Source organism: Ictidomys tridecemlineatus, chromosome 15 (genome assembly GCF_052094955.1).
Source record: "Ictidomys tridecemlineatus isolate mIctTri1 chromosome 15, mIctTri1.hap1, whole genome shotgun sequence".
Lineage (NCBI taxonomy): Eukaryota > Metazoa > Chordata > Mammalia > Rodentia > Sciuridae > Ictidomys > Ictidomys tridecemlineatus.
The window spans coordinates 783,321-925,016 of record NC_135491.1 but is presented as its reverse complement, the minus strand read 5'-3'; the positions used below and the strand labels follow the sequence as shown (position 1 = coordinate 925,016).

Here is a 141,696-nt window from a genome sequence, read left to right as displayed (position 1 = left end):
TTTGTTGTGGGAGAGATTCTTTGATGCTGAGAACCACTGAGTGGTATGACCAAGAGCAGCAAAGCAAATCCATCCATGTTCACCACTTCCTCTTTGAAGAATGTGGTTGTTAAATGTTTTCTTATGTGCTTTGTTTCAACTGTTTGTCTTTAGGACTATTTTAATCAAAAAATATTTGAGGTGAAAAAAAAAGGTGAGAATGACCCTCGGGCTGGTGTCCAGCAAGGACATCAAGACCTTGTTGACAACCACCGGAAGCTGAACTCTGAATCCCAATGAGCAAGATTTCTTTCAGAGCCTCAGAAGGGAGTGCAGCCCTGCTGACACCTCAGTTTAGGTCCACTGAGCCCCGTGCGGGACTTCTGACCTCAGAAATAGAACTCTAAGGTACTACATCTGTGTTTTGTCTTAAGCTGTGAGATTTGTGCTGATTTGTTGTGGCAGCAATAGGAAACACATCACCATTCCCAACCATGCTCTACCAGAAGAGGAGGGAGGTTTCTTCCACTACTGTGATTGAGAAACTAAGAGAACTGCGGCCATGAAGATCTCTGCAGGCCAGTTATAACCAGAGATGCTGCCACTGGTGTGGTTAACTATCCAGTACAGGTGGGCGCGTCTGCCAGTGGAATGCCTTGACCCGCAGGGGTCTTCAGTTGGTGGTTGATTGATTACAGTTCTCAAAAATAAATGAGAACCACAATAATGGGAAGTTATTCTCCACGTATGTATGATATGTTAAAATACAGTCTATTGTCATGCATAACTAAAAAGAACATATTTTAAAATTTGAAAAAGAAATTAGTGGGGCTGGGGCTGTACCTCTAGCAGAGTGCTTGCCTGGCACACACAAGGCACTGGGTTCAATCCCTAGCACCACATAAAAATAAAAATAAAGGCATTCTGTCCCTCTACAACTTCAAAAAATTTTTTTTAAATAGTGTATTATTGGGGCTGGGGATGTGGCTCAAGCGGTAGTGCGCTCCCCTGGCATGCATTCGGCCCGGGTTCGATCCTCAGCACCACATACAGACAAAGATGTTGTGTCCACCGAGAACTAAAAAATAAATATTAAAAAAAAAACAACCTCCAAACTTCTGCTCCTTGCAACCCCACTCCTAGCTCTTTCAGACAAAAGGAAGAAAATGTATCCCGTTTCCCTCAGGAAAAGGGGTCTTCTTGACATAAAGATTCATAAAGTGGGGGCCACAAAAACATCTCTGGTTGAATGATCAAACTTTGTGGAAATAAACTTGTTTAAAAAAATAGTGTATTATTATCCCATGTGCATATATGACTACATGACTGGTGTGATTCTACATCATGTACAACCGGAAAAATGATAAGTTATACTCCATCTATGTATGATGTGTCAAAGTGCATTCTACTGTTATGTATAACTAACTAGAACAAACAAAAATAGTGTTCATTTGGAAAGGCAGGGCCAAAGTCAGTGGTAAGATAAATAAGTGAGTAGTGTGTGGACTATTAAGATAAGCTCTAGTTCTGGTGCCAAAGACATGACTTCATTTGCCGGGAGAGAATCGAGAGAATCACAGCCCCTCAGTTTTCAGACAGGTCAGCTCACAGCCTGGCAGACACTTTGCTTGAAGACGAGACCAGGTTTTCCTGAGAAAGGACCTGGCATCATTGTCAACAGCAGGCACCACTGGACTGGGTGCAGCTCAGGGCAGATTGCCTGTCCACCTGTGCCAGGCCTGAGTTCCATCCCTGGCGCACGCACAGTGCACAATCTCAGTCTTCTTCCATGCCTTCCCAGAGGGACTTGCAGCTAGTTGTCAGAGTGACTACACTGGGGAAGAGGATATGCCCAGCCCTTCTGGGGTTTCCTGAACACTGTGTGTAAATTGACAGTTCCTCAAACCCCAAACACCATGATTGTCCTTTAGTTAAAGTGGAGCCCATAATGGTCCATTGATAGATGGTCTTAACTCAGGTACAACACTCTCTCTCTCTCTCTCTCTGGGGGGGGGGGCGGCACTGGGGATCTAACACAGATGAACTCTACCACTGTGCTACATCCTCAGGTCTTTTTATCTTGAAACAGGGCCTAAGTTGCTGAGGCTGGTCTCAAACTTGCAATCCTCCTGCCTCAGCCTCCTGAGTCACTGGATTACACCTGCATCATGGCATCAGCTTCAAGTACAACTCTGGATGAATTCCTTGGGTTCACTGGCCCACACTGGTTACTTCCCCAGCCACTGAGTACATAATTGGTATAGGTATACCAATGCCTGGCAGAACCCACATCACCACGCTGACCCCCAAAGTGAGTCACTTTGCAAGAAGGTTAAATGGAAGCCTCTGTATATCTATGCCCTGCCTAGATAGCAAACTGGAAAGAGCAGCACATCCCTGGAAGAAATGCAGATTGGATCCACAGTCAGACTTTAGAACAGCAGAGGTGGTTGTGCACATCACATTCCCATGTAACTCATGAGTTCTGCCTGTGCAGCAGTTATCATTTTTAAAAAGTATTTTGTGGGCTGGGGATGTGGCTCAAGCGGCAGCGCGCTCACCTGGTATGCGTGCGGCCCGGGTTCGATCCTCAGCACCACATTCAAACAAAGATGTTGTGTCTGCCGAGAACTAAAAAAAAATAAATATTAAAAATTCTCTCTCTCACTCTAAAAAAAAAGTATTTTGTCATGAACTTTTATTTATTTATATATGGTGCTGAGAATTAAAACCAGTGCCTCACACATTCTAATCAAGTGCTCTACCACTTAGCCACAACCCCAGCCCAGAAGTTAGCATATCTTGATGAATGTGAACCACAGTAATTTTTTTTGTGCGTGTGTGTGTGTGTTTGTGTGGTGGAGATTGAACCCAGGGCCTTATGCATGTGAGACAAGCACTCTACTGAGCTCTACCCCCAGCCCAACCACAGATTTAATCCAGTGGTGACACCAATTATCCCTGCTGTTCCAGAGGTAGTGCCCTTACTGCAACACGCAACAAGCCTCCAGCGCTGGGCATGCAGCCACGGAAAAATGGGTGTCTTTTTCTGCACATAGTTTGAAAGGACCACCAGAAACCATTTGCTTTTGCCTGGCCAGACCAACGGTGCACCTTCACACTGGTGCCTCAGGACCTGTCAGTCTGCTCTCTGCCATCATACAGCCCACAGAGCTCTTGATCATCTGGACACTCCAAAGGTGCCACATCAATCACTTTGTTGATGACATTATACTATGTGCATCTGATAAGAAGTAGCAAGTACTTTAGATACTTAATAAGACACAGGCAAACAGAGTAGGAGAGAAAACCTATGCAAATTCAAGGACTGCTACCTCTGTGAAGCCCTGCTGAAGTCTGACTGTGGATCTAATCTGCATTTCTTCCAGGGATGTGCTGCTCTTTCCAGTTTGCTATCTAGGCAGAGGCTTCCATTTAGCCTTCTCGCAAAGTGACTCACTTTAGGGGTCAGCGTGGTGATGTGGGTTGTGCCAGGTATTGGTATGCCTATGCCAATTATGTACTCAGTGGCTGGGGAAGTAACCAGGGTGGGCCAGTGAACCAGACGAGTTCATCCAGAGATGTACTGGAAGCTGGGTGCGGTGGTGTCTGATTCTATCTACCACAACAGACCAGAGGCAAAGCACTTGTAAGCCTGTCATGTTTGACTCTACTTCTTTGACTATCCACAGAGTGGTCAAGCTTCCTGTTTGGGGTGGGAACCAGAAAGAAAGAAGGCTCTGAAACAACTTCAGGCTGCAGGGCAGCCTACTCTACTACCTGGCTTGTGATTCAGCAGATTCAACATTTGAAATGTTTGTGGCAAGTGAGAATACTGTATGGATTGCAGAAGCTCAGGCCACTGAGGCAGGAGGATTGCAGGTTCAAAGCCAGCCTCAGCAATTTAGCCCTACCTAACTGGGTGAGATCCTGTCTCTTAAAAAAAAAATACAAAAAAAGGGCTGGGCCTGTGATTCAGTGGTTAAGCACCTCTGGGTTCAATCCCTGGTAACAAATTAAATAAATAAATATATAAACAAACAAACAAACCAGTATGGAGCCTCCAGCAAGTAGCAAAGCACAACAGGATTTAGGAGCAAGTCTGTACCTTCTCTACCTTGGAGAGACTTTCTAGCTTGCTACTGCACCTTTAGTAACAAACGAATACCTATGAGCCATCAGGCAACCATGTGGCCTTAATGCCATTATGAGCTGGGTATTGTCGGACCCTTGTAGCCCTGAGTCAGCTGGGCACATGCAACAATCTGCTGTTTTGTGAAAATGGTCTATTAGAGATCAAGCTCGGCCTGCAACTCAGCAGGCCCTGCCTCAAGACTTGTGGAGGGCTCAGTGGCAGAGCATTTGTGCAGAATGGGCAGCTCCCTGGGTTCAAATCCTGTACTGAGAAGAAAAAAAAGACTGAGGAAGAAGAGAGGGTACATTTATAGAAGAAAGGGGCCATAACACCAACCAAACCAGGGACAGGTAAGTGGGATCCGCTGGGCCCACTGAAAGCCCAGCCCCTAGACCTTACCCTATAAAACCTGAGGTGACAGCTGCTGGGGCTGCTTTCAGGGGCACTCGAGGGGAGTCAAGGACTGCATGTGCACAGCCCCAGCACCCACGGCACCAGCCAAGGGAGCAGCGAGTGGTCCAGTGTTGGGGTGCACTGGCCTTCCCAAGTTCCCAGGGGTGAGGCAGCATGCTGAGGAGGGCAGGAGGGACGGACTCAGTGAGCTTAAGAGCTCAAGGCTCTCCAGCATCACCCTGTGGCACAGGCCTCTGAGCACACTGTGAACCTCTCCTCCCCCTTGGAAAAATGCGTGGCCACATCCTCAAGTGTCACCAAACCCTGCAATGGATGGGTTCAGCCAATCCTGGGGGCAGAAGTGTGGACAGATGGACCCTGCCAGGCCCTTGACCGGGAAGGGTCCTGCCACACTTCCACTGCATCAAACTTCCCCAAGGCCCGCAGCACAGTGCACATATCCTGATTCCACCTTCCTTCAGACCTGTTTCAGTCACCTTTTCACTGCTGTGACCCGAAGACCTGACAAGAAGAAGCAGAGAAGGAAAAGTTATTTGGGGGGTTCTCCTTCACAGATGGCTACTCCATTGCTTTGGCTTGAAGTGAGCAAAGACATCATGACAGAAGGGTGTGGCAGAGGAAAGCAGCTCAGGGTAGCCTGGAAGCATAAAGCTCCATTCCACAAAGACACAATATAGGCCCCAAAGGCCGCTCCCAGTGACCCACCTCCTCTACCACACCCTACAGTTACCACCATTCAAGTGGATTAATGCACCAATTAGGTTAAGGCTTTCATAACCCAATCATTTCACTTCTGAACCATCTTGTATTGTCTCACAGCTGAGCTTGGGGGCCCCTCATATCTAAACCATAACAGCCTCTACCTCTGAGGGTCTGGTTGCCTCTTACTTTACTATTAGACACTGTGTCCAGTCTGCAGCAACAATAGGCAGGTGTCCAGCCTCCCATCAGCTGGGGAGGCTGAAGCAGGAGGACGGCAAGTTCAAAGCCAGCTTGCAGAACTTAGTGAGACTCTGTCTCAAAGTAAAATATAAAAAGGCAGGGCTGGGGTTGTAGCTCAGTGGTAGAGTGCTTGCCTAGCATGTGCAAGGCACTGGGTTCAATCCTCAGCACCATGTAAAAATAATTAAATACAAATAAAAGTATTGTGTCCAACTACAACTAAAAATTTTTTTTTTTAAAAAATAAAGGGGCTGGGGATGTGGCTCAAGCGGTAGCGTGCTCACCTGGCATGCGTGCGGCCTGGGTTCGATCCTCAGTACCATGTACAAACGAAGATGTTGTGTCCACCGAGAACTAAAAAATAAATATTAAAAAAAAGAAATCAATTAAAAAATAAATAAATAAAAATTTATAAAATAAAAAGGGACGCAGTTGTAGTCAGAGGCTGGCCTAGCATGCAGGAGGTTCTGTGTTCAGTCCCCAATAGGAAGGAAGGAAGAAGCAGAAAAGAATAAAAGGAGAAAAAAGGAAAGCCCAAAGCTCTAGGGACAGCAGACACACAAGCCCACAGAAGAAAAGTCAACCCAGACCCAGGCCCTGCCGACACTCTTACCTACCTCATCGCCATGCCATGGACTCCATCCCTAGTCACTCTCCCTTCAGGAGAGTTGGCTCCTACCCCCTCTCTGCATTCCCCTCTTGACACAGGCGCCCTCCACAGAAGGCACTGTGACACCTGCACCTTCCTGGTTTAAGAACTAGACAGCTGTTCTCACTGTCCAGACCCTTGGGGGCACTTATTGCTCCCCACAATCCAACACCTAGGTGCGTTCTGGTCCACACAGCAGTTCTGACCACTCAGAAGTCTCCACCCAGGAGAGCTGAGAGCTTCTGTCCATGCAGAGCCGCCACTCAGCAGCCTCTGGGACATCTCGCAATACTGAGCACAAACCCAAGCCTGGACCTTCCTCCTGAAACACAGACTGGGCTCTCAGTGTCAGTGGTTACCCCACCCTTTCCAGAAACAGTGTCAGAGAGCACGCACCAAATGCAGGACACAACCAGAATGTCTGGCCCTGCAGGGAGCAGGCTTGCAGCACCACACGAACTACATTACCCAGAAATCCGGGTCCCATGACACCCTGAGGCTCGACAATGCAGAAGGCCCAGTCTCAGACAAGCTAGTCCTTAGAGGCAAAATAGATGAATGGCTTACCCGGATGAGGGCAGGCAGGAATGAGATTTGACTGCTAAGGAGTTTTTAAAAAAATGTTGTTTGATACTTTGTCCCACAGCTCTGCTGTCCATGAATTGCATGGATGGGCAAATTGCAAAAAAAAAAAAAAAAAAAGCTTCAATAAAGCTATATTTGGTTTGGGGTGTAGTTCAGTGGTAGCCCATGGGTTGAACCAGAGTGATTAAAAAATATGGCAGGGGCTGGGGTTGTGGTTCAGCGGTAGTGCACTTGCCTGGCATATGTGAGTTCGATTCTCAGCACCACATATAAATAAATGAATAAAATAAAGGTCCATCAACAGTAATGCCAAATTCGTGGGACCCCAATAGAGCTCCAGGAGCCGAATCTGATGCAATCACACAAGAGTCTTTATTGCAAGCTCAAGCCTGGACTCACAACAACCGTTCCCAACACAGTGGTCCCAGTCCTTTGTCCAGTGAGATTTTATAGGTTTTGGGGGATACTCTATGCGTCACAACATCACACGGCAAATCATTCCATGCCGCGGGAAAATCAAACAACAACTCTTAACATTGACTAGCTCATTCACTGGCGGGAACAAGTTGGGTAGGGGTGATTGGTTAGTACAAGAGGGGAGTTCCTTTGAACTGATTGGTTTAAGCCTCGAAGGGTGTACTTACTAAACTACATGGTTTCCCAACACGTTATCAACCACTGTAAACTACTGGGGGGTCATCTGGCATCCCAGGTATTCTCCCTGTCTCATGCTGATTGGTGGTTGCTAGGAGGTTGCTATGGGTCCTCACCTAGCCTGACGGAGTCAAAGCCACAGATCTCTCCTGTTATTTACAGACAAACAACTCAGCAGGGAGTCTAGAAAGGCTCTGTGGGTTTTTCCAAGGACAAGGGTCACGCCCCCTTCCTTAGGACAGGCCTTGAGGTAGAAGCTGCTGTTATTTATTTATTTTCTTTTACACATTTTTTTAGACTTTATTATTTATTATTTGTATATGGTGCTGAGCATGGAACTCAGGGCCTTGCGCGTGAGAGGCGAGCGCTCTACCGCTGAACCACAACCCCAGTTCCTATTTATTTATTTTCAAAAATGGAGTCACATCAGTTTCTTACAACAACTAGAAAATACCTATTAAAATTTTTAAAAAATAAAAAAATATGGCAAAGGGGCCTGGGAATGTGGCTCAGTGGAAAAGTGCTTGCCTGGCATGCATTAGGCCTTGGATTCAAATCCCCAAGCACCAAATAAATAAATAAATAAAAATATGACAAAGAACCAGAGAGATTCATTGTTAGAATCTGAGCAATCAGGCAGGATGGCTCGGATGCCTGAAGCAGGAGGATCCCAGGTTCGAAGCCCAGCCACAGCAACTTATAGCAAAGCTCTAAGCAACTTAGACTGTCTCAATATAAAAAAGGACTGGGTAGTCGCTCAGTGGTTAAGCACCCTTGGGTTCAATCCCTGCTACCAAAAAAGGAAAAAAAAAAAAAAAAAGGACATGTTCATCCCCAGGGAGTTGGGGATGCAGGTGACTGTCACACTCCCTAGGATGGGGAAGCCAAACCCTGCTCCTTCCCATTGATGCCAGAATTAGACAGGCAGTCTGTGTAGATGGGTAAATAGAGTCAGGTCCAGGTCCGGTCAAGGAGGCCAATTTTGAGTGAGTCTGGGAAGTTGGAGGCTGTCCCCTGAGGGATCTTATCAAGAACCTGCCCCTGCTCCAACCTGTTGCCAAGGTAACCCATCCCAGTAGGGAGGGGAAAATGCACGCCAGGCAAGCACTTTACCACTGAGCCACAGTCCCAGGCCCCTTTGCCATATTTCTTATTTTTTAAATTTTTTAATAGGTGTTTTCTAGTTGTTGTAAGAAACTGATGTGACTCCATTTTTGAAAATAAATAAATAGGGGCTTCCCCCTTCAGCCCCCCCGGTTTCCCACCGGTCGGCCCTCCCACCCGGCACTCCTGGGCCCAGTCACCTCTGCAGGAAGGAGAAAGATGAGGAGGGGAGGAGGAGAACGGAGGAACCCTAGGAGGTAGAACCAGGGCAGAACACCTTGCCTCTGGGCACAGGGACACCAGCCAGGCCCCGCCTCCCTGGCAGAAGTCTGTCGCCCCTTTTTAAACAAACCCTGCTTCCGAGCTTGCCCCAGCTGCTTCTCAAGGTTCAGACCTCACCGTGTGGGGAAGCAGGACTCGTCACTCTTCCTCTACAACCTCATCTACCCGTGTACCAACGGGCCGCATTAAGTGTTCTCACCGCTCACTGCGCCGCCAAGGCGCCTCAGCAGGTGCCCCTAACCACGGCCTGGGCCGCCGCGCCCCCTTCGGCTGGCGCACTCGGTGCAGGACCCCTCCTCCGCGCTCACGCGTCCCGCTCGGCCCGGCAGCCGCGGCCACACCCTTCGCTCCTCCCCTAGTCGCTGGTTTCCACCCCCTTCACGCCCGATCTACCCCTGGCGCTCGGGGCGGCGCGTCGTCAGAGCCACGCAGGCCTCAGGCTCCCGACGGGTCCGCCACTCTGGCGTTCCCGCCCGGGCCTGGCGCTGGGTCCGAGAGCGGCGCGCAGACCTCGCGGTGCGGCGAAGGCGGGGCCTCACCGCCGGGCCTCTCGCCTCTGATTGGCCGTTCAGATCTGACGCGCTGGCCGTTCCTTCCACCAGGCTGGGGGCTCCTCTCGCCTCTGATTGGCCGTTCAGATCTGACGCGCTCCCGGTTCCTTCCACCAGGCTGGGGGCTCCTCTCGCCTCTGATTGGCCGTTCAGATCTGACGCGCTCCCGGTTCCTTCCACCAGGCTGGGGGCTCCCGGCGCGCAGGGAGGGCGGGATCTGTGTCTCTAGCCATAAAAGTCCGCTCTCCCGGGTGGCCCGGGACGGGGCGAGGGAGGAGGTAAGATTGTGGCCCAATGTGTAGGCGAAAAGTGCGTCGGAGGAGAACTGAGGAGGGAGGGAAAACAGGCTGCCCCGCGGAGGTGAGCAGGGATTTTGAAGAAAGCTCCCGCAGCCCACCCGGCCCTGCTGGGCAGCCTGTTTTACCATCTTCAGTCTGGACCTGGCACCCCCCAGTGTCCAGCGACGGCCCCTCTTGGCCACGGACTTGTCGGGTCTGGGCAGGGGCCTCTCGGACCCTGGCAGGATTCTGTATTGGTCAGGGCCCTCTAGAGGAACAGAAGCCAGAGGAGGTATGATTATGAAAAGGGGGTTTATTAGCTTGGCTTCTACAACCAGAAGCTGGATCGTCCACAGTGGCCATGGCAGGCTGGAGAGCTGGAGGAACCAGCAGCAGCATGGACCAAGATGCTGAAGCCTCAGAACAAGAGAGGTCAGTGGTGCTGCCCCAATCCAAGATGAAGGCTTCTGAAAACTCCCTGGAGAATCACTGGCAGAGTCCACTTGGGAAGAGTGGAGGAGCCAGAGTCTGATGCCCTCCTACCATCCCAGCAGCAATCAAAGTCAAGAAGAATCTAGCTTGCATCTGCTGCCACTTCCTGGTTCTTCAGCTTTTATTCCATCCAAGCCTCCAATCTATTGGACTGGGCTGCCCACATATAGGGAGGGTCTCCACTTTGGTTAGCTATCCCACATGCCAGTCATTCCTAGACATATCCTCACCGACACACCAGAAGCCTCTTTTTTTACATATTATTTTTTTAGTTTTAGGTGGACACAGTATCTTTATTTTACATTTATGTGGTGCTGAGGATCGAATCCAGTGCCTCATGCATGGTAGGCGAGCGCTCTACTACTGAGCCACAACCCCAGCCCCCAGAAGCCCGTTAATCCTCAGCATTTTAATCCAATCAAGTTGACGATTTAAATTAACCATTATAGGGGCTGGGGATGTGGCTCAAGCGGTAGTGCGCTCGCCTGGTATGCGTGCGGCCCGGGTTCGATCCTCAGCACCACATACAAAGATGTTGTGTCCGCCGAGAACTAAAAAAAAAATAAATATTAAAAAAAAATTAACCATTATAGATCACAAACAGTGGAGACCCTGACATCCCTCCTGGCTTGTGGGGAAGAGAGCTGGGAGACAGGACTAGGGAAGGTTTGGGAAGATGAGCTTGGCAGAGGATGCAGTGTGGTGGCCAGAAGAAGGGGTCAGTCTGCTCAGCCCTTCATCTGCAGTGTGAGGTCAGTCCTTGTTCCTGAGTCCCCTAACCCTGGGATGTAAAAGTCACTCATTGAGGGTTTATTGTTGCCCATATTAGAGAAGAGAGAACGAAGGTCTGGCCCACACAGGCCTCTTGGGCACCTGTGCCAGAGTCTGAAGCTGTCTCCACTTTCTGGGCATCAAGGCACAACAAAATTGGGGCTAAGTGACAAGGCCATGGGACCAGAGGTGGTGTCCAGTGGGCATGGGTGGGCAAAGGGAGGGTGCAACTCCCGAGCCCAAGATGAGAGGGGAATGGGCTGGGGTGAAAAAGTACCCCGTGGTCCTGTGCTGGGTGGTTTAGGGCAGCCCCTTTGTGGGCAGTGGGCAAGGAGGAACCAAAGTAGTAATCTACAGATGGATGTCAGCAACACCTGGGCTCTGTCATCAGCCTCCTTTTAGGGAAGGAGAGGATAAGGCCCAGGCTCCCAGACTGGAATGGTGCAGAAGCCACAGTAGTTCTTCCAAGGCAGCTAGTTAGGACAGGGAGGGGACAGCTCTGCCCACACCCCAGCCTCCACCTGTCGTCCCCAGATTCATTTACCTTTCTGCAGGATATGCACCTACCTCAATGCCAGCTCTTGAATGCACTTAAGGATACAGCCCTGAGGTTCCCTCCTCCAGGGTCCTCCTCAGACGGCAAACTCTCTGGCTTCTCTTCACTGCCAGCCAAGGATCCCTTTCTGGCCAGGTCTGCCCACCCTCACTCCCTCAGGTTGGGGTGGAGGAGAGTCAATGAGGAGGGAGATCTCAGAATCCAAAAGTGTCCAGGTGGTGATCCCTAGAACCTGTGAGTCTGCTAACTTACCTAGAAAAATGGACCTTGTAGACTGATTAGATTAAGAGTCTGGGGATGGGAGTTATCTTGGATGATCTGTACAGACCCAGGGTACTCTCACAGTCTTTTCAAGTGAAAGAGAAGGGTCAGAGAGGTTTGTAGATATTATGCTGATGGCTTTGAAGAAACTGTGCCAAGCCAAGGAAGACAGCTGTAGAAGCTGGGAAAACTAAGGACACAGATTTTTGCATAGCCTCCAAAAAGAACTAGAACTGTTTGAACCTGGATGTTAGTCCAGTGAAATGATCTTGGGTTTCTGAACTGCAGAACTGTAAGATAATAAATGTATTGTCCTAAGGCATTGAGTTGGGGATAGTTTGTTACAGTAGCCAGAGAAGGGACCACCAGCCCTGCTCCTGCGGGCTGGTTTCCTTCCTGAGGCAAGGGTGTGGCTTCCCAGTGACCCAGTGTGCTAACCCCAGCTCCCACGGATGATGTTCACAGTGGTGTGGGGCAAGAACTGGTCTGGGAAGACACACCCTGGACTCCCTGGTGTTCCTCCTCTGGCTTGCCACCTGAACTACTTCTGAAGACATGCCTGAGCCAGGGTGTTGGGGCCCTGGCAAGCCTGGGGTACCCACAAGCATTCCCAGGCTGCATCTCAGTGATCTGTGATGCCACCAATTTCCAGTAACCATTCCCCCAGTAACCTCTTGGCACCCACTGCATTTCCAGTGCTGGCGACAGACATGTGAACATCACACAGGAGCTTCCCATCACACATGAGCCTCCCCATCCCTTGGTGAACCCCCAACACCAAGTGGGGTTTCAAGGCCTGTGGTCAGTCTGTGCAGAAGGTAGCTACCATCGGCCTCTCCTGGGAGCCCATGCCACCTTCCCTGAAGACTGCTGTGAAACTAGGAGACTCCAACTTCCACGGGAGCTGGAGGAGAGGCTCCGCAGAGCTGATGGAGCCATGGAGAAGGAAACTGGCCCCTGCTTCTTCACATCAAGGAAGCGGCCAAGAATGTGAGGAGAGCCTACGGAATGGGAGAAAATCTTGGCCAGATGCACCTCAGAGCATTAATCTCTAGGATATATAAAGAACTCAAGAACTCAAAAAACTGAACGTCAAAAAAACAAATAACCCAATCAAAAATGAACAAAGGAACCAAACACTTCACAAGAGAAGAAATATGAATGGTCAATAAATATATGAAAAAATGTTCCATATCTCTAGCAATTAGAGAAATGCAAATTAAAACTACAATGAGATTTCATCTCACTCCAGTCAGAATGGCAATTATCAAGAATACAAATAACCATAAATATCAGTGAGGATGTGGGGAAAATGATGAATTTGTACATTGCTGTTGTGACTGCAAATTGGTGCAACCACTCTGGAAAGCAGTATGGAAATTCCTCAGAAAACTTGGAATGCAACCACCATTTGACCCAGCTATCCCACTCCCTGGTTTGTGAGCTTGGTAGGGGAGGCAATACTAAATATCAGCATAGTACAGTAACAGCTCAATTAACAATAGCTAAGTTCTGAAACCAACATAGGTGCCCTTCAATAGATGAATGGATCAAGAAAATGTAGTACATATACACAATGGAATATTAGCCACAAAGAAGAATGAGATTATGGCATTAGCTGGTAAATGGATGGAACTAGAGACTTTCCTGGTAAATGAAATAAGCCAATCCCCCAAAACAAAGGCCAAATGGTTTCTCCGATATGTGGCTGCTAGGTGCCCTGGGGGTGGGAGGGTATTGTAATGGATTAGACAGGGCAGATTGGTGGTGGTGGGGGGAGAGAGTGAAGATGGGAATGGGAAAGACAGTAACTTCCTATGTTCACCATGAATACACAACCAGTGAAACTCTACATCATGTACTCCCACAAGTATGTATGTTATGTCAAAATACATTCTATCATCATATATAACTACATATATAACAAAAAAATTGACCCTTGGAAATTAGTCAGGGTGAAGGGACTCAGGCAGGAAAAGAGGCCAGAATCACTCAGGCTAACCAGGTAAGTCCAGGACTCCTCTAGTCACATCTTGTGTCTGACTTGGGCCACCTTGGCTTCCGTAAGCCATGATGACCACATCTGCCCCACAGCATGTTGGGAGGTTTGCAGGGTCATGATTCAGAGGTGAAGGCAAGCTGGGACTTAGAAACAGGGTAGCAGCCAGTCTTCATGAGATGTCCTCGCTGGGCCTCAGCAATTTAGCAAGGCCCAAAGCAACTAAGAGAGATGTGTCTCAAAAAGTAAATAGTTCAGGGGGCTGGGGATGTGGCTCAAGCGGTAGTGCGCTTGCCTGGCATGCGTGCAGCGGAGTTCGACCCTCAGCACCACATACAAACAAAGATGTTGTGTCCACGGAAAACTAAAAAGTAAATATTAAAATTCTCTCTCTCTCTCTTTAAAAAAAAAAATAGTAAATAGTTCAGGGACAGTGGAGCATACCAGTAATCCCAGTGGCTGGGGAGGCTGAGACAGGAGGATCTCAAGTTCAAAGTCAGCCACAGCAATTGCAGGTGAGAAGCAACTCAGTGGGTCCTGTCTCCATTTTTTTAATTTATTTTTTATTTTTTATAATATTTATTTTTTAGTTCTCGGCGGACACAACATCTTTGTTGGTATGTGGTGCTGAGGATCGAACCTGGGTCGCATGCATGCCAGGCGAGCGCACTACCGCTTGAGCCACATCCCCAGCCCAAGACCCTGTCTCTAAATAAAATACAAAATAGGGCTGGGGATGTGGCTCAGTGGCCGAGTGCCCTTGAATTCAGTCCCCAAGACACCCCTGCCACCACCCCACCCCACCCCCCAAAAAAGTAAAAAGGACTGGGGATGTGGCTCAGCAGTTAAGGGCCTCTGGGTTCAATCTCTGGTACTAAAGAGAGAGACAAAGACAGAGACAGGGCCCTAATCATCCCTGGTCAGGTCACCCCTGCCCCTCTGAGCCTGAGTTCCAGCCAGGGGCATGCTTGTCTTCCTATGTGCATCCTGCAGGCAGTAGAGTGAAAAGAAAAGCTCACACTCCGTGTGGGATAGTTGTCCCTGCAAGGAACAGTGGAGGGGCATGACCACAAGATATCAACAGCAACTTTTCTCTCCAAGACCCCTTGACCTACAGTGCACCCCAAGGAAGAGTGGATCAGAACCTTTAACCCTGGTGCCGGCTGGGGATTCTTCTGCGCCCCTCTTTCAAGTTCAGAGCCCCTGTATGGATGTCAGTGGGGTAGCGCCCAGCTGGACTCCACTAGACTCCCAACTGGATCTTACAGGGATGAGGTTCACCAATGACCTCCAGGAAAACCCTTACAAACGTCAGGCCAGCCAGGGCACCCTCAGCTGGACAGCCATGGGAATCAGCCAGAGACATCTCCAGGAGGCCTCCCATGAGGGTCAGGTGTGTTCCCAGAGGATCCATGTGGGCCCGCTGCGGTGGTTGCTGCTGTCCGTGGTGGTACTACCTAAGTGCCCTGCCCAGTCGGAAGACATAGGTGCTGGGAATGCACACGCTAAGGCCCAGGGGATGCCCAGAGGATCCCAGGCGCAGCGCGGAGGCACTCATCGAGGTCCCCACACCCTCCTCATGCCCCGTAGTCGTGGGGTCCAGCCGGGGCCCTCCCCTGCTTGCCACGTGCGGTCTGATGGGTCGTCCAGCGTGCCGTCTGGCTGGGCTGGGTCCTTACGGACGCTCTCGCGCTCCAGCGCACCCACTGCAGTCCCTGGCAGGGTGTTGTCCAGGTCAGGTCTGGTGGGGCGCGGCGTCCAGGGTGGCCCCAGCGTGGGTCGCGGCGGAAACCAGGAGAAGCCGGGCTCAGGGGCCAGAGCCACCAGCTGCGGCCGCACGGGGCCGGTGGAGGCAGCGTGAGGGATGAGGAAGAAGATGTAGACGCCGGAGACCACGAGGCCCGCGGCCACCAGCACGGCCAGCGCAACGGCCGCGTTGAAGACCCAGGCCGGGCTGCTCAGCGTCAGGCGGCGCGACAGCGGGCGGCCGAGGCGCAGAGGCGGCGGCGGGGGAGCGCGCGCGCCGCGGCTCTTGCGCGGCCCCGGCGGCGGCGGCGGTGGCCGCAGGTAGAGCAGCCCGCGGCGGCGGTCGAAGCGCACGGAGCCCTGGTGTGGTGGCGGCGCGCGCGCGTCGCGGGGCAGCAAGCCAGGCTGCGTGGGCAAGGCGGGCAGCCCTCCGCGCGGCGCCAGGCGCGTGGGTGCGCGGCACACCGGACAGGCCACCGCGTCGCCGCCGCCCGCCGTGGCCAGCGACAGGCGCGCCAGGCACTCGAGGCAGAAGATGTGGCCGCAGTCCAGGCGCTTGGGCAGCTTGAACACACCGTCGAAGGGCGACACACAGATGAGGCACTCCATGGGAGACGCGGGGGGCAGGATGGGGCCCGAGCTGGGGCTCCCATCGCCCTCATCCTCCTCTGCGTCCTCTTCCTCATCTCTACCTGGCAAGTGGGGTGCAGAGGGCGCGCCTGGCGTGCTGGGGCTCGCACTCTGGGTCCGCAGGCGGCGGAGCCAGGGAGGCCGCGGGCAGGGCATCTGGACCCAACGTACAGGGAGAGGTGGTCAGGCGGGGAAGGGCAGCAGCGTGCAGGATGCCAGAGGGAGGACTTCTAGAAAAGGGGCTGCTCTGAGGGGGTTACCCAGAACAGGGGGGATTGTCAGGTTAACAGGAGCCAAGGCGTCAGGGATGGGCCCTCGGAAGGTCCAGGCAGAGACTGAAGCCACTTGTAGATTGTGTGGACTCCAGGAAGGAATAGGTGCAGGAGACCAAGGTTAAGTGGGAGTCGCAGACCTGGCTGTGGCACCCAAGATGCCACGGAGGACCCACCAGGGTCAACTCCGGAGATAAGGATGTGTCCAGATCAGTGAAGTATCCTGGGCCACAGGTGAAGGGACATCAGCAACCCTCCCTACCTTGTGATGCCTTCTCCTCTGCCTGCTGGGGTGTCCCTCCTGTACTGCCCAGTCTCTGGTCTGCCTGCTGTTGGGTATGAGTGCCCCTCCCTAGGGGAGGGTGTCTGACCTGGGGCCACCCCCCACAGGTCCCACGCACCTGCTGAACTTGTCTGGCTGGCTCCCCCACCCCCAAGACCAGGCTTGCCAGGAACAACAAGCCTGACTTGGGCTGATGGATGAGGATACTGGGCAGGCAGGGATGTGACCACCCTTTTTCAAAATCTACCTTGGTGCCCCTGTAACCCTAGCAACTGGAGTTTGTAAGACAAGGATCCCAAGTCCGGGGTTGGCCTGAGAGTTTAAGGGGGCTGGGGGACGTAGCTTCCTGTTCAAGGACACAGGTTCAATGCACTGTGAAACCAAACATTCCACTATGGAGCCACCAGATGAGCTGCCTGGGCAGGCTCCTGCTTCTCCTAGCACCCTGTGAGTACAGGGCCTGACCTATAGGCCACAACCCAAATAGTGAAGCCAGCATACCCATCTAAGAGGTGGACAGCTGGACTGACCAGCCTGCACACAGGGCTGGGATGACTGTGGGCCAGACAACAGACCTTCTTTACCTCTACCTGGGCGTGCTTTTGGGGAGCCTGACCTCAGGATGATCCACAGGTACCCAGGTCTCACATCATGGACATCCTCTCCCTCATTCCCAATACCTGTTGGAACACTCTAGGGCATCTGGCCGGTGCCCTGTGACTCAAGTTTCCACAGGCTGACAAGTCATGCCAGCGCCATGAGCATCCTCATCACACAAGGCCACCCCCCCCAAACACAGGCAACAGATGGGTACAGCTGTCCCCAAGGGAAGACAGTTTATTGGTCAGCAGCCAGGAAATCAGCGGTTGGACTTGGCCACACGCTCCAGCTCGTCTTTCTTTTTGATGGCATAGGAGTTAGAAGAGCCCTGTGAGGAGACATCAAATTAGCTCTAGATGTTGGGAGCGCCCCGACCCCTGCCCTGAGACCCACATTCCAACCCACCTTGGCAGCATTAATGAGCTCATCTGCCAGGCACTCAGCAATCGTCTTGATGTTCCGGAAGGCCGCCTCACGGGCCCCTGTGCACAGCAGCCAGATGGCCTAGAGCATAGGGGTCAAATTAGGCCTGTAGCCCTCCAGTAACTGGGCCCATTCAGACAAGATACAGGGAGAGGTGACGTCGGCTGGAAAAAACAAGTGTCCACAGACGTACACAGCCAATGATAGGACTTTAGACCTGCCATAACAATGTGATGCACGCTCTTGACCTGGACCTTTGATTGACAAGGTAAAGGGCACATTGGGACAGATGAGTAAATGACAGATATTGTATTGCTATTAAATTCCTCAGGAATGGAATGAAGGGAACAGATAAGCCTTGCTCATAAGACACCTGCTCAAATGCTTAGGGAAAACTGTTAGAATTACTACAACTGCCTCTTACCAGGTCTAAGAGGAGGAAACAAAAAGAAACGAAACCACCCCACACAGTGCATCTGTAGCATACACTACAATTATGGTACACTTTACACACTGTACATCAGAAATAAGATGAAACCAGACTTTGAAGGGCTCGGGGAGCCAGGATGTGCTCTGAACAGGGTGTGATTCCAGGAAGCTTTCCTGGAGGAAGTGAGGCTCCAGGTAAAACATGCAAACAGGGACAACCTTTCTGCCCCAGGTAGGACTCCACCCACTCCTGGCAGCTCTTCCCATTCCACCTGCACAAGGCCAAGGGCCCGGGCCCAACCCCACCTGATTCACACGGCGCAGTGGGGACACGTCCACAGCCTGCCTTCTCACTGTGCCAGCTCGCCCAATGCGTGTTGAATCCTCCCGGGGGCCACTGTTGATGATGGCATTCACCAGGACCTGCAGAGGGTTCTAGTAGACCAGGGGGGCTATGAGCTCAATGTCAAGTCCCAAGTGCTCCCCCTCCCCGACTCAATCCTAAAACAGGGTGACAGCCACATAGGTGATAAGCGTGGCATGCATACCAGGGCGCTTCAGCATGTGGTACAGGCACAGCCTGCCATGCTTGTCACAGAGTCCTACCTCACCAGTGAGCAGGTGGATGATCTCAAAGGCATGCTTGACAATGCGCACAGTCATGAGCTTCTTGCCGTTGTTGCGGCCATGCATCATCATGGAGTTAGTGAGGCGCTCCACGATGGGGCACTGTGCTTTGCGGAAGCGCTTGGCAGCATAACGTCCTGCACTGTGGGGCAGGTACTTGGCATACTTCTCCTTCACCGCAATGTAATCCTGAGGCAGCAGGGGATGAGGAACAGTCAGGAGCAGGATGGACACAGCTCAGGACCAGAGGATACCCAGTACCCAACACTGCAATCCCAGTCTGCCCCCGCCCCAGGGGATATGGATTTGAATCCAGCTTGTCCTGAAAGAGGGAAAACTACACAAGTGGATTTCCTTCCATGTAACACTTCAAGAGCACTCCATTCACAACAGAGTGAAGTCCATTGTTTGTTTTCTTTTGCAACAGTGCTCCCTAAACACGGATGCTGTAGGGCGGATGATTCTCTGCTGAAACTACCACAGGATGTTCAGCAGTACCCAGTACACTAGCAGCAACCCACTCAAAAGTTTTTGTTTGTTTTGGCAGTGCTGGGATTGAACCCAGGGCATACTAGGCAGGTGCTCTACTATCCCTCTTTATTTAGACAGGGCCTCTCCAGTTACTGAGACTGGCCTTAAACTTGCAATCCTCCTGCCTCAGCCTCCCGAGTTATTGGAATTGCAGGCATGCACCACTGTAATTTTGATAACCAAAAATGTATCTAGATGTTGCTGAGTGTCATCAGAGTCAGAAACACTGTTAATGGCCAAAATGGTAGCCTTGGATACATAAGGATGGCAGAAGGAAATTAGAGGAGTATGCAAAGTGGACTGCAGTTGATACTTCCATTACAAAATGTGCCCAAGGCCACTCTTATTATTATTTCTACGTGAGAACATAAATGCGAGCCTTCTACTGCTGAGCCACAACCCCAACCCCATCCCCATCCCCAGTTTTTACATTTTTTAATACCTTTATTTTTATATGTGTTACTGAGGATAGAAGCCAGTGCCTCACAGGTGCTAGGCAAGTGCTCTACCACTGAGCTACAACCTCAACCCTGTAGTTTTTACCTTTCTAAAGCATTGTACAAAAACAAAAACAAAAAAGTAACTGAAATCCAATGTGACTGTGAGGCATAAACATACCATCTGGTTCCTAATGAAGGAAGTTTGGGCCTGTGGGGTGCTATGGTACAGCACTTGCCCATCATGCAAGAAGCCCTAGATTCCATCCCTTGCACCACAATATACAAAGCTGCCTAAGCAAACCCATGGAGGGGTGAATTGAAGCTCTCCCAGACATCCAGAATGAAAATAATCCTGTATCCTTTAGGCACAGTACATAAGTGCTATGGCATCTTTAGAGGGAACAAAAATGCTTTAATTTCTTTTCAAACAAAAAGGGAAAAAAGTAAACACAACTCACATTTATCTTTATACAAACACATTCACAAAATATCATCATTATTATTACTACTGTTTTATGGTGCTAGAGATTGAACCCAGTGGCACTTAACCACTGAATTACATTCTCGGCTCTTTTTTTATTTCTTTTCTCCTTTGAGACAGGGTCTAACTAAGTTGCTTAGGGCCTCAGTTGCTGAGTCTGGCTTGAACTTGTAATCCTCCTGCCACAACCTCCCAAGGTGCTAGGAACTACAGGCTTGCAAAATATAACCTTTAATATTAATTTTTTTTATAACATAGGAAGAGCCCTCAAAAATACAAGTTCCTAAGGTCCATGAAACTCCTGAAACAGGAAGCTATTTGAGGGATGGGGGCATGCTCAGCAAAGTGCACACCTCTGCATCAAGGGGCAGGAGTGGCAGAAACTCTGTAAAACAGTATGAGCATAAGACAGAAGTACAAGCACTTACAATTCTTGATTTCAACATGTTACAAAGCAACAGTAATCAGGACAACATAGTACTGGCATAAACATAAAATATACAAACCAACAACATAATTCAGAATCCAGAAATAAACCCATTTATTCACAGTCAACTGATTTTCAACAAGTTCACCATTCAACTGGTTAAAAAACAGTCTTAACAGATGATGTTGGATAACCAGACCACGTTAAAAAAAACCCAGAGATGTTGGATTAGGGGTATAGCTCAATGGCAGAGCACTTGCCTGGCATGTGTGAGGCACTGGGTTCAATTCGATCCTTAGCACCAATAACACTATATAAAATAAAAGGCATTTTGTCCAAACCCGGCCCCCAAAAAACCACCCAGATGCTTCCACTTTGAAACAATAGAAAAATATTTTTGTGTATATAGTCCTAGCTGTTGAATGCAGGAACTTGAACACATTAGGCAAGCACTCTACCACTGAGCTATAGACCCTAGACTAAATGGTAAACAGTTATGTGTATTCACTACAAAAACAACAAAACGCATGCAACAGTATATGTGATACTTCTGAAAAAGGAACCCCATATAAAACTGTACTAACTTTTAGGCAAGATAAGAAAGAGTGGATGTGGTGATTCAGCGATCTTTTAAAAACATATTTTACTTGTAGGTGGACATAATACCTTTATTATTTATTTGTAGTGCTGAGGATTGAACCCAAGGCTTCACACATACTAGGGAAGGGTTCTAACGCTGAGCCACAACCCCAGGGATCTTTTTAACTGTCCTGACTTTAAATGTTGACTTAGTGGAACAATCCCCAAGTTTTAAAGGTCTCCTCCTGGAAGAATCCACATCTCCTTCCAACGCCTAGTAGGGAAGGCCAGTGCCAAGTCCCTCTCACCTGCAGGGAAATGTCATTGATCTGCACATCATCAGTGCTCCACTTCCCGAAGAGCTTGATGTCCGGGGTCTCTGCAACTGCAGGTGCGGCTGTCTCCCACTCCGTCATCCTGGGGCCAGGGTGAGAGCAGAAATAAACAGAGTCCACCAGCCTGGAGCACAGGCTCCAACTCCGGTGGGATCAACTGTGAGGCTGGGGGAATTAGAGGGGACCTAAGTAAATTGTGAACATCTAGGCACCCCACCCCCACCTCTGAGGCTGACCCTCCTCCTAGCGGTGAAGTGAAAAGCTAGGAGGGACCATTTTCTCAGGCTTCGGAAAAGCACTCGGCTGCCATCTGTCTCACCCAGGAGCCCTGGTTCCAAGACCTGACAAGTCACCTTGTCCACAGCTGCTTCATGAAGCCCTACAGTGGCTTAGCACACAATGCTAAGCACAGCATCTGACGGGAATCAAATACCGCCATGCCAACTTTACCCAAGCAAAATAAGCTGCTCTGAACGTCTTCCGCATCCTTGAGGTGGTAACACTATCTGACATAAGGATAACCGCACAAATGCTGCGACAGAACCCATGAAAAAGTTCCCATTCCGGCTTGAGACTAGGCAGACACTAAGAATTCTCTGAAGAAAACGAACACTGGTAACAAATGGTTACCAAGGAGCTACGAAAACGGGAACTTCCGGTCTCAAAGTGCAGCCGAAAATCCCACATCAGGGCCCGGGAGCGCTGCCTCGGCGGTGGAGGACCCTGGCGTAGCACCAAGCGGCCGCGCGCGCTTCCGACTACCCGTTTTCCAAAGAGGGGAGAGCCGAGCACGGAAGGCGCAGGCCCCTGGGCCCCTCCGCCGATCTCCAGAAGACCCTGGGCCGTCCCTTCGGGACCCAGACCCCCCCTACAGCCTAACCTGAGAGCACAGCTGGGGAGTCTCGGTCGCTCCGCGTGCACCACGCGCCACACTCGTACAGACAGGAAGAGGCCGCGCAGCGCAGACCGACGCTTTTAAATGGAGGGAAAACTTCCGGGTCAGCAGAGGCTACGGGCGAGCACAGTCGCACTGAGCGCTCACAGACCAATCCGGAGTGAGGTTGAAAGGCAGCCCCCCCAATCAGACGAACGCGCATATCCGCCGCGCACGCGCACTCTCAGAAGCGGGACCACAACTTGCCGGGCGGAAGTGCAGTAAGACGTAGTTGCCAGGACACGGGGGCCTGTGCACAAGTGCATAGACGTCCAAGACCAACGCCGCCATTTCAAACGAGGGCAGAAGTCCGGGATGCGATCGTTTCGGCCCGGCATTAGGCTCGGTACCCTATTGTTCTTTGCCGCCCTCAGGACTGCTTCCTCAGGACACACGCATCGCGTCTCCGCGTTGGTGGAGTGAGTCTGCCACCGCCCTCCGCAGTGCCCCGGTCCCCACGAGTATGCGCCATCCACGCGCGGCCCCTCCCCGCTGCCTGGGTCTTCGGGTCCCCGGCCGCGGCGGTCACTCCTCCGGTTACCTGCCGCCGGGATTTCCCCGCCGTCCTGCCTTTGGTACCCCAGTTTCGCGTCCTGGGGTCGGGTTCGCGGCGGTAAGAGCCAGACCCACATGCTGGAGCAGTGCTACCCATCTGGAGGTGGGGGAATTGGAGCGGGGCAGGGCTGGCAACTGGGTCCCCTCGGGGGCGTTCTTTATCCTGGTGCTCGCGGCCCCGGCTCTTGGGCTGCTGTTTTGAATTAGGCTGACTAATACTTTTCAAAGAATTAAAAAAATATATCTTTAATGTATCTATCTTATTTTTATGTGTTGCTGAGGATCGAACCCAGAGTCTTGCACGTGCTAGACGAGCGATCTACCGCTGAGCCAGAATCCCAGCCTCTGATTTCTGCTTTTGAGACCAAAGGCTGCAGTGAGGGATGGGACTGTTCCCCTATCCGGTTCCCACACAGGCCTCTATCTCCCCAGCTATTGCTTCTGCCAGCTGTTCCCAGAAGTTTCTCTGAAAAGGTCAGTTGGGGAGGGGCTGACAGTGTCCTTATAAAGATGAGTTGGGGATGTAGCTCAGTGCAAAAGGGGTTCAGTGCCCAAAACCACAAGGGAAAGAAGAGGCAAAGTTGGGGGAGACACCCATGTGGCCATAGAGACCTAGATTGAAGTGGTGCACCCATAAGCCATGGAACATGGAGCCGCCAGAAGCTTGAAAAAACAAGGAAGGGTCCTCCACAGAGAATGTGCCCTTGCATCACCTTATGAACTTATGATCTTTGGAACTCAGTAAATTGTGGTTTTAAGCCACTAAGTTTGTGACAATTTATTACTGCAGACATCCGCTCTAATATACTCCAGATACTGAAAAGCTCCCTTTGCCATGTTTGGCCTTCCTACCTCATTCTCTTGCCTCCTATAGTTAGGAATTACTCTGGGGTAAGCAGCTCCTTGATCCCATAGGGACAATTAAGAAACTAGGAACCAGATTGCTTACCTTTCAAAACAATCTTATGAGGTGGACATACCCATTTTACAGTCAAGGAGGCCCAGAGCAATGAAGTAACATTGTCCAGGTCAAAGAGCAGAAGGTGGTGAGGCTGGGAATCTCCGATGGCTGCCCCATGGTGTGATCTCTCCTACTTCAGCTGTTTTTCCCATGTCCCTGCATTGTGTCTCCCACAATTCTGGGGGCCCCTGCACATACACAATGCCTATGACTTATTTGTTCTGTGAACAAGGAGTGGTCCTTTCCCCTAGGTATGGCATAATCCAGACAGGGACTCTATCCCTAAACCCTCTCCCTCTTAAAAGGAAATGCTGCTTGCCCAGTAACCACGTGATTATGGGCTGTGGTTATAGAAGGGTTTGTCCTCCCTCCAGGCCTGCTGAAATAAAGGTGCAAAGGAATGAACAGGCATACTGACTCTCCAATTCTTGTAGGACTACCCTGTCTCTCCCTGCCACAATGCCGTGCCTATGGAGTGTGTCCAAACACAGGCTTCTAGGGACAGTTGCCTGTGCCAGTCCACCTGCTGGGTGACCTGGCTTAGGCCTCTTCTAGGTTCAGACTGCAAGCTGCAGATTGAGACCCTGTGTTGTCAGGATGACTGTAGCTCTGGAGAGATACAGGGAGAGTGCATGTGCGGAGGTGTTGATAAGAATGGATCCAGTCTAATCCCCATACTTAGGGTTATCTAGTAGAGAAAATGGGAGGCTGGCCAGGCATAGTGGAGCACACCTGTATTGTATTTTTTTTAAAAATATTTATTTTTTAGTTGTAGTTGGATACAGTATCTTTAATTAATTTATCTTTAGTTAATTTGTTTTTATGTGGTACTGAGGATCAAACCCAGGGCCTCACCCATGCTAGGTGAGCTCTGTACCACTGAGCCACAACCCCAGCCCCACCTCTGTATTCTTAGCTGCTGAGACCTGCAAGTTACAGGGCAGCTTGGGCAACTTTGACCTTGTCTCAAAATAAAAATGAAAAGGGCTGGTTACATATAGTTCAGTGATAGAGTGCCGCTGGGTTGAATCCCTAGTACTGGGGGTGGTTGGGAGTGCGCCCCTGCGTCATCGCCAAGGAGACAGCGCCCGGGTAAAGAACGCCTTTGCCCGGTCACGTTTTCGAGGGGTCTGGACCCAGAAATGGGCTTCCACTTCCAGCCTCTATGCAATAAGTGTTGGGTGGGGACGCAAAACACCTGGAGAGTTCTGAAATGTCCCAAGGAGCGCGCGCTTTCTGCAATGACAAAATCAGAATCTCGGAGTGAAGGCATCATCTGGACGCCAGGTGACCCTACAGCCTCTACTGAGAATCACGGCCTCCCAGCCACACGAGTGGTGAGACTGTACTTGTCTCCTTGGTCCTTGGTCTTGGATAGGATGAGCTGGTCAGACATCCTACCTATTTGTCACTCTCATCTTTTCCCCATCTATCTCGTGGCCCCCTCCATAGACTTTTTTTTTTTTTTTTTTTTTGGCATTGGGGATTGAACCCAGGGCCTTGTGCATGCGAGGACTGGGCACCTCTCCACACCTCAGACCTGCCCTGTAGATCCTCTTGGGCTCACCGGACTTCCCGGGCCGTGTACCAACCCCCTGGGGGAGTTGAACCTCACTAATTTTCTGGGTTTCTCTCGCCCTTTGGCTCTGCAGCTCCCCTGTGCCCTAAGGTGATGATTCTGCATCCTGCTCTCAACACCAGCAGCCCTGGGGACACTTAGAAAGGATTTGCTGTCAAAGCAGCCTGGGGCAGCTGTAATGCAGGACTGGGGACATGCTTCCCAGCTCCAGGGACCTGAAACCCAGATTATTCTTTGCCATGCTTGTTCTTGGTTCTTGGGTCCAAGATCAGAAGGATTTTCAGTTTCAGGTGGGGGTAGTTGGATGGTGCAAGCTGGAAGGAAGCCAGGGGCGGAGGGGGGCAAGGCCTGGGTTGGGTTGTGGGAGGCAGGGTTTTTTTGGTTTGTTGGTTTGGTCCTGCCCCGCCCCCCCCCCCCATTATTGGGGGTTCAACCCAAGGACACTCTTATCATTGAGCTATATTCCCAGTCTTTTTTATTTTTGAGGGGGCACCTCTCCACACCTCAGACCTGCCCTGTAGATCCTCTTGGGCTCACAGGACTTCCCAGGCCGCGGGATTGAATTCAGGGGCACTGGACCACTGAGCCATGTACCCAGCCCTGTAGGCCATGTAGGAATGCTGAGGTCTGTCAGGAGGCAGTAGGGGCAGGACAAGGGGAAGGCCTGCCTGAAAGGCAGGGCAGGGCAGAGAAAACAGTTTGCAACAGTCTAGCTGGAATGATTCCGGCAAGCTTTAAACCGCAGACTATTTCCTAGTTGTTTGGCACCTGCCCTGGATGACTGAAACAGGAATATTGCCTCCAGAGGCACATGGCCCAAACTGGTTGTCTGCGTATCAAAGACTTGCTGCTGGCTGGCCCCAGGGGGGGCTGCTGTTGAGACAGGTCCTGTTGTTGCCCAGGCTGGACTAACATGATCCTCCTGCCTCAGCCTCAGTGCTAGGACCACAAGTGTGTGCCAACCTCCCAGCTCAGACTTTTGAGTGAAAGAAACCATAAGGTACAGAGAATAAAAATATTCTCATATTTTCACCTTCCATCCTGTGAATGAGGCTAAAGGTCTCCAAGCTGGTGTTCCCTGCTTCTCATGCCCTCTGGTTCTAGTTGCAGCATTCCAGGGCCCCTTTTTAGCTTCCTTATATGCTCATGACCTCAGCAAGGTCATGCCAGGGAAATGCCCTGTCTGGGGATTGGCTCGGTGACACTGGTAACAGCCATCAGGCCTAGACCTTCTTTGAGCACTCTGGGTCTGTACCAGAGTACTAATTGTCCATGCTTAAAATTTCCCATGTGTGCATATGTGTGTGGTGTTTTGTTTGTTTTTTGGTACTGGGGATTGAACCCAGAGGTGTTTTACCAATGAGCTACATATCCAGCGAACCCTCTCCACCCCCGTTTTTGAGTATTTTGAGACAGGTCTAAGTTGCTCAGGGCCTTGCTAAGTTGCTGATACTGGCCTTGAACTTCCAGTATTCTTGCCTCAGCCTCCTGAGTTGCTAGGATTACAGGAGTGCACCATCAAACCAGCAGGTGTGTGTTTTTAAGACAACGGACACTTATCATCTTGTATATTTTCTTAGGGTGAAGAAGTAGGAGGAGCTTGTCAGGGTGGTTCTGACTCAGGGTCTCCCCACTGTGCCGCCCTCCTTCCGGGCCGGCCCTCAGGGACAGCAAGTTTCAGCACTCACTGGACATCTGTGCTGGGGTTGAAGCTGCATTCATCTGAAGGCCCTTTTCGGAGCTAGAGCCACTAAAGACCAGGGATTTCTTGTGGGCAGAACCCCTGGTACTCAGGATCGAACCCAGGGAACTCCTTCCCTTTATGACTTCACTCAACTTAAGTGGGTACGGTAGGCCACCTATGGGGCACTCAGACTGCCAGGAAAAGCTGGAGGGTGAGGGTGACGGGCTCTGTCTGATGCTGGGTGCTTTAATGATGAGCCTCAGGGTAGAGGGGAGGATGGCGGGTACAGTACACCATCTTCCTCACCTGCTTCATAGCCAGAGAGAAAACACGCAGCTGAAGACTCAAGGAGGTTGGTTAGACGTTAGAAGGAACCTGGGCCCCTGAGTCACTGGGGACACAGCCTTCCTTGAAGGGCCCATTGACCCACTTCAGACTGTCCCAGGGGAAAAGTGTCGTATGGCACTGAGCTCCTGTAATTGTTATGGCAGTGTTGCCTGCTGCTGAAGTCTTTTTAAAAAATTAAAGCTAAGGTCATTACTTGTGCAAAGTGAGACAAGACAAACATGTTAAGGATTTTTACTTCCTTGGTTTTTTATTTGTTGGTTGGTTGGTTCTGGGGGCTGGACTCAGGGTACATCTCTAGTACTTATTTGAGACAGGGTCTCATTAGTTGAGGATACTGTCCTTGAATATGAAATCCTCCTGCCTCAGCCTCTCCATTAGCTGGGATAATAGGTGTATGCCACCAACCTGGTGGATTTTTACTTATTGACTAGAGAAACAGTAAGATGTCTGCAATTCTTTGAAGATGGAGGAAGGGACCACAAGCCAAAGAATACAAGGAAAGCAGCTGAACCTATTGGAAAAGGCAAGAAAAGTGGTTCTCCTCAGAGCCTTAGTGGGAGCTCAGCTGAAATCAACTGTGTGTGTGGTGGGGGTGGGGGTGTTGGGGATTGAACCTAGGGTCTGAGGATATCTTGATTTCAGCCTAGTGATGTTCATGTCAGGCTTCTGGCCCCAGAACTGTGGGGGGTGGGGGGAAATACATTGTTTTTGGTACTCGGGATGGAACCCAGGAACCTTACCACTGAGCACAGGGTATCAGTAAATTGTTGAGGCTGGCCTCAACTTACAATCCTTTACTTTAAGCCTCTCGAGTGTCTGGGATTACAGACATGCATCATCAAGGCCTGACATTACGGTTGTCTTAAGTCATGAAGTTCGTGGGAATTTGCTGCAGCACAGGAAACGTTTCTCTTCCCGATATGGACTCCATCCACTCCCTTGGTAGTTCTCCCCTCTCAAGCTGAAGAAGGCTGCAGCTGTTCCAGCTGATGTGCTCAGAGCTTCAAGTTCTACAGGAAATGGAGGCGCCCACAGAATTCTTGGCCCCAGGATGCTCACAGGTCCACCTCTTTCGCTGGGCGATGTATGGCTGGGCCATGGGCCCACACTCGTCTGGGCCACCAGGACTGGGAGTGGGGACTGCCCGGGGGAACAAAGCTAAAGAGGCGGGGAGACGGACTCGGCTAGGACGCGTGGTCCCCACCGTGGCTGGCCACCGCGCGGAGGGAAGCAGCCGCTAGCGGCCGAGACGTGCGGGTGTGGCGCCGGCCGGGGTCCCGCGCCGTCTCAGCTCCGAGCGGGCGCCGGTCTCCTCACAGACCCTGTGCCGTCCGTCACTCAATCCGGGGAGCTGGCCGGGCTCGGCCAGGACAATGAGTGAGGTGGACGGCCCCTAGGCTCGGGGGCCGGAGGAGCCTCCCCGAGACCACCGAGAACCAGGCCGCCACGGCGCCCAGAGCGGCCCGGAAGTGGGGCTCAGGCGGAAGTGCCGGGACTGGCGGGTCCTCTCTGCGCACCCTTCCTCTTCGTGCGTTAGTTCGCTCTCGCGTCCCCACTCCCCGGCTCCGGGCCCTCCCTGTCCCTGGCCGCGCCTCACTCCTGGCTCGCTCGCCTGCCTGTCGGCGCCTGGACAGTGCCAGCCGCGCTGTTCCTTCGGCCCAGGCCTTGGTGGCCGCGGGAGGACGGCCTGCGGGAACCGGAAGGGGAGGTGGGTGTCCCAGTTAGGGGGAGTGGCCAGTAGGAACCGAAGGTCCCACCCGGGCCTGGAGGTTCTCTCCCGGGAAGGGCTGGCGGCTGTGCCCGCCGTGTGTCCCCCGCAGGGAAGCCCTGGACCCCACACGACTCTATGGGAAGAGAAGTCGTGAACCCACTCGACTCTCCAGGGTGACAAAACAACAGCTACGGTGAAAAAAATTGTAAGGCCTGTCCCCTGTGTACCTGCAGCCCCAGGCGAAAGCCCCCTGCCCAGTTAAACCCTGGAAGTGCTCAGCGTGCGTCGCGAACACCTAAAAACTTGAAAGGAGGGTCTCTGGAAAGCCAATCCCAGCTGCCCAGGAGGCTGAAACAGGAGGATTGCAAGTTTCAGGCCAGCCTCAGCAACTTAACGTGGCCTTGTCTCAAAATAAAAAACAAAAAGGTCTGGAGATGTGGCTTAATGCTTAAGCACCCCTGGGTTCAATCCCCAGTACCAAAACACCACCAACAACAAAAAAGCTAAATGGAAGGGACCCTGCCTAGTAATCCTGGCCACCTCCACAGTTGTTAAGGTCACATAAAGAGTGAAGATAGCTCCTGCTTCTACTGAGTCAGGACTGGATTTGCAGACCCCCATCAGTGAGCCAATTGAGGACCTCAAGCTACTCTTTAGTACAATCACTTAAGGATTAGCTGAGTATTTTAATAAGGTAATAACTATTTTGTCTTATCTTTAACCAAACTTACTCATTGTCTCTGAGTAAACCTTCCAACCAAGGTGTAGGGATCTCGTTCCCAGGACTGAACCTCACCCTTTAGTCAGTAATTGGCTCAAGTCAGCCTCTAAGAGATCTTTAGATCTAACATATTCGTTTAAAACTTTACAATTGATCCCATATAATGCTTGACCCGAAATGCAGACCAGAGTTGTGCCTCTGGATGTGATCATGCGATGGAAATGTGTCATAAAAGGCCAGGTACTCCAGGGGTTGGAAAAACTACACTAGGCAAAGGACTTGCATCAATAGTAGGACTGAAATACATTAATGTGGGTGACTTAGCTTGAGAAGGGTAGTTATATAATGACTGATGAAGAATATGATTGTCCCATTTTAGATGAAGATAGAATAGTTGATGAGTTAGAAAACCAAATGAGAGAAGGTCAAACTGTTGTAGGGACAGATGAGGCAAGGCACCAAACGTAGCAGGAAACAGTCCTATTTGGCTGCAGCCATGTTCAGAGGGCATAGCTTTTGCTGTAATCAGTTAATCCTCTGAACCCTGAGTTCATGTAGTTTCAGAGTTTTACACCCAGCATGTAAGGGGAGGGGCTCAGAAGTTCACAGTCTGCAGAAGTCCACATAAAGGAAGCTTTTTCTTTCACTGTTTGGGCAAGTTAACCCTTCAAGGACAACACTTGAGAAGGGGAGAGCTTATTCTCCCCTCTCTTTCCTCCCCCTGCCAGCTATTACAATGGAGCCCAATTAGCAACTTCTCTTATCTTAAAAATGTAGACATCTCTGTGAAGCCCAGCTCAAGGCCAGAGGCCTTGTTTGCACATTTCTACAAACAACTATACTGGATACGTTTGAAAAACTAGTAAGGGGTGTCCAGCACCTGGAGTGCTGGTATCTTCTCGGCCAGTGGCCAAATAAACAGGGCGACACGAAAATAGGAAGTTTATCTACATTGGACTCTTTTGCTGACAGTCCTAAAATCGGCCATGGTGAAGATTTCTGGAGAAGACAAGACTTTTCTGTGGAGAAAGAGGGTTCCACTTTAAAACTATTGTTGATTACCATAGTTGTGATTTCTTCCTTGGACACTGGTTTCACATAGTTTTTGTGTTGAGAACAGATAACAATGTATTGTACAAAAGACTTGAAACAAGGGTTTATGTGGTGAGAAGAAATTAAAAGATAACATTCAGTGTGAGATTTTTCAAGTTCTCTGTGAAGAAGCCATAGCATCCTACAGAAGAAATTGTGCATCAACTGTCCAGCAATAAACCAGAACTAGAATAATATAGATCATCTTGAAATGGATTGGGTTAGAGATAATAGCACTTGATTGGCCACTTTACAGTCACTCTTATTGATTTCTTTCTGTCCACTTCATAGAAATTGTCCACGTACCAGTAAATATTAAAATCATGTTGCAGTCCTAGCAGGTGCACATGCCTGGGTCTCTTTTTCTCTCCATGAAAGCTAAACAATCTCAAGTATAATGAACATAATATTAAAAGTAAAAATTGTCATTTAATGCTTTAGTTACTAAATAAATATGACCAAAGAGGTAGATATCTTTTATGCTTATTATAGAAGATACAGATGATTTATTAAAGTAAAAAGTAAAGCAAAAAAAAAAAAAACTTTACACCTTACCCACAGTCTTTTAAATTTGTCTAACCCAGGGTTGGCCAAGGTCTGCTGGATTTACCTGTCTGCAGCTCCACAGATAATATTGCCATTCCAGGCCATGTGTATCCATCCTAAATATGAAGGTGGTCATCCATTCCAGCTAATAACTTTTGATGATTTATACTAATTTAAAATCACAGGTACTACTAAACACAATGACTGCAAGGGCAATTCAACTCCTTCAGTACTAAGACTTCATCTTGCCTGCCAATATAGGGCTTATTACAACCCAAATGAGGCTCAAGTTCCAGCGCCCTTCTATCTGGAGGAAGCAGAGGGCACAACCAGGGGAAATTAGAAGACCATTTCTGCAACCACACCTTGAAAAATACCCCCTCAAACAACCATGCTAATTATGCAGAGGCCCAATATGCCCCCTTTAAACAAACAGTACAGTCTTCTGAAAACCAACATCAAAAAGTATTAATTATTAAACAGAAACTTAGGCTACAGGACAGACTTTCTGCTTGCACGGTATCGTCCCTTGGGAGACTTGTTCCAACCCTATCCCTGCAGAATGCTTGCTAATCCTCGGATATGAAAACTTGACTGTGGAGTCTCAGTGACATAAAAAGAAATTACTTGGACTGGGGATTTAGCAAAGTTGGTAGAGTGCTTTCCTTGCATGTACAAGGCCAAGGGTTTGATGCTCATCACCAGGAAAAAAAAGACCTTAGGGGCAACCCTAGACCAGTCCCATGGTCCCTTCCAGCCTCTGACAGGGGCTACATTAACTAGAACCCTATTCACATGGGGATTTGAAAATTAAAAAAAAAAAAAAAACTTACATGTTCACTATTGAAACTAGTTTCTTTGTTGAACAAATTCCTACTTGTGCCTACCAGCTCACTGGACAGGAACGTGTACACTAGTCTATCTAGCATAGCCCCTAGTAATAAGTCTCTAATCACGCCTTTCACATCATCCATTAGACCTAAGCAGGATATACAACTAATTCCTTTCCTGGTGGGATTAGGAATAACTGCTGAGTGGTACAGAGATAGAACAATCTTCTCCCCCTCCGATTTTCTGGTTTTGTCTGAAGATCTAATAGCCTCAGGGGCAGAGAGCAAGCCAGGCAAGTGGGTGGCAAAGGCCTTCAGGACCTGGAGAGGGGGAGCCTGCCTGGGCTCAGGAGGAGAGTGGTGGGGGTGCGTGTGTGCATGGTGTTGCACAGGATAAGTGCACTCCAGCTCTTCCTGTGTCCTGAAGCCTTTGGATCCTCCTCATTACCCCACAGCAGCTCTGGAAGTTGTCTCATTGAATTTGGGCCACCATGGAGTCCAGTGATCAGCCAGACTACTAAACACACTTGATCTTCACGCTGCAAGAGCTCATAACTATGTCTCGTCTTGTAAGTTATCCCATATGAATCAAGAGGATCCAGGGATGGAAACTGTGATGCACACCTGCAACTCCAGCTACATGGGAGCTGAGGTGGAAAAGTCACAAGTTCAAGGCCAGCCTCAGCAACTCAGCAAGACTTGGTCTCAAAATAAAAACAGCTGGGGGTGGGGAGTGTATCACAATGGTAGTGCTTGCCTAGCATGTTCAAGGTCCTAAGTTCACTCCCCAGAGCTGGGAGGGAAATAATAGTTGATCCTGGCTCTTATGGCTTGGATATGAGGCATCCCCCAAAAGTCTCTGTGTAGGAATTCCCTGTGTAGGAATACTCAGAAGCAAAGTGACAAATTATGAGAGCGGCAGCCTAATGACAAGCTGATTCATGGGCCCATGTTGTATCCTGTCTTCTTTGGTAAATACCCTTAGATGTCACATTTATTCCCCAGTTTCTACCACGCGGCCTGCGCAGTGGTTTTATTAATGAGGTTCTAGGCATAAAGTTAGTTAGAAGAGATTGAAATAAAACACAAGACTCAGTTACCTTATTTCTATTGCTAGGTCCGAGACGGCTCCCCTCTCTGGCTCGGTCCTCTAAACTGCTCAGCAGGGCAGCAGGGATTACTCAGGGCTAGCAGGAGAGAGAGAGTGAGCACGCCTGGGACCAGCCTTTTATTGGGGAACAAGAGATTCAGGGGAGAATACCATCCAATGAAGGTTGGGGGGGGGCTGCACTCCAAGGTCAGGGTCAGTGATTGGGTCCCTGGGGTCAGTGGTCAGGCACACCTCCACACGGATGGGCTCTCTCATCAGGAAAGGGTCTGGAAAACTTCGACTTTGCCAAAGTGCCTCAGGCCCTTAACAGGAGTCACCCGATCACATGTTAGAATGGCTTCCCACACCAGTTTATGCTAATTACAGGAGGGAGGCTTTGCAGCTGTACTGAGGTGTGATTGGCGTCCTCCAGAGTCAGGTTTTACACTCATCTACCTAGAGCACGAGGCTCAGCAAAGGTCTAGGGGTTGAGGATCTGGCTGTAGGTCATGGGGCCCTCAGAAGGCACCTACCATGGGTGGCCTACATGACAGTCGGCTAGCTACTGGGGAACTTGGGCAGCCTAGGTAGTGTCCACAGCTGTGTCACCAGCAGAGGCTGGAGACACAGGTTTGAGCTCAGTGTCCTGGGTAACAGGTGGGACTTGATGGAGAAGTTGCAGCCCCCAGGTTACAGACAACCCAAGTAACTCACAGGGTCCCCCACCTCTGGGTCACTGTGGGGTGTGGCTCATGAGGGCAGGACAGAACTCCACATTTCTTCTCAGAAAAGGACCCTAGTGCTGTGCACATCCATCACCAGTTATCCATTAATAGGACTATTGCTCAAGCCATGGTGGCTTCCTGTAAGGTTCATCCTTGTCCCCAGTCCCAAAGCCTCTGTCCCTGCCTTTTGGGAAAGACAAACAAGGGAAGAGGTCAGTGCCCCAAGCCACCTGCCACTATACACAACACCAACACTGGTAGGCAGTGGAGTGCGGGGTCACCACCATGTCTGTGCTGCTGGCCTTCCTGCTGCTCTGGGGTAAGGTGTTGGGTCTGGGGTACCCTGGGACAGGGCTATGTGAATGGAGCATCATGGGTGCTGTCTCTACAGGTCTCACCCTGGACCCAGCAACCAAGGCAGCCGTGGGTAAGTGCAGGGCTGGGGCCTGGGGGACAGTGGGCCCACGAACTGTGGGGAGCCCCAGCACCAAGTTGACCTAACGTCCCCTGCCCCAGTATTTGAGACCAAACCCAGCCTGTGGGCAGAGCCAGAATCACTGCTGGAACCCTGGGCCAACGTGACCCTGAGGTGCCAGGCCCGCCTGGCGACCCTGGACTTCCAGCTGCTCAAGGATGGGGAGATCCAGGAGCTTGTGCACCTGAGTACACCCACCATGGAGCACCAGTTCCTGCTGGGAGCAGTGACCAGTGACAACCAGGGCCTCTACCGCTGCCGCTCAAGGTTTTCGGATGGACGATGGACCGCACTGAGCAACCTTTTGGAAGTGACAGGGACAGGTGTGCAGTGCTGAGGATGGAGTCCAGGAGGCAGTGGGGTGGAAGCTGATGGGCAGTCTCCCTGCAAGTCACCTGGCTTCTGAGCCTGCTTCCCTTCTGTCCAGCGGGGAGGACGTTTGTACCCTTCCCACAGGGCTCAGAATAAATGGCTGAATCCCCAGAGAGTGCTCAGGGCCCACAGTGAGTCCCTCCAGGCTTGCTCTTGCCTCCCTTAAAAATATGCTCCACCTACCTGTGTCCCTCCCCTTTTCAGAGTATGGGGTCCAGGTACAGGTGAGCCACCCTTGTCCAAGTCATGCAGAACCACTCACCCACCCTGCCTCTTCCACAGAGCCCTTGCCCCCACCTTGGCTCTCCACGGAGCTGGTGCCCTGGATCACACCCGGCCTGAACACCACTCTGCTGTGTCACGGGGGGCTGTTGGGTGTCACCTTCCTGCTGAGGCGGGAAGGCGACGATGGATTTTTGGAGGTGGCTGAGGCTGGGAAGGGCAGAGAGGTCACTTTCCCAGTCCATCGGGCCGGCAATTACAGCTGCAGCTACCGGACCCACAGCGCAGGTGACCCCTCTGAGCCCAGCGCCACTGTGAGCATCGACGAGATGAGTGAGTGTTGAACCCCAACACTGAGACCCCGCGCGGGGCGTGGGAATTCAGAGAAGGAAGGTTGCTCCTGAGGCTGCTGGGCAGACTGGCGCCACCGCAGCGACCTCTCTGCCTTGCAGCCACGCCGCCGCCGCCAAGTTTAAGAGCACAGTTCCCCGAGGTCCTGCGCCCAGGCGACCGCGCGACCCTCATCTGCGTGGCGCCCCTGGGCGGCGTTGACTTCCAGCTGCGGCGGCGCGGAGAGGAGTTGCTGGTCCCCAGGAGCACCACGAGCCTGGACCGCGTCTTCTTCCACCTGAACCCGGCGGACACGTGGGACAGCGGTCCCTACACCTGCCGCTACCGGCTGCGCTCCGAGGAAGCCGCCTGGTCCGCGGACAGCGCGCCCACGGAGCTGGTGTGGAGCGACGGTGAGTCAGGCGACCAGCAGGGGCTGGCCACGGGCGCACGTGGCCCTCCGGGAGGCCGAGGGAGAGGTGGGACCAGCGGAAGCGCGGGTCCATGCACCGTCCTTGCGGATGGGTTCTCGCGGCGACATCCAGGCCCCGCGTGGAATGACTGGGTCAGGCGGCGGCTGTGGCATGAGCCATCTGTCCCGGGGCCAGGGAGGGCGGCGGGCAACGAGCCCCCGGGCCGCAAGTCCAGGCTCGCTGAGGCTCACACCGTGGGCACTGGACCGCGATCCCCGAATGAGCGAGTTCATGGGCGCCGCAGACCCTGCGGTGCCAGCCCCGGTCCGAGGGCCGTCCGGCCCCCGGCGCCCAGTGGCCTCCTGGGAGCCGGTGTTCCTGGCCTGGGAAGCGCTGTGCGCTTGGAGGCAGGCGGTCCTTCGCGCGCCGGGATGTCTATAGCGGGAGCTGGGTCCCGGCAAAGGCAGGGACAGCTCGAGGCCCAGCCGCCCTCGGCCAGGTCAGCGTCCTTCTCTTCCATAGACACGCTGCCCGCGCCGGTGCTCGTGGTGGAGCCGGAGGGCACAAGCCCTGCGACGGGCTCGCTCGTGCGGCTGCGGTGCCGCGGGCCCCGGGCTGGGCTGCGCTTCGCGCTGAATCGCCAGGGCGCGGGCCGGCAGCGCCTGAGTGGCCTGCTGAGCCCCGCGGGGCCAGAGGCGGTCTTCGAGCTGCGGAATGTGTCAGCCGCGGACACGGCCAACTATAGCTGCATCTACGTGGACCCGACGCCGCCCTTCGCTGGCTCGGCACCCAGCGCGCCTCTGGAACTGCGGGTAGAAGGTGAGCCCGGCGCGGGAAGGGCGTAGGCGTGACGCTCAGTCTCCCTACTCTGAGGGTCCCGCAGCGCCCCCAGTTCTGGCCTGATTCCCTCGAGTCCGAGCCGTGGGCTCCAGGTGGTGCTGACCAGGGCCTGGGGGCCAGAGCCAGGTGTGCCATTCAAAGCCCTTTTCGGGGCCGCGCCTCCGCAGGCGGGGTCCAGGGGTGATTCTCCCGAGCTCCGGGGTTCCACCACGTACCCCTCATTGAGGTCTCCTGGGGAGGAGGCGGTCCAGAGGCCGCGCCCTGCCGCCTGACCCTTGAACCTTACACCGGGGACAACGCCGTTTCCTGGATGGCTTCTTCCCGTCCATGACGCTGGGGGTTCCCACGGAACCTCGGGGCAGGCCGGGCCTGGGGGTCCCGTCGTCCTGGCGGCCATGACGCAGAGGCGAGATTCAGACGTGACAGTGCAACGGCTGGGTCGCTGGGCAGGGAGTAGAGAGGCAGACCCGCCTCGGGCACGGGGTCTCGGGAGCGGCCAGGGCCTCACTGCTCACTGCGCGCAGGGCTGCTTCCCCGACCGCGGCTCCGAGCCCTGTGGAGCAGGTCGGTGCCCGCGGGCCGCGACGCCGTCCTGCGCTGCGAGAGTCCTGTGCCAGATGTCGCCTTCGAACTGCTGCGCGAGGGCGAGGAGAAGCCCTCGGTTACGTTCCGCACGGAGAGCAACTCGGCTGACCTGGTGCTGCAATTTGTGGGGCCCCAGCACGCGGGCAACTACAGCTGCCGCTACCACCCCTGGGGGGTCGGCTCCTTCCTGTCGGGGCTCAGCGACCCGGTGGAGCTCCTGGTGGTGGGTAAGCACTGGGCATGAGGCCCACGGGGCACCAGAGCGGGCGAGGCAGGCCTCCTACCACGCCCTTCCTTCCCAAGGGGTGTCCGGGGCAGGGGGCCCAGGCTTGCTCCTGTCTCACTTCTCGGGTCTTATTGCCTAGGACGCTGATTCCGCAACCCTCCTGCTGCAGCTGGAGGCCACACCCTGGGAGGCTGGCAGCCTGTCCCTCATTTCTCCTAGAAGTTAATAAATGTCAAGAATGTTTAAAACGTGTCTTTGTCAACAGGTTCAGGGAGCTGTTCTTTCAGAATTGAGATCCGTGTTCTGAAAAGTGGATGGGCTCTGGATTGGATCCTGAGGGTGGAGGACTAATTCTGGGTCCACACTTTCCAAAGCCCCTCTTTTCTTTCCTTCTTCTAATATTTATTTTTTAGTTGTAGTCGGACACCATATCTTTATTTTTATGTGATGCTGAGGATGGAACACAGGGCCTCGCACATGCTAGGCAAGCGCTCTACCACTGAGCCACAACCCCGGGTCCCCCAAATCCCTTTCTTCTGGCTCCTCCACCAAGCTGCCTCCTATTCCCCAGGCACCTCTGCTCCGCCTGGCAGGTAGCCTGTCTCCAGACCTCCCAACCCTGCTTTGACAGGGGCAGTCCCCACACCAGGCTGCATTCTGTGGTCTCCTCCTCCAAGTCTGATGGTGGTCCTGGATGGTGGCAGAGCTGTGTAAGCCGCTGGATTTTGGTCTTCCGCTCTCCCACAGCTCTGACAATCCCCTGGGCCACTGCGTGGTCCCTGCCTAGAGCTGGTTGGTGAGGTCCTGGCACACAGTAGGTGCATTAGCATCATTAAGTAATGATACAGTGTTCTGTGATGTCTATAAATGACTACATCCTCCATGAATGGAGTGAGCTCTTTCTCTAGCTGGGACTTTATATATATATATGAGAGAGAGATGGAACCCTGGAGTGCTTATCCATTGAGCTACATCCTAGCCTCAAGTAAAAACTGAATTATTTTACTTAGAGTCAGAGTCTGGAAAAGTTGCTGAGGTTGGCTTTGAACTCACCATCCTCCTGCCTTAGCATCCTCTGCTGCTGGGATCACAGGCATGCACCACTACCCCTGGCTCAATTTTCAAAACATTTTCAAAGAACTTTGGCTTTGTTAATTTTTCTATTGTCTTTTTTTTGTGTCATTCCCTTTCTTCTATTTCTGACTTAATTTTTCTGGGCCTGGAGTTTCACTTTCCAGAATGTTTTATAAATTCAATTTAATATAGGACATTCTTTGGTTAATTTTAGTAGCTTCTGACTTTCAAGGCAGCACTTTCTTGTAAGTTTTTTGATATAAGTGTACAGAGGTATTTGATATGTTCCTTTATTGTGCTTTTGATATCTATGCTATAGCCTGTGTCATTCTGGATGTTAGTACAGGTTAAGTATCTCTTAACCAAAATGCATGGGAACAGATGTCATGCTGAATTTCAGATTTTGGAATATTTGCATATATAATGAGATATTTGAGGGACAGGACCCAAATCTAAACGAGACTCCGTTCTTTTACTTACACTTTCTATAACAGTCTGAAGGTACCTTTACACAGTACTTTTAGTACACCTGCATGTGACTGCAACCCACTGAAGGAAGTCAGGAGTGGAAATTTTCATATGTGGCATCATATTGGCGGTCAGAAGTTTTTGGATTTTGGAACATTTCAGATCTCTGGATTAGGGATGCTCAACCTGTAATTTGTTCCTTCTCACTCTTAAAATATCAGACTGACTGAAGGTGTGTCGGTCCTTTCTGTCTTGGGTGGTGTTGGGGATTGAAGTCAGGGATCCTCTACCACTGAGCTGCACCCACAGCACCTTTGTTTTTTTGAGACAGGGTCCATGTTGCTGAGGCTGGCCTGGAACTTGTGATCCTCTTGCCTCAGCCTCCTGTGAAGCTGGGATTACAGGTGTGCACCGCTGCAGCCAGTTAAAGTTCACTTTCCCAAAGTGCACAATTTGGTGGCTTTAGTATATTCACAAGATTAGGACATGGTGTCTGCTGAAGTACCTGGTGTTCTCAAGTCCAGAGCCGCCAGTGCCGGCCATGTGACCTCAGCCAGTCAGTTATATCCCCAGCCCCTGGCACTACGGGGAGGCTCCGGTTCTCTGTGTGCTGTGAGGAGTAAATGACACTGTATACAAATTACTTGGCAGATTGACCAGCAAGCACAGTCCCTCAATAGAGTCCTCTTTCCCCTGCCTGCCCTTCAGATGGACATGGGCATCCCACGGTAAAGTGGCAGAGAAGCCTGGAGCCTTGGTGGATGGAGGCCGGGCACATGGGGGACAGCAAAGTGGAGCTTGGTGCCTCAGTCAGAGCCAGAAGAGGGGTCAGGTGTGGTACAGTGATCTTGTCTCTGCTTTATGGAGGAGGCCACGGAGGTTCAGGAAGTCACCCTGGGAGCAGGCTCCGCTGGACATCAGGCTCATGCCAATCTTGTTCCTCCCAGCGTGTGGGAACCTGTGCAGCCACGTCACTGGAGCCCTCAGTTTCTGCCACGTGTGGCCAGCTCTGCCTGTGCCAGGGCTCTCCGAGACACCGAGGTCTCTCCCTGGGTCTCACCTGCCTGCTCTGAACCTCTTCAGTCTTTGTGGTCTGTGTGTTTGTGACATAGGGACCATGTGATGGAGATGCTGAGGGTGACAGTGACCAGTCCATGATGTAACAGATTAAGTGCCTCACACAGGACGGGGTCACAAAGCAGAGGCATGAAGGCAGAACCTGGACATCAGTTACACGCTGGACCTTGGAAGAGGGGCAAGGCTGCAGAGTTGGTGAAGGGCGGCAATCACTGCATTGAGTCTGCCCTTCCAAGGGCCCTCGGGCCCCTGGTGCTGTGGATTCAGACACATGTTGAGTCACTGCCTGCCAGCTGGCCTGGGCACAAGGGCTCTTGCCCTGCAGGGTGCAGATCTGGGAGCCTGTATGTCAGGACAATGTGGAGTGTTGTGGCTGCTCAGGGAAAGCACCAGCCATGATGGTGACATCAGTCAGGGCCTGTTGCATCATGTGCACTGAAGCACTGAGCCCTCAGGCCCTGCACAGATCCCATGCTCTGCAGTTGTAAAGGGACAGGTAGGAGGTGAGAGAGAGGGCAGGGTGCCCTGGAAGCAGAGAGGAGTGGAGTCGGCTTGAGGAGGCAGGAACATGAGAGACATCCCAAAGGAAAGAGAAGTACAGGAACAAAGGCACGAAGTGGGGAAAGTATGACTTTTTAGGAACCAATGCAGTTCCAGGAGGCTGTGTCACAAGGCCAGAGAAGAACAGGTCACTGAGCCACAGGTGAGGAGTCTGGCTTGCCCATAGGGGGCACTCTGGAACCACAGTCACAGCACTGCACACAAGCCAGGGGCAGCACTTGTACACACACTTGAGAATGATCTAAAGGCTGCTCGGGTCCCAAGGTGAAGTGTGTCTTGGCCAACGTGTAACCATTCGGGAAGGTCTGCTGTAGGTGGAGAGCTTCCCACCAGAGGGACACAGTCAGGTTCAGGTACCAGGCCCAGGAGGACGCAGCAGGGGAGAGAATGATGGCATGAAGGGGACCCTGTTGTCACCCAGGTGGGAGACACGGAGGGCTGCATGAGGTGGTGGAAGGGGTGCACTAGAGATCGGCCTCGGGTGAAACAAAGGGTGCATGAGGCAAGCCAGAGGAGAGAGGGCGTGGGCAGGCGCTGGGCAGCAGCATCGATGAACAGGAGAGCGAGAGATGGTCTGGCGAGGGTCTCACAGGAGGCAGGTTCGGAGTTAGGCACAAAGAGGGAGGAATGGACACTGGGTGCAAAGGCACAGAGGAGTCACGGCAGGCGTCCTTCTGGACTGAGCAGCACAGAGGAGCGAGAAGAGCAGTCCCAGAGAGCATGGCTGGTTTCCCTGCCCGGAGCCTTGGGGACACCTGCACCCTGACAGACACGTGCCTGCACTTGCCCCAGCCCTGAGAACCAATCCAAATTCAAGCTCAGCTGCCTCTGGGACTGACCTGAGTGGGATATTAAGGAAAGAAGGACCCTTCTGGAAGCTTCCCAGCTGGCTGAATCACTCTGTCCTGGTCCTCGAATGCAGATTCTCTGACAGCCCTGGTCTGCTGTCAGGCATCTGGGGGGCTTGTCATCACCCACCCTGTTCTCCACTCAGGGCTCCGCACTGGTAGAAGCTGAGATTCTGAGGAAGGCTCAGTTCTGTCCCGAGAGCAACTTCAGTCACTGCAGGACCTTGATGTGGACCCTCAGGTGCACCAGGAGGGCCGAGCTGAGGCTAAGGCTTTCCCACGTTGCTGCCCCTTTAGGGCTTCCCCTGGTGTGGGTCTTCTGGTGCTCGATGAGGGAGGAGCTCTGTGCGAAGGCCTTGGGGCAGACCTGGCACCGGTAGGGCTTCTCTCTAGAGTGGACTCCCAGGTGCCCGATCAGAGCCGAGCAGTCGCTGAAGGCTCTGCCACACGCATCCCACCTGTAGGGCTTCTCCCCAGTGTGGATGCGCTGGTGCTGTGTCAGGTTGGTGCTCTGGCTGAAGGCCTTACACACTGGTGCACTCATAGGGCCGCTTGCCAGTGTGCACCCGATGGTGCTGGGTGAGGTAGGTGCTCCGGCTGAAGGCCTTGCTGCACTCCCCACACCTGTAGGGCTTCTCCCCAGTGTGGACCCTCTGTGGACCCCCAGTGTGGGCCAGGTGGGTGACGCAGCTGAAGGCCCTCTGCACTCACTGTATTTGTGGGGCTTTGCCCGTGTGTGCTGGGCAGGTGGGTGATGCAGCTGAAGGCCCTCTGCACTCACTGTATTTGTGGGGCTTTGCCCGTGTGTGCTGGGCAGGTGGGTGACGCAGCTGAAGGCCCTCTGCACTCACTGTGCTTGTGGGGCTTTGCCTGTGTGTGTTGGGCAGGTGGGTGATGCAGCTGAAGGCCCTCTGCACTCACTGTGCTTGTGGGGCTTTGCCTATGTGTGCTGGGCAGGTGGGTGACGCAGCTGAAGGCCCTCTGCACTCACTGAGCTTGGGGGCTTTGCCCGTGTGTGCTGGGCAGGTGGGTGACGCAGCTGAAGGCCCTCTGCACTCACTGAGCTTGTGGGGCTTTGCCCGTGTGTGTTGGGCAGGTGGGTGACGCAGCTGAAGGCCCTCTGCACTCACTGTATTTGTGGGGCTTTGCCCGTGTGTGCTGGGCAGGTGGGTGACGCAGCTGAAGGCCCTCTGCACTCACTGAGCTTGTGGGGCTTTGCCCGTGTGTGCTGGGCAGGTGGGTGACGCAGCTGAAGGCCCTCTGCACTCACTGAGCTTGTGGGGCTTTGCCCGTGTGTGCTGGGCAGGTGGGTGACGCAGCTGAAGGCCCTCTGCACTCACTGTATTTGTGGGGCTTTGCCTGTGTGTGCTGGGCAGGTGGGTGACGCAGCTGAAGGCCTTCCACACTCACTACAGGCATGGGGCGTCTTCTGGGATGGCCCTTCTGGTGAGCCTCGAGGGCTGGGGTACCTGGAATGTTCTTCTACATCCAGCACACCTGGACTTCTTCCCTGAGTGTGTGAATGGAGGTGCTGCCCCACCACCAGCCAACAGACCACCCCTCTCCCCGAGGGTGCCCTGGCCGGCAGTGTTGGTGACTCAGCATACCAGGCAAGCTCTCTACCACTGGGCTACACTCCCAGGCCTTGGGCCCATTTCCAAAAGGAAGCATCTCACTTGGTGTCTTGGATGACAAAAGGCTGCCCTCCCACACCTCCCAAACTGCATCATGGGTTCTCATTTTCCCTCCCCTACCAACTCTCCATCCTTCAGGGGTCCTGATTTCAGCTTAAGCATCGGAAGAAAAACCTCAGGTGGAACTGAGTTGAAAGAGGCAAGAGAGGCCAGGCAGGGGTGCTATCCCGGCAACTCAGGAGGCTGAGGCAGGAGGATCACAAGTTCGAGGTCAGTCTTAGCAACATATTGAAACCCTGTCCCCAAAAATAAAAAGGGCTGAGGGATGTAGCTTAGTGGTAAAGCACCACTGGACTCAATCTTCAGTGCGTGACTGCACACACACAAAGCAACCGCAAGAGAGAGGGAGTGACTGTGCTCATCTGGGCTGCCACACGTGCTTCGCCAGGGAGGACCCCAGCTCTGGGGATGGCTACACCCCTCACAAAAAGCACTGCTATGGCCTGGGGGAGTCACAGAGCTCAGCGAGCACTGGCTGGACAAAGGGTCCATCCGGATGCCTATGACCATGACAGTTCCCACAGAAGCCCAGTGGATGCCTGCTGCTGGGAGTGCCCACCTGGCTACTCAAGCTCACTGGAGGCCCAAGACCCACCCTTCATGAAGCGCCGTGAAGGAAGACTGTGGCTGAGGGGCAGCAAGAGAGCAGGACGTGTGAGGGAAAGGCATGCCTGCACTGACCTGCCCTTCATGGGTGCAAAGGGCACCTGAGGGGCTTCATCTGGCCAGATTCACAGGGTGTTCCAGGGGAGGAGGCAGGTCGAGGGTGAAGTGACCGCTGCTCTAGTCCAGTCAAGCTCAGTGGCCCAGGAACCAGGCCCTGGCCTCATCTCTGCGTTGGCTGGCCCTTGTCTGGATCTGTCTCCCTTGCTGCAAGGTAGGGTGCAACTCACTTGCTGCAGTGCTGCTGGCCACTATTGTGCTCTTGTTTGGTGCAGTGTGTGACCTTCCTTTGGAAACGGTTCTCCAGTGGTCCCACTGCAGGTGGGGAAACGGAGGCCCAGCTGGGGATGCCTTGAGTACCTGTTACAATGCCCCGTGATTAGTTTGCAGGGGCTGAGGAATTTGAGCAGCTCCTCCCTAGCCACCTGCCGGGCCCTGTCCCTTCTTATCCCGCTCCTTCCAGAGTGCACAGTGCCCACCTGGCCAGCCCCAGCTGTCCCCACCTTCCCTCTGCCTGGGCACAGCTGACAGGGCCAAGGGAGGGACCCGACCAGCCTCTCCCAGAGAGGTCTGTGTCTTGAAGGGCTGGGGGAGTCGTCCTGACAGGACTCACCCCATGTCAGTGCAGGCTCTAGTCCAGCTGCCTTGCGGACATTCCTCCATAGCACCAAGGTGGGTGTTTCAGTTACACTCTGCCTTTTACCCCTGAGTCACATGGCCAGCCAGGAGGACCCCTGCAGCACTGGGATCTGTGAGCCTTAAGGCGTCACCTGTGCCCAAACTCTACCTCTTGGAGGCTGGCGCACACCCTGCCACCTGCTACCAACAGGCCAGGCCCACCCTGCTGGGAGGAACCTCTACTCCCTGCTCTGGACTGTCCATGGCTGAGTATCCTCAGTGCCCACCAGACCCCCTGAGTAACAGGGTCCACACCAAACTGGGAAGGTCTGACCCGCCCAGGTCTTGGAAGTCTGCACATGGCGGGTGGAGCCAGGTGACCAGGACACTTGGCGATTCTCCCCCCCCACTTCCCTCTCCAGGAGCCATGCCCTTTGTCTGTTTCAGCAGCCAGGGGTTCCTCTGTTGAGCTGCCCTGTGCTCACTGCAGTTCCCTGGGGTTTGACAGGCCAGAGATGAATACAAGATCCTGACCAGTTCAGCTGGGCTCAGACCAGAGACCTTCACTGTTCTGTCCTGGGGTTTCCACAGGGTGAGACATAAGACTGGGCTGCTGGCCACCTTTGTCCCTGGGAGAGAGTCTGACTTATGAAAGAAGTTAACATAGAAAAACTCAAGGAAGAAATAGAATGAGAGAAAGTGTGAGTGACAGAGGAACTTAGGGGAGGAGAGCCAGAGAAAGAGAAAGAGAAAGGGAGAGCGCATGCAAGGTCCCGATGCTGGAAAGTAGTCTGCCTCTGGACACAGCCACACCTGAGCCTTCTGTGCCCCAGCCAGTTTGAGCTGGGATCTTGGTCACTTGTAACCAAAACAGACCTGTAGTCGGTGGAGAGCCTGGCTAAGGTTCAAACATGGGACCAGGTGTGTGAGGGGCCGAGCCAATGCCCCGTGTCCTGCACACTGTCAACGAGTGCCGGCCACACCCCCTTACCTCTCTTGTCCAGCCCCAGGGTCAAGCCCTCCACCAGCACTGCAGCCTCCTCCCCACTCTTGGGGCACTGGTTGCCCACCCAGGCCTGGATGTCGGGGGGCAGTGTGTCCAGGAACTGCTCCAGCACCAGCAGCTCCAGAATCTGCTCCTTGGAGCAGGACTCTGGCCTCAGCCACTGGTCACACAGCTCTCGAAGCTGGGCCAAGGCTGCACGTGGGCTCGGTGCCTCCTCGTAGCAGAAGTGCCTAAAGCGCAGGCGAGTGGCCTCAGGGTGGGCACTGGGGCTCAGGCTGGCTTCCTCGCCCAGGCAGAGGTCAGCCTCTCCTTCCTCCACCTTCACCTGGAGGGGGCCACCCTGTCCCCAGGGCACAGGGTTCAGAGAACACTTGGGGATGGCCATTGGGCACAGCACTCCGTGAGATGAGATGGTGGAAACCTCACAACTGGGTCTGCAGGAATGTCAGCACTTCATCATCACCAGGAACCGGGCGCTGCCTGGTGCCTGCAGAGAAGGGCAGAGGTGGCCTGGGAGAGGCGACCCACTCCCACAGACAGATGACCATATCCATCAGGTGGCAGCCACACAGTGCTAAACACTATGTGTTTGGTGCTAGGGATCGAACCAGGGCCTTGTGCATGCAAGGCAAGCACTCTACCAACTGAGCTGTATCCCCAGCCCTGAACACTGTTCTAAAGGCTGCATCTAAAACAAGCTCAGGAGGCAGAAGCTTCCTTCCAATTTCAGACTAACAGAGGGAAAGAATTTGCTCCCTGTCTTCTGGCAAGGGAAGGGCTGTGAGGAGCTGAGCTGAAGACACAGGCAACCACCAGCAGATCTCCCCTCCCTGGTCCCCTCCCAGGCCTCTGGGCAGCTCCTTGGTTGTTTCCTCCCTGTATTTACTACTTATTTTGTAGTGCCTAATAGTAACACCTCTCCTCTTGGTTTTGGTGGTGCTGGGAACAAACTCAAAGCCTTGCATGTGCTTTACCACTGAGCCAGGTCTCCAGTCCCCTACCCTTTTCAAATACTTTATTTTGAGATAGGGTCTCACTAAGTACCCAGGTTGGTCTTGCCTCAGCCTCCCAAGTACCTGGGATCACAGGTATGCACCGTGCCTGCTGCTGCCTCTCCTCTTTCCTACTGCATGTATTTAAGGCTATACATTTCCCTCTAAACATAGCTAGAGTTGTACACTACAAGATTAACATGTGCTAGCTCCATTATCATTTATTTCAATATATTTCCTAATTTCTGTTGTGGTTTCTTCCTGACCTATGGAGTATTTAAAACTCTGCGGCTTTTTTCTGAATGATTTTTCCCCTAGTACTAGGGATTTAACCCAGGGGTGCTCTACCAATGAGCTACATCCAAAACCCTTTTTAATTTTATTTTGAGATAAAATCTTCTAAGTTGGCTAAGCTACTGAGGCTAGCCTTGAACTTGTGATTCTCCTGGCCACCCCTGGCTACAACTGGAGGTTTTCTAGTTGTCTTTTTATTATTGATTTCTAGATCAAGTCTGCTGTGGTCAGAAAATACGCTATGATGGATCTCAGTCCTTTGAAATTTGCTGATACTTGGTTTGTGACTCAGTATATGGTTAATTTTCACTAATGTTCCAAAGGAAAAAATATAAATAAATGTAACAAAAATCTTCTTAGATGTGAAACCAAAAACATAAGTGACAATAGATAAAACTTGGATTTATCAAATTAAAAACTTTTGTGGGGCCTGGGGTTGTGGCTCAGTGGTAAAGTGCTTGGCTAGCATGCGCCAGGCACTGGGTTTGATCCTCAGCACCACATAAATGTAAAATAAAGATATTGTGTTTACCTAAAAACTAAAAAATAAATATTTAGGAAAAAAAGTTAAAAAAAAAAACTTTTGTGATTCAAAGGGTATGAATAAAGTGAACAGGCAGCTGGGCACAGTGGTGCTCACCTGCAATCCCAGCACCCTAGGAGGCTGAGGCAGGAGGATTCCAAGTTCAAGGTCAGCCTGGGCAATTTAGCTACAATCTCACAAAAAAAAAAAAAGGGGCTAGGGATGTAGCTGGGTGGTCCAGCACCAGCATGCATGAGACACTGGATTTGATGCCTACCCCTCCCCCACACACAAAAGTGAAATGACAGGGGCTGGGGCTGTGGCCCAGTGGTAGAGCACTTGCCTAGTATGTGTGAGGCACTGGGTTCGATTCTCAGCACTGCATATAAATAAATAAAAATACAGGTCCATTGACAACTAACAAAATATTTTTTTAAAAAGTGAACTGACAGAATAGGAGAAAACAGTCATGAGTCATTTGTCTAGAACAACCCCATAATAAAAAGACGAATAGCCCTCTGGGTGTGGTGGTGCACACCTGTTGAGCCCAACGAGCGAGGCTGAGGCAGGAGGAAGGGGTTCTGGCTCATTGCCCACAGCAGTGCCCAGCACATACATCAACACCGGTTTTCTCAACATGTCCCCATGAAAGTAACTGCTCCGTACCCAGGTCTGTGTTAAGGGTGCGAAGATGAGGAAGACATGGGTCCTGCTCAGTGCCTTCCCTGGAGGGAGAGAGACAGACACACAAGATGATCACTGGGACAGACACAGGTACATGTGACAGGCGTACAAGGAGAGAACACATTTCAGGTCCAGGCCTGCCTGTTACAGACACCCCTCACCACTCTGTGAGCCCCAGTACTGGGTGCATTTGAAAAGCTGGGGAAGGGAGCTCCTAGGGTCATTTGGTCAGCAGGTACAGAGCTGGGCAGAACACAGGCATCTGCTGTCCCTCCTCCACATGGGCTCCTCCTCACAACCGTCCCGACTCTAGAGAACCGTGAGCAGTGAATGCTGGTGGGAGCCAGCCAGTGGGAAGCCATGCACTACTCCTGGGGGCAATCATGTCACAAGAGCTTTAAGTGCTCATGCCTCTGGCTCACTATTAACCCTTCTTCTCAGAATCCAGCCCCACTTATAGATGGGGGAGCTACTGACATTTGTAGAGGGACAGCACTTCCTTTTGGGGCCTGTTCTTCACATGCAGGACTTTAACACACCTGCTCCCATCCCAGAACACAGCAAGCTTCCTCCCCTAGTCATCAAGACACAAACACACCCCACACATTTCTACACGGCCCCTGAGGGCACTTTTCTGAAATATTCAGAAAATGGATAGAAAATGAATGTCAAAAAATGCTATTTATGATGGATTTCACAAAGGAAAGCAAAGGCTGGTAATCCCAGCAACTCAGCAGGCTGAGGCAGGAGGACCACAAGTTTGAGGCCAGAGTCAGTAACTTAGCGAGAGCCTGTTTCAAAATAGAAACTAAGAAGGGCTGCGGATGGAGCTCAGTGGTAAAGTGTCCCTGGGTTCAATCCCCAGTACCAGGATAAAAAAAAAAAGTAACGTTATGTGGCTGACATGGAGACACCAGTAAGTAAATGAATAGATTTCTTGTAGTGGTTTAAAATAAGCTCATGAATTTTTGTTTTTATCTTTGTGGTGTTGGGGATTGGAATCCGGGTCTTGCACATGCTGGACAAGTGTTCTACCATTGGTCTACATCTAACATAACATTTTCACACGTCATGAAAACTTTGTGAGCTTCTGGATTGTGGATGTCATTTGGTGGTGGAGCCTTTTCTCAGCATGTGCAAGGCTCTGGGCTTGATCCCCAGCACAGGAAAAAAAGAAAGTGGTTATGCCATAGTGTTCAAAGAGTCAGGATCATAATTTATAGACAGTTTAGACAAGTTTTTGGTAGAAAACAATACAATATTGGAAAGTGTTAAGTAGCAGTTTCAGGTGGGTCCCTCTGGGTTCTAGGGCTATGAAATTTCCGCTTAAAATGTATATTTATAAATATATATATTCCTTTTTTAATATTTATTTTTTAGTTATAGGTAGACACAATATCTTTATTTTATTTTTATGTGGTGCTGAGGATCAAACCCAGTGCCTCACACATGCTAGGCGAGTGCTCTACCTCTGAGCCACAACCCCAACCCAAATATATATATTCCATATATATATTCATTCATATTGAATGAAGCTGATCACAGTGGCGTACATCTATAATTCCAGCGACTCAGGAGGCCAAGGAAGAAAGGTCCCAAGGTGGAGGTCACTCTGGGCAACTTTGAGAGGTCCTATCTCAAAATAAAAATGGCTGAAGGGCTGGCAGTGTGGCTCAGTGGTAGCACGCTGTCCTAGCAATCGTGAGGCCCTGGGTTCGATCCTCAGTACCACATACAATCAAGTAAAAGGTACTGTGTCCAACTACAACTAAAAAATAAAAACACTTTAAAAAAAATAAATAAAAATGGCTGAAGGGCTGGCAGTGTGGCTCAGTGGTAGCACGCTGTCCTAGCAATCGTGAGGCCCTGGGTTCGATCCTCAGTACCACATACAATCAAGTAAAAGGTACTGTGTCCAACTACAACTAAAAAATAAAAACACTTTAAAAAAAAATAAATAAAAATGGCTGAAGGGCTGGCAGTGTGGCTCAGTGGTAGCGCGCTGTCCTAGCAAGCGTGAGGCCCTGGGTTCGATCCTCAGTACCACATACAATCAAGTAAAAGGTACTGTGTCCAACTACAACTAAAAAATAAAAAAAAAACTTAAAAGAAAATAAATAAAAATGGCTGAGGAAAGGGCTGGGGATGTGGCTCAAGCGGTAATGCGCTCGCGTGGCATGTGCGTGGCGCTGGGGTTGATCCTCAGCACCACAAGCAAATAAAGATGTTGTGTCCGCAGAAAAACTAAAACAATAAATATTAAAAATATCTAAAAATTCTCTCTCTCTCTTTAAAACAAAATGGCTGAGGATGTAGTTTAGTGATAGAGGGCCCAAGCGTCCCTTAGTTCAATCCACAATGTGTGTAAGACACACACATATATACACACCCACACAACTTTTTAATATGTATTTATTTATGTATACCTTATATATTTATATATATTTCACTATTCCAGTGGCATTTATTTATTTAATTTTTAAAATATTTTTAGTTGTAGATGGACACTTTATTTCTTTTTATGTGGTGCTGATATTGAACCCAGAGCCTCACACATATTAGGCAAGCATTCCACCCTTGAGCTACAGCTCCTATTTATTTATTTATTTATTTTACTAGGGATTGAACCCAGGGGTGCTCAACCACTGAGTCACATTCCCATCCATTTTCATTTTTAACCTTGAGAGGCAGGATCTCAATTGCCCAAGCTAGTGGGATTTTTTTCTGGGGCGGGGGGAGCACGCTGGTCCTTAATTTGCAGTCTTCCTGCCTCAGCTCCACAGGTCACTAGGATTATAGGTGCTTGTCACTGCACCACATCCTGCCCCAGATCCCCAGGTCACTGGGATTACAGGTGGGCGTCACTGCACCACATCCCTAGCAGATCCCCAGGTCACTGGGATTACAGGTGTGTGTCACTGCACCACATCCCTCCCCAACTCCCCAGGTCACTGGGATTACAGGTGAGCATCACTGCACCACATCCCTCCCCAACTCCCCAGGTCACTGGGATTACAGGTGTGTGTCACTGCACCACATCCCTCCCCAACTCCCCAGGTCACTGGGATTACAGGTGGGCGTCACTACACCACATCCCTCCCCAACTCCCCAGGCCACTGGGATTACAGGTGAGCATCACTGCACCACATCCCTCCCCAACTCCCCAGGTCACTGGGATTACAGGTGGGCGTCACTACACCACATCCCTCCCCAACTCCCCAGGCCACTGGGATTACAGGTGTGTGTCACTGCACCACATCCCTCCCCAACTCCCCAGGTCACTGGGATTACAGGTGGGTGTCAGTGTACCACATCCCTCCCCAACTCCCCAGGTCACTGGGATTACAGGTGTGTGTCTCTGTACCACATCCCTCCCCAACTCCCCAGGTCACTGGGATTACAGGTGTGTGTCACTGCACCACATCCCTCCCCAACTCCCCAGGCCACTGGGATTACAGGTGTGTGTCACTGCACCACATCCCTCCCCAACTCTCCAGGCCACTGGGATTACAGGTGTGTGTCACTGCACCACATCCCTCCCCAACTCCCCAGGTCACTGGGATTACAGGTGTGCGTCACTGCTCCACATCCCTCCCCAACTCCCCAGGTCACTGGGATTACAGGTGAGCGTCACTGCACCACATCCCTCCCCAACTCCCCAGGCCACTGGGATTACAGGTGTGTGTCACTGCACCACATCCCTCCCCAACTCCCCAGGCCACTGGGATTACAGGTGTGTGTCACTGCACCACATCCCTCCCCAACTCCCCAGGCCACTGGGATTACAGGTGTGTGTCACTGCTCCACATCCCTCCCCAGATCCCCAGGCCACTGGGATTACAGGTGTGTGTCTCTGTACCACATCCCTCCCCAACTCCCCAGGCCACTGGGATTACAGGTGAGCGTCACTGCACCACATCCCTCCCCAACTCCCCAGGCCACTGGGATTACAGGTGTGTGTCTCTGTACCACATCCCTCCCCAGATCCCCAGGCCACTGGGATTACAGGTGGGCGTCACTGCACCACATCCCTCCCCAACTCCCCAGGCCACTGGGATTACAGGTGTGCGTCACTGCTCCACATCCCTCCCCAACTCCCCAGGTCACTGGGATTACAGGTGAGCGTCACTGCACCACATCCCTCCCCAACTCCCCAGGCCACTGGGATTACAGGTGAGTGTCACTGCACCACATCCCTAGCAGATCCCCAGGTCACTGGGATTACAGGTGGGCGTCACTGCTCCACATCCCTCCCCAACTCCCCAGGTCACTGGGATTACAGGTGTGTGTCACTGCACCACATCCCTCCCCAGATCCCCAGGTCACTGGGATTACAGGTGGGTGTCAGTGTACCACATCCCTCCCCAACTCCCCAGGTCACTGGGATTACAGGTGAGTGTCACTGCACCACATCCCTCCCCAACTCCCCAGGTCCCTGGGATTACAGGTGGGTGTCACTGCACCACATCCCTCCCCAACTCCCCAGGTCACTGGGATTACAGGTGCGTGTCACTGCACCACATCCCTCCCCAACTCCCCAGGCCACTGGGATTACAGGTGTGTGTCTCTGTACCACATCCCTCCCCAACTCCCCAGGTCACTGGGATTACAGGTGTGTGTCACTGCACCACATCCCTCCCCAACTCCCCAGGTCACTGGGATTACAGGTGAGTGTCACTGCACCACATCCCTCCCCAACTCCCCAGGCCACTGGGATTACAGGTGAGCGTCACTGCACCACATCCCTCCCCAACTCCCCAGGTCACTGGGATTACAGGTGCGTGTCACTGCACCACATCCCTCCCCAACTCCCCAGGCCACTGGGATTACAGGTGAGTGTCACTGCACCACATCCCTCCCCAGATCCCCAGGTCACTGGGATTACAGGTGTGTGTCACTGCACACATCCCTCCCCAGATCCCCAGGTCACTGGGATTACAGGTGAGCGTCACTGCACCACATCCCTCCCCAACTCCCAGGTCACTGGGATTACAGGTGCGTGTCACTGCACCACATCCCTCCCCAACTCCCCAGGTCACTGGGATTACAGGTGAGTGTCATTGCACCACATCCCTCCCCAGATCCCCAGGTCACTGGGATTACAGGTGAGCGTCACTGCACCACATCCCTCCCCAGATCCCCAGGTCACTGGGATTACAGGTGAGTGTCACTGCACCACATCCCTCCCCAACTCCCCAGGTCACTGGGATTACAGGTGTGTGTCACTGCACCATATCCTGCCCCAGATCCCCAGGTCACTGGGATTACAGGTGTGTGTCACTGCACCACATCCCTCCCCAACTCCCCAGGTCACTGGAATTACAGGTGTGTGTCACTGCACCACATCCTGCCCCAGATCCCCAGGTCACTGGGATTACAGGTGTGTGTCACTGCACCACATCCCTCCCCAACTCCCCAGGTCACTGGAATTACAGGTGTGTGTCACTGCACACATCCCTCCCCAACTCCCCAGGTCACTGGGATTACAGGTGCGTGTCACTGCACCACATCCCTCCCCAACTCCCCAGGTCACTGGGATTACAGGTGTGTGTCACTGCTCCACATCCCTCCCCAACTCCCCAGGTCACTGGGATTACAGGTGGGTGTCACTGCACCACATCCCTCCCCAAATCCCCAGGTCACTGGGATTACAGGTGGGTGTCACTGTACCACATCCTGCCCCAGCTCCCCGGTCCCTGGGATTACAGGTACCAGGTACGTGTCACTGTATCACAAGTTTGCATAGTCATCACCAAACCTAATTTCAGAAAATTTTCATCCTTTTAAAGATACCTGTAAACAGTCACTGCCCATTTCCCTTCCTCCCAGCCCCTGGCAGGTACTAGTCTGTGTTGGTTGATTTGCTTAATATTAACACTTAATATAAACAGGATCACGGATGATCTTTTGTGTCTGCCTTCTTTCACACAAAGTAAAATTTTTTAGGTTCATCTATAACTTAGCATATATCAGTACTTCATTTATATTCATAACTAAATAGTATTCCATTGTATAGATATACTATATTTTTTATCATTTCGTTGACTGATGGCCGTTTGGTAATATTAAATTTTGAGCTAACTGCTGCTGTGAATATTTATGTACAGATTTACATAGGCAAGTGTTTTCAGTTCTCCTAGATATATATACCTAGGAGTGGAATGGGGAATGAAACAGTAACTTCGGACTTTTTATTTTATTTTTTTGTACTGGGAATTGAACCCAGGGTTGCTTAACCATGAAGCTACATCTCTAGCCCCTTTATTTTGAGACTTGCTAAGGGCCTCACTAAGTTGCTGAGGCTGGTTTTAAACCTGGGATCCTTCTGCCTCACCTCCTGAGTGGCTGGAATCACAGGCACGTGCCATCTCACTGGATTGCCTTCTTTCTTTTTTTGTACCAGGGATTGAATCCAGGGGCACTTACCAGGTTACCACTGAGCCTCATTTTCAGCCCCTCCTAGCCTGGTTTTTGACTTTTTATTTTGAAACAAGGTCTTGCTAAGTTGCTTAGGGCTTTGCTAAGTTGCTAAGGCTGGCTTTGAAGTTGCAATCATCCTCCAGAGCCACTGGGATTAAAGCACTACCACATCCAGCTCACCTTTTTTTTGGTGCTAGGGATTGAACCCGGGGCACTTAACCTCTGAGCCACACACATCCCCAGCCCCCTCTTTTTCAAAGAGAGAGAGAGAGAGAGAGAGAGAGAGAGAGAGAGAGAGAGAGAGAGAGAGAGAGAGAAATTTTTTAATATTTATTTTTTAGTTTTTCGGCAGACACATCTTTATTTTTATGTGGTGCTGAGGATCAAACCAGTGCCCCGCACATGCCAGGCAGGCGCTTTACCGCTTGAGCCACATCTCCAGCCCCAGCCCTTTTTTTTTTTTTTTTTTAGAGAGAGAGAGAGAGAAGTTTTTAAATATTTTTTTTTTTTTAAGAGAGAGAGAGAGAGAAGTTTTTAAATATTTATTTTTTAGTTTTCGGCGGACACAACATCTTTTATGTGGTTCTGAGGATCAAACCCAGACCCACGCATGCCAGGCGAGCTTGCTGCCGCTTGAGCCACATCCCCAGCAACCCAGCCCTTTTTTATGTTTATTGAGAGTCAGCATCTCGCTGACCCTCAATAAATATAAAAGCTTAGGGCCTTCATGAGTTGCTGAGGCTGACCTTGAACTCACGATCCCCTTGCGTCAGCTTTGAGAGCCAGAGACTAACTTGACTTTTTTAACCAACAGCTAGGTTGTTCTTCAAGGTGACTGCTCCATATTACATACCATGGGCTGTGGGAGAGGGCTCCAATTTCTCTACATCCTTGTAAAGTTCCTTTATATTATTTTATAATTCTATTATTTTTCTCTATATTTTCTACTCGTCACAGTGAAATTCTCTTTTTTTTACACTCAAGGTAAACACCTCAATTGGAATGTAACCTCCTTAGGAGATCGCTTTGGCCATATGTTCCTCCTAATTCCAGGACCTGCCTTTTCCTCTGGTCCATGACACCCCTGGGTAAAAGTGTTTATAGCTCTTTCTCTTTCCCTGCTCAGGGAAGCCACTCCAGACAGAGACGCAGGAAGCCTAAGAAGGATCCCTGGCCTTGGGCACAGGAAGAAGGGAATGTCAGTAAAACAAGACCCCAATCCTGAAACCCTTAATTCAGCCATAAAGCTCACCTGGGCCTCTCATTGGCTTGCTCTTGATGTTACTCCCGTCCACCGTGGCCTTTGCCCCTGCTGTTCTGGCATCCAGAACTTTCTCTCTGCATCTCATTCCTCCTGGTTATCCAAGCCTTTCCTTAGCTGCCAGCTCTAGGAGCCAGCCTGACAGGCCAAGCAGGACAGCAGGCTAAGTTCCATTTCCAAAGTGCTCTAGGTCTCCACTGGTCCCCATACTGTGACACTTGCTCTGCATAAACTCCTGGTGTGTCTCTGAGACATGAAAATAAACCTTCCTCAGGCCCAGGTGGTGGTGCATGCCTGTGATCCAGGGGTTGGAAGGCTGGAGGAGGAGGATCACAAGTTCAAAGTTAGCATCAGCAAAACGAGGTATAAGCAATTGACAGGAGCTACAGGAGAGTTTGGAATAAACAAAGGGCAGGAGAGTTTGAAGTAAACATGTTTGGATGAAGAAAGGTGCCTAAGCTAGAAAAATGTGTGAAATAGATAAGGATAAAAGGTAAACATGTTTTGAGGTGTTTTAGCACAAAACAAGTGTGATAGTTTAAGATAAGCAAGATGTAAGCAAGGTGTGATGCAATAGAGACAATCTGTTAAGATAGGATAAGAAATAGAAGTTATGGAATAAACATGCTTTTGGTTTGAAGTGTTGTAAACAACTATAGTATTTAAAGGCCAGGAAGGCTGAGCTCTTTGGCCAGTTCAGACCCGCTATGTTGGTGGGTCAACATCCAGCGAACTGCGTCCCACCAGCCTCTGTTCCTGTGCCTCGTGTGATGTGATGCCCCTGGAGTGAATAAACCGAGCATTCGAAAAGGCATCTCTTGTGCGGCGGCTTCTTTCTTCAAGACACAGATCGTTGGCCAGGAGAGGTTACCTGGGGCAGGGCCGACCTTGACTTCAGGACCACCCGGGAGCGGTCGAGGGACCTCGCCGCAGTCTCTTACTCGTGTCAGCTGGCGTAGTGGGCAGGATAAGATCGGGAGAGTGCACAAGGAACCTGGGGTAAGTGCTTTCCCCGAATCGCCCATTCACAATCCGACCTCCGTTTGTGGCCCGAAGTGACCGTGAGAGTTCGGCACCCGGGAACCCAATGGAATGAGGAGGGGAGTGCACCCGCTTAATCCTTCACGGTGATGGCGGACCCCAAATGAATGGGTTGGTGTAAAGAAAGGATCGGAGTTTGGGCTCAGATCAGATGGGAAGAGCATTTAGAGAGGCTCCTGGATAATATAGGAACATATAGCTGGATCTAGTGGAATTGGTCTTTATATAAGATAAGGATATATCTAAGCATAGTAAAATGGGCATACGTGAGACAATAGCGAAATTAAAGAGGTGCACCATAAAAAGGAAAAATTCAGAAAACAGTGAGAATGAGCTAGAGTCTTCGTCGTCATGGCGACCACTAGAGAGAATAGTTCAGGCGAAAATGCCTGAGTTCCAAAAAGGAACCACCGTGGAAATAGCACTAAGCAATCCACAGACAGTGAAACCGATAATAGAAAGGGCCAATAAACGTGAAATCCCGGGAATATTATGTAAGATCATTAACAATGTGGATGAAGATAGACTCAAAGGAAAACGCCTAGTCCAGGAAGCTCTTAAGAAATGTAAAAACCCATTCCTACAAGATATCATAGATAATGAGCCATGTTATAAGTCAGAACCAGTCTCAATTATTAAGACATCCACGCCTGGCAGGGGATGCCCTGACGGGTCGAAGCAAATAATAGAAACCAGAGATATGACCCGACCAGAAACGTTACAATTGAGACAAGATTTCTCGCAGAAAGGGTCAACAGATGGAGAATTTTTATATAATGTGTGGTCAAAGGGAGGAGAAAGCCTCAGACTCTCGGGCGAGAAATGCAATTAGTAAACATTCAGATAGACCACCCCGGAGTAATGGAAGCGCTACAGAGGATGATTGAGGAAGAGCCATTAGAAGTAAAGACGTTGTTTAATTGGATAGCTAGTGCATAGAAAGAAGGAATTCCCCAATTAGATCTAGGGGCTTTCAAAGGCAAGGTCCAGTGGAGGACCCCAACAGAAGGTATAAGGACAGTAAAAAAAATTGGGAGTTTTCTGCAAAGTTTATGACGAGAATCAAGGACCGCCACTAAGGTGTAGGTTAAACCCAATGCTCAGACGAATAATAGTGAGGGGGGCACCCGAACAGCATCGGGTGCTACTTTCCACGATGTTAGCTGGAGCCACGGACCTGTGGGACGTGGTAGAATTCCTAAAACAGCATCGAGAATTGCAGATAGAAAATAAAATGTCTTTTGAGGCTACTTTAACTTTCATGGAAAAAAACTCGGGAGGAGTCTCGTCTGGCCAGCGTCGACTCCTATCCAGAGGGCCATTCCAAGAAAAGCGACGTCAGGGGAGAAGAGATTATCGAAATTTGAGACCAGATCAAGGGTGGCAAGGACAGAAATTTACAAACTTAAAAATACGGGGTCCAGACAGCAACCCCCGAGGACAATCAGAAAACCAGATAGGAGGGGTAAATTACAACCGAAAATACACAGAAACCCGATACCAAGCCCCTCAAAACGCACGGAAGTGGCCGGCGAGAAATCGTCTCGGCAACCTGCGTTTCGATGCTGCGCATTTTGGAACGCAGATTCAAGACTGTTCATTCAACTAACCTTTATTATAGATGGACAAACATGTTCAGACTCGTTTCGGGTGGATACTGGAAGCGAGGTAACTATTATAAGAAATGATTTTGTAAATAGAAAAATAGAAGGAGAGAATGTAAATGTTCAGGGAGTGTCCGGGCATGTCCAAACCATGAAGCGGTGTGTGGCGCGGCTGCTGGTTTACAATAAGGAAATGGAAGTGTCAGTCTTGGTGGGCGGAGTACCACATTCAGTGTTAGGAATAGATGAGATAAGAATGCTGTTTGGAGAATGGTTGCCTATCAAGAGACTTAAGCATTGTTATGCAGGCAGCATTCCAGAGGTGATAATGGAGCCCGTAAAGCTGCCACGAATACCACATTGTTTTACAAAACAATACCCGATCAAAGGGGGACATGAGGAAGTCTCAGAAACAATTAAGGACCTATTGAATAAAGGGATAATAGAAAGGACTCAGTCTTTTCATTACAATAGCCCAGTGTGGCCAATTAAAAAGCCAAATGGAAAGTGGAGACTCACAGTAGACTATAGAAATGTAAATAAGTTAACTCCCACCATGCCGGGTTCCTTGCCCGACATTGAAAGTATCTATGCAGAAATTAGAAGTTTTTCGCCCACATGCTTCTGTGCAATAGATCTAAGTGATATGTTTTTCGCGGTACCTCTTCACAAGGATAGCAGAGAAATGACAACTTTTACGTGGAACTCAGTACAATACCAGTTCACAAGAGTGCCACAAGGATATAAAAATAGTCCAATCATAGCACATAACGCTTTACAGCTTTCATTGGGGGGATGACAATTACCAAGAGACACTAAAATATGGACGTATGTTGATGATATTTTATTAGCTGGTAGAAATAAAGATACCCTAACTACTGCTAAAGATGTTAGTAAAGACCCTAGTGGAAGCAGGGTGGAGCATAAACCCAGAGAAGATTCAAGGACCGAGCGCCTCTGTAAAATATTTAGGCATTGTATGGAACTCTAATGGTCCGACAGTGCCACCTACCGTCATAAACAAGATAGAAAACCTAGCATCACCTAAAAACAAAGCCATGGCACAGCAAGCAATAGGAATTTTAGGATATTGGAGACTACACATTCCATATCTACAAGTGTTGTTGGCACCAATATATAAAATAATAAGGAAAGCATCAGATTTTGCATGGACGGATGCACAAGAAACTGCATTTCGTCAGGCAATTGAATATGTAAAAACATTTTCTCAATTGTATGTGCCACAGCCAGGAGAAATAATTATTCTGGACGCTGTATTTGCCAATGGTTTTGGTAACTGGGGCATTTATACAAAGAGTCACGGGCAGACAAAGCCGGTTGGATTTTACTCTAAACGTTTTCCATATGCAGAAAATAAGTATTCTTTCTTTGAAAAAACCGTTTGGACGGCTTATTGTGCTTTTCAGTCGCTAGGGTTCAGTATAATCGATAGACAGGTAATGATAAGATGCCCAATGCCTATATTAGATTGGGCTAAAATGCCAGATAATGCATTAACAGGGTTACCAATTGAAGGGAAGGTAATGCAATGGAAATGGTATATAAATAATCTAGCTCAAGATACCTCAATGATGGGGAGTTCAAAAATTACAAAATTAACTGAAAGTGTAAACGCCCAGCCTATGATGCCTGTCCCAGTCCCAATAGTGGAACCGAAAGTAACACCTATTGGAAAATGGGGAGCATCCGAGACACATGCTAATGCATGGTTTACAGATGGCTCCAGTGCAGTGATAGGAAAGAAAACAAAAATGGAAAGCAGTTGCGTTCAGGCCCCGTGATGGTAAAATTCTATCTAAAGAAGGTTCAGATGATTCTGCTCAGTTGGCTGAACTCTTAGCAGTCCACCTCGTGGTGGAAGAATCCATAAAGGAGGGAGTAAAATATGTACATATATTTTCAGATTCATGGGCAGTGTGTAATGGTATTGCAATTTGGTCAGCAAAGTGGAAATTAACTGATTTTACAATAAATGGTAAAGATGTATGGGGAAAAGATACATGGAAATGGTTGGCAGAAGCTCCAATCCAAATCCTGATTACTCACGTGGACGCCCATACAGGACGCCAGGATAATATTTCTAAGAATAATGATATCGCGGATAAATTAAGCAAAATTCCAGTACAAGTAACTGCTATTAAATTGAGAAATCCAAACCCATGGGAGGTAGATAAAACCTCTGATACAAAGCTAACTTTAAAACGTAAACCTAATTGGCATGTGGTCAAACCACCAATGGAATCTGATATCACATTGGATGAGATTAAACAAATCCATGCAAATCTTGGACACATTGGAACACATGGTCTGTACCAATGGTTCAATTCTAGAAATATTAAGGCGACCTGGAATAAATGTAAGCAAGCTATCGCTGGCTGCGAAAAATGTGCAGCCAGCAGGAGCAGGTTCAGACGTAATCCACCAAGCACAAGAACGGCCCCAGCAGGATTTAATCAATTGGTGCAGATTGATTATATTGGGCCATTGAGAAATGGAAAATATGTATGTAATATGGTGGATTGCAGTACGGGTCTTGGAATGGCTTACGGATGTACAAAAGCAAACCAAACGTCCACCATAAATTGTGTATGGACGTGGTGTGCTTGATATGGATGTCCATGGAGCATAGCCTCAGATCAGGGAACTCATTTTACTGGAGCACGTGTTCAAAAATTGGCAGATATATTACAAATTTCATGGGATTTCCATTTGGCCTATAACCCCACTGCAGCAGTTGCAGTGGAAAGATTCAATGGATTATTAAAAACAAAATTACATATGTTAATGGACACGATGCCTTTTGAAAAGGCCCTGCTAATTGCAGTCTTTGAACTTAATTGCAGGCAGAGGCTGCATAGGAGTTCCCCTTTTGAGGAAGTGTTCAACAAAGTTTTCGAGTATCAGGAGGAGGATGAGGAGAAACCATCGAATCGTGCATCCAAAGTCTGGATTAAAGATAGAAACAGTACAAAGGTAACTAAGGGTGAAATCATTGCCGATGGGCAAGGAATACATTTTGGATATCAACTAGTAAAGGAGACCTTAGGCTAACTAAAGATAAAGATGTATGTACGAGATAATGTATATCGACAGATTTGGAGCATTGTGCTATTCATAATCATTGTTATATATGGTTGTGCCTTGTTATCTGGCTACTTTCATTGTAATGAGTGGCAAAAACATAAAAACAACACATGTGTAGGATCCATAGGAGAGGAAAAAATGAAAAATGTTATGAGATGTGTTATGCTTAATTATACAGTGTGTTTTTGGTAGACATCTTAGGATAATAACTTATGCTGCTTCAACGCTGGACATTGTATTTTGTTATTATTTGTGTAACAACAGACAGCACCAATAGCTCTGGTGGTGATGCTAACAGCAGTGATGATGCTGGCACTACTACCACCACTACCACCTCTACTACTACTAAACCTACGGATACAACTGCTGCATGGAAGTGGATTGAGTCACAAAGTTTGTCAAAAAGTCAATGGTCATATAAGCGATGGGTCGAAGAATACCTACAGTTTCCACAGTCTATGAAAGAGGTAAGCAATGGCACTGTAATACCACAATACTGGAGATCAAGAAAGTTTTTGCAAAATCTAACAGCGATTCAATACTTATACTATCACAAATATGCATTTTGCACACACTTTAACAGGCATTATGCACCGACATCTTGTGCATCATTTTACGAATGGAATACTACAGGCATATATTCACCTTTATTTAGGACTGTGTCAGAAGGTGGATACACGAATGCACATGAAACTAACCCGTTGCGATGTCATTTGATGGAAGCCATTCTGGATCAATGGGCACAAAAACCACATTTTGTGTATCATTTCCGGAAAATGAAAGAAAGTATGTGGGTAACACAATACAATGCTACAGCAGCTTTGCTGAATAGACCTGCAGAAGAAATCTATGTCTTGGAACCAGATGATGACAGTGATCTCTTTACTTGCAAAAAAGCTACAGATATCAGCATACCCACATTACCATTCCAAGCGTGGGCAAGTAACCAACAAAATGATTATCATGCATTTGATTATGACTACGAAGAGGATGAAACCTCTCACTCCTCTTTCGACTCCTACGAGATAGAAGACGACGGGAAAGCTACCCGTAGTGATGACAGCACAACTAATGATGACACAACAACAACTATCAAAACAACAACTATGGGAATAGACCTCCTACCCTACGATGAGTCCCAGGAAGTGCTTAACAAATGGTATGGTTATCCACGACATCTGCAAGGAGCAAGACCAGTCAAAAAATGGCCAGAAGCTCTAAAGAAACCATATGGAGCCTATTGTCCAAAAGAATTACAGGACTATTTGGACTTGATGAGTTCTGAAGATCATAAGATGACAATCTGGTTAGATGACTTGCAAAATAAAACTTTGGGATACACAGATTTCGTAACATGCGTTGCAGACTTTCCAAACCTTCCGATATTTGGTGCATTTGACATCCTGTCTACATATCGCTCAGACGTACATATCTCCAACATATCATTCATGCCAGTGGAAGATTGGTGGAAAGTGCTGACTCTAGGAACAGAAACGTGGAGATCACCGGTGGTATTGACTGACCCAATTCCACAGCCATTTACGCATAATATGGCACGATGGACGTATACACCACCAAGTAAGCTTAAAAATATAGGTTATGTGTGTGTTCGCAGTATTTTTGGAGAAATGCAAAATAGGTCAACAGGTGTTGCATTCATAGGACGCGTATGTTTTCCATATGACTTAGGACTGATAAAGTTTTGCAAATACAGGTATTGGTATAAGGTATCAGGACAGGTGATGGACCCAATGTCCTATCCGCAAATGGTACCATGCATGTTCCTGCATCCTTCCAGACTAGATCCTACGTGGCAGACACCTCTCTTTCCTATGTTCCACCACGAAGGATGGATCTTATATCATAACATAACCAGACGATATGCATTCAAGAATACAGTAGAGGAATGGGATACAACGGAAATAAACGAAGGTGTATGCCATGAACGACACACCAACGTGTGTAACACTCAGTTTGTGACCTTCAATCAATCATTCTGGACTAATAATAGAATCCTTGACAGAACACAAAATCCCATGTGGAACTGGACATGGTGTTACAATTTTTCAAAGGAGAACTGCATACCAGAAGAAGATCATACTGTTCTTCTTAATGCAACACATATACATCTAATAAGAAATAAAACACATGAAGCTTTCGACTCACCATGGCAACCAGTTTTAGTAATTACACCAACAGACATACTGAAAGGAATAAAATGGAACATGTCATTCCTACAAGTAGACTATTCATTCAACGGATCAGCATTGGCAGAAAATGGAAAGCCATATTCGGACTTATCATATAAATTTTATGATCACTTTATGTCATCTTTAATACCTGTGTTTAACATATCTAATTCAACAATTAGAGACGCCCTACATAATATCAGTATACCTATGATGGCCAAGAAGAGAATCTACAATGACACGAAAGGAGTGCCTGTAGCATTAGACAGATCCAACTGCAGATGGTTCCCATCCAATATCGCCATAATACACGGAGTTCACAGATCCATTGAAGATAATGTGTCAGTATATGACATCCCAATGGATGCAGTCAATACTTCCCATATAACAACGTATTGGGAATCTACGGTGAGACATACATTGAAACCAAAGGCAACAGCACTAACATACAAATATCCAAAAATAGATGAAGTAACGTTATTAACAAAGAAGACTGTAATGGATGATGATGTGGAATCAGAAGATGGATGTCCAAGTACACAATTATGGGACACTAAGATCCGGTATCACGTAGAAGCTGCAGACAACAAGACCTTGAGATGGTGGATGACAGCAGGCATGGACTTTTCCAAATGGAAAAACGTAATACACACAGGAAAACTGCCATACTATTGGTATATGCTACTGCCAGCATTAGAAAACGACAATTCCTGGTGGATGTATGACATTGTGTCTCATGATGTCTTACGAAATACAACGGACATTTATGACAGTTATGCAGGAAATCATAAAATATATGCCTATAAGATGACAATGAAAGACTGCAGAGTGACACCCGAATCACTCAAACCACGTTTAATATACAGAGGTGGATTCAACGAAACCAGGGGGTGGGTGACAGCCCACTACCCTAGAAGTGTCCTGTTTCCGCCAAAAGCAAAAATGACAACCACTGAAGCCCCAGCATATCTACCACTTCTAAGACAACCACTGAGATTCCTGGTGCACCCCGCGATCCAACCAGTGAGACTACGGCTCTCACTTGGACAAGCATTCAGGGATACCGAATGCGGCTCGGAGAAATGGCAATATGTACTGCCAGATTTATTTTACAGCATAGCACGAAATGCCGCAGGACGACGTCCGTTACAGCTAGCGGCGGTAGGTGCTTTCATCGCTGGAGCCGCTCTTGGAGCATTGATCGCCGGTGCAATGACAGAAGAACTCAGAGTTGAAATTAGTGCATTAAAAAGTTTACAAGGTAAACAAGCATCAGTGATTGCAGGTATATCGAAAAATCTACACTCTGCATCAATACTTTTTGATAGAATTAATATAGAACAAGCAATGCTAAAGAAACAAATTGATATCTTCAATACAGTGGTGCAGACGACAAATGAAATGTTTGAGTCAAGGTTGAAACATCTAGAAGCAAACCAAGAATGTGCTCATATTGGAGCAATGTTAGAGGCATCATTAGAAGATTTACGAGTTTTGTTCCAAACAGGTATAGGTATGGAAACAGCAACTTCTTTCACAGTATTAGACCCCACACAAGACTCGCATTGCAATATGGGAGATTGTGTGATTCATCTATGGCAGATATCTACAACATCAGCGGTTATTGGATACCCAACAAAACCAGTACCACGTAAAGTAGGAGATGTATGGTTATTACCATACGAAACTTTTTATTGGCTAACATGGAATGATACATCATTCTATGTTCCTGCAGATGCAACCTACAGTTTGGGTAAATCGACGATGATTGCTTTTAACTTAGTATCAGACGAACCCTTAACATCGGACGTAACAATCTCTATGCCACAAAGCACCTTGATGGACCTAGGTAACTACAGATTGCTGACACGTCATCCCATGGACTATATGGTAAGAAGATGGCAAAACATAACTTATAATGAAACTCTACCATTGAAAGCAGGATGCCATATACATTATAACACTATGATGATTGAACACATGAACGCAACTCGTAAGCAACATCCATTCCGACGAATTAACTCCACAGACCCAGATTACACCAACAGACTTTTATCAGATGTCATCTTTATCTCCAATCACACATTTTGTCTACACGTATTTGTACCACCTCTTCCAGAATCTCAGCTATATGAGGAAGCAAAGAAAGCAGTGGAAACCCTGAGCAAACAGTTTGCAGAACATGGTAAAATCATAGAGGCTGTTCATAACCAGACTACGAAGATGATACAGCAGTTTCAAGGTGAAACACATAAGGTTAAAGTATTGGTAGACTCAGGATATTTAATACCACGTGACTTTAAGTATACTTATGACTGTTCTGTGATGGGATTTTTCAGGAAGTTAGTTCATGCAGATTTTACGTGTATAATGAGATGGAATCCTTTTCATTGGTTTAAAGAAATTCTTTTCTATGTATGTTTGTTTTTCCTTATAGTAATATTAGCTAAGATTTGTTTGAAGGTGAATAAGAGAACTGCTCGAAAGACAGTTGTAAAGCTTGATAAACAAATGTTTTACAGGAACCATGAACAAGCATAGGAAACGCAGAAGAGAGTCTGCGCGTCGTACACGAAACGCAGAGCGGAATGAGGTTTTGCACTATGCAAGTTGTGAGCTATGCTTGAGTTTTCATGTACGTAACTTTTTCTGGTATGGTGCATTAAAATGTTACGATGAGGACACGCTATCTTTGTTGCTCCACTTGGTGAATACTTGGGCACCAAGGCATTGTGTTCTACATATAGAGATACTAGACAAGATACCTCGAGTTCCGTCAATCATCGAGTTTATACGTCATGTATGGACTCATCAATGGTACATAACGATACATCGAAGAGAAGTGTCCAAATACGAGAGATACCCGGAACATAATAAGGTTTTGATGGGAATCTTCACGGAATGTATGAGAACGGCACATCGAGAACAGAATGTACGAGGATGGCCACGGGCATGGTATATTAATAGTATCATTCCTTTCAAGCAGGATGATGATGCCATATCCTCGACAATGTCTTTGTGTCGACCAGGAGCACTATGTAATAGAGCACCATTCAATCCACTAGATTTGCAAACGCTTTGCTGGAGACAAATTATTCTTCCTTATTTTGTACACATGTGGAACTATACGCTTAGACACGTGGACTTACCGAAATTATATCAAGAATATGTAGGGAAAAATTTTCCTGATACAGATTTATTTTGATGTGTACTTTTGGTTGAAAAAATCAGTAAAATAATAGCCATGTCTGTTGAGAATAGTTATTGGTCCTGCAAAAAGGTGGCGGTTGAACAATAATGTCCTAATTATAAGTGAGCTGATCTTGTGGTACCCAGTGACGGGCAACTTCCACGCTTGTACTGCAACCTAAGACAGGGGAAGGGGCCTCCCCCAAAACGGGTAAGTAGTACAAGGGCAGTGGACGACCTAAGACAGGGCTACTTGATTCCCTTTGCATGCAACCAATATAGAAAGACAGGAGACTTGAACACAAGTTTCCCGAAGGGTAATACTTATCCCTGGCCCCGGGGGCCCAATTTAGCCCCAATTTATTGTGTTGCATGAACAAAGTGGCCAGCTCATTCGGACAAGACACAAAATTTTTCTTTTAGAATTCCGCGCCTAAAAAAGATACCTCACAATGTGCATGGACCCTTTCTATTCCCAACAATGACAGACATGTCAACTAAAACAAATGTTTTAATTCTTTAATTTGTGCTATATTTACTTGTTGATAGGTGTTTTTACAACAACGTGTCTATGGATCAGATAGTAATAGAAAGAATCTTGGGTCACCGAAAGAAAAACCAACTATGGAGACATGCTTGGAATTTGACCAAAACACCTCCGAGTGCTCCGGTACCACTGGTTCCACTGTACGAAGAGACAGAAATAACGGGACCCCTGAGAGTATGCCACGGAGCAGTAATACTTTTGAAGAACATAAATGATGGACAATTGGGACACATGTTGGAAAACTATCCTAGCATTGTACCTTACCCTGTGTGCTGTGAAGTTTGGAATTCTTTAGTTCAATATCTCCCGCTGTGTATTGTAGGATTTTGCACCTCTACAGGATGCAATCATTGTATGTTACAGTGATATTTCTTTGACACCTTTGAAGGATAGTGGTGTCATTGGCTGTTTAACATGCAGTGGTGTAACTATACAGCCACCGCGTGGTGGATAGTCATTGATACCTTCACCCCTTTTATTGGTCTCGGTATCAAGGGGGTGGAATGACAGGAGCTACAGGAGAGTTTGGAATAAACAAAGGACAGGAGAGTTTGAAGTAAACATGTTTGGATGAAGAAAGGTGCCTAAGCTAGAAAAATGTGTGAAATAGATAAGGATTCAAGGTAAACATGTTTTGAGGTATTTTAGCACAAAACAAGTGTGATAGTTTAAGATAAGCAAGATGTAAGCAAGATGTGATGCAATAGAGACAATCTGTTAAGATAGGATAAGAAATAGAAGTTATGGAATAAACATGCTTTTGGTTTGAAGTGTTGTAAACAACTATAGTATTTAAAGGCCAGGAAGGCTGAGCTCTTTGGCCAGTTCAGACCCGCTATGTTGGTGGGTCAACATCCAGCGAACTGCGTCCCGCCAGCCTCTGTTCCTGTGCCTCGTGTGATGTGATGCCCCTGGAGTGAATAAACCGAGCATTCGAAAAGGCATCTCTTGTGCGGCGGCTTCTTTCTTCAAGACACAGATCGTTGGCCAGGAGAGGTTACCTGGGGCAGGGCCGACCTTGACTTCAGGACCACCCGGGAGCGGTCGAGGGACCTCGCCGCAGTCTCTTACTGGTGTCAGCAACTGTCTCTAAATAAAATATGAAATAGGGCTGGGGATGTGGTCAGTGGTTGAGTGCCCCTGAGTTCCATCCCAGGTGCCAAAAAAAGGAAAGAAAGAAAAAGAAAAAAGAAATCAACCTTCCTTAGACTGCATATCAAGATGGTCCCCCATGGACAGCTGCTCAGCCATTTCCGAGCCCTGGCTTGCACCCAGCCATGTAAGCGCCTATCTCAGAGGGTGGCCATGGAGTTGGGGACACCCACGACAGCGTCCCGCCCCGCCTGGGCCACAGACGTGCAGCCCCCACCTCGCACACGCCGACCCGGGGCTATCCACAGCCCAGGTATGGGTCTCAAGCTGCAACACAGAGAGCACAGCCCCTCGTACTTGGTGACTTCTCTGGACGCCCACATGTCGGTTCCGCGGACCAACGTGGCCATCACCCAGGGGCGAGCCGCCCTCACCTGCGCTCCGCCGGGCGCCGCCCACGACAGTCAGACTCGGGCCGCGTCTCGTCGCCCGGCTCCGCCGTCGGGTTCGTGTCGCTGAGCTCCGTCGGCAGCGCGGTCCCCGTCACTGCCCGACCCCGTCACCCCGCTTCCCTCAGGGCACCGCAGGGGTTGGCGGGACCTCTCCGGCCTGGCTGCGCGGGTCGCCAGGTGCCGCCGACGCCGGGGACCGAGGCTCGCACCGCGCACCCCGCGCTCCACCCCGCGCCCACCGCGATGGCGCCCGGTCCTCACGCGCTCCGCCAGGCCGCTCCACGCGCCGGCGCCCGCCTCCCGCCTCCCATTCTGCGCCGCGGGCTGCTTCCTGGTCCCCCGAACCACCGAGGCCCCAGCCGGCCGCGCGCCCCTCGCCGCCAAGTGCGGACTACAAGTCCCAGAAGGCTCTGCGCCGCGGCCCTGGCGCCGCCTTGGCGAGGGTGCCCGAGCCGGGCCCTGGTGAGGTTCCAGGTAGAAGGGATGGGGCTCGAACCCGCAGCGTGACTGGCCGGTTGGAGGGCGTGGCTGCGTGTGAAGAAAAAGTTCTTTGAAGAAAACGTTCCCTATTCTAATAAAAGGGAACACCGTGATGCAACAGCAGACACAGATATCAGCTGATTTAATAACTTTGCCTGCTTTTACTTGTGTGTGTGTGTGTGTGTGTGTGTTGTTTAACGAAAGATTCTCTTTGTTCTGTGATCCAAGAAAGCAAGGGCCAACACACCGATTAATGAAAGAGTACACATTATACCCCCAACCTTAAGTGGGACCTCAAGGGTGCGTGGCCAGCAGAACCCAGCGAAGCTTCCGTCTTAGCTTCACTGGACTTCCAATTCTAGCCATGCTCAGCTGGAGTCCACATACCAGTTCTGATTCTTTACCTTTAAACCAATTCACAGCACAAGCATTCTGGACTTTCTGCCAATCCCAAAGAAACCTTCAAAGTCCATCAGCCAAAAAGCATTAAATATTGCAGCTACAGCAAAAAACACCTGCCCTATGCAAACAAAGCAGCTAAAAATAACTGTGTCCCATTGTATTGTAAATACTCGGTATATCCAAAAAACCACCCAAGGAACAGGCAATTACATTGGGCCAAGACAACTAGGCATTCAGCAGTATGGATCATGAGGTATTCACCTCATACCCCTTAATCTGGGTCTGTGGGGCAGCAGGACTGTCATAGCAGATAGCTACGGAAGCTCAGTAGGCACCTGAACAGCAGTGCCAGCAGCCGGTGCGCCAGGTGGCCTGGGTAGACAGTGCTGGCAGCCCGCAGGGCTGTGGGCACTGCGAGGTGTGGGTGATCCTGTCCTCCTCCTCCGTCACTGCTACTCCCTCCTCTCTCTTCTTTTAAAGATACTAGTTAAGGGTCTGGGGATGGGGCTCCAGCGGTAGCGTGCTCACCTGCCATGTGCAGGGAGCTGGGTTCGATCCCCATCACTACATAAAAATAAAATAAAGATGTGTCCACTGAAAACTAAAAAATAAATACTAAAAATAAATAAAGACACTAGTTAAGGGATTTAGGGCCCACCATGAATCCAGGACGACTCCTCCTGAGGTCCTCAATTTGCAAAGACTTAATTTCCAAGTAATTTCATTCTGAAGTCAAGTAGACTGGAAGTTTGGGGAAATATCCAACCTACTACAATTGCCTTATATGGTATTTTAAAAGTGATTAAGTGTATTGAGGAGGGGAATTTATTTTTGAGTTACCAGGTGGGATTATGTCACATGTCCCCCCATAAGAGAGCAGAGAGTTTCAAGACACACACAGAGAACAGACCAATGTGAAGACAGAGGCAAAAATTGGAGTGATGTTGCCACGATTCCCAGAGTGGCAGCAGCCCCAGGTTGACAAAGGCAAGATGCAGTTCTCCCTGAGAATCTGGGGGTGGTGCAGCCCACCCATGTTTTGTCTGTTTATTTTGGCCCTAGGGATCGAACCCGGGGTGCTTTACCACTGAGCCACAGCCCTAGCTCTTCCTATTTTGAGACAGCGTCTCACTAAGTTGGTCAGGTCTTGCTATGTTGCTGAGGCTCAGTTCACACTTGGCAGCCTTCTGCCTCAGCCTTCCAAGTGGCTGGGATGACAGGCAGTGCCACCAGGCCCAGTCCTGACAACATCTTGATTTCAGCCCAGTTGTCAGGATCTTGGATATCAAGCCTCCGAGTTCTGTGAAAGAATCCATTCTATTGTGTTAAGAAATCCAGCTGATGGAAGCTGATATACCCTGTCCTCATAGGAAGCAAGAAAGGCTCTAAGTGACAGCCCTGAATGCAGGGAAGCAGGGTGGGCTGAGGGTTGAGCAAGCACATTTTGTCGTAGACAGACCGCCCAGGTGAACATCATTATTCTCCATTTTTTTGGGGAATATGATCACCTGAGGCCTCATGGAAAACCCTTCTCCAGCATCCTCACTCAAAAGCCAGCAAAAAGCATGGTTCCTGTCCCCAAACCACCAGAAGACTGACCACTCATGGTGTTCAGCTTTTGCCCTTGAGCCAGGTCCTGCCCTCTTCAGGGTCAGGCCTGAGAGGAAAACTTTCCCTAATGGGGGGCTTCCTCCTGGACTGCCTGGGTCAGGAGCAGAGCTTGCATGAGGTGCTGTGGCAGAGGGAAGACGTGCCTACTGGGCACAGCCAGGGACACACCCTGAAGCTCCTTGGAGTCACATCATGCACCTCACAGTTGGGAGGAGGACTTGCAGATGACACACCTCGATGGGCCCCGGAATGTCCCACACTGGGGGTTTGGTTCCTTCGGCAAATGGACCTGACATTCTGAGCTGTGAAAATAATACCTATGTAAACCCATGAGGATGGCAGTAACACAAAGGAGAAATGTGTACGACGAGCAGGCAGAGCATGTAGCTCAGTGGTGGAGAACCTGCCTAGCATTCATGAGGCCTTGGGTTTGGTACCCAGCACCACAAAAAGAAAAAAAAAAGTGTTGGCAGAATGTGGAGAAATCAGAACCCTCATACGCTGGTAGTGGGATGTAAAATGATGCAGCCACTGTGGAAAAGAGTGTGGTGTTTTCTCAGGATTAAATATACAGTTATCACATGGTCCAGCCCTTCTGCTCCTTAGCACATACTTGAGAGTGGAAATCAGTTCAGCAACAACTTGTGTGCAGGTGTGCAGAGCAGCACTGTTGCAGGAGGCAAAGGTGGAAAATGCCCCACTGTCCATCCACTGACGAACAGAGAAACAAAATAGGATATAGCTACACAATGGGCTATGATTCAGCCAAAAGGAAGGGTGAAGGATACTTGCTGTGCTACAGATGAACCTTGAAAACATCGTGCTCAGTGAAAGCCACACAGGACCCTGTATTGCATTTGTAAGTAAAATAAGCTTATCTGTATTCATATAGGTTAAGTTACACAAATTCCACTGATAGGAAACTTCCAGGCAAGTCCATAGGTCAGTGGTCTTCAGGGGCTGGGATGACTGATGAATGCACATGGGATTTGCTTGTGGGCTCTTTAACCAACTGCCTCTTTACCTTCACTAAGTCCTGCACCTCCCTGCACCAGGAACCTTGGAGAGATCCTTACTTCACACCCTGGATAGTCCAAGGGCCTTCCCACTGTTCCAGCTTGGAGATCATGTCTGGTGGGAATCAGGAAGTCCTGCCAGTGTTGAGAAGGTGGAAGAAGGTTGAGCTGTTGCCACATCAGCAGGCCCTGACGGGGCTGAATGCCGCTCTGTAGGAGATGAGGCATGGGAAAGTCCTCCCCCTGGTGATCAGGGCTGGGCAGCAGTCGGCCCAGGTGGATCGGGCTGGGAAATATGGGTCAGAGCAGGGACATACCTGGGGGTGGGTGAGTGACGATGAGGCACACACCCAGTGACAGATGAAGAAATGGACACAGATTGCTAGAGTTCCTCAGTATCACTGATCGGTAAAGGGTCCTCTGCACTGGGCCCAGAATCCCCGCCCCTCCTGTGTGACGTCCATGAGCCCCTCTGCCGATGTCCCTGGATTCTGAGATGTGGCACCTGTTGGTCCAGTCACAGGCCAAGTCCGACCCAGGCTGTACCCAGGGATGGCAGGATGCAGTGGTGTCGAAAGTGCATGTTGTCCGCAGGAGGGCCTCCCTCTGAGTGGCCTGGGTCAAGTGCCGATGGTACCAGTGTTGTGCGGGGTGCCAGGGCCACTCTTGTCTGGGTCCTACCATATTCACATGGTGAAGTTCTGTCATCAATGGGACAGTATTTGGAGTGAGGCTTCAGGTGTGTTATTAGTCAGATGAGGTGGGTAGGGATGGATACCCTCATAAGAAGAGTAAGTCAATCCAATCCCCAATTCCCCCAGACCCCAGCACTATGCCACACCAGGCCCAGAAAGCAGGCCTGACTGGAACCAAGCCCTGCTGACACCACGGTCTTGCACTTCCCGCATTCAGAACTGGGAGAAACAACTGCTTTTGAGCCTCCTGGTCTGTGTCATTCTGTGGCAGCGGCCAGAGCTGTGCCGTGGAGACCCTCAACACCTTCCCTAAGTGCCAGCTCTGTAGACCCCAGGGGACAGCTGGATGGCCTTCACCAGCACTCCCTGCAAAGTGACCATGCCACACGTGTGTGACACCTGGTTCCTCCTGGACTGGCAGAGGAGGAGGCCTGGATGGTGTCTGGCCATGTGCCATCCAATGCCTCCAACTTGGTCTTTCCTGCCACCACAGACTCTGGGTGGGCAGTCACCCAGGCCCAGTTCAGAGATAGGACACATGGCTAGGGCCAGAGATGTGGTCATAAGAACATAGTCCCTCTGCGTGTGTGGGGTCTCCCTTGAGACCCTATGGGGGAGAGGCCTGTCAAGCGGCAGCAGTGACTTCAGAATCCCAAGGTGGGTTGGTGGGTTTGGGATGCTGTGGAAGGAACCCAGAGCCTCACCCATGCTGGGCAAGTGCTTGACCCTTGAGCGCTACCTCCAGCTCTGGGCTTTTCATCACCACACCCACAGCTCCTGGCTTCACCTGGATGCCACCTGCAGGCAGACACTGGCTCGGGGACACCCTTGTCCTTCATTAAGTAGTGTCTCCCAGGGTCTGGGCACGTGTGCCAGGCCCTGTTCTGGGATGCTGGCTGGTAAACAGCCTGGTCCCAAAGAGTTCCCGAGCTCCACGTCTCCCTGCACCCATGTTCTCATCCTGCTCCAGGATGTGAGCACCAGGGCAGAGCTGCCTGGTACAAGAGCAGGGGAAAGGGGCTGGACGTAAATGTGCATGTCCAATTCTGATGTCGGGGGAAACCCTCGCCTGCCAAGAAAGTGGTGTCTTAGGCTTCTGGCCTGTCCTTCTGGAAGCTTCCCTGAGATAGGAGAGCTGTCAAAACTCACCCCGACTGGGGTCTTTTGGCAGACTGGTCCTATTTATTGCGTTCACTTACCTGCGTCCCCCTCCCAGGTCTTGGTACCCTTCCATGATCTGGTAATACAACTGGTTTGGAAAGCAAAGTATCTGGGGGATGCCTTATTTGGGAAGACCTTTGATGTTCTCATATTACCCTACAATCAAGACATTCTCTCTAAGTTAAGACAAGAACATGATCTCTGGGGTCTCTTCTTTTGTGGTTTCATGGGGCAGATCGACAATCACTACCCTAAGAGCAGAATCCTCGAGAGTCTAAAAACATGTCCCGTAATTTTCCCAAAGATCCTAAAAAAGGATCCTCTCCCGGGGGCACAAACCGTCCTCATCGACGGGGCCAAAAATGAGTTTGCTGTTGTTTCAGATGGGACCCAGGTCATCCACAAGAGAGTGGCCGATTGTTCGGCCCAAAAGGTGGAGGTTGCAGCCTTGATATTGGCCTTACAGACCTATAGCTCGGTGCCCCTTAATGTTTTCACAGACAGTTTCTATATCACCAGGCTTGCCTCCGCGATTGAGATGGCACCTTATATTGGAAAACAATCCACTATCATGGATCAATTACAGACAGTGCAGCTTCTTATATGGGCTAGGGCAGACCCCCTCTTCATAGGTCACATTAGAAGTCATTCCAGACTTCCTGGTCCTTTGGCAGCGGGCAACGCCATGGCGGATGCTGCCACACATGCCACTAATTTTATATCTACAATAACTGAGTATGATAAGGCCCTCCAGCTTCATAATAAATTTCACCTAAATGCACAAACTTTGCGCTTCCGCTCAGGATGTTCCCGAGATCAAGCTTTAAAAATTGTTTCCTTATGCCCTACTTGTGCACCCTTCATCCATTCCCCCTCTTTGGGAATTAACCCAAGGGGTCTCCAACCAAATGACATCTGGCAAACTGATGTAACTCATATCCCTAGTTTTGGAAAACTGTCTTGTGTGCATGTCAGTATAGACACGTTCTCTGGTTTTATCTCCACTACTTTACATTCAGGAGAGAAGGCTAAGGACGTGATACAGCACTACGTAAAAACCTTTTCCTTTATGGGAACTCCTCGATGCATAAAAACAGATAATGGCCCAGCTTATACTAGTCAAACCTTCCAAAGATTTTGCTCACAATGGGAAATCATACACAAAACAGAAATCCCATATAACCCCCAAGGACAGGCCATTGTTGAACTGGCCCATCAACATCTTAAAACCTATTTGAAAAAAACTAAAGAGGGGGAGATATACCAGAGTTGTCAGGGACCACATGCACTATTAAATATAACTCTATTCACTTTAAATTTTTTGCTCACTGACGCTGAAGGCCGTACAGCGGCGCAGCGTCACTTCTCCCCTCCCACCATTCAAAAAGCACAGATAAGATGGAAGGATCTGGCTACAGGGAAGTGGCAACCCCCTGCTCCACTCTTGGCTAGAGTGAGAGGAGCCGTTTCCATCTCCCCTCCAGGGACGGAAAAACCCATTTGGGTCCCAGAGCGCTGTACGAGACCGGTCGATGAAAACTCGGGAAGGACCGACGACCCTGGGACTTCGGGCTCTGCCATTTTCGTTTCTCCAAAGAAGTGACAGAATGAGTTTTGTGGGACGGATCTTCCTTATAACGGTCCTGTCATACAGGCCTGCAGACGGAGGGCTAGATCCCCCATCAGGTAATATCTATCAACATCTCTTTGGGACCCCCTGTGACTGTCTGGGAGGGAATTGGAATCAGGCCCCCAGTAGCTGGATCCAGACTGCCGATTGTGTAGCCAGGGTAGCTTACCTCCAGGCTGAAGTTCATCAACAAATTGGAGGATTTCACCACCCTAAGTGAGTATGCGTGAACAAACCAAAGATTAACCCCCCTGGTCCTGAAAAAACCCTCAGTAACTGCTCCACAACTTGCACTTATACTTCAGCAGTTGATGTCTCCTGCTATGAGATGGCCTCGATTTGTGTACACAAGGGACCACAGCATTTTGAGGCCAGATTGACAAAGACTCGGTCAGAGAAGGGAGTGGGGGTGAGCTATCGCTTTACTCCGTTTCTTTTTGGCCAAGGGGGAGTTGAATCTAAACTCCGGTTGGCGGGGTGCCAGGGTGAGGTTGGTAAGTCCTCCTGTTGGCCCACTGCAGCCCCTACAGGGATCTCTGATGGGGGGGGGAACCTACTGATTCTGTTAAACATCTTCAAGTTATCAAGCTTTTGAAACCGCAGATCCCTGAGCTCGTATACCACCCCTTGGTGCTGCCTAAGTCACAGCTCTCGGATCTGGATGTTAACAAGTTAGATATCTTAAGGACCACCTTTTCCTTGCTTAACGACTCCAATCCCACACTTGCTAAAGATTGCTGGCTCTGCATGACAACAGGGGCGGTTATGCCTGTAGCGGTCCCTATTAATGTCACCATGCATAGTGATGATACTTGCCAGCCTGGATTACCTTTCAAGGTCCAGCCCACGGGTGTCTTTACAATATGCCTTCTGGGTGTGATGCAAAACAACACCTACGATGTGGATGTTGGAGTGACCTCCTTGGGGAACTGCTCGATGGTGAAGAATTATTCCTCACCCACTCCAGCCCTCTGTCCCCCTAATGGAACTGTTTTTATGTGTGGGGGAAATTCTGCCTTACCCCGACTCCCTGCAAATTGGACAGGTGTCTGCGTTCTCACCCTGCTCCTCCCTGACATAACCACTGTCCCTGGGGATGAGCCCCTGCCCATCTCCAGCCTAGAGACTCTAGTGAGAAGACACAGGCGAGCTATACGGGCTCTACCACTACTCGCCACACTGGGGATGACGGCTGCTGTGGGCACAGGCACAGCTGGACTGGGTACAGCGATACATTCTTATCGCCGTCTATCTCAGCAGCTTATAGATGATGTGCAGACCCTGTCTGGCACTATTAGGGATCTACAAGACCAAACTGACTCTTTGGCAGAAGTGGTCCTCCAAAATAGGCAAGGCCTAGACTTACTGACTGCCAATCAGGGGGGAATCTGTTTAGCCTTAGGAGAAAGGTGCTGTTTTTATGCCAATAAATCAGGCATAGTCCGCACTAAGATCAAACAGCTTCAGGAAGACCTAGAGAAAAGGAGAAGAGAATTATTTGAAAACCCCCTCTGGACTGGACTTAATGGGTTTCTACCATACCTCCTTCCTTTCTTGGGACCCTTGCTGGGTCTCCATTTAATTGCCACTTTGGGACCTTGTATTGCAAACAGATTGATTCAATTCATTAAAGATCAAATTAACATCTTAGTCTCTAAGCCAATACAGGTTCATTATCAGCGCCTGGAGGCGGACGAACCTGCCCATGAGGTGTACTTACGGCCCATCCGAAGATGAGATGTGATCCCTGAGGATGAAGCCAGCATCCAGGCCCCTGCATATGTGTGTTTGCTTTGTGTTTGAGTCCTTTGGTTGCCTTGCCACCGTCGCCATAAAACCCTCTGCTTAGGGAAGCTCACTGGTTATAACTGTCCCATCAACAGAAACGATAAACGGGATCCACAGTCATGCCCTGCTGGCCATAATATTCCACCTATCAATAAAAGCTGATCTTGTAGTTCCCAGTGATGGGCAACTTCCACGCTTGCACTGCAACCTAAGACAGGGGAATGGGGCCTCCCCAGAGACGGGTAAGCACTGTGAGGGCAGTGGATGACCTAAGACAGGGGCTACTTGATTCCCATTGACATGCAAAAAACAAAAAAGGGGGACTTGCTGGTAGCAGGCCTGCGCTGGCTCCTGGGACTCAACCCCCAGTCATTTGTTCTGCATGTCAATGTGGCCAGCTCACAAGGCCATGACGCGTGCGACTGTCACGACCCCCTTGCCCGCAAGGAAGACGCGACTCAGGAATCTTCTTTCAGCAGTTTATTCAGGCCCTTGATATTTTTCTAATAATTCTTCTAATAATTCTCGGATGCCCCTCCCAGCCTTAATAAAGCACTGCGAACCCTAATGCGAAGCTGCCACGTGGACCCTTCTCACAGGGTGCTAGAAAACAACACGCCAACTCTCTCTGATAAGGAGTTGTCCTTCACAGACCACAGCGGAGCCAGCGCCATCATGTAATGGCGACCACAGTCCGCAGGAACGGCTCACCACAGCTCCCCCTTTTTGTTTCACTAAGACAATACAGGCAAGAGTAGAGGTCCTATCCCACTGTGCAGAAGTGGCTGCATAGTATGGCCCAGCCCTAGGGGGCGCCTTCCCCAGATCTGACACCATATCAGCCGACGCCTTTTTTCGTGGGGCGGGGCGTAGACACGTCAAACCCGCATGCAATAGGGCATGCTCCCCTTGAGGTCCCTCTTCTCAATGGATCACTCAAGTGCAGTGCCTTGCCTCGCATCCTGTATCGTGACGATGGCGAGTATGAGGGAATAGCTGAGGTTGAACTGTGGCTATCTAGAAGTACAACTACAAACAAGTTGGCAGCACCCTGAAAGAAAGGCACGGACTTTAAGGCGATAGAGAAGCACTAGCGTGGAAACCCATCTGCGTGCAATGGCAGCAAGACCGGCAGAGTGCAAAGGCTTTCCAACACTAGAAGGATGACAAAAGAAGGACATGTCAATCCCAGTGCAATGTTATAATAACTTGGGGTGCAACGACCATGTCAAAGGCACTAGTGTGGAAACCCATCTGCGTGCAATGGCAGCAAGGCCTGCAGAGTGCAAGGGCTTTCCAACACTAAGAGAATAACGAGGAAAGACATGTCAAAAGTTTATTGCTTAAGATGCGCAAGCCAGACCTGTGGCGAGTTACCATTTTCTAAAGCTGCAAGAGCTTGTATGATCATAGCCTTATCTTGAGCACTACGAGCTTTAAGGCGACAGAGAAACCACAAACAGAGGAACATACCAAAACAACACAGTGCACCAAAAATGCCTACTCCCACCCACTCCTTAAAAAAGGAAAAAGCAGAAGATATCCAATTGGTGAATTGACCCAGAGTCACGGGATCGACATGGGTACTATTCAAGACAGCTATCTGGGTTAGTTGAGACTGGATCATGTCTTCCGCTTCCATGGACCAATTCCCGGCCAAATATCCACCAATGATGTGGGAAGCATTCCTGGAATCATTAAATCTGACAGAGGTTATACATAAATGTGCACGTTGGTCAATGCAGCCTAAAAGTACTAGGTCAGCCAATTCCTCTACTTGAGCTTGAAGAAAATCTATTCTTTGGTTGGCAGCTAAAATCCCTGACAAAATATGTTGATTAATCGCATTTTGCGATTCAAGTATAGTGGACGTTTGTTAAACAACTTGATTAATAGTGGCAGCAGTTTGTACTTGACTGGCCATGGCTACTCTGGCCGTAACTGCTGCAGCAGCAGATGCCGCCACGGCTGTCACTATAGCTGCTGTGATTCCAAAATCTCTGTGGACTCTAAGTAGCTCTACAATAGGAAATTTATCTGGATCCGCAGTGACTGGGATTGGGACAAAAGTTGGAATTTTCATAATCACTGCTACAGTCCAAGAACCATTCCAACACTCAGATAAGAAACAGGTAATATTAGAACAATCCAGCATCCCCGATGAGGTGTCATTAGCTAAAAGGAACAGGAACGGGGATTGGATAAAGACCACTGCAGGAGGCAATGTGGCATAATGTAACAGAGAGTTGAACGAAACAGATGTAAGCCTATTACCTCGTTCACTCTCCTTAGTAGTGCCAGAAACATTAGCCAGCCAACTTTTGGCTCCTAGTAATTGAGCCAATGCAGAAATATCGGCTGAAGCCCCCTTCTCACTGGAAATGAGCCATTGAAACCAGGACCAACCTGTTCCTGTAGAGGAGTTGGCATTGTTGTTAAAGTTATAAACATATCTCTTAAGAGGGGGGGGAAAGGAGAAACCTTTAGCAACTTGATGTTTCTCCCAAGAATGATCCTGACAAGGCGTAAATGTTGGGGGAAAACCAAAATTAGGGGTACAGTAGGGAGAGGCCTTGAAATGAGTGGCATTGCAAGTACTATTAGAAGAAGGAGGCATTGGGATTAGTACCTCGGAGATAATAGCTAAAGTAGTTATGTTTAAAACAGAGCTATTTGCGGGGGTCCCTGAGCCTGATTGCTTCCCTGAAACTACTTGGCTCAATACAGCACTGAGAATACTCCTTGAGACTCGACTGGACCGCAATGGGTCCTCCCAGTTAGTCAAATTTTTAGTCTTAAGGCTAATACAATTAGTGTTCCCAAGACTGAAACAAAAAACTCCTGTGAGATTAACTTGAGACTGATTAAAAATATTTTCCATGTCCCCTCTAGGAGAGGTACAAGGAGCAGACATCTCACATGAGGTAGAAAAAAGAGTGGGGAGGACACTAGAATTACTATGAACTGGCATTGGCATTGGCCATGCCCGTGCCACTGCCCACCACTGCATTGGTGTCATCTGTACCGTTGGCACCAGCATCAGAGCCAGAGCACTCATCAGAATGAAGCTCCTCATCATGGGACTGTTGTGGCACCTCCTGCTGCTGGTTAGTAGATCAGGCGTTCAGGGATCCACAGCGGCTCCGTGCGATCCTGGGGAAAAACACATACAGATCCTCGTGCCCATGTCAGCACGGGGTCAGGGCCGTTCCATTGGCCCGTAAGAACATCCTTCCACTTAACATAGCCAGTCACAGAGGGCTGAGGGGACACATGTCTATCGGCCGCAGAGCGGCCATGAATATCCAAATTCAAAAAATTAATGGTAAAAAGAGCTAAGGACAGGCGTTCTTTAGGAGTGTGGTCAACTCCTATTCCCCCTTTTTGTTTTTCTAAGGTTTCTTTTAAGGTGTGGTGGGCACGTTCGACAATGCCTTGCCCTTGAGGATTGTAAGGCAACCCATGAGCAAGTTGTACTCCCATAGTAGAACAAAAAGATGTAAACTGTCTGCCCGTATAAGCAGGTCCATTATCAGTCTTAAGGGATGCAGGTGCACCCCATGCTGCCCATGCCTCTAAGCAATGAGTAATGACATTACGTGCCTTTTCTCCCAATAAAGCAGAAGCATGAATAATTCCAGAGTATGTGTCAATAGAAACATGTACATATTTGAGGTTACCAAAGTCAGGCACGTGAGTTACGTCCATTTGCCAGACAACCAATGGCTTCAATCCTCGTGGGTTTACACCATAAGTAGGAGGATGAAGAAATGTGACACAATGGGGACATTGTGATACTATCTGACGAGCATCCACTCTTGAGATGGAAAAACATCTGCGCAGTGTCATAGCATTGACATGAAAGTTGTGATGAAACAATTTAGCTTCTTCTAAGGAGGAGGCCAAGCATACCAACTGGCTTCTAGTTGCCGAGTCAGCACAGGCATTACCCTGTGATAACGGGCCAGGAAGAGAGGTGTGAGCCCAAATGTGCATTGGATAGAAAGGGGCAGTACGGCTACGGATAAGCTGTTGAAGCTGATTAAAGTAAGCAGATACATTATGGGTGTCACTAATAGCTCCTACAGCCTCCAGAATTTTGAGCGCCTGCACCACATAGATGGAGTCCGAAATGAGATTGAAAGGAAAAGAACACTGTTTAAAAACTTCAATGACAATTTGTAGTTCTACCCATTGTGGATTTCCAGGAGCAAATTGATGCTGGACAGGGGGAGAGTCATTAATCACATAAGCTCCCATTCCAGACTTAGAGCCATCAGTAAAAATGTTAACAGCCCCCGGAATTGGAGTGGGTGAAGTTACTTTAGGGAAAATGATGGGATGTGTCAATAGCAATGATATGCCAGCCCTGAGGAACAGAGGAAAGCAGCGGCAGCCCTCGTTGAATGGGCCCCATAAGTTGCATTTGAGCATTAACTGCTCGTAAATCATGCAGTAGGCGCCACTTCCCTGATTTTTTCTTAATGACAAATATGGGAGTATTCCATGGAGAAGTAGAATGTTGAATGTGGCCCAAGTCAAGTTGTTCTTTAACTAGGTCATGGGCTGCTGCCAGTTTGGCCGAGGGAAGGGGCCACTGAGGCACCCAAACAGGCTCCTCGGTGAGCCAAGTTATGGGTATTTGAGCCCCAGCGGCCCCTATGAAAAACCCAGACCGAATCTGTCAAGTTTTTGACGACCTTGCACAGGGTGTTTACGCCCCTGCAGATGTTTTCCTAGTCCTAGACCTGGCCTATACCCCATATTTTGCATAATCTGTTGAGACATTAGGGAATAGTCATTACTAAGGGTGAACCCCATGTCTTTCATCAGATCACGGCCCCATAAAGAAATAGGTAAATCAAGCACATAAGGTTGAAAGGTACCACTGTGTCCCTCTGGGTCCTTCCAGGATAGATGTCTGCAGCTAATTTGAGGAGCTTGGGCATATCCAAGTCCTCTAAAGGATTGATCAGAAGTCTGTACTGGCCATCCCTTAGACCAGTCTTTAAGGGCTATAATACTACGATCTGCTCCTGTATCCAGCAGTCCCACAATAGATTTACCCTCTATGATTAATTCCAAAGTGGGGCGGTTGCTCATACCCAGTGACAAATAGACACAATTCCCTCCAGTGCTACCAATCTCACTTCCCATCCGTGACCATGAGTCAGCTGGGAAATGGTTATGTAAACTAGGCAAAATTAGTAATTGAGCAATCCGATCCCCTGGGGAGATAGACACAATGCCTCTTGGAGCTTCCACCATGACTTTTACTGTCCCCACAGTATCAGGGCTTATGACTCCGGGAAAAACATGAAGACCTTGTAAAATAGAGGAAGCACGTCCAATCAATAAGCCCACAGTGCCAGGTGGTAAAGGCCCTTTGAACTCAGTTTCCACCAACTGGACTCCCATTTTAGGTGTTAATACGAGTCTGGAGGTGGAACAGAGGTCTAATCCCGCTGCACCTGTAGTGGCTCTCCGCGTCTCATGGGATGGCGTAGAGATGGCCATGTCTCGGGTTCGGGTGTGACATTCTCCATTGCCCCATATATTTGTGGGCCCTGGGGTCGAGGGCCCCTTCGGCCGTTTTTTGACCCAGTTAAAATAGGCTGCCCATGGATGTCCCTCACTGATCTACACTCTTTTGCCCAATGCTTCCCCTTTTTACATCTTGGACACAATCCCGGTTTAACGAGGGCCATTGGAAAAGCCACCATGGGGAGGTCCATTGAAATTGTCTTTTTTGGGACATTCACGCTTGAGATGACCAGGCTGACCACAACGGAAGCATGTTCCGGCACCAGAACCGCTCCGTTTTGTAATCTGAAGGACAGCAGCTGCAAGACCTGCATTAGTTAAAGGTCCTCCAAGCTCTCTACACACCTTCATCCATGCTTCTATGCCTTTATTTTTATAAGGAGTAATTGCTGTTTTACATTCTTTGGTGCATTGCTCAAAAACCAATTGCTTGATAAGGGGCATGGCTCTATCAGGATCTCCAAAAATCTTTCCAGCGGCATCCACCATCCTTGCTACAAAATCTGAAAAGGGTTCTGTAGGGCCTTGTATAATTTTAGTCAGGTTACCAGACACCTCTCCTCTATTTGGAAGTGATTTCCATGCCCGAATGCAAATATTATTAATCTGGTCATATGCTTCAAGAGGAAATCCTGTCTGTTGATTAGCAAATCTCCCTTGTCCCAAAAGCATGTCTTTGTCCCAATGGGGGTGTCCTGCTGCATGATTTTGGGCGGCCTGCTCTGCTGCGCCCTCTAGCACAAATGCTCTCCAGTCCAAATATTTGCCTGCGGAGACGCAAGCCCGAACGAGGCTAGCCCAATCAGAGGGAGTCATGCAGTATCTAGACAGATTCTCCACCTGAGTTAGTGTAAAAGCGGCATCGACCACATAAGTGCGCACAGACTCCGCCAGGGTCTTTACCATTTTGAAATCCAAAGGCTCATGAAATCTTCCCCTATTATCATCCTGAAAAACTGGATAAGCAAGACCCATCTCAACGTTAACAGCCCTCCATGTTTGGGCGTGGAAACTTCGTCCCGAACCACCCCCGCCATACGGAGGCGGATCGGGAGGCCGTCCTGTCTTGAGCCCTTGCTTATCTCTGTTCCCTTTAGCTAGACTCCCTAGCTGCCGAGACAGCGGCCCCAGCTCCTCCTCCTCATCGTCTTCTACCTCTGACCCACTTTCGCATGGGGGCATGCGCAGCACACTGAGATCTGGATACAGTCATCTCTTCCCGTTCTCCACGCCCTGCACACTCCCCTCCTCCTGAAACACTTCGCTCTCTGTCGTTTCTGACTTTTCTTCATGCAATTGTTCTAAAACTTCCTGCCCTTTAGCAAGTGCTTCTTGGCATCTGCCATCTGTAAGGCAACTACGGACCATCTTCCAGAGGGGTATCACCCCACCCTCTAGAATGCCCTGCTCACGAGCAAAATCAAGATCTTTGCCTAATTTATCCCAGCTGGGTGTAGTGAGGCTGCCCGAAAATGCGAACCACGGTGCAGCAGTATTCACCCGCTGTAAAAATTTCTCTAAAGTACTATGTTTCACCTCCAGTCCCTTGGAACGTAAAAGGCCATCTAGGGCCAGAAGAAGTGGACTTGAAGTCACGGCACCCATGACGCAATACAAGAAAACACAGAAAACGAAAGTGAAAATACACAAAAACAAAACGAAAATACACAGAAAACAAAAATGAAAATACAGAGTGCAATTGCTATGAGATGTAACGCCCTCTCTTTATTTACAGAGGAGCAATTACCTTTTAACGCTCCCTCTTTATTGACAGAGGAGCTTCCCGCTTTTTAACAGCGGGTCCCACTTTACCTGGGACTTACCGGCGCGCCTCCCTGGCTGCTGAAAGTTCTGGTTCCTGGTTTTTTCTCCCGGGTTTCAGCACCACTTGTCACGACCCCCTTGCCCGCAAGGAAGACACGACTCAGGAAGCTTCTTTCAGCAGTTTATTCAGGCCCTTGATATTTTTCTAATAATTCTTCTAATAATTCTCGGATGCCCCTCCCAGCCTTAATAAAGCACCGCGAACCCCAATGCGAAGCTGCCACGTGGACCCTTTTCACAGGGTGCTAGAAAACAACATGCCAACTCTCTCTGATAAGGAGTTGACAACACGCCAACTCTCTCTGATACGGAGTTGTCCTTCACAGACCACAGCGGAGCCAGCGCCATCATGTAATGGCGACCACAGTCCACAGGAACGGCTCACCACATGCGACCAGTTTCCTGTTTATCTGCCTCGAGAACATGTGTCTCACGGGAACATCTTGACCTGTTTGGAGCCTCCTGATAGGGGACGGTGGCGGTAACCCAAGGACGGCAGTTATTACACTTCCCTCCTCGCTTTTGAGTGATTTCCCGCAGCTGTTACAAAAGATATATATAAGGAGAACAAATTTGGCAATAAACTGCAGGCGCATCCTCCTGGATGAAGAACCTTGGTGTCCTGTATGTTTCTTAACCCCGCCGTCCCTCGCCGGACTCGGCTCCTGAGGCCGTTCGTGGCACCTGACCACCCAAAAGTGAGGCACCATCATCACCCTCATTTACAGGCTCGAAAACACACGGAGAAACAAAATCAAAACTTGCTGCCAGTCAGCGGCAGATAGGGATTTGGACACTTGTGCCTTCCAGAGAACCATTTTTTTTTATAGAGATCTGCATGTCTGGTATACATACACACACCCATGGAACTACTGTAGCAGTTCTGAATGTTCTGAGAGGATAGGAACACGCTGGGGTGGTGTTGTTTGATAAAGTGTTATCAACCCCACATAACTCCTGACTATGAGAAACAGAGCTGGTGTGATAAGGAGCTGCATCTGACATATTTCCTGGTGCTGGGGACTGAGCTCAGGGCCTCCTGTATACTGAGCCTGAGTCCAACCACTGAGCTATACTCCCGACCCCTGTAATCTCTTTTATTGCACTTAATCTTCATGGCCATATGGACAATGTAGGACCAGTCCGTTTCAGCACCGTGGACAGCCCCCAGCCCAGCAGGGTTTCCTGTGGGTATTTCTGAAACCTCCCAGGAGTTGTCAATTCCTGTGTTTCATACAAAATGAACTCTCTGTGACTCCAGTGCCAGGCCACAAGGCTTCATTCACAGTGGCCACAGGAGGCCTCTACGGGGGACTATATAAGATCCCAGCTGGTCCAGTGCTGAGGAGAAAAGTGGGAATCCCAGCTGTCCTGAATTCTGGTTCTCAGGATCCCAGGAGGTAAGGCCTGATGTGGGCACCAGCCGTCTGCTCCTTTCCCATTGGGGCAGGACCGAGAAGATCCCTGGGCCCTCATGTGCCCAGTGACCATGGCCAACTTCCCAAGGTGCTGGGAATAGCAACTGCGGATGAGACGTGAAGTCTGTTGGGTCTAGGGTCAAACCCACCTTTACCACTGTCTGCTGAGATCCTGGACTCTCACCTTCCTTGGGCAGGTGGTTTCCTACCTGTAAAATGGAGGATGATCCTCCCTGTGGCAGGTCATTGCCTATCCATTCACTCACAGAGGGATGGGCAGGGCACAACATCAGGAAACTCGATAATGAAAGAGAGCAAGTATCTTCAAATGTGATAGGTACGTAACGTGGGTGGGTGTGGCACCCATTAGGATCAGGGTCCAGGGAAGAGCTCTGAGGTGACAGATGAACTTATAATCCATTGAGTGGCCAGCAGGGAGCAGGAAGCATGACAGGCTACGTTGCTAGGCTGGCCTTGAATCTTGGGTATAAGGGATCCTCTGACTTCAGCCCACTCAATCGCTGAGACTCTAGAAGCCCAAGTCTTGTGTTTTACAGAAAGTCTTCCAATTACGTTCTGATGGCTTAGACAGCAATGGAATTCACAATGGAATTAGCTTATGCTTAAAGGTAGGAGTGCCCTCACCATTCAGGGTTCAAAATACCCTGACCCTTGGCTCTGTGGCAGAGCACTTGCCTGGCATGTGAGAGCACTGAGTTTGGTCCTCAGCACCGCAAATACATAAATAAATAAATAAATGGTACATTAGCAACTAAAATTAATAAAAAATACTCCCACCCCAGTCCTGCTGTTATTGGAATATAATGAAATAGTCACGGGAAGCAGGAGACGTGGGAGACAGGAGAAGTGATAGGAGGCTTAGTCCAAGCCACAATGAGGAAGGCTTGGCAGTGGAACAGGGCTGTAGGAGCAGGACGTGTTTTGGGAGATCTGGTTTCAGAGGTCACCTAGCTTTGTGCCTGCCTCCTGTACCACTGTCACTACCTCCTTGCTCTCTTCCTCAGCTGGTTCCTTGGGCTCCACCAGCTGCCCCTCTCTGCTCTGTCCCAAGCTGCTTGGCTTCAGCAGCTACAGGGTGGGTGGGGGGCTGTGGTCTCAGTGCTGAGCAGAGCCCATGTTGCTGGTTCCCTGCACAGATTCCTGCAGAGCATTGTCTTTTTCCCCACTCACACACAGCTATGGGACTCTGGGCTCCTTGCTCTGACTTCAGGGAGCTCAGGTCTGTGATTCTGGGAAGTGAAACATGGTTAGTGAACACAGGTCTCAAGTATCAGGTATGGTCACATGCCCACAGAAGCTCCCAGAACAGAGACATGCTGAGGTCATGCTCCTCAGCCTTGTTCCCACCGGGTGCCTGCCCCTCCCAAATACATAAATCCTTACAAAATCTGAATGTAAATGTTCACAACATGGTTTATTCTATCCGAAGAGTTCAAAACAACCCAAATGTCCATCAACTGATGAATGGGTCAACAAACTGCGGCATACCATACAATAGCACATTCAGCCATAAAAAGAAGTGAAAAACTGGAGCAGTGTGAAGAAGAGGTGAGAATGACCCTTGAACCAATCAAAGCTACCCACTGCTGCATCCCCACTGTCCTACCAGTGTCACCACCATGCCCAAGAGAAAGGCTGAAGGGGATGCTAAAGGAGACAAAGCCCAGGTGAAGGACAAATCACAAAGATCCTCAGGGTTGTCTGCTGAACCTGTTCTTCCAAAGTCAGAGCCCAAGCCTTAAAGGCCCCTGCCAATAAGGGAGAGAAGGTCCCCAAAGGGGAAAAGGAACAGCTGACACTGGCAAGGATGGGGACAACCCTGCAGGAAATGAGATACCAAAACAGACCAGGCGTAGAAAGCCGAAGGGGCTGGAGACACCAAGGGAAGTGTGTGCATTTCTGATAACTGTGGACTTCTGGTGGCTGCACAGTTTGAAATTCTAGTTTTTATCAAGTTTTATAAAAATGCAGAATTTTGTTTTCCTTTATCATTTCTTTTAAAGCTGTGTTGTTAGCACACAGAACACTTCATTGTTGTTTTCAGGGAAGGAGCCTAGGTCACTAGTAGAATGTCTCCAAAGCTGGATTGCTGTGGGGGAACACACCTTTCCCTGATGGTTGTAAGAGACTTCCTCTTGGTTCCCTGATGCTGGCACACACAGCCACCCTGGCACAAATGCTTTGTGATATGCAACAACTCAAATTCACCTTTACGTCCTTCTCTCCCTCTCTACCATAGGCATAGTTAACTCCCCTAAACTCAGACCTGTTGGGACCTGACTCCCAACAATTGGTCTTATCAGCGTGTCAGGCAATCTGGACTTTGCAGTGACATCATTGAGATGGTGTCCCTCAGAAGAGCAGCAGTTCCTTCTCTAGATTGTGGATCCTCACATTAATAATTCTGCCATTTTCACTTCATTTCCTGAAAGTCAGGGTCAGCTTGTAAAAAGTTGTTAAACAACATGCCAAATGTGAAATGTTAATCCTCACTCTAAACTTTCCCAATTTTGAGCATCCAATGAAGACTTCATTGGGTTTTGTAGAGGCTTTCTGATTTTGGTAGTTCATCCAAGAAGGGAGTTTGAAAGTTGTTGTATACTGTTAAGGATGTCTGCCCATTTCCTACCTGAAATACCATGATTGTTTATGAAAATTATCTTTAATAAGCTTGATACAGTTTGGCTTGGGAAAAAAAAGTTTTTTTTTTTTATGTTACAAAAAGGACTTCAAAACATGATCAGTAAAAAGTCAGACATAAGAAATAACATTCCGTAAGGTTCCATTTATATGAATTGTCCAGGTGGTTGCCAGGGGCTGGGGAGGGGGAGACAAGGAGGGACCCGGGGCACAGGGCACACTCACACCCAAGACAGCAGCCGCTGTACACACGTGGTGTTAACACTTGCAGGACACCCCTTCCCTACGGTGGGCTCACAAGGGGTGACGACCCAGCCACAGGCACACCTGGGGCTTCTCTGCACTGATATGGGCGGTGTCACCCTCGTCATACATACCTGGATGTCTCCTGCGCACCTGGAAGTGTCCCCTGCACACCCTAAGGGCGGTGTCACACTCGTTACACGCACCTGGGTGTACCCTGCGCGCATGGGCGGTGTCAGACACAGGACTCCCCTTGTCCCAGTGGAAACATAGTGACGTTCTCTGCCAGAGATCCCCACCCTAGGTCAACCCCTCCCAGGCCGCACTTGCCACCTGTGACTTCCGCGGCTCATGTACTCAGCCAGAGTGGCTCCTGCTCCTTACTCACGTGCACCGCCCCTCCGCTCATGTCTTTGGTGCCGCCTCTCGAAGGAACCCGTGCAAATCTCCCTGGCCTCAACCCCAGGAGGCCCTGCGCGACGTGGGCCACTGCGGCACTTCCGCCAGACCTCAACCCCAGGAGGCCCTGCGCGACGTGGGCCACTGCGGCACTTCCGCCAGACCTCAACCCCAGGAGGCCCTGCGCGACGCGAGCCCGGCCGCACTTCCGCCAGACCTCAACCCCAGGAGGCCCTGCGCGACGCGGGCCACTGCGGCACTTCCGCTAAAACTTCACCCTCCCAGGAGGCCTGGCGAACTGTGGCTGCACGTAGCTCCTCCTCATTTATTCAAGTGCGAAGAAAAACCACGCTTTTTGCCAACCCTTTGAGTGGACCTCAATCTAGAAAGGATCCTTTTATAAAAAAAAGTATCTCGACATTCTTCTTGTAAACAAGGCAGTTTTCCAAAATACCTTGGGGGTTGAACAAGGCCCTGACTGGTTAGACTGCGGAGGGAGGAACGGGCTCTTTCCTGGAGAACCGGTTCATTAAGCATTTCTTAAAACTTCTTAAAAACAGTTACTTCGTGTTCACACTGTATGCATTTTTTTTTTTATCTTTTTAAAGAAAAGGATTTCTCGCTTTGCTAGCTAAGGAGAAACGGGACTCCGTCTCAAAGGCTCTGGTTCTCAGAACTTTTTACTTTTTCGGTCCTGGGTACTAAACGCAGGCTTTGCACACGCGCTATCAGTGAGCGTCCAGCAGCCTCCTGATACAAGGACTCGTCTTTACAACCCCTTCCCTTAGCTGGAAATCGAGCAAATATAAACCCATGCAGCGAAGGTCCCCGAGTTCCTTCTTCCGGAGGTCCAGGATGACGCCCCGAGATAAAGCGCAGCTCCTGTCAGGCCAAACTGCTAGTAAAGGGAAGTCCCGGGCACAGCCGCAAGACTCGCCGGTGTGACTTGGTGAAGACCACTCGGTCAGGCCGACTTGGGTCACCCGGCACATTACAACTAGATAGTCGCAAGCCTGCATTTAAAAAGTCCTCTCAGCTACTTACCTTCGGACTAGCAGTACCCAAAGGAGTCTCTGCAGTGAGAGAAACCTAAATATGAAAAGCTGAAATGTGACTAGTGATGGAAGAAGTCAACTTTGCATTTCATTTTATTTAAATTTATCCCTAAATAGCTTTTCAGGGCCAGTGGCTGTCATATTGGACAGTACATTCTGGAAGAAGTTTATATTGCGCCTTATTGATTTTCACGACAGATGCAGATTTCTTCCACTTACCCTTTGCAGAAATAATGTGAACACCTTGGAGGAAGTGTAGTTACCATGGAAATTAAATACTTTGCTGTTGGCCACAACTTGTGTCGCAACTTCTCATAATTTGTCCTAATACAGGGAGTTAAATAAATTAACTTGGAAACTTGTGTTACAGCCCCCCACCCCAGTAGTAGGGATTGAACCCAGGGCCTTGCATATGTGAGGCAAGGATGTTCTACCACTGAGTCTATCCCAAATCCCACTACAATCACTTTCCATTTATTTTTTTTTAAATTGTAAATGGACACAATATCTTTATTTTATTCATTTGTTTATGTGGTGCTGAGGAGCAAACCCAGTGCCTCACATGTGCTGGCCAGTGCTTTACCACTGAGCTACAGCCCCACTTTTCATTTTTGATGTCCTCAAGGAGCTAGAAGCTATTTTACCCTCAGCTGGTTTTGTAACATGAACACACACACACACAAGTACATATAGGTAACAAGTGTGAATAAGATACAGCAGTCCTGCTTATGCAAACACTGTAGCAGGGGGAGGCAGACAGTAAACCAGCAAATTATAAAATCTGAAAGAGATTTTTGTTAAATTTATTTTAACATAATCCTTTTACAGGTTTTTAAATTCCAAAAATATAGTTAGAGTGAAAATCATTCCTCCTCTCTGTCCCCAGACGCCTCCCCAAGTGTTTATCCTTTTGGAGACTGTGAGCATCGGTTTTTTCTTTACACAAATGGAAACACCAGGTCCACATGTGTTTTCACTGTTGCCCACACTAGTGAGGCCTCTCTGCCTGGACAGCTGTGGTCTCCGATCCACCACTGATTACTTTCCACAGTGTGTGTGTGAGGTTGCTGTACGTGCTCCCTGCAAGACCAACAGCACGAGAACTGGGCAGGGAGGGGCTTGTGTGTTTGGAGCTCAGTGGCCGCCCCACGCCCTGGAGCACACACTGTCAGGATCCTCCTGAAAGGTGTCTTCACAAGCTACATGAATTTCTCTGTGAGGGGAAAAAGCTCAACATATAACAAGGAGTTATGAGGGAGCTGGAAGGGATTCTGAGTTTCTACATGAGTTAACTACATTTGAATTGATGGACATCATGTTTAGGCGTTTACATTTTAATAAAAATTGCAAGGAAAATTAGAAAATCTATATGGTAATACTATTTGTACACGGTTAAAGTATGAGGAATTGAGGTTTTTAAAATAGTTTTAGTTGTAGCTGGGCACAATACCTTTATTTTTATGTGGTGCTGAGGGTCAAACCCAGCGCCTGGCACATGCTAGGCAAGTGCTCTACTGCTGAGCCACAACCCCAGCCCCAAGAATTAAATTTTAAATAAATTTTCACTTGTTAAAAACTCAGTGAATTTTCTTAGTCTAGCTACAAAGAACTGAGTTACTTTCACAGATAAATTTCCCCTAGTTCTCAGTAATTTCCCCTGAGGAATTTTCCTATTTGAAAACCTAAGGAAATGGGTAGGAACACCATGACTGGACAAGGACTGAGGAGAAACTAAGATGTGCGTTTCCACCGCCTGTTCCTCTGCTCCTGTGTTCCAATCTTGTAACCACAGCATCCCACGCTCCTCCCTTCAGGATGTGACTTTGAGGGCCAAGGTGGAGGGAAAAGGGTGTCCCTGGCCCAGCCACCAGAGCTGTGGACAAATATGATCTTATTGCCGGGTGTCCCCTGCCCAGGAGCACTCCATGCTCTGCCTGTTACCAGACTGGCCAGGTCTTGCTGCATCACTGGTAGTGCTACCTCCTCCAAGGGCGGTCCTGAGAGGCTGAGGGTGGATGAAGCCCACAGACCTGAGATATTTACAGGGTAAAGCAACACAAATGCTCATGAGGAGCAAGCCAAAGCAGGCTGATTTTCTGGCTTCAACAGTGGGATGGCATGTGTCCATCACAGCGACGGGAGGGCTGGTTTGGAGGGAAACGACAGGGTCTGGGCAGGTTGGGTTCCTGAGCTTTGCAGTACCTGCTGGGGAGCTGCCCAATGGCAGATAGCCGCTGTCTGGGCCTGGCGTTCAGAACTCAGAAGCACCAGACTTAGACATGGGGGCGGGAGACATAAGCCATGGTACAGATGACACCTACCATCCCGTCTGTTGTGGGACCCTGATGCTTAGAGGGTGAGGGGAAAACTAGAAGCCCCTGAAGAGGTGGAGAGCTGCAAGGCCGGCAGACCTAGTGGCTGGGGTGCAGATGCCATGCCCCGAGACCTGGCAGAGGCCCAGCAGTTTCTGTGCAGCAGCAGATCAGAGGGTCTGCAAAGCTGGTGCCACAGGAGTGGGAACACAGGAGGCGGGGCACTGTCTATCTGCACCCTCTGCCCACAACCTGTCTACCAGAAGTTAGAAGTGCTAAGAGTGCCGTGACCAGGGGTGGCCCTGTAACTCAGTCTTGGGTGACAAGACTTGGGAACAGGCAAAGGCTCTCAGGAAAGGCTTTTCTCTGAAGCGTCATCAGAGGGCTGTGTTGGCCTGCCCTTCTCCTCCAGTCTTGACAACTGGCGCCAGGGCTAGAGCTTCAGCACTCTTCCTTAGACCACGAGGGAAAGATGCAAGAACTGCAGAACACCCTCGCTGACTGGCGGAAAAGTCAGTCCTGACCAAGCCCAATTTGTTCTGGCCACTGGTGACTGGGAGCTGACACTGAATTCTGGCTCCACTATTTCCTACCTGCGGACTTGCCCTGGTTACTCTAGTTGCAGCAGCTGGTTACTTCTGCCCTGTGACTAATTGTCCTCATCTGACAGTTCACAGAACTGTCACTGAGCTAACCTGGTAGCTATGTAAACGGAAAGTCACCTGCTAATAATGAACCAGCAAGTGGCCTGGGCCAAGAAGTGAAGGCCCAGAGTTGCCATGAAGTCAGAGCTGGGAAGAGAAATGGGAGGACGGCTCCAGAGGGAAACCTGGGATGACGTCAGGGTCCTGCATCTGGGGTGAGAGTCCTGAAAGCCAGGCTGCCCAACAGAAACCCCACCACGTGGCCTTCCCAGCATCTGAAGAACAAGTGGTCGCAGGAAGCTCAGGGGCAGTGTGTGCTGATGCTCAGTCATCCTGTGTAGCAGGAGTCTCCCGGGGAAACTGCTCTCTCTCCAGCTCTGCACCCAGACCATGCGACAGTGCTTTTGCGGTTTGTTTTTAAGAACCAATTTTTACAAGTGGAGATGGGTCATGATCCTTCCTTTCAATTGCTGACGCTGATGGGATGCTTTAACTTCACTAGAAAGCAACAGCAGCAGGAATACCACATGGAGGAATAGCTGCGCACACCTGGGTCCTGGTGGCGAGGCAAGGGCTGTGGCCAGGGCACGCAGAAGCCCACAGCTGGCTTCACTGTAGGTCACAAGGCAGGCTGACATCTTCAGTTTATACACCCCAGTGCTGTGCCACATGAGGGACCTCACGTGACACATGACGTTCTTTTTTTTCTGGAATCGCGAGATGAGGGTCGGCAACCCCTGCTTTCCTCAGAACACTTGCAGGAAAGCAACATGAGGGTGATGTTTCCCACGCTGGACAGTAAATGGTCATGCCAGAACGTTCCGCTTCCTAGGAAAGGTCCTCCACTGATCTCCAGCAGAGGCCCCACAGGTGGGAAGAGCTCTAGAAAGGTGGCAGGCACATGATCTCGTGGGCCCTCAGCATGGCTCCAAGGCTTGGTGACAAATCAGGGCAGTCTGTCATACCCAAGCAAGGAGGGTGTGATGGGCAGCCCAGGCAGGAAAAATTTAGGTTATTCTGTTTCTTTCCTAACAAATAAAAGATGAAATAAAAACTAGCATGATTAAAGAGATTTAAGAAAAAAAATACTGACCATATGCTCTATGTGGATCTTGTTTAGATTATGATTAGAACAAAACAAAATTTATGAGGCAATGGGAACAACTGAAAATCAGATGTCTCATGACATTTGTTCAGGTAAGACAATAACAACACAGTTTTGAGATTCAACAAAATTTTATGATTTTCTTGTTTCATCATAGATATTAGGTAAAATGAAATTTTTTCCTTTACTACAATGACCAGGGGAAGAATACAAACAATGACCTTGGGGCACGGTACTGATTTGAACTCAGTCCTTAGCTATGTGCAAAACACCAACATGGCAGAAAATCCAAAAAGCTTAGATGACTATAAAAATGGCTTTGTCCTGTGATCAACTTGGTCAAATGTGTATTTTAAACTCCCTGTTTTTTAGAAATATATTCAGAAATATGATAAAATAATATTTTCTGGGACTAATGTAAAAATAATTCAGGGTAGGAAAGAGATGGGAAGATGAGTGGGGAAACAATGAAAATATATCATTCCTGTTTTAAAACTGTCAATGCTAAAAGGTTATTGAGAGAAATAGGTGGAGGGCTGGGGTTGAGGCTCAGTGGTAGAGTGCTCGCCTAGCACATGTCAGGTCCTGGGTTCAATAATCCTCAGCACCACATAAAAAAAAACCAAAATAAAAATAAAATAAAGAAGTATTATGTCCAATTACAACTAAAAAATAAATATTAAAAAAATAGGTGGGGGCTGGGGATATGGCTCAAGCAGTAACGCGCTCGGATGGCATGCGTGGGGCGCTGGGTTCGATCCTCAGCACCACATAAAAATAAATAAAGATGTTGTGTCAACCAAAAACTGAAAAATAAATATTAAAAAATTCTCTTTTAAAAAAAATTCTTAAAAAAAAAAAAGGTGGATTCTCTACCATTCTTCACACCAATTATGAAGACTGCAAAAGGATTTACTGAAAATTGGGAACTGTACTGTGTGTAAACCAGCTGATGGTCCCATTTGATAAAGCCAAACTTGCAGGATACTAGTACAACTTCAATCAATGGAGTTAGAGCTGAGAAAACATCAGCCACAGTGCTGGGCTGGTTCACAGCTTCTCCACACAGGACTGTGGACACCTGGGGTGGAAGATCCTTTTCTGAAAAGCTGCCCTGGGCCTGCAGGATGCTGAGTGGATCCTTGGCTTTGACCCAAGACACCAGGGCCTGCTACTCTTGAGTCACAGCTACCAGAACACCTGTAGCTTCAGTAACACTCGTATTTTGAGGCTGTGGTTTCCACAGCAGATGTAATCCCAGGAAGTGTGGGGGCTGCTGTCAGATGATCTTGGGGTGTGGTTGAAATGTGGCAGAAGCCATGCACGCTGCAATGACTGTGAAAAGCAGAACTGGCCCAGTGCCACCTGTGTGCAGGTGAGGACCCGCCCCCCAAGATGCTAACCTACTCTCCTTCACAAAGACACACATATTAACTGTTGCATACTTTAAATTTAGACAGAATTTCCCAGAATTGCAACACATTTTGTTTTATCCAAAACTTTTGAGAGTTAGTCACTATGGTGGTACAGAAATGCCACTCATGGTATTTGTGAGGACAACAGCAAACCTCACACCAGGGCATAGCAAAGGGCTGCCGCCCAGGGCTCCCTCCTGACAGGGCCCACACAGTGGCACAGCAAGCTTCCACACTGACTCGGTACACATCCTTCCATTACAGATACTTTTGTTTTATCCTTTACAAAATGGGCCACATACTGACTTCTGTACATTACACATGTGGGTAAGTTTTATTATTGGGGAACTCCTTTTAGGGAGATGGAGGAACCATCATAAAGGATCTATTATTAAAGGGTTTGATAGATTTTGGAGCCACCAATTTTAGGTGTTTGAGAAGTGTCGTTTCCTTGAAAGCCAAAGGTCACCGTCAGCACTTCTATCCCCAGACCCTCTTGCCACGAATGGACTGTGCATACTTACCACATTTTTTTGTACCTGTGGTCCAAGAGCCGTCTGAAGAGTTCCTCTCCTATGTGGATTCTCTGATATCAAACAACATGGAGGCGCCCATGGAAGGCTCCCCGACCCCAATGACATGCACAGGGCTTTTTTCCTGCATGATCTCATGGATGTCAAACAAGGCCAGGGCCCCGCCTGCTGGCTGCCCAGCCTTGGGCTGGTCCCCAGGGCTCTCTCCTGCTTTTGTGGGCTGATGCCTGCGGAGTGAGCTCCGGCCACAGCGTCTCCGGGGGCGCCCCCCAGGCTCCTCGTCTCTGGTGTGAGTGATCTGATGTCGGATGAGGTGAGAGCTCTGAATGAAGCACTTCCCACACTGATTACACCTGAAGGGCCTGTCGCTCCGGTGAGTCCTCTCCTCTTGAGTCAGAGGTGGGCTGCAGCCCAGGGTGTCTGCCCACACATGTTTCGTTAAAGCTGGTGTCTGCTCAAAGATGAGTCTCTGCTGGCACTCGTAGGGCTTCTCCCCGGCGTGCTTCCGCTGGTGCTGGGCCAGCGAGGAGCTGTGCCTGAAGCCCTTCCCGCAGTGGTTGCACTCATAGGGCCGCTCCTCTGTGTGGGTCCGCAGGTGCAGGAAAAGGCAGGTGGTCCGCGAGAAGGACTTGCCACAGACACTGCAGGTATACGGCTTCTCTCCTGTGTGGGTCCTCTTGTGTCGGCCCAGGGAGGAGTTCTGGTTGAAGGCCCTCCCACAGTCCTGACACTCATAGGGCTTCTCTCCCGTGTGAATTCTCCGGTGGACGGTGAGGTGTGTACTGTGGCAGAAGGACTTCCCGCACTCAGCACACTTGTAGGGCTTGTCCCCTGTGTGGATCCGCTCGTGCTGGACCAGGGAAGAGTTCTGGCTGAAGGCCTTCCCACACTCCTTGCACATGTAAGGCCTCTCCCCCGTGTGGATCCTCTTGTGCACGGTGAGGTGGGCGTTGTGGTTGAACGCCTTCCCACAGTCGGCGCACTTGTAGGGCTTGTCCTGCACCTGGCTCCTCAGAGGCTCTGCTGCAGGAGCTGCCTGCTCAGGGGTTCTGCGGCAGCTGTGGCTTCCACAGGGCTGAGTTTCTGGGGAGCCGGTCTGCTGACTGACTAAGCCCGAGCTGTGCTCTGAGCTGGGAACTTGAGAGTCGTAAGTACAGAAGTATTCTCTCCTAGAGATCTCTGGGAATGCATCTGGGTTGGAACTAAGGACACAGTTTTCCCCAAATTTGAGACTTTTGGTGCCTTGATTTTGAAGAGGTGCTTCCTCAAGGAAGAACTCCAATCCCCTCAAGGAGTCCTGGCCTTTCCTGATGGGCTGGCCCAGGACCTCATGCTCCCAGGCTCCCTCTGTTGTGGAGGGACAAGGAGTGTCCCTTGGGAGCCCTTGCCTTTCTGTGACAGGGGACAGCTCCTCTTCAGGAGGGCCCTGCTTCGGTGATGCCAGGCCTGTGGATGCCAGCTCCCAGCCTAAAAGAAAACAGAAGAACTCTAAGCATTAGTGGGGAACGACAAAGAGCAGGGCTGGGGTTGTGGCTCAGAGGCGGAGCGCTTGCCCAGCATGTGCAAGGCCCTGGGTCCAGTCCTCACCCCCATATGAAACACCAAAAGAACAATAAAGGTATTGTGTCCATCTACAACTAAAAACAGGAGCAGAGAAGGGCCACAAGACCCCAGGCCTGTTACTTCCTAGGATGCTTAGGACCTGCCCTGGCAAGGCCCAAAATCCTCCTCTATTTTGACCTCAAGGGCTCGGAGGCAAACACAGCGGTACACCTCAGGTGTCTCCTTAGGCCACCATAACTTACAACAATGCAGAGGTCTTCTATAAGACACAGGGAAAATATGCTTCCATGCCTCTCCCACCCCCTAGAGACTATCTCCTTCACTCCACAGCTCTCTCACCTCTTAGGGACCATCTCCTTCACTCCACAGCTCTCCCACCCCCTAGGGACTATCTCCTTCACTCCACAGCTCTCCCACCTCCCAGGGACCATTTCCTTCACTCCACAGCTCTCCCACTTCCCAGGGACCATCTCCTTCACTCCACAGCTCTCCCACCTCCCAGGGACCATCTCCTTCACTCCACAGCTCTCCCACCTCTTAGGGACCATCTCCTTCACTCCACAGCTCTCTCACCTCTTAGGGACCATCTCCTTCACTCCACAGCTCTCCCACCTCCCAGGGACCATCTCCTTCACTCCACAGCTCTCCCACCTCTTAGGGACCATCTCCTTCACTCCACAGCTCTCCCACCTCCCAGGGACCATTTCCTTCACTCCACAGCTCTCCCACTTCCCAGGGACCATCTCCTTCACTCCACAGCTCTCCCACCTCTTAGGGACCATCTCCTTCACTCCACAGCTCTCCCACTTCCTAGGGACCATCTCCTTCACTCCACAGCTGTCCCACCTCCTACGGACCATCTCCTTCACTCCACAGCTCTCCCACCTCCCAGGGACCATCTCCTTCACTCCACAGCTCTCTCACCTCTTAGGGACCATCTCCTTCACTCCACAGCTCTCCCACTTCCCAGGGACCATCTTCTTCACTCCACAGCTCTCCCACCTCTTAGGGACCATCTCCTTCACTCCACAGCTCTCCCACTTCCCAGGGACCATCTCCTTCACTCCACAGCTCTCCCACCTCCCAGGGACCATCTCCTTCACTCCACAGCTCTCCCACCTCTTAGGGACCATCTCCTTCACTCCACAGCTCTCCCACTTCCTAGGGACCATCTCCTTCACTCCACAGCTCTCCCACCTCCCAGGGACCATCTCATTCACTCCACAGCTCTCCCACCTCCCAGGGACCATCTCCTTCACTCCACAGCTCTCCCACTTCCCAGGGACCATCTTCTTCACTCCACAGCTCTCCCACCTCTTAGGGACCATCTCCTTCACTCCACAGCTCTCCCACTTCCCAGGGACCATCTCCTTCACTCCACAGCTCTCCCACCTCTTAGGGACCATCTCCTTCACTCCACAGCTCTCCCACCTCCTACGGACCATCTCCTTCACTCCACAGCTCTCCCACCTCTTAGGGACCATCTCCTTCACTCCACAGCTCTCCCACCTCCCAGGGACCATCTCCTTCACTCCACAGCTCTCCCACCTCCCAGGGACCATCTCCTTCACTCCACAGCTCTCCCACCTCCTAGGGACCATCTCCTTCACTCCACAGCTCTCCCACCTCCCAGGGACCATCTTCTTCACTCCACAGCTCTCCCACTTCCCAGGGACCATCTCCTTCACTCCACAGCTCTCCCACCTCTTAGGGACCATCTCCTTCACTCCACAGCTCTCCCACCTCTTAGGGGCCATCTCCTTCACTCCACAGCTCTCCCACCTCTTAGGGACCATCTCCTTCACTCCACAGCTCTCCCACCTCTTAGGGACCATCTCCTTCACTCCACAGCTCTCCCACCTCTTAGGGACCATCTCCTTCACTCCACAGCTCTCCCACTTCCTAGGGACCATCTTCTTCACTCCACAGCTCTCCCACCTCTTAGGGACCATCTCCTTCACTCCACAGCTCTCCCACTTCCTAGGGACCATCTTCTTCACTCCAAAGCTCTCCCACCTCTTAGGGACCATCTCCTTCACTCCACAGCTCTCCCACCTCTTAGGGACCATCTCCTTCACTCCACAGCTCTCCCACCTCTTAGGGGCCATTTCCTTCACTCCACAGCTCTCCCATCTCTTAGGGACCATCTCCTTCACTCCACAGCTCTCCCACCTCCTACGGACCATCTCCTTCACTCCACAGCTCTCCCACCTCTTAGGGGCCATCTCTTTCACTCCACAGCTCTCCCACCTCTTAGGGACCATCTCTTTCACTCCACAGCTCTCCCACCTCCTACGGACCATCTCCTTCACTCCACAGCTCTCCCACCTCTTAGGGACCATCTCCTTCACTCCACAGCTCTCCCACTTCCTAGGGATATCTTCTTCACTCCACAGCTCTCCCACCTCCCAGGGACCATCTCCTTCACTCCACAGCTCTCCCACCTCTTAGGGACCATCTCCTTCACTCCACAGCTCTCCCACTTCCTAGGGATATCTTCTTCACTCCACAGCTCTCCCACCTCCCAGGGACCATCTCCTTCACTCCACAGCTCTCCCACCTCTTAGGGACCATCTCCTTCACTCCACAGCTCTCCCACCTCCCAGGGACCATCTCCTTCACTCCACAGCTCTCCCACCTCTTAGGGACCATCTCCTTCACTCCACAGCTCTCCCACCTCTTAGGGGCCATTTCCTTCAATCCACAGCTCTCCCACCTCTTAGGGACCATCTTCTTCACTCCACAGCTCTCCCACATCCTAGGGACCATCTCCTTCACTCCACAGCTCTCCCACCTCCCAGGGACCATCTCCTTCACTCCACAGCTCTCCCACTTCCTAGGGACCATCTCCTTCACTCCACAGCTCTCCCACCTCTTAGGGACCATCTCCTTCACTCCACAGCTCTCCCACTTCCTAGGGATATCTTCTTCACTCCACAGCTCTCCCACCTCCCAGGGACCATCTCCTTCACTCCACAGCTCTCCCACCTCCTATGGACCATCTCCTTCACACCACAGCTCTCTCACCTCCTAGGGATATCTTCTTCACTCCACAGCTCTCCCACCTCCAAGAGGCCATCTCCTTCACTCCACAGCTCTCTCACCTCCAAGAGGCCATCTCTGTCACTGCAGAGACAGCCAGTAGCACTCTAAGATCTTATGGCTCCATCAGGTTCACCCCGCTCCAGGGAAAACTGCTTCTAGAAATTACACTTTGCTGCTCACCCCAGCCCTCGAACCCCCTCATCTATTTCAGTCTTGCCATGATGCGTCACATGTCTAATCTTTTAGTGGTCACTGTGTCATACAATTTCTTGATTCAATAGGTCTTAGGTGCTCAAAAACACATCTCAGTAAATGCAGGAGGGACTCCAGGGGAAAATGAGGGCCTGGGGCAAAATGAGCAATGGGATAGGAGGGGGCTCAGGACCACTGGCACCACAAGAAAGGAGCTGAGGGTAGCCGGATGCTGGGCTCTTCACCTCAAGCCTCCAAATTCAACTCTACACAGCACCCAGAGCAGGTGTAACAAAACACAACTCAGTCCACACAAAATCTTGTACATGAATGTTCACAGCAACACTGGCTTGAAATACACACACACAGACACACACACACACACATTTATTTTATATTTACGTGGTGCTGAGGATCGAACCCAGTGCCTCATGCATGCTAGGCAGGCATTCTACACTGAGCCACAACCCCAGTTCCCCCAGCACTGGTCTTAATAGGCAAAAAGTAGAAGCAGCTGATGAATAGATACACAAAATGTGACCTATCCATTCAATAGAATATTAAAGAATAAATATAAAAAGAACAAAGAATGAACACGTGACAAACTGGAAATCTTTGAAAACATCATGCAAAGTTAAAGAAGCCAAACATGAAGGTCAGACAGCCGAGTCCATAGACACGGAATATCCAGAACAGGCAAATCCAGACAGAAGTAGACTGGTGACTGTCAGAGGCAGGGAAGATGGAGAGACTGTGGGACTGGACACTGTGTCCTACCAGAACTCCTATGGGTCAGCCCTAACCCCTTATGTAATGGCACTAGGAAACAGGCTTTGAGTGGTAACAGGTCACAAAGGTGGTGATGGATTAGAGCCCTTGGAAAAGAGAAGCCAGAGGGCCAGCTTCCTCCCTCTGCAGCCACTGCACACAAGGAACTAAGTGGACTCCCACTCCAGAACCATATGGATCCAATGTCTGTCATGTACACCACCCAGGCCGTGAAACCTCATCTGGTAGCCAGAGTGACCAAGACAGCACAGAGAGGCTCTGGAATTACAGTGGTGAAGGGCGCAGTCTATAAATGGACATGACGACCACTAACACGCACACTCTAGACAGAGCACCAGAGTCCCGTTGTGGCCTCCGTCCGGATTTTTTCAGTTTTGCACTCACAGCTGGTACAGGCACCTGCGGGAAGGGGCAGCCTGCCTGTCATTCTCCACTGCGTTCCCAGCACTGAAGGCAGCAGTGGGTCCTCAGCAATGTTTGCTGGAGGGGCTCAAATGGTGGCTCACCAGCCCCGAGACTGACAGTGTCACTGAAGAGGTTCAACATGACACTAGCGCCAACTCTGGCCCAGGCAAGCACTGCCAGTGGGAAGGGGAAGAGGAAGACCAGAGCAGGCCACTCGCCAAGGAGGTCTGAGAAGGGATGCCGTAGTAGGCTGTATTGGACCAAACTGAAAAAGCTGAAACTGGGGCCACACAGCAGGACACTCATGCCCTGGGACAGCAGAGAAGCTTCTTTGTGGAGCCATGTGAAGCACGGCGGGAAGCATTGAGGCTGTGCCAGGCTCCTGCTCCAGCCTCAGTTCCTTGGGACTCCCAGAACTGAGGACATAGCCCCAGCTGCCTCCAAAACCAACTAGCCTTGCATTTGGGGGCCTCCTTGTTCCCAGAGAAAGCAGTCAATGGAGAGAGAGAATGAGAGAAAAGCAAGGACTGCAGCTGGCCAGGAGGTGACCTGCAGCGGGTGAAGCTGTGGCCACAGAAGGGAAATAGTAAAGAAATGAGGCAAGGGCTGGGGATGTGGCTCAAGTAGTAGCGCGCTCGCCTGGCATGCGTGCGGCCCAGGTTCGATCCTCAGCACCACATACAAAGATGTTCTGTCCGCCGAAAACTAAAAAATAAATATTAAAAAAAAAATTTCTTTCTCTCTCTCTCTAAAAAAAGAAATGAGGCAAGATGAGCAAGGGATAGGAGGGGCTCAGGACCACTGGCACCTAGCCCCCAGAACACGGGTACATCAGGAGCAGGGATCTGCCTGGAGAGCTTTCTTCTCCCTTAAAAAACAAGCATCGTGCTGTCTTCTGATAAAGTAGGTGGTGACTAATCCACGGTCCCTCGGGGATGCCAAGTCCAGTTTTTGGAAGCTGTAGATATGTGACCCTCTCTAGCAAAGGGATCTGCAGGTGTGATCAGCTGAATTGGAGAGTGGAAGATTAGTACCCCAGGGCCCTCAGAGGGTCCACACAGGACAGTCTGAGTCAGAGACGGGGATGTAGTGATGGGAACAGAGGTCAGAACGAGGTGCTCTGAAATGGAAGGACCCACCAGCCAAGGGACATGGTGGCTCCAGAAGCTGGAAAAGACAAGAAGATATGCCCCTAGAGTCACCAGAAGGTCCAGCCCTGACAGGCCATTCTGGACTCTGATGTCCACAACTATGAGAAAAAGAAGTGTCTCAAACTCCCCAGATTGTGGTACTTTCGTAAAGTAGCAATAGGAAACTAATCCAAAATGTTAAGTAAAAAGTACACTTTGCTCTCACATGAAGCTGTGAGATCCTTCCGACTGTGGAGCATTTACAACTGTCTGGATTAAGTTCTTAAGACCCCTTGTCACAATTCTGATACCACACCAGACCTGTGTCTGCTCAATACTTAAGAGCACACATCATTCAAAACCTGCCTCTAGTTGTAGCCTGAGACCTGTGAGTCAAGGGCAAACGTCCAGATGACGAGGATTTGTTTCTCATCAGCAGGTCTGGAGTGACAGTGACGACAACCAGTAAACAAGGAACACAAGATCTGCTGAAGATTCATCCTGCCCTACCAAGGAGGCACAGGGCATTAGGAGACATCGGGGTGGGAGGCTGGTCTGCAGGTACTGCTGACCGCACCCAGATATGGTGGGAGCACCAGGTCCCAGCCACAGGGTGGGCCTGCAGTGCCTAATCCAATCACCACAATCCAGATGCCCTCCTTCTCACTTTCCCTTCTGACAAGGGTCAGGGCAGGAGATAGTAATCAGGCCTGACCACGGAGACCCCCAGTGGATGGCTTTCATGTTTCAGATAAAAGGGGACAAATGAATCTTCCTTCCTCCTCCCTTCTTTCCTTCCTTCCTTCCTGGAGCACAGATGTGATGGCTAGAGCTGCTGTAGTCACAGTGTAACTCTAAGGAAAGACCAGGGAAATCACAGAACCATCAGCCCTGGTATCTCTAAGTGCCATGCCAGCAACAATAGCAGCTGACTCACGGTTTCTGCTTCACGAGAAAAATGCCTCTTCTCTTTTGAGCTGTTCTAACCTGGATTTCAGGTACCTAGTGCTAAGCACAATCCTTCTGACAAGAGAATAGGAAGATTAGGGAACAGGTTGAAAGGATCCAGATATACAAGAACAAAGTGGAGAAGATGAAGAGGCTCACACATTTGACAGGGCCTGCTGAGGTGGCTGGTAAGGTGGGAATGACCTCGGAGAAAGAGGGAGCAGAGAGGGAGCAGGGTAGGGCTCCTACTACTGGAGAAGAGGTGAATGGTCTCTGAGTTCATGGGAAGGACAGCTCAAGTGAGGTGGCTACTGTGCAGAAGCAGGTAACAGGGCAGACCTGAGGCCCCCTTCCAAGAGAGGCTGCTCTCAAGGTTGGCCCTTGGCTGCCTCTAGGCATCTGGAGCTGGGAGGGCACTGACAGGTGCCTGATACCACCCCAGCTGATAGGTGTGCTCTGAGTGTGGCTCTTTGTGACATGTGGTGCACCCCAGATCTGGAACCTTGGCCTCTGTCAAGCAGAGAGTGCCCATGAGAGCAGACCCAGGACAGTCTGACCCTGTCTCTAGCCAGGCTCCCTGAGCCAGGGGCACTGGGAGGTCCATGCAGGTGGAGAGTGGCTTCCCCTGAGGGACTGTGCCCTGTGTGCCTTTTCCCTGGGCTGGTTTCAGGCTGCGTCCTTTGGCTACAACCATCTGTGGCTGTGAGCATGACGATTCACATGCTGCAAGGCCTCTTAGTGCAGGGGTGGTCTCAAGGACCTCGAAGCACCACTCCTTTCACAGAATGCATCTCCAGTGACCACGTGCCACCTTCCCGGTAGAGTCTCACCTGGATGGCAGCCCTGGGCGACTCCTTTCCCCACCACCCAGAGCTCAGCTCCTTGCTCCAGCTGGGAGATGACTTCAGGTTTGGGAAGCTCAGGACCTGGAAACAGGAAAAGACACAGGAAGTGAGGGCTGCTCTGAAGAGATAGAACCAGGCCAAGCTCTGCCTACCAGGACATGTGTCACCTCGTGTCGAGGTTAAGGTTTGCACTGTGACAGAAAAGGCCAGATCCCTCCTTCATTCCCATGTGGGCCCACAGGGCATAAGGGCTGAAGTCAGACCCTGTAATGCAGGAAGATTCAGCCTCTGGAGTTTGCAGAGCAGTTCCTACCCACAGAGAGAAGGTGCCCAAAGGTCTCCAGCATCACATCCCGGTACAGGGTCCTCTGGGCAGGCTCCAGCTGCCCCCATTCCTCCTGGGTGAAGTCAACAGCCACGTCCCGGAAGGTCACAGGCTCCTGAAACATCACAAGCATTCTCCATCAGCTGGACCATCCCATCAGTGATCTCTGGCAGAGGAAGAATGGGAAGGAGAAAGTGGGCAGGTCCGTGTTCTGAGAGGATGTACAACTGAGTGATGTGAACCAGGTCTCACTGGACACCTAGGAGCCACTATGTGCAGGAGTGGGCTGTAGTACTGTGTGGACATATAAGACCACCCAGAAAGATTAATCACAACTACCTACAACTAATCAGACAGGTAAGGCTAGCCTAAACCCCTGGCTTTCAGGCTTCTGAGCTGAAGAAATGGCTACTGTTTTTTGTTACACAGCAAGAGCTAACACATACTAATACACTCACTGATCTATCAATACAAAGTGAGGCTCATCCTCCTCCCTGAAAAGAGGGGTGTATTGTCAGTGTCAGAAACTCACCTATCTTAGGGACCAGGCAGGCTCACGTGGCTTAAACCGGCCAGCTTGACAGCCCATAAGTGGACTTACCCTGTGAGCAGTAGGGCCAGAGGTTACAAGGAGCACATGCCATGTCTGAAGGGGCATCAGGGACTCAGAACTGACTCAATGTAGGGAAACACAGGACACAAGTGGTCAGAACTGCCAACGTCTAGAGACAAGGTAGAAATTAAGTTGGGTTTATAAATTGATACACATATCTAAAACATGTCCCACAAACAAAATTCTTCTTTGTGCTGGTTGTGACCACACTTGAAAGTCAACTATTTCTGGATCAGAGTCTTGACTTAGCTACTTCTTTCCCAAGAGCCAAGACAAAGAGACACTACTCGGAGGACAGTGCATAGTATCTCTGTCTCCCAGTTTCCATATATACAAAGCATCATTCCTTTGGGGTTAAGACAGGAATTAAATGGCTAAAAACACTTGCTATAATATAGGACAACTGGAAGCCAATGCAAGAAAAAAAAAAAGTTGGTTCCCTTCCTGACACCATACATACAAGTTAACTCAAAATGAAACAAAGATGTAAATGAAAGGTAAGAGACAAAAATATGAAACTCCCAGAAGAAAACATGGGGATAAATTGTTGGATTTGGGAAAGGATTCTTAAATATGAAACCAAAAGCACCAACAACAAAGAAAATACAAATAAATTTGACTTCAAAACTAAAAGATTTTTGCAGTTTCAAAGGACACTCTCAAGAAAGTTAAAACAAAGCAGGGGAAAAAAAAAAAAAACTTCACAGAATGGGAGACCACACACCAGAAATTCGTATCTAGAATGTATAAAGAACTTTTACAACTCAATATTAAAAGGACAACCCAATTAAAATAGTAAAAGAATCTGAAAAAGACATTTCTGCAAGAAAGAGACACAAATGACAAATAAGCACATGAAAAGATGCTCAACATTAGTCATCAAGGAAATACAATTCAAAACCACACAAGAGGGCTGGGGATGTGGCTCAAGCGGTAGCACATTCCATTCGCCTGGCATGCATCGGGCGTTGGGATTCTCAGCACCACATAAAAATAAAATAAAGATGTTGTGTCCAATGAAAACTAAAAAATAAATATTAAAAAATTCTCTCTCTCTCTCTCAAAAAAAAAAATCCACAAAACCACACAAGAGGGCTGGGGTTGTGGCTCAGAGGTAGAGCACTTGCCTAGCATGTGAGGCATGGGGTTTGATCCTCAGCACCCCATATAAATAAATAAAATAAAATAAAGATACTGTGTCCATCTACAACTAAAAAAATAAAATAAAATAAAAACCACAAGAAAAACTTCAATAAAGAAAGGTAATTCCTTTTAGAAAAATTTAAGTGGGTTTAAAGATGCTAAAGAAAATTGTGGTTCTGACATGAAACACAAAGAACCTTTGGCTGGTCATAGAGGTTCCTCTGATTCTGCTCAGAACATCTGCCAACACATCCGAAAACTGGCAATCCGAGGCCACCGATAGTTTCCCTTTGTGAACCAAACCACAGTTTGCCCATAAACAAATCAACCACACACGCGGGAAGAACGCAGTTTCGAAGTGGCAGAGCTCGAGGAGCTAAGGCTCGGTGGGTTCCTGCTAAGCGGAGGTAGCATCCAGTCTGGGGCTTGGATGGTCAATTGGCCTTGCAGCCGCCCAGGCCGCTGGCCCCGGAGCCCCGCGGGTGACTGGGGCCCTGGTGCGCAGGGACCTGGCCTCCCCTCAGCAGACTCACTCCAAGGAGGGGGCTTCGCAGCTCCGGGGCCGGGGGTCGTCTGCTGACCCCAGGAGCTTCAGCAAGTTCGTGCGACAGTAGTGTCCAACGCACTCTGCCCGCCAGTCACCGAGCTGTCACCGCGGACACGGAAAGCCAGCCCCGGGCCCCGAGAGCGTGCGCCCGAGAGCGTGCGCCCGAGCGCGCGGCCCGGGCCGGTCCCCGGCTGCACAGCCGCTGCCCCGCAGGAGGGCGTCGCGGTCGCCTCCGGCCTCGCGGGCGCGGGGCTGCAGGCCAGTAGCCACCGGGACGCCGGGCCTGGGGCCCGCTGCCGTCGTTAGGGTTGTTACCTGAAGCCGTGCCGCCGCTGGCCGCGCAGCCATCGCAACCGCTGCCGCTTCGTGTTCGGAGTCCATCCTGGGCGAAAGGATCGAGCACCGAAGCCCGAAGCGACCCCCAAGCTAGAGTGCCGCGACCCCCAAGCTACAGTGCCTCCCCACCAAGGGGCCCACCCGACCAGCCGCCCGCAGGACAATGGCGACCACGCCTGTGACGCTGTGACTACAACTCCCAGAAGGCCACGCAGCGCGCCGCCGTGACGGGCCAATGGGAGTCACGGCCCGCAGGGCCTTTGGCCAATGGGACGTTAGTTCCCCCCTTAACCAATAGGAGGTCTCGCCCGTGGGCTCTTCGGCCAATGGGGGAGTTGGCTGAACCCGCGGGCTCCGAGGCCGCTGCAGTGTCAGGGTCTGCGCAATGGCTAGAGCGGCCTGCAGCCCCAGGGGCTAGGTCTGGCTCCGCACCGCCTCCCAGCGCCAGCTTGAGCCAGTGGTCTGGGACGGTCCCGTGGTAGGTCGGTGCAGCCCTTCGTGCTGCAGGCAGACACCTGGGCTTTTCCCTTTACTCCTATTCGGGAGAAAGAGGAGAGAGAGAGAGAGAGAGAGAGAGAGAGAGAGAGAGAGAGAGAGAGAGAGAGAGAGAGAGAGAAGGGAAAGAGAGAGAGAGAGAGAAGGGAAAGAGAGAAAAGAAGGGGGTGTGAGAAAAAGCAAAAGCAAGAGAAGAAAGAGAGCAAGAGAGAGGGGCCTGGCAGGAGGGAGTTTTTATAGCCAAAATCTAATGGGGTCTCTGGGTCTGCAAGCTGCCTTGTTGGCATACAATGATTGGATCACACAGTAGTTGCTAAGGGTGTCATCTTCTGCCTTCAGGCAGATGGGGCAGGGGTCAGATGTGGGTTTCCTTTTCACCAGATAGGTGGGGGTTGAGTGTTGAGTGGGGTCGAGTGTTCAGCTTTGTTGCAAACAGGTAATAAAGGACCAGGGGGGTTTGAGTGCCCGGGTTATCCTGCAGCTAACATTCATTCAGCATGCCCTGCAGATGTACTGCCAGATTCGTGGGACCCCAATAGACCTCCAGGAGCTGAATCCGATGCAATCACACAACTTTATTGCAAGCTCAAGCCTGGACTCACAACCGTTTGCGACGCAGCGGTCCCAGGGAGTGAGTCCTGATCCTTTGTTCAGTGAGATTTTATAGGTTCTGGGGGGATACTCTATGTGTCACAGCATCACACAGCAAATCATTCCATACCGCGGGAAAATCAAACAACAACTCTTAACATTGATTAGCACATTCAATGGCGGGAACAAGTTGGGTAGTACAAGAGCAGGATGGGTATGTGCTTATGAGAAACTAATGTGACTCCATTTTAAAAAATAAATAACAGCAGTTTCTATCTCAAGGCCTGTCCTAAGGAAGGGGGCGTGACCCTTGTCCTTGGAAAACCCACAGAGCACTCCTAAGCACATACCCACCCTGCTGAGTTGTTTGTCTGTAAATAACAGGAGAGGTCTGAGGTGCCAGGTGTCCCTGACTCAGTCAGGCTAGGTGAGGACCCATAGCAACCCCCTAGCAACCTCTAATCAGCATTAGACAGGGAAATACCTGGGATGCCAGATGACCCCCCAGTAGTTTATGGTGGTTGATAACAAGTTGGGAAACCATGTAGTTTAGCACGTACACCCCTCGTGGCCTAAACCAATCAGTTCAAAGGAATCCCCCTCTTGTACTAACTAATAACCCCTACCCATCTTGTTCCTGCCATTGAATGTGCTAATCAATGCTAAGTTGTTGTTTGACTTCCCCAGTATGGAATGATTTGCTGTGTGATGCTGTGACACATAGAGTATCCCCCCAAAACCTGTAGAATCTCACTGAACAAAGGACCGGGACTCACTTCCTGGGACCGCTGTGTCGGAACGGTTGTGAGTCTAGGCTCGAGCTTGCAATAAAGACTCTTGTGTGCTTGCATCGGATTCAGCTCCTGGAGGTCTATTGGGGTCCCACGAATCTGGCATTACACTTAAGAGTGCTCTGTGGGTTTTTCCAAGGACAAGGGTCACACCCCCTTCCTTAGGACAGGCCTTGAGGTAGAAGCTGCTGTTATTTATTTATTTTTAAAAATGGAGTCACATTAGTTTCTCATCCCCCCTTTGTCTAGAAACTTGGGAACCAATCATGGTTCCCTCAGTTGGGGGTCTATATGGGCAGGTCCTACACTTGGTAGGATTCTCCTTCTGGGTCTAGAACTTGATAATGGGTATGCAGAACCATCATCTGAACTGTGTTGACTCTGTCCTTGATGAGAGCCACTAGCTTGTTCACAAGTGGTCCTACTAAGGTTGACACTAGAGTAAACAGTAACCCTCAGGGGACAGTCTTCAACTTTCCAGACTCACTCAAAATTGGCCTCCTGTCTTGATTTACCTATCGACACTGTCTGTCTACTTCTGGCTTCATTTCCCTTCTAATTTTAGGAACTCTTTATTGCTGTAAGGAGAAGGGGTGATGGCTCCTTCTGGCTGCTTCAGAGCTGATTTGGGTGTCGAACCTGAGGGGGCTCGACTTCGTGGGGGACGTGAGTTCCCTATTAGAAGTCAGTTTGGTTTGAAGTCTGGTTGGGGAAGAACAGGTTGTAAAGTCATCTGGGGATGGGTGCTTCTATGAGAGAAACAAAAACCATGAGTACTACATAAATGTTGCAGCAGCTGGAACATGTCACTGTATAGAAGTTCCCTCACCAGACTTTAACATCCCCAGTTATCAGGACTGTAAGCACAACATTTAACTTTTAGTGTTACAGTTGTCCCTCCCCTTAAGATACAGTTTAATAATTTAATGCCATCTGATCTTGTAAAATCCTTTTACTAGTATGATCTCTGTGTCTAATAGAGAAACCTTTAATTCTGTTACTCAGGGCTGGATAATCAAACTAGCAAACACCAAGCCTACCTGTGTAGGTTAGGGATATCTGTGGGCCTTAAACTAAAAACTACTCTGTCAGTTCCTCTTGACAGTCTCTTTTGGTAGTTATCAGGCATTCCAGCCTAAGAATCTCTTCTGTAGCCTCCAGTCTTACTTATTCTTGGGGGCTAACACAAGATGTATAGCTTAAGTTACATTTAACTATTATTATTATTTAAAATGCCCAGGAATAGCTGTGTTTTGGCTTTGACTGTCTTTGCTAAGTTTTAAGATGAAGCAAATCTGGGGGCTGGGGATGTGGCTCAAGCGGTAGCGCGCTGGCCTGGCATGCGTGTGGCCCAGGTTCGACCCTCAGCACCATATACCAACAAAGATGTTGTGTCCGCCGAGAACTAAAAAATAAATATTAAAAAATTCTCTCTCTCTCTCTCTCTCTCTCTCTCTCTCTCTCTCTCTCTCTCTCTCTTCTCTCTCACTCTCTCTTTAAAAAAAAAAAGATGAAGCAAATCAAGCTGACTTTTGTTTCTATCTATTGTTAACAGTCAGCTGAGTTTCCCTGGGAGTCCTGGGGGAACTTTACTGCAGCTTCTCAGTTCTGCTAGTGCCATTTGCGCTAGGATGGGTCCAGGTCTCGCTTGACCATGTGGCTTCCCTTGGAAGAAGCATCAGGACATCTCCCTTCTCTGATGACCCTCCTATTGACAGCAAATGCACTGATGGGCTTCCTGTCCTCCAGTGGTCTCATTAATCTCCCTGATCAGGAGGTTATGTGGCCCAGAGTTGCAAAGCTCTTTAGAGAAGTCCCCTGTTCCCTGGATTCAGACTGACTCAGAGGGCAAGAGGCAAACATTGGTTTTCTTGGCCATTTTAATTTAACTTTAATTTTGAATCTTAATCTTAAACATCCAGCAAATCAATTTCAGCAGCCTTATATTAAGAGTACTGGGCTTTAATGTTTATCCTGTAGGTGATAACTAATTATCTGAAATTAACCCAGGTTGTGTGTTGTTAAAGCAGTACCTCTGCAAAACATTAACAGGCAATCTTTAGATCATTTATAAGAAAACTACAAAATAAAATTAACAAGAGTAAAAACATATTTAGTTCATGTGATAGCTACCTTGAACTTTGGCAGAGTTATACATTATATCCCGTTTGAGATCCTAGTAGTCTTGACAAAAAACAACTTTTGGACACAACCTTAAATGTACTAAAATCTGGCCTACTTCTTTCGTAGTCATTTTCACATGTAGTGAGATGGGACACAAAGCCTTATCTCAGGTAAAGCGGGGCTCTTCATAAATCTTGAGTACTGTAGTTCTGAAACTGATCTTTGTTTTTTAAACATCATTTTACAAAGCTTGCATAAATTGTTGCTCAAGTTTACATGAATATTAGCTAACACAATATAATATCACACCTAAAACATGAATTAAAGAATGGCTGAAAGCTTTTAACCTTTTGTAGAAAAGTATCGAAGTACTTTTGTTTTACAATATTAACCTTTACACAGATTAGGCTCTCATTAACTTTAAAATACATTTAAATTGTACCTCAGTGTAAAAAGTAACATAGAACTTTTGCATATCTTATTGATAACAGGGCTAGTTACAGAACATCAAATGATATAAATAAATCTCCAATATGTTTTTCTTTTAAGCCTAAAATTACCATACAACTTTAGAACACCAGCTTGATATAATGCTCTTTTAAAGCTTCTACCTTACAGACTTGTATACCTGGAAGATATGAACACATTAATACTACCACAATTATATTGATGTTTTTATATTAACCAAATTTAGTTCTTAAAGAAATAACATATTACAATATTGCAAAATAACAGTTGTTGTTTAACCATAGTTGTATAATTTTTAATTTCTTTAAGATTACTTGCTCAAAAAACTTACATATATAAGCAACTTACACAGACCTTCTTTATCACTTACTTAAACCCTCTTATTTACTTAATCACATAGACTTTCTTATCCAGAAACACATTTTCCTTCTATTAAATCCATACCTAGAACCTTCTAATTTCTCCTTTCCATCTGTTAACCTCCTTTTCTGTTCACATTTTAAAACAGTCCTTGTAAATTTCTGAACTTAAGCAGATTATTTCATTTTAATAAAAAGAAATACTTGATTTTACTTACAGTACTCTTAATTGGAACAGTTCAAACTTTGGGCCTTTGTATATAGAAATCTTCTATAAACCCTTGTATCTAGAATCACATCTGTTTACCATTTCATGAAAACCCAATGTCTAAGTATCAGGGATGACAAAGCAACTTTATACCTTTTTTCTCTTAGTTTTCCAACTTACAAAAACATCAATAATGTTACCCAATGCAATCCAAGGAGTTAAGAGAACTCAATGGTATATTTAACATTTAGCATTTTAATCTTGTAAATCAATCAGATATCCAACAAAAATACTCATAAATGAGTAACCCCATGTCAAATCTACTTTACTTATTTTATCAAAACATCTAACAAGTGTATTGAACAGTGTTAGCCATTTCTTCCTTGATGAAGAAAAGTCCTAGAATCAAAGCATATCAGACATTTCATAGACATCAACATTTTATTAGTTTTTTGAACACCTAGAAAAACTTGTAAGCTTAATTTTAAAGACATCATTATTTGCATCTGTTTACCCAATTTAAATTGAACCATTTAAATCATGTGAATCAAAGATATTTGGATCTATTTTTAAAATTTCATGAGGCTCCTCATATATCTGCCAATTGTCATATCATGTGCATGATATATGGACATACACACATACAGACATACAACACATAACACAAGTGTGCACACTTAACACAATAGTAGAGGCCTTGTAGCTTTTCGCAGGTGAAATCTCCATTGCAATGTCTAAAAACTCAGTTGATCAAAAATAGAACTGATCAGAAAAACATTAACCTAGGATCAAAATCATGAGCTCAAAAAAAAAAAAATACAGAATCTAAGAAAAAAGCAAGAGTCCTAGAAAAAAAAAGATCAGCTGGTAATTGGAAAGTACCATACAATTTACTTTTTTTGGTTTAGTCTAGTTTGAGTTCAGGTAAAAGATACCTTTACTTTTTTTTTTCCCTTGGGCCTCAGATCAGTCTCCTACTGAGCTTGCAGGCTTCTTCTGTTTGCATTTCAACTTAAGTCCTGGCTGAGGTCTGGAAGGAGCCTGGAAAACTGCTATTCTGACCAGAAGCCTCAGGCCTAAGGCATTTTAACCTTAAGTCATAATTTTCAGGTTTGGATGTTGAAAATTATGATGCAAGTTTAAGATAAAATTCACAAAATCTCATACCTTTATATCTTCCTACACTAGAAAAACTTTCTCACACAAAACTGAAAATAGCCACTTCCTTTGCTCTGAAGTTCCTATAGTAGTATTAAGTCCCAAAAGAGAACCACACACTACCATCTATATCCAAAATTAAGCTTTAAAAATTCCCAAGACTGTTGCTATTCCATGTCATTCCAATAAGCCAGACCAACATCCCAATCCAACACTTTCCTTTCCCAAATCCTACACACTGAGGGGAACAGATACCATACCGTGATTTACTCTTCTTGCCTAAATTAACACACTGGTACACCTGGTGAAATCTTCCCAGGCTACCCAATTCAAAAATTGGTGAAAAAACTGAATGATTGGGAGTTACTTGCCAACTTGGAAGTAGAGTTCTTTAGTTTTTTATCCTAAGTATTTAAGTTCTCTGTCATGAATTATCTGAAATCATACACTAAACAATTACCTAAACCCAACTTTTAACTGCAAGATTGTGAAATGCTTAAAAAACCCATCCAGATACCAGATTTTACAATAAAACATCATTTTTTAGACACACATTCAGCCAAGATCATTCCCAAGAAAAAAATCTATAATATCAACACATTACTGCATTCACTGTCCCCCCCACCTCCTTTTTAAAAAATAGACAGAGGTGGAGTAATCCTTACAGGGCAGGGAAGGAAGGAAAAGAGCTTTGGCAGCTGCTGGGAGTCCCTCAGTCCTTCCTTTTACTTACAGGATTAGCTCCTCAGGTTTGGTCCGACCCCAGGCACCAGGCAAGCTCCATATCTCCTAACGTTTCAGTAGTCAGCTCCCCAAAAGTCTGTCTTATATTCTCTGCATGCAGTTGTTCGGAATTCTAGGCTCCCTGGGGTGTCAAAATTTGTAACTCAAAGTTTGGTTCCTGTCCTCAAAGCCAATTAATACCAATTTAATAATGAGGACAGGGTTTTAAGAAAAAGAAAAAGGGAGATATCAAAGTTCTTAGATCCCCAGCAGGCCTTCCCCTCTGCAGTGGGTGCACTCAAGCCAACTAGGGGAAGAAAGGAAAATGTTGCTTCCCTACTCCCATTTAACAGAGGGGAGTCAAGTTTATCAAAGTTCTTTGAAACACAGCTCAAAGGGGTGTAAGAGGTGAGAACAGAAGAGCTGGCGGTTCTGTTGACTTTTGCTTCCTTTCAGGGAAGCAGGAGAAGCATACCAGAGACATTTTCAGGCTAAAATGTAGCTAAAGTTACCTGCACACATCTAAGGCAGATCGAAACTTGGGACACTGCATCTGTCCAAAGTAAAACACTGCCATCACACTTAACAGAGACACAGACAAAAAGACACACAAAGACACAGATTACAAACAGATTGGGGAAGCATCCCCTACAGATTGGGTCTGATGATCCCCTACAGATTGGGGTCTGGGACGTCTCCCAGGGGCCCTGGCCAGTGACCCTATAGTGCGTCCACCAAGGCCACTTGCCAGCCCAGAATACAGATTTTACAGGCCGCAGTCAGAACAAAGCAGACAACAGATACACAAATAACAAGCCCACCAGTGTTAGACTCTCCAGTTCTGGGGTCATGGGGTCTGGGGGATCCCAGATGAGCCCCCAGATGTTATGCCAGATTCGTGGGATCCCAATAGACCTCCAGGAGCTGAATCTGATGCAATCACACAAGAGTCTTTGTTGCAAGCTCGAGCCTGGACTCACAACCGTTCCTGACTGCAGTGGTCCCAGGGAGTGAGTCCAGGTCCTTTGTCCAGTGAGATTTTATAGGTTTTGGGGGGATACTCTATGCGTCACAACATCACACAGCAAATCATTCCATACCGCGGGAAAATCAAACAACAACTCTTAACATTCATTAACACATTCAATGGCAGGAACAAGTTGGGTAGGGGTGATTGGTTAGTACAAGAGGGGGGTTCCTTTGAACTGATTGGTTTAGGCCACCGAGGGGTGTACGTGCTGAACTACATGGTTTCCCAACATGTTATCAACCACCATAAACTACTGGGGGGTCATCTGGCATCCCAGGTATTTCCCTGTCTCATGCTGATTAGAGGTTGCTAGGAGGTTGCTATGGGTCCTCACCTAGCCTGACTGAGTCAGGGACACCTGGCACCACAGACCTCTCCTGTTATTTACAGACAAACAACTCAGCAGGGTGGGTATGTTCTTAGGAGTGCTCTGTGGGTTTTCCAAGGACAAGGGTCACGCCCCCTTCTTTAGGACAGGCCTTGAGGTAGAAACTGCTGTTGTTTATTTATTTTTAAAATTGGGTCACATTAGTTTCTCACAGACAACTTAGTTCCGCCTGCCCTGCACCTAACCAATAAAGGTGTTGCTGTGTCCATCTTCAAAAACCAAAAAAGCCAAAAGGAATGGAGAATCCCAAGTCTTCCTCCAAGCAAGCTCATTCCAGAACCTTCGCTGCGGTGATGCTCGATGTTACACAGTGAGAGTCAGCTCAAACTGGAGGCCTCTTACACTTTTTTTTCAAAATTATTTTTTGAATGTGGACTTCAGAGTTTATTAAACCAAAAATCTGTAAATTGAACAGGAGGGGAAAATGAAATTTATTTTAAAAATAGCCATCTCCTGAGAAATAGCACAAAAGGCAGAGAGTGCCTCTTGTGCCATGCCCATATAGAAAAGAGGGTAGGAGAAGCCCAGAGATCTCAGCCACCCAGGGAGGCTACACACACTTTAGAAACCGAATCTAACCTTCATGGTAGGCATGTGTATCGAAATCCCCAGCCAAAATAGCTTTTTGAAGCCGAAAGCTCTCTGCCCAAACTTAGAGGGCTAGCAAAGTGGAATACGTGTGATCTTGTGTCTCTCTAGGGGGATAGCGGTCTCTCTGCTGCAGATGCCAGAGAGATGCGGGAATCTGTCATTCAGCATCCAGGGCTCTGACACTCAGGCCCCACCTGCTCCAACGGGGTGGAGGAAAAGGAAACAAAGGTGCCACAGGGTGAATGCTGGCCCTGGCCCTGGAGGAGTGAGTCTTCTTCGCAGCAGAGGCAAATAGGCCCCAATCCACCCACCGCCCTCACCTTCCTCCACCTTGTCCAGAACAGCCCCTGTTGGGTCTTCAAAGAATGACTGCGGATAGTCCAGGCCATGACCCACAGTCTGCGGGGTGGGAGAGTTGTGGTTCCGTCCCAGTGAGTGCCTCCAGGCCTCCTTTGGATGAATTTTGTGGATCATGTCCTTGACAGACAAGGGTTCTCAGTCTTCAGAAACTCTAAGGAGAAGGGATCTGCTTCTTCAAGGCCTTCCTGGTTGTCATCTTCAAAATGTGTCTTGAGGGCTCCTGATGGAACTTTCTTAGTGAATTTACCCTTTTCCTAGCCCAAATCAATGGGAACTGTTAGGTGCAGGACAGGCTGAATTAAGTTGTCTGCAGGGCAGGCTAAATAAACGTTAGCAGCAGGATACCCAGCTACTCAAACCCCCTCTGCCTGGTTCTTTATCACCTGTTTGGGTCAAGTCCAAATGCTCAAGGCTGAACACTTAACCCCCCTTGTGCCAACAAGGCAGCTTGCAAACCCAGAGACCCCCATTAGATTTAGGCAGCACAGCAGAAGGGCTGTAAAAACCTTCCCTTGCTGGGCTCTCTCTCTCTTCTCCTCTTTTGCACTGCTGCAATAAAGACCTCTGGGTTGCTCCAAGTGTTGTGGTCACTTTCCTTTCAGGAATGATGCAGCTCCAGGCCCAGGACAGTGGGGCGCAGACTCTGACAATTGTCTGGCAGTCTAGTTAGGCGGTGGCCCCAGGCCCGTGGCTTCAGCCCCGTGTGCCATACATTTGTCTAGTTTGAAGAGTTCCCACCTCTATCTTTCCTTTCAAACTCCCTTTTATCATCTGCACACCATTTATCTCTGGGCTTGAAAGACCACCCTCTGGGGCTGGGGCTGGGGCTGGGGCTGGGGCTCAGGCCCATGTGTGAGGCACTGGGTTCCATTCTCAGCACCACATATAAATAATGAATAAAATGAAGGTGCATCAACACTAAAAATATTTTTAAAAAGGAAGCCCACCATGCGAGGAAGGGACAAGTAAAAGCAGACCTGAGTGGACTAGGGAGGGAGCCGTGTGGATATCTCAAACTTCCTGGTCCCCAGAGGCTCATGTGCTGCAGACTTGGTCCCACCTGGGGGTGCTACTGGGAGGTGGTGGAACTTGAGGAGGTGGCACCAGCTTGAGGAGGTCTTGGGAGGCCTGCCACAGCCCCTTCTTCTCTGTGCTCCTCCCACCAGACTTTCTGCCTCACCCCAGGCCAAAGCAATGGGCCAAGCAGCCACGGACTGAAACCTTCAAAACCATGAGTCCAAATAAACTTTTCCTCTTTTTAAGTCATATTTCTCAGATATTTTGAAACAGCGAGGGAAAGCTACAGCAAGGGAAAGCTGGTTAATACAATGTCCCAAGCAAAGACCGCAGCAAATGCAAAGCTCTAGATGGTAAAAGAATAGTTTTACTTCTCTCTTGTAAGATGTAAAGTAGCCAGAGGAATATACCCTGGTTTTCCCCCTTTCCTTGGCACAACTGTAAACCAAGCAGCTTCATCTTGATATTCCCTGACTGCCTCAATCTGAACCTGTCCAAAAGCACACTTATTGCCTTTATGCCTCAAGCTTACCCCTTTGGGTGTCACCTCCGTCCATCCAGTTTTCGTTATCTTAGATTGAGGATAAATCTAGAACTTTCCTTTTCTGTTACTCCTCATCCAGCTATGGAGGCTCTGTGGTGGATTAAAGACAGACACGATTTCTGACGCTTTCCATTGAGAAATGGAATTTGTTTTCCCTCCCCTTGACTCTGGGTGGCCCTGATTGCTTGGTTAAGAAAATGTGGTAGATGTGACATGTGGCTTTTGAGGATACGTCAATAAGCCTTGCAGAGTCTGGATGGTGCAATACATGTCACAGGTTCTACCAGGGTCTACTAAAATGCTATTCCCCAATCCAGCCATCATGCCAAGAGAAGCCAAAGCTACATGGAGGGGCCTGGCGTGAGGGTAAGCCTCAGGAAGCGGGGCCCAAGGTATGAGGCGGGTACAGTGAGATAGCCGAGCTCTGACAGCAGCCAGCCGCACTGACAGCCTGAAAGTGCCGTATGGGAAAGCAGAGCTTTCCCTTGCTTATGGCTCCTGCTGCCTTTGATAGAAACGATGAGAAATGCTTCGTGAGAACCACCCGATTGATCCTGCTCAGCTCAGAATGTAAGATGTAGGACGCCATCAGCCACTGATTTTGCAATGTTTGTTATAAAAATAGCAAAAGAGGCTTTTGGAAGCTATGTTCTCTGAAGTCTTTTGCTGTAGCCCTTCCCTGTTTCCACTACAGTGGCCCTACTGTTTGGAAAAGTGTGAAAGTATGCTTTAGAATCACACATCACCAAGGCTCGACCTACGGAAGACAGAAAGGACTCCGTGCCATTTTCCTGCACCTAGGCGGCCACTGGGTTTAGTTCTTTGGTGTCCTTCTGGAGACATTTTTAAAAATATTACTTTTTAGTTGTAGTAGGACACAATACCCTTATTTTATTTATTTATTTTTATGTGGTGCTGAGGACTGAGCCCAGGGCCTCGTACATGCGTGGCAAGCACTCTACCACCGAGCCCCAGCCCCAGCCCCCTCCTGGAGACCTTTTATGCATTTGTAAGTAAAGTGACTACTTTTTTGTTTGTTTTTAAATATGTTTTAATTGTAGATGGACACAATACCTTTATTTATCTTTATGTGGTGCTAGGATTGAAACTAGGGTCTCACACATGCTAGGCAGGTGCTCTACCATGGAGCCCCTCCCCAGCCCAAAGTGGCTACTTATAAATACCTGTTCACCTTTTCCACAAGGGGTGGTTGTCATACAATGAACCACATCTTCCTTTCATTGTGATGATATCCTGGGCACTATCCCATAACAGCATGTGAACCCCTAATTGTTTTTTTAACAGTTTTATTGAGATATAATCCACCTGTCACCAATTCATCTATTACTGGGATCCACTTAGAGAACAGAGGCTCTCAGGACCTAAAAGGTGACTTTCAAGTTAAGAACCTCAGTGGAAAAACTGGAAAAGAACAAGTTTTTTGTTGAGAACCAGGGGAAGAAGTAGTTCACCACAGAAGGAGTGTCATAAACAGGTGGGGATGTAGAGGAGGACAGGTCCGGAAGACCTCCAGGCAGTCGGCAGACAGAGGAAGGAACAGGAAGAGCTCACCTTCAAACCAGAGTCTGGGGGAACACCTCAGGGCATCGAAGTCCTTGCTGATAGACCAAGGACCTTACCTGGGTCCTCACCAGCAGAAATTCACAGACCGAACCAAACACCCATTGTTGTCCCACGTGGGGGCCAGAGTGCCTCCGTTTGAATGTCCACTGAACTCAGGGGTGGCTGCCTGTGCCGTCCCTGTTTCCTCTCAGTTTCCCCAAATGATGGTTGACTTGTCCTTTTTCCTAGTAAGTATACCACCTTTCAGTTGGAATTTCTAGAAGTTCAAGGCATTTACAACCTTTGTGGTTTATTCTTTTTTCTTTTTGTGGCTGTGCTGGAGATCGAACCCAGGGCCTTTCACATGCAGGGCAAGCCTCGCCCACTGGGATGCACTCCAGCGTGTACCTTCCCCAGAACAGAAGGAGCTGCCTGTTCTGAGGAGTAGACCTTGGAGAGCTATTTTTTTTTTTTTGTACCGGGGATTGAACTCAGGGGCACTCGACCACTGAGCCACACCCCAGCCCTATTTTGTATTTTATTTAGAGGCATTGCTTAGCACCTCGATAAGTTGCTGAGGCTGGCTTTGGACTCTCGATCCTCCTGTCTCAGTTTCCCAAGCCACTAGGATTACAGGTGTGCACCACCACACCTGGCCTTCAAAAGCTCTTCACACCCAGACGAGGGCCTCTGGGGACATTTTGCCTCTGTCCCCTGCGAGCACGTCATCTGACCAACGCATGATACGGCCTTTTCAGTCTAGCAGAGTCCTTGCCAGTGGGTGAGGGGTGTGCCTTTCCAGATCAGGTGGCTTTGTTCACTTCAGTGGCCTTCACTGCTAGCCACATCTAGGCCAGAATCTCTACAGAGGGGTGACCTCCACTCACCTCCCACAACCCTCGTACACGTGGCTTCATCTGCATGACCCTCCATTCTCTGGGGTCATCTAGCTCAGGCCTGCTGCTTGCAAAGAGCACTCTCCTGTGAGGCAGGCAGGACTAGCCCCCTCAACCTCTGACCATACCGCTGGGGCAGAAGTGCCTTTATCACACTGAGGTTATGCAAATGAACATACCTGCTTTGTCCCTGTCATCCCAGGACACCAACTCTGCACTCTCTGGGATCCACTGCCCTCCTCCTGATAGGAGTCCAGGGAAACACAGTCTTTTTTTTTTTAAAAAAATTATATATATTTAGTTGTAGATGGAAATGGTACCTTTATTTTATTTATCTTTACGTAGTGCTGAAGATTGAACTCAGGGCCTCACACATGCAAGATGAGCGCTCTACCACGGAGCCACAACCCCATCCCCCTGGGAAACAGAGTCTCAAAAGAATAAACCACTCCTTTTAGCTACAGGGGCACCAAGAAGCCAAGGAGCCTTCTCGTCTTTCTGGAATCAAGCCTTGCTTGGCAGAGGAGTGAGTTTTTCTTTTTGCTTTTGACTGACACTTTGTTAAATTACTATTATTACACCAACATTGAAACAAAAGAAGAAAAACTGGACATAATCACACAAGCCAATGGCTGGTGTACTGACCCAATCACACAAGCCAATGGCTGGTGTACTGACGCACTGTGTAAGTACTTTGTTAGTTGCCCAACTAAGAATAGCACTGGGAATGAGATGCCTTAGGAGTGGGTGGAAGGCAGGCCTCTCCTTTTCCTACTGCAGTTTGTCATCTGCTTGGCCACTGGTAACCACTGTAACTCTGATCACCTTGAGGCTTCTCTGACTTCTTGCTCTGTGACAGAAGGATTGGACTCCAATTGCTGCTCCTCTTTTTTTGTAACCAACTTTTATTATAGTACTATTTTGAGCTCTAATTTGGGTCTCTGAAGTAACAGTACATACTATATTAAAGGTCTCCTTCCTGGGGTTAGGGTTGTGGCTCGGTGGTAGAGTGCTCACCTAGCACATGTAAGGCACTGAGTTTGATCCTAAGCACCACATAAAAATAAATAGATATATTGTGTCCACCCACAACTAAAAGCTTCTTCCTAATCACGAGGATGCAGGGATCACCTTTCCCTGCACTTCTTTTTGCACTTGTAGTTGCCAAACCTGCAGACTGCATTGCCACTACAGGTGACAGGCCTAACAGAGGTGCTCCATGCTACCATTGCAATTACAAAGTCCTCAAACCACTCTCTGGGTTTCTTCTTAAAAATTAAAGAAGCCTACTGTTTATATCCTATATATCCAAGTGCCTATCACCAAAGGGCTGATGAACACAGATCACTGAATCTCATCCTCTTTCACTCTAAACTTGTGAAAACTTCGCCTCTTTCAGAATCATCCTAATGGTGATAGAAGCACACTTCCTAAAGTCTCATCCCATTTGCATTACAATCATCTTGTTAAACTTGTACCTTCTTGTATAATTTGTTTACTTTGAAATCTGATTTTCTTTTTAAAAATTTGGCAGAAGAAACATTCGATTTCTCTTAAAATTCTTTTCTTGGTTTCAAGAGCATGTTCCCTTTAGAAGTTTAATTGAGGTGTTCTCTTCACACCAGGAGCCTCTCACCGGCCCTGGACAGGACCTTCCATGCCTGAAGACTTACTTTGCATGTCAGAGTCTGCTCTTGTTCTCATTGTCTTTTCTTCTAAGCATCTTTGCCTTTTATTTGCAATCTTTTCACTCCAGGAAATAAAAGCATTTTAAATATTTGGTCTCCCCAGATATCTCTTTCTCTGTTCTTTTTCAGGTTCCTCCACATGGAGTCCTCTTCCAGCCTCTCACTCCTTGCTTGCCATCAATTTTGAAGAGGCCACGACAAAGCAGATGGGACGCTCCACTGGTGGTCCGGGGTAAGAGCATGCTTTGTGCAGGGTAAAAAGGGCAAGACTTCCAATCCGCACTCAGGATCTGAGTCAGGGGAGTGCCTGAAGTCCCACCATCAGTTCTGGTTGGAAGCTTTCCACTGATGGCCCTAGTCACATCTTCTTGCCTAAATGCAGCCGTATATCCGATTCAGTGTGCAAATGAGTCACCTGAGCTGCTTACAAAAACTGTAGCTTCTGGGCTCTACTGCTGGTGCCTTGGGGGCCTGGTGAATGTGGCTTCAGCACACAATCCAGGCATTTTAATGCATCTGGTCATCAGACCTACTCTGAGACCACAGCTTGGCCGTCTGATTTTCCATCAAGGGCCCAGCATGCCATTCCTGCAACTCTACCAATCATAAGGTTTCTTGCCTGCAAGTTTTCTCGTGTTGGATCAAGGAAGTGTTATGACGGAAGGCTCTCCCACAGCAGGTACTTCTTAGGGCTTCTCTCCAGTATGAGTCCTCTGATGCCAGAAGCTGACACTGGCTGAAGGCCTTCCCCCGGTGGTCACACTCCTAAGGCTTCTCCCCAGTGTGTGTCCTCTCGTGTTTGGTCAGGGTTAACTGGTCACCAAAGGCCTTCCCACAGTCAGCACACTCACAGGGCGTTCCCCCAGTGTGCATTCTCTGAAGCTCAGTGAGGCATGACCACTGACTGAAGGCTTTAACACACATGTACACTGAGAGGGCTCCTCGGCCTTGTGTGTCCTCCGATGTGCAAGGAGGGGAGGCTTCTGGCTGAAGGCTTTTCCACAGTGACTGCATCCATATGGCTTTTCTCCAGTGAGTGTCCACTGATGCACAATTAGCTGAGACTGCTGCTAGGAGGATTTCCCACCGTCATTACACTTGTATGGTTTCTTTCCAGAATGTATTCTCTGATGGGAAAGGAGGTGGGAGCTCCCTCCGAAGGCTTTCCCACAGTGATGGCATTCCAAAGGTTTCTCTCCGGTATGAGTTCTCTGATGCTCCACCAGGTGAGTGCTGCCTGTGAAGACTTTGTCACAGTAGGTGCATTTGTGTGGCTTCTCCCAGATGTGAATCTGGAGTTGCTTAATTAGTTGAGTGCTATGAATAAAGGATTTTCACATTAGCTGCATTCATACGGCTTCTCCCCAGTGTGTGTCCTTTTATGTGCAACACAATCAGAACTCTGGCTGAAGGACTTTCCACAGTGAGCACACTCATGAGGTCTCTCTCCAGAGTGAACTCTGATGGATGATAAGTTTGGAGTTCCCCCTGAAGAATCTCCCACACTCGTGACATTTGCATGGCTGTTCTCCAGTGTGAGTTCGCTGATGTCTGATAAGTTTAGAACTCGGTGTTATGGATTTCCCACCCTGGCTGCATTCATCGGGCTTCTCTCCAGTATGAGTCCTCTGGCCTACAACTAGGTCATGGTTTGGCTGAAGGAGTTTCCACGCTGAGCACATTCAAAGGGCTTTTCTCCAGTGTGTGTTCTCTGCTGTACAAGAAGCTTGGAAAAACACCTGACAGATTTTCCAACTGATCACATGGGTATGACATCCTTCTAGTCTGGATGACGTTATAACTGGTAAAAGAGGAGGCGGTGGGGAAGGAAGCAGAGCCTTCCTTACCATGGGATGGGGCCCTCCAGGGTCACTGCTTCCCATCTGCACCAGGCACAGACTCTCGGGACAGGCTTCCCGACATCCACTACACTCACATTGGCTCCCTCGGCACATGCTCATCCACAGTCCCGCCCTCATGGATGAGGTTCCTGTGGTCCTTGCAGGCACTGCCATTCTCCACTGAGAACCTTCTGCCACGAGAACGAAGGGAGCCTTCTCTGGCACCACTGAGAGCACACTCCTCAGGCTCAACTGCTTTGATGTCCACAGGGTTATGCAAGTCAACACTGGGATAGAAGGGTCCGGAACACTGGTGGTTTTCACAGGGTTTCAATCCTGCCCACCCTTCTGATCATCAGTGAAAATGGAATTCTAGGTCAGCTCCTTAACCTGTGAGTGGAGCTTTGGAAAAGTGCTCTGTAGGCAAGTCAGAGGCAGAAGGCGTAAGTTAGGTGGTGCCTTCCCCCAGGTCCACGCTCACAGTGCTTTCTTTGAACAGTCTCTCCAAGACGATGCCACCTGATGCAGAGGCCCTGCTGGCACCCCCAGCCATTCCCTCAGACTCTGCCCTTGCTGTGAGGACCCTGGGCAGGAATCCTGTCCCAGATGCAGGGTTCTGCTTCCATGCAGCAGGATGGTTTCCCCAGCATGGTCCTCTGCAGAAGCCGACTCTTCCTTGTCGAGGGCAGTCTCCCGGCTTGAAAGAAACCCAGATGCCTAAGTGACTGAAGAGGCCCTCGAGGGGTAGGATGGGATGCAGGAGACTTCTGCACATGGGGGTGCCTTTGGGTTTGTTTCTTATCCTTGGACTCTAACCTTTATGTCGGCTGTGAATGGCCAGGATGGATCTGCAAACATGACGTCAGTGAAAAGTGCAAAATAAAGAGTAGCCAGAAAGCAAATGTAATGAAGAGGTGATCCAGCTGGACTGCCCCAAAAGAGAGGGCAAGGGAGTAAGAATGAGCGGGCAGATGAGAATTAAAAGGGAAGCCTGTACACATCATTGGTTGATAAGTATAAAGCCCTTGAATGATGCAAAAGATATCTGTGACCTAATCCCTGGATTCTGAGGATGTGACCCTGTTTGGAATAAGGTTATCAACAGGGGAGATTATCTAGATTATTGAGGGCACTAAATGCAGTCATAAGCATCTTGGTAAGAGGGAGGCAGAGGCAGCGTTCATTTGCACACGGGAAGGAGGCGAGAAGACAGAGCAGAGTGAAACCTGGAGCTTGAAGAGGAGGCCTGAGACGTTGCCAGCCCAGGGTGGTCAGGCTGAGGGGCAGGGAAGAGGGCATTAGGACCTGGAAACAAGACAGGGCAGCCCAGAGCCGATGGCCGCAGTGGACATGGGAATGGGAGCTGACCCACACACTGGAAACAGGGAGCACATCCTCCACGGGCCAGGCACTGACAGGCTGTGACCCGCTGGAACCCAGCCAGCCTGACCACCACTAGGTGTGGGGATGCTCAGGGAAGTGCCTCAGGAGGTTCCCTCCCCAGAGCGCAGGGCCTGAGAGCTGTGGGCCGGCTCCCACCTGCCGCCTGTGCACTGCACCCACCTCAGCAAGGCACCGGCTTAGCCTCACGAGGTCTCTCCTCACTCCGGCCCAGAGACAGGGAAGCAGAAGCCCTGGTCACAGGAAGACAGGGTGTGACGCTCTGCCTGGAGGTGAAGAGCAGAGTCCGCAGCCAGCCCTCAGCCCCCAGAGGTCAGCCACAAACCTGCCCTGCAGGCAGAAGGAGTGGCAGCACTGCGGCCTGTTTCTGGAATCTTCTAGTCCACCCAAAACACCTTTTGGAAGAGCCAGGACTTTGAATCCCAGAGAAACCCCCTTCTAGAGGCACAGCCTACTGACCCAGCAAGGCTGGATGCTGGCAGGTCTCCACTCTCTGGGCCATGTCTGGCTGCCCCACTCCTCCCATGTGAGGGTCACAGCCATGCCGTCAAGGCTCACAGTGTATGGAACCAATCTGCTGGGGCCTCGATTTTGAATTTGGGAGCCTCTGGAACTGTAAGAGAGAAATTCATGTAGCTTTTATATCACGCCGTGTAAGGATTTTCTTTTTTATTAAATTGTTTTGTTTTCATGATTTGGGTACTGGGGATTGAACCCAGGGGTACTTAACCACTGAGTCATATTCTTAGCCTTTTTTATATTTTGAGACATGGTCTTATTAAGTTGCTTAAGGCCTAAATTGCTGAGGCTGGCATCAAACGTGGAATCCTCCTGCCTCAGCCTCCTGAGGTACTGGGATTACCGTGTTGTGTCACCACCCAAGTCTACGTTATCTTGTTCTAGCAGCCTAAACAGAGCAGACAACTCCATGTACACTGTGGGCATTTTCTCTTTTCTCCAAAGCATCTCACCCTGACTCCTAGACTAGGAATGATGGCACCCCACTAGGGCCTCCGACCCCCAGCTTCTCTACAGAATCCCAGGTCTGACACCAGGCCAAGAGGACTCTCTCAGAGGCTGGCAAATGAAGCCTGCGGGACAAACCTGGGCTGTGGTGTGCGTTTAGAAGGCTGGTGCTGTAATCCCAACTGTGCCCCCTGCCGCTGTGTTTGTTTGTGTTTAAGTCCTAGATCTCACTGCCACTATGTTTAGAGACTGGGCACTTCAGGAGGTAATACATTTAAATGAGGTTGTAATGTGGGGCCTGAATCCGATAGTGCTGGTGTACTTTAGGAAGACACCAGGGGGCTGCAATTGTAGCTCAGTGGTAGAGCCCTTGCCTAGCACCTGTGAGGCACTGGGTTCGATCCTCAGCACCACACAAAAATAAAGATATTGTGTCCATCTACAACTAAAAAAAGGACGATGACAGCAGGGTGTGTTGTCTCCCCCACCCCAGACGTGTTGTGAGACCACAGCGGGAGGTCAGACCAGACGCTGAGCGTGCTGACATCTTGAGCTTGGACTTCCAGCCTCCAGACGGCGGGAAAGTAAGCTCCTGTCATTCAAGTTCCCACTCTTTGGTATTTTCTTACAGTGACCCGAGCTGACTTATATGACTCAGAATGAACTTGACATCTGTAAGGGGGCACGGGGAGAGAGGAGGAGGGGGAAGAGAGAAGGGGATGAGGAGGAGAGGTAAAGAGAAGAGTGATGAGGAGGAGGCCTGACCCAGGCAGCAGGGCTTCTGTGGGCCGGGACTGAGGAGCTCTTGGTTGGTCCTCGCAGTTAACAGAGAGGAGCTTTATCTGCAGGGAGCCCACAGGTACCACGAGGACGCCTACACCAGCATTATGAGGTGTTCATGTGCCAATCCTGGGAGGCCATGTTGGGGTGTGAACTCATCAATGCCATCAATAACTTGTAGGTCATAGACTGTAGGAATAAGGTTTGATAAGTAAGATCAGGCACAAGGGGATGAGTTACTGATCCTGGTCACGTAAGGCAAGTGCTGTGGTAAGACTACCGGACCCCCTGATCCCTTGTAACCTCCCCTCCTGGCTGGAGCCACCGAGTGGAGTCACTGTGGCTCTATGAGCAGGCAGCTGTGGCCGCAGGGACTCTGTCTCAGCTGTTCTAGAATCCATCTTAGTTTTTCTGTTTTTGCTCCTGTGAAGAGACAGCTGCAGGACCCATTTCTGAGAAAACAAAATGACAGCTATTTTCTGCTAAATTCCAAAAAACATATTGTCTTCTGTACTTTGTATCCACAAAATGTACTCAGCCCAGGATATGGTGGTCTTGGTGACTTCGATGACTTTGAAGTAGATTCTCACCCCCGCTGACCACCTGCTCGATGGTTGTCTAGCACCTGCTCAGACCCAAGATGGGGCTGACTGAGTTGTTCTGCTAACAGGATTTTTTAGCTTCGGTAGCTTGCTTGCTTGCTAATTGAAAATTCCACAGGATGTGGCTTTCCTCCTTAAATAGCAAACTTCCCTTGGAGGGGGCTCCTGGTCTTTCAGAGAGCCACCTGGACTCTGTTAGACTCAGCCCCTGGCCAGGTATAATTAGCAGAATTGGCAAAATAAAATTCTCCAGATTCTTTCAAATTTGTATTTGGTGTGTTTTCTGAGCGGTCTCCCCACTACCGCAAGTGGTCTTCTTGGCCCTCGAGGAAACAGAAGCCCAGAGGGTGAAGGCCCCCAGTCACCTGGGGTGGTACTGCCAAGGAACAGGCTCCCACAGCTTCCTCGCACCTGAAGAAGCTGTCTTCAGGAGGGCAGAGGTCCTCCGAGAGCAGGGCTGGTCAGAGTGATCACAGATTCAGCTCCACCTCAGGAGCCCATCCCCTGCTAACCCAGCCCCAGACGGCGAAAGGCAGCCACTGCAGCTGCCCTTCTAAGGTCCTGAGGGCCCAGCAGACCTGGGGAGTGGCCTGGACTGTCCCAGGCGGGAGGTGAATGCCCAGGCACAGGATAGGAGTTCACTGGAAGCCTATAGACACAAGGCACCATCAAGAACCAAGAAAAAGTAGGGCTAATATTTCCTATCAGGTAGGGATCCTAAATAAGGAGAGGTAGAGACAGTTCAAAATACCTGCATGATTTTAAAATACACAGTGGAAATGAGATGGTACTGGGCACACCTTCCTGGTCAAAAACAAGGCAAGCAGGCCAGGGAGAAGGCCTACCACTCTCAATAATACGCCTTCAGGCATGTTCCACACACTCTGACCCACCTTAGCTGCCACAGAGCCAAAGTGCTCCAAACCTTCTCTGTAGATGACTCCAACTCAGAGAAGTGTACCCAAATCCACATGCAAACCACTTCTCTACTTACCCTGAAGCACAAACACACCCACCTGCATACCATCTCTATGCAATCTGAAGCACCTGCTAGTCCACCGGAACATCACGTCTCTATGCACTCTGAAGGACCCCTTAGCCCACCTGCACACCACCTATCTATGCACTCTGAAGCACCCTCTAGCCCACCTGCACACCACCTCTATGCACTCTGAAGCACCCTCTAGCCCACCTGCACACCATCTCTATGCCCTCTGAAGCACCCTCTAGCCCACCTGCACACCACCTCTGTATGAACTCTGAAGCAACCTCTAGACCACCTGCACACCACCTCTTATGCACTCTGAAGCACCCTCTAGCCCACCTGAACACCATCTCTATGCCCTATGAAGCACCATCTACCCTACCTGCACACCACATCTGTATGCACTCTGAAGCACCCTCTACCCCACCTGCACACCACCTCTTATGCATTCTGAAGCACCCTCTAGCCAACCTGCACACCATCTCTATGCCCTCTGAAGCACCCTCTAGCACACCTGCACATCACCTCTCTATGCACTCGGAAGGACCCTCTAGCCCACCTGCACACCACATCTTATGCACTCTGAAGCACCCTCTAGCCCACCTGCACACAATCTCTTATGCACGCTGAAGCACCCTCTAGCCCACCTGCATACCATCTCTATGCCCTATGAAGCACCATCTACCCTACCTGCACACCACCTCTGTATGCACTCTGAAGCACACTCAAGCCCACCTGCACACCACCTCTTATGCACTCTGAAGCAACCTCTAGCCCACCTGCACACCATCTCTATGCCCTCTGAAACACCCTCTAGCCTACCTGCACACCATCTCTATGCACTCTGAAGCACCCTCTAGCCCACCTGCACACCACGTCTTATGCATTCTGAAGCACCCTCTAGCCCACTTGCACACCATCTCTTATCCACTCTGAAACACCCTCTAGCCCACCTGCACATCACCTCTCTATGACTCTGAAGCACCATCAAGCCCACGTGCACACCACCTCTTATGCACTCTGAAGCACCCTCTAGCCCACCTTCACACCATCTCTATGCCCTCTGAAACACCCTCTAACTCACCTGCACACCATCTCTCTATGCACTCTGAAACACCCTCTAGCCCACCTGCACACCATCTCTATGCACTCTGAAGCACCCTCTAGCCCACATGCACACAACCTCTGTATGCACTCTGAAGCACCCTCTATTCCACCTGCACACTACCTCTTATGCATTCTGAAGCACCCTCTAGCAACCCTGCACACCGCATCTCTATACACTCTGAAGCACCCTCTAGCCCACCTGCACACCACCTCTGTATGCCCTCTGAAGCACCCTCTCGCCCACCTCCACAGCACCTGTGTATGCACTGTAAAGCACCCTCTAGCCTACCTGCACACCACCTCTTATACATTCTGAAGCACCCTCTAGCCCGCCTGCAAACCATCTCTTATGCACTCTGAAGCACAGTCTAGTCCCCCTGCACACCATCTCTATGCCCTCTGAAGCACCCTCTAGACATCCTGCACACCACCTCTGTATGCACTCTGAAGCACGCTCTAGCCCACCTGCACACCATCTCTATGCCCTCTGAAGCACCATCTAGCCCACCTGCACACCACCTCTTATGCATTCTGAAGCACACTCTAGCCATCCTGCAAACCATCTCTATGCCCTCTGAAGCACCCTCTAGCCCACCTGCACACCACCTCTTATGCACTCTGAAGCACCCTCTAACCAACCTGCACTCCATCTCTATGATCTCTGAAGAACCCTTTAGATCACCTGTACACCGCCTCTCTATGCACTCTGAAGCACCCTCTAACCCACCTGCACACCATCTCTTATGCACTCTGAAGCACCCTCTATCCCACCTGCACACCATTTCTATGAACTCTGAAGAACCCTCTAGCCCACCTGCACACTACCTCTTATGCATTTTGAAGCACCCTCTAGCCACCCTGAACACCGCCTCTCTATGCACTCTGAAGCACCCTCTAGCACACCTGCACAACATCTCTATGCCCGCTGAAGCACCCTGTAGCCCACCTGCACACCACCTGTGTATGCAGTGTGAAGCACCCTCTAGCCTACCTGCACAGCACCTCATATGCATTCTTAAGCACCCGCTAGCCCACTTGCACACCAACTCTTATGCACTCTGAAGCACCCTCTAGCCCACCTGCACACCAACTCTTATACACTCTTAAGCACACTCTAGCCCACCTGCACACCAACTCTATGCCCTCTGATGCACCCTCTAGCCCACCTGCACACCATCTCTTATCCACTCTGAAACACCCTCTAGCCCACCTGCACACCATGTCTATGAACACCCTCTATCGCACCTGCACAGCGCCTCATATGGACACTGAAGAACCCTCTAGCCCACCTGCACACCATCTCTATGCACTCTGAAGCACCCTCTAGCTCACCTGCACACCACCTCTTATGCACTCGAAAGCACCCTCTAGCCCACCTTCACACCATCTCCATGCCCTCTGAAACACCCTCTAGCACACCTGCACACCACCTCTCATGCTCTCTGAAGCACCCTCTAGCCCACGTGCACACCACCTCTTAAGCACTCTGAATCACCCTCTAGCCCACCAGCACACCATCTCTATGCCCTCTGAAGCACCCTCTGGCCCACCTGCACACCATCACTATGCACTCTGAAGCACCCTCTAGCCCACCTGCACACCACCTCTTATGCACTCTAATGCACCCTCAAGCCCACCTGCACACCATCTCTATGCCCTCTGAAGCACCCTCTAGCCTACCTGCACACCATCTCTATGTACTCTGAAGCACCCTCTAGCCCACCTGCACACCATTTCTATGCCCTCTGAAGCACCCTCTAGCGCACCGGCAAACCAACTCTTATGCACTCTAAAGCACGCTCTAGCCCACCTGCACACCATCTCTATGCACTCTGAAGCACTCTCTAGCCCACCTGCACACCACCACTTATGCACTCTGAAGCACCCTCAAGACCACCTGCACACCTACTCTATGCCCTCTGAAGCACCCTCTAGCCCACCTGCACACCATCTCTATGAACGCTGAAGCACCCTCCAGCCCACCTGCACACCGCCTCTCTATGCACTCTGAAGCACCCTCCAGCCCACCTGCACACCGCCTCTCTATGCACTCTGAAGCAACTTCTAGCCCACCTGCACACCACCTCTTATGCATTCTGAAGCACCCGCTAACCCACCTGCAAACCATCTCTATGAACTCTGAAGAACCCTCTACCCAGCCTGCACACCACCTCTTATGCACTCTAAAGAACACTCTAGCCCCCCTGCACACCGCCTCCCTATGCACTCTGAAGCACCCTCTAGCCCACCTGCACACCATCTCTATGCCATCTGAAGCACTCTGTAGCCCACCTGTACACCAACTGTGATTGCAGTGTGAAGCACTCTCTAGCCTACCTAAACAAAATCTCTATGCCCTCTGAAGCACCCTCTAGCCCATATGCACACAATCTCTTATGCACTCTGAAGCACCCTCTAGCCCACCTGCACACCATCTCTATGCCCTCTGAAGCACCCTCTAGCCCACCTGCACAACAACTCTTATGCACTCTGAAGCACTCTCTAGCCCAACTGCACACCACCTCTTATGCACTCTGAAGCACCCTCTAACCCACCGGCACACCATCTCTATGCCCTCTGAAGCACCCTCTAGCCCAATTGCACACCGCCTCTCTATGCACTCTGAAGCACCCTCAATCCCACCTGCTCACCACCTCTTATGCACTCTAAAGAACCCTCTAGCCCACCTGCACACCACCTCTTATGATCTCTAAAGCACCCTCTAGACAAACGGCACAAACCCTCTTATGCACTCTGAAGCATCCTCTAGCCCACCTGCATAGCTTATCTATGCCCTCTGAAGCATCCTCTAGCCCACTTGCACACCACCTCTTATGCACTCTGAAGCACCCTCTAGCCCACCTGCACACCAACTCTATGCCCTCTGATGCACCCTCTAGCCCACCTGCACACCATCTCTCTATGCACACTGAACTACCCTCTACACCACCTGCACACCATCTCTTATGCACTCTGAAACACCCTCTAGCCCACCTGCACACCATGTCTATGCACTCTGAGGCACCCTCTAGCGCACCGGCACAGCGCCTCTGTATGGACACTGAAGCACCCTCTAACCCAAATGCACACCGCCTGTCTATGCACTCTGAAGAACCCTCTAGACAACCTGCACACCACCTCTTATGCACTCTGAAGCACCCTCTAGACCACCTGCACACCAACTCTTATGCACTCTGAAGCAGCCTCTAGCCCACCTGGACACCAACTCTTATGCACTCTGAAGCACCCTCTAGCCCACTTGCACACCATTTCTATGCCCTCTGAAGCACCCTCTATTCCACCTGTACACTACCTCTTATGCATTCTGAAGCACCCTCTAGCAACCCTGCACACCGCATCTCTATACACTCTGAAGCACCCTCTAGCCCACCTGCGAACCATCTTTATGCCCTCTGAAGCACTCTCTAGCCCACCTGCACACAACCTCTGTATGCACTCTGAAGCACCCTCTATTCCACCTGCACACTACCTCTTATGCATTCTGAAGCACCCTCAAGCCCCCCTGCACACCGCCTCTCTATGCACTCTGAAGCACCCTCTAGCCCTTCTGCTCACCACCACTGTATGCACTCTGATGCACCCTCTAGCCCACCTGCACACCACCTCTGTATGCACTCTGAAGCACCCTCTAGCCTACCTGCACACCACGTCTTATGCATTCTGAAGCACCCTCTAGCCCACCTGCACACCATCTCTTAAGCACTCTGAAGCACCCTATAGTCCACCTGCACACCATCTCTATGCCCTCTGAAGAACCCTGTAGCCCTTCTACACAGCACCTCTGTATGCACTCTGATGCACCCTCTAGTGCACCTGCACACCAGCTCTTATGCATTGTGAAGAACCCTCTAGCCCACCTGAACACCACGTCTTATGCATTCTGAAGCACCCTCTAGCCCACCTGCACACCATCTCTATGCCCTCTGAAGTACCCTCTAGCCCACCTGCACACCATCTCTTATGCACTCTGAAGCACCCTCTAGCCCACCGGCACACCACCTCTGTATGCACTCTGAAGCACTGTCTAGCCCACATGCACATCATCGCTATGCCCTCTGAAGCACCCTCTAGTCCACCTGCACACCACCTCTGTATGTACTCTGAAGCACCCTCTATTCCACCTGCACAAAACCTCTTATGAATTCTGCAGCACCCTCTAGCCCCCCTGCACACCGCCTCTCTAAGCACTCTGAAGCACCCTCTAGCCCACATGCACACCATCACTATGCCCTCTGAAGCACCCTCTAGCCCACTTGCATACCACCTCTGTATGCACTCTGAAGCCCACTCTAGCCTACCTGCACACCACCTCTTATGCATTCTGAAGCACCCTCTAGCCCACATGCACACCATCTCTTATGCATTCTGAAGCACACTCTAGCCCACCTGCACACCATCTCTATGCCCTCTGAAGAAACCTCTAGCCCACCTGCACACCATCACTATGACCTCTGAACACCCTCTAGCCCACCTGCACACCATCTCTATGCATTCTGAAGAACCCTCTAGCCCACCTGCACACCATCTCTATGCTCTCTGAAGTACCCTCTAGCCCACCGGCACGTCACCACTCTATGCCCTCTGAAGCACCCTCTAGCCTACCTGCACACCACCTCTCTATGCCCTCTGAAGCACCCTCTAGCCCACCTGGACACAATATCTCTATGCACTCTGAAGCACCATCTATCCCACCTGCACACCATCTCTAAGCACTCTGAGGCACTCTCTAGCCCACCTGCACACCACCTCCTATGCATTCTGGAGCACCTTCTAGGCCACCTGCACACCGCCACTCTATGAACTCTGAAGCACCCTGTAGCCCCCCTGCACACCACCTCGGTATGCCCTCTGAAGCACCCTCTAGCCCACCTGCACACGACCTCAGTATGCACTCTGAAGCACACTCTAGCCCACCAGCACACCATCTCTATGCACTGTGAAGCACCCTCTAGTGCACCTGCATACCATCTCTTATGCACTCTGAAGCACCCTCTAGCCCACCTGCACACCATCTCTATGGCCTCTGAAGCACCCTCTAGCGCACTTGCACACCATCACTTATGCAATCTGAAGCACCCTCTAGCCCACCTGCACACCATCTCTATGCACTCTGAAGCACCCTCTAGCCCACCTGCACACAATCTCTAATGCACTCTGAAACACCCTCTAGCCCACCTAAACACCATCTCTTATGCACTCTGAAACACCCTCTTGCACACCTGCACACCATCTCTATGCACTCTGAAGCACCCTCTAGCCCACCTGCACACCATCTCTATGCCCTCTGATGCACGTTCTAACCCACCTGCACACCACCTCTCTATGCACTGTGAAGCACCCTCTAGCCCACCTGAACACCACGTCTTATGTATTCTGAAGCATCCTCTGGCCCACCTGCACACCACCTCTTATGCATTCTGAAGCACCCTGTAGCCCCCCTGCAGACTGCCTCTGAATGCACTCTGAAGCACCCTCTAGCCCACATGCACACCATCTCTATGCACTCTGAAGCATCCTCTAGCCCACCTGCATACCATCTCTATGATCTCTGAAGCACCCTCTAGCCCACCTGCACATCACCTGTCTATGCCCTCTGAAGCACCCTCTATCCCACCTGCACACCATCTCTTATGCAATCTAAAGCACCCTCTAGCCCACCTGCACACCATCTCTATGCACTCTGAAGAACCCTGTAGCCCACCTGCACACCATCTCTATGCTCTCTGAAGTACCCTCCAGCCAACCGGCAAGTCACCTCTCTATGCCCTCTGAAGCACACTCTAGCCCACCTGCACACCATCTCTATGAACGCTGAAGCACCCTCCAGCCCACCTGCACACCGCCTCTCTATGCACTCTGAAGCACCCTCCAGCCCACCTGCACACCGCCTCTCTATGCACTCTGAAGCAACTTCTAGCCCACCTGCACACCACCTCTTATGCATTCTGAAGCACCCGCTAACCCACCTGCAAACCATCTCTATGAACTCTGAAGAACCCTCTACCCAGCCTGCACACCACCTCTTATGCACTCTAAAGAACACTCTAGCCCCCCTGCACACCGCCTCCCTATGCACTCTGAAGCACCCTCTAGCCCACCTGCACACCATCTCTATGCCATCTGAAGCACTCTGTAGCCCACCTGTACACCAACTGTGATTGCAGTGTGAAGCACTCTCTAGCCTACCTAAACAAAATCTCTATGCCCTCTGAAGCACCCTCTAGCCCATATGCACACAATCTCTTATGCACTCTGAAGCACCCTCTAGCCCACCTGCACACCATCTCTATGCCCTCTGAAGCACCCTCTAGCCCACCTGCACAACAACTCTTATGCACTCTGAAGCACTCTCTAGCCCAACTGCACACCACCTCTTATGCACTCTGAAGCACCCTCTAACCCACCGGCACACCATCTCTATGCCCTCTGAAGCACCCTCTAGCCCAATTGCACACCGCCTCTCTATGCACTCTGAAGCACCCTCAATCCCACCTGCTCACCACCTCTTATGCACTCTAAAGAACCCTCTAGCCCACCTGCACACCACCTCTTATGATCTCTAAAGCACCCTCTAGACAAACGGCACAAACCCTCTTATGCACTCTGAAGCATCCTCTAGCCCACCTGCATAGCTTATCTATGCCCTCTGAAGCATCCTCTAGCCCACTTGCACACCACCTCTTATGCACTCTGAAGCACCCTCTAGCCCACCTGCACACCAACTCTATGCCCTCTGATGCACCCTCTAGCCCACCTGCACACCATCTCTCTATGCACACTGAACTACCCTCTACACCACCTGCACACCATCTCTTATGCACTCTGAAACACCCTCTAGCCCACCTGCACACCATGTCTATGCACTCTGAGGCACCCTCTAGCGCACCGGCACAGCGCCTCTGTATGGACACTGAAGCACCCTCTAACCCAAATGCACACCGCCTGTCTATGCACTCTGAAGAACCCTCTAGACAACCTGCACACCACCTCTTATGCACTCTGAAGCACCCTCTAGACCACCTGCACACCAACTCTTATGCACTCTGAAGCAGCCTCTAGCCCACCTGGACACCAACTCTTATGCACTCTGAAGCACCCTCTAGCCCACTTGCACACCATTTCTATGCCCTCTGAAGCACCCTCTATTCCACCTGTACACTACCTCTTATGCATTCTGAAGCACCCTCTAGCAACCCTGCACACCGCATCTCTATACACTCTGAAGCACCCTCTAGCCCACCTGCGAACCATCTTTATGCCCTCTGAAGCACTCTCTAGCCCACCTGCACACAACCTCTGTATGCACTCTGAAGCACCCTCTATTCCACCTGCACACTACCTCTTATGCATTCTGAAGCACCCTCAAGCCCCCCTGCACACCGCCTCTCTATGCACTCTGAAGCACCCTCTAGCCCTTCTGCTCACCACCACTGTATGCACTCTGATGCACCCTCTAGCCCACCTGCACACCACCTCTGTATGCACTCTGAAGCACCCTCTAGCCTACCTGCACACCACGTCTTATGCATTCTGAAGCACCCTCTAGCCCACCTGCACACCATCTCTTAAGCACTCTGAAGCACCCTATAGTCCACCTGCACACCATCTCTATGCCCTCTGAAGAACCCTGTAGCCCTTCTACACAGCACCTCTGTATGCACTCTGATGCACCCTCTAGTGCACCTGCACACCAGCTCTTATGCATTGTGAAGAACCCTCTAGCCCACCTGAACACCACGTCTTATGCATTCTGAAGCACCCTCTAGCCCACCTGCACACCATCTCTATGCCCTCTGAAGTACCCTCTAGCCCACCTGCACACCATCTCTTATGCACTCTGAAGCACCCTCTAGCCCACCGGCACACCACCTCTGTATGCACTCTGAAGCACTGTCTAGCCCACATGCACATCATCGCTATGCCCTCTGAAGCACCCTCTAGTCCACCTGCACACCACCTCTGTATGTACTCTGAAGCACCCTCTATTCCACCTGCACAAAACCTCTTATGAATTCTGCAGCACCCTCTAGCCCCCCTGCACACCGCCTCTCTAAGCACTCTGAAGCACCCTCTAGCCCACATGCACACCATCACTATGCCCTCTGAAGCACCCTCTAGCCCACTTGCATACCACCTCTGTATGCACTCTGAAGCCCACTCTAGCCTACCTGCACACCACCTCTTATGCATTCTGAAGCACCCTCTAGCCCACATGCACACCATCTCTTATGCATTCTGAAGCACACTCTAGCCCACCTGCACACCATCTCTATGCCCTCTGAAGAAACCTCTAGCCCACCTGCACACCATCACTATGACCTCTGAACACCCTCTAGCCCACCTGCACACCATCTCTATGCATTCTGAAGAACCCTCTAGCCCACCTGCACACCATCTCTATGCTCTCTGAAGTACCCTCTAGCCCACCGGCACGTCACCACTCTATGCCCTCTGAAGCACCCTCTAGCCTACCTGCACACCACCTCTCTATGCCCTCTGAAGCACCCTCTAGCCCACCTGGACACAATATCTCTATGCACTCTGAAGCACCATCTATCCCACCTGCACACCATCTCTAAGCACTCTGAGGCACTCTCTAGCCCACCTGCACACCACCTCCTATGCATTCTGGAGCACCTTCTAGGCCACCTGCACACCGCCACTCTATGAACTCTGAAGCACCCTGTAGCCCCCCTGCACACCACCTCGGTATGCCCTCTGAAGCACCCTCTAGCCCACCTGCACACGACCTCAGTATGCACTCTGAAGCACACTCTAGCCCACCAGCACACCATCTCTATGCACTGTGAAGCACCCTCTAGTGCACCTGCATACCATCTCTTATGCACTCTGAAGCACCCTCTAGCCCACCTGCACACCATCTCTATAGCCTCTGAAGCACCCTCTAGCGTACTTGCACACCATCACTTATGCAATCTGAAGCACCCTCTAGCCCACCTGCACACCATCTCTATGCACTCTGAAGCACCCTCTAGCCCACCTGCACACAATCTCTAATGCACTCTGAAACACCCTCTAGCCCACCTAAACACCATCTCTTATGCACTCTGAAACACCCTCTTGCACACCTGCACACCATCTCTATGCACTCTGAAGCACCCTCTAGCCCACCTGCACACCATCTCTATGCCCTCTGATGCACCCTCTAACCCACCTGCACACCACCTCTCTATGCACTGTGAAGCACCCTCTAGCCCACCTGAACACCACGTCTTATGTATTCTGAAGCATCCTCTGGCCCACCTGCACACCACCTCTTATGCATTCTGAAGCACCCTGTAGCCCCCCTGCAGACTGCCTCTGAATGCACTCTGAAGCACCCTCTAGCCCACATGCACACCATCTCTATGCACTCTGAAGCATCCTCTAGCCCACCTGCATACCATCTCTATGATCTCTGAAGCACCCTCTAGCCCACCTGCACATCACCTGTCTATGCCCTCTGAAGCACCCTCTATCCCACCTGCACACCATCTCTTATGCAATCTAAAGCACCCTCTAGCCCACCTGCACACCATCTCTATGCACTCTGAAGAACCCTGTAGCCCACCTGCACACCATCTCTATGCTCTCTGAAGTACCCTCCAGCCAACCGGCAAGTCACCTCTCTATGCCCTCTGAAGCACACTCTAGCCTACCTGAACACCACCTCTCTAGGCCCTCTGAAGCACACTCTAGCCCACCTGGACACGATCTCTCTATGCACTCTGAAGCACCCTCTAGCCCACCTGCACACCATCTCTTATACACTCTGAAGCACCCTCTAGCCCACGTGCACACCATCTCTATGCACTCTGAAGGACCCTCTAGCCCACCTGCACACAATCTCTTATGCATTCTGGACCGAGCTCTAACCCACTGCACACCTCCTCTGTATGCACTCTAAAGCACCCTCTAGCCCACCTGCACACCACCTCTGTATGCCCTCTGAAGCACCCTCTAGCCCACCTGCACAGGACATCTGTATGCACTCTGAAGCACCCTCTATCACACCTGCACACCATCACTATGCTCTCTGAAGAACCCTCTAGCACACCGGCACATCACCACTCTATGCCCTCTGAA

At 49.8% G+C, this 141,696-nt stretch overlaps 7 protein-coding genes, 3 long non-coding RNA genes and 1 pseudogene across 18 annotated transcripts in view; 5 read left to right on the top strand and 6 right to left on the bottom strand.

Moving 5' to 3' along the window:
- LOC110597312 (uncharacterized) overlaps nt 1–1,268 on the top strand; it is a 7,147-nt gene extending 5,879 nt beyond the window's left edge. Inside the window, exon 3 of the mRNA XM_078033014.1 lies at nt 1–1,268. This exon is cut by the window's left edge and continues 2,033 nt beyond it. The gene's annotated coding sequence lies outside the window, so the exon portion shown is untranslated.
- LOC144371082 (uncharacterized) overlaps nt 1–12,840 on the top strand; it is a 14,254-nt gene extending 1,414 nt beyond the window's left edge. Inside the window, exons 2-4 of the mRNA XM_078033284.1 lie at nt 8,827–9,573; nt 9,912–10,005; nt 12,350–12,840. Of these exons, the coding sequence (XP_077889410.1) occupies nt 8,827–9,573; nt 9,912–10,005; nt 12,350–12,369 (861 nt within the window). The 3' untranslated portion in view covers nt 12,370–12,840. The remainder of the gene's footprint in view (nt 1–8,826; nt 9,574–9,911; nt 10,006–12,349) is intronic.
- Nucleotides 4,404–17,280, bottom strand: Rnf225 (ring finger protein 225). The gene is made up of 3 exons (XM_078033013.1): nt 9,255–17,280; nt 5,755–5,824; nt 4,404–5,029 (listed from the first exon to the last, which is right to left on the bottom strand). Exon 1 carries the CDS (start codon nt 16,182–16,184, stop codon nt 15,207–15,209), a length of 978 nt encoding a protein of 325 aa, XP_077889139.1. The 5' UTR covers nt 16,185–17,280; the 3' UTR covers nt 4,404–5,029; nt 5,755–5,824; nt 9,255–15,206.
- A 114-nt stretch (nt 17,281–17,394) lies between these two features.
- Rps5 (ribosomal protein S5) lies at nt 17,395–22,492 on the bottom strand. Its single transcript, XM_005342397.5, has 6 exons — nt 22,336–22,492; nt 21,429–21,537; nt 18,642–18,851; nt 18,342–18,470; nt 17,589–17,687; nt 17,395–17,511 (listed from the first exon to the last, which is right to left on the bottom strand). The coding sequence occupies exons 2-6, from the start codon at nt 21,534–21,536 to the stop codon at nt 17,443–17,445; spliced, it is 615 nt and encodes a 204-aa protein (XP_005342454.1). The 5' UTR covers nt 21,537; nt 22,336–22,492; the 3' UTR covers nt 17,395–17,442.
- On the top strand, nt 22,388–24,316 carry LOC144370995 (uncharacterized). The gene is made up of 2 exons (XR_013431143.1): nt 22,388–22,808; nt 23,226–24,316. It is a non-coding gene; the product is annotated as an uncharacterized LOC144370995 (long non-coding RNA).
- Nucleotides 24,317–27,737: 3,421 nt separating this feature from the next.
- Nucleotides 27,738–51,094, bottom strand: Zscan22 (zinc finger and SCAN domain containing 22). Its single transcript, XM_078033283.1, is given in 8 exon segments — nt 27,738–42,249; nt 42,251–42,421; nt 42,980–43,020; nt 43,077–43,156; nt 43,159–43,191; nt 43,194–43,319; nt 43,793–43,859; nt 45,609–51,094. Coding segments are annotated over 8 exon segments (1,314 nt in total). The 5' UTR covers nt 46,089–51,094; the 3' UTR covers nt 27,738–41,933.
- On the top strand, nt 34,399–37,942 carry A1bg (alpha-1-B glycoprotein). The gene is made up of 8 exons (XM_078032982.1): nt 34,399–34,550; nt 34,623–34,658; nt 34,748–35,029; nt 35,361–35,633; nt 35,753–36,043; nt 36,566–36,862; nt 37,408–37,695; nt 37,834–37,942. Exons 1-8 carry the CDS (start codon nt 34,517–34,519, stop codon nt 37,839–37,841), a joined length of 1,509 nt encoding a protein of 502 aa, XP_077889108.1. The 5' UTR covers nt 34,399–34,516; the 3' UTR covers nt 37,842–37,942.
- Nucleotides 51,095–67,510: 16,416 nt separating the features above from the next.
- LOC144370991 (uncharacterized) lies at nt 67,511–69,630 on the bottom strand. 4 transcript variants are annotated; one of them, XR_013431132.1, is made up of 2 exons: nt 68,752–69,630; nt 67,511–68,641 (listed from the first exon to the last, which is right to left on the bottom strand). It is a non-coding gene; the product is annotated as an uncharacterized LOC144370991 (long non-coding RNA). The 4 variants fall into 4 exon arrangements; XR_013431130.1 differs by having other exon boundaries at nt 67,511–68,971; nt 69,079–69,630; XR_013431133.1 differs by having other exon boundaries at nt 67,511–68,692; nt 69,079–69,630.
- Nucleotides 69,631–78,344: 8,714 nt separating this feature from the next.
- On the bottom strand, nt 78,345–91,077 carry LOC144370998 (uncharacterized). The gene is made up of 2 exons (XR_013431147.1): nt 89,958–91,077; nt 78,345–85,787 (listed from the first exon to the last, which is right to left on the bottom strand). It is a non-coding gene; the product is annotated as an uncharacterized LOC144370998 (long non-coding RNA).
- LOC144370988 (non-histone chromosomal protein HMG-17 pseudogene) lies at nt 88,146–88,909 on the top strand (annotated as a pseudogene).
- A 733-nt stretch (nt 91,078–91,810) lies between the features above and the next one.
- Znf8 (zinc finger protein 8) lies at nt 91,811–109,106 on the bottom strand. Of its 6 annotated transcripts, XM_040290863.2 has the most exons (6): nt 108,893–109,104; nt 106,876–106,996; nt 106,263–106,389; nt 105,935–106,030; nt 97,024–98,499; nt 91,811–95,007 (listed from the first exon to the last, which is right to left on the bottom strand). In XM_040290863.2, exons 2-5 carry the CDS (start codon nt 106,930–106,932, stop codon nt 97,073–97,075), a joined length of 1,707 nt encoding a protein of 568 aa, XP_040146797.2. In that variant the 5' UTR covers nt 106,933–106,996; nt 108,893–109,104; the 3' UTR covers nt 91,811–95,007; nt 97,024–97,072. The 6 variants fall into 6 exon arrangements, with proteins under 6 accessions (XP_040146797.2, XP_005342708.2, XP_021577231.2 ...); XM_005342651.5 differs by lacking the exon at nt 106,876–106,996 and having other exon boundaries at nt 108,893–109,106; XM_021721556.3 differs by lacking the exon at nt 106,876–106,996 and having other exon boundaries at nt 97,039–98,499; nt 108,893–109,106.
- Between the last annotated feature and the right edge of the window lie 32,590 nt (nt 109,107–141,696).

What these genes read in the sequence shown, in the direction of transcription:
- Rps5 (XM_005342397.5), bottom strand. Translation starts at nt 21,536, where the DNA reads ATGACGGAGTGGGAGACAGCCGCACCTGCAGTTGCAGAGACCCCGGAC. An exon ending in CACTGCGCCGTGTGAATCAG is followed by an intron (nt 17,688 to 18,341) that starts GTGGGGTTGGGC and finishes CCTATGCTCTAG; the next exon opens with GCCATCTGGCTGCTGTGCAC. An exon ending in AGCTCATTAATGCTGCCAAG is followed by an intron (nt 17,512 to 17,588) that starts GTGGGTTGGAAT and finishes GTCTCCTCACAG; the next exon opens with GGCTCTTCTAACTCCTATGC.
- Rnf225 (XM_078033013.1), bottom strand. Translation starts at nt 16,184, where the DNA reads ATGCCCTGCCCGCGGCCTCCCTGGCTCCGCCGCCTGCGGACCCAGAGT.
- A1bg (XM_078032982.1), top strand. Translation starts at nt 34,517, where the DNA reads ATGTCTGTGCTGCTGGCCTTCCTGCTGCTCTGGG. An exon ending in GGCCTTCCTGCTGCTCTGGG is followed by an intron (nt 34,551 to 34,622) that starts GTAAGGTGTTGG and finishes CTGTCTCTACAG; the next exon opens with GTCTCACCCTGGACCCAGCA. An exon ending in TGTGAGCATCGACGAGATGA is followed by an intron (nt 35,634 to 35,752) that starts GTGAGTGTTGAA and finishes TCTGCCTTGCAG; the next exon opens with CCACGCCGCCGCCGCCAAGT.
- Znf8 (XM_005342651.5), bottom strand. Translation starts at nt 108,958, where the DNA reads ATGGACTCCGAACACGAAGCGGCAGCGGTTGCGATGGCTGCGCGGCCA. An exon ending in TGGGCACCTTCTCTCTGTGG is followed by an intron (nt 106,031 to 106,262) that starts GTAGGAACTGCT and finishes TCCTGTTTCCAG; the next exon opens with GTCCTGAGCTTCCCAAACCT. An exon ending in CGCCCAGGGCTGCCATCCAG is followed by an intron (nt 98,500 to 105,934) that starts GTGAGACTCTAC and finishes GTTTTCTTTTAG; the next exon opens with GCTGGGAGCTGGCATCCACA.